Genomic DNA, 130,576 nt, shown 5'->3' on the forward strand with positions numbered 1-130,576 from the left:
GACGCACGAAGCGCGATGCAGAGCATGTGCGTCCCCGGATCTTTCGCTGACCGCCATGTTGGCTAATCTGTTTGTTTGCTTGCCGATTCAGCCAAGGCCCGACATAATTTTCTACAGTATCTACAAGCAAACAGCAGGCTGGGTAACACGTACAAAACCTCCTTGGTTTCCCAAAATCGATGCTCCTGCTTCAGTTGCATGGCCTGCTAGGGTTTTCCGATTGGTTTCCGGGAGCCCGATTTTGGCGGGAAATACTCGAAACGCAACTTCAAAACAGAAAGGAAGCTCTCGGGCATCGAAGACGAAAACGTTTGTGAAGGAAAAAAAAGGGAAGGCAGAGAGTGAAAACAACACAGGCAACGAAAAGTGCAGCACAGCATTCCATTTTCGCTGCCCGCACCGCGAAGCACCCGAAAAGGCGAGCAAACGAACGGCGAACGGAGGGCTGCAGCCCGATGCAGGATGCAGCCCATCCCTCCTTCGACAGATGGCATGGCCGAGGAATTTGTAATCTTTGCGTCCCTTTTCCGTTGGTCCCCTTTGCGCTGTCCCTTCCGTTCCCGGGGACAGGCGAAACACACATGTGCACGGCGGCCCTGACGGAATCCAGCCATTGACGAAAGGCAGTCGAGGCAGGCCAGCTGGGAAGCGCAGCAAGCGGCTGTGCGGGGAAAAGGATCGGCTCGGGAGGCAACAAAAAAACAAAAAGGTCCTCAACTGACGACGAGTGGCCTCGAGGATGGACCAAAAATGCACGAGGCAACAAAACCCCGGCATATGGCAAGGCTCCTAGAGCCTCGGTCCCGACCCGATGGCAAAGATGTGACGGCGATAACGTACGACGGCAAGGAATCGTAAGGACGGCACATTTTTCCTGCTGCCACAACGTTAAGACACTAGCAACGCATTATTTTAGTTCTGTTATTGAATTTGATAGCTCAAAGAATCCACAGAACTTGAACGTGTAGATAAATCAATCGAGAAACTCTCGAGGCGTAATTTAACATTGATAGCAAGTATCAGGAATCCAGAAATACTGTCCATTTAAAGGAAATGTATCTCATGACGGTCGCGAACAAGGATGCATATCAGCGATAAGACGATAGAAAGAATCTTTCTATAGCGACTGTGAAGCCTCTATCGATTGGAAGAATGTATAAAGGAATTAGTTCCCACGTTTGTCGCTAGGCGATAGGCCTTCTATATTAACTTCTTCTTCGATCCTAGGCTGAAGCAGGTTTCACAGGCGCAGAAGTGAGAAGTTTTGGGTGTTTGTCGCCAAATCGGAGAACGGTTGAGAGGGATGTGATGGAAGGGAGGATGGAGGCTTGAGGACTCTGCTTAGAGGTGGAGCATCATCATGATCACCGTGGCGTCGTCGTCCGCCGAGTCGTCGCCACCTCCCGCGAGCAACGCCGAGTCCTTGTCGGAGTCGTCCCGCGCCGGCCCGCGCCAACAAGGCCACCGTCAGTAGGTGTCGGGGCTCGTGTCGAGCAGGCGCTTCTCGGGCGTGGCCGCCGTCACCGCTCCCCGTCCACCGCCGCCGGCGTGATGATGGTGATGATGGTGGTGGTGCAGATGGTGATGCAGATGGTGGTGCAGGTGCAGCTCGGAATCGAGCGCCGGATCGCCCTTGCCGGTGCGGCCATGCTCGCCATCGATGGCGTCGACGGAGGGGCGCATCAGGGCTCCGGTTCCGGCGCCCCCGCCCGTGCCCGCCCCGAGCAACATCGACGCGTTCGTGATGCCACCGCCGCCGCCGGCCAACGGCGAGGCCGCCGCCGACGAGGACTGGGGCGACTGGGCGCAGCGGCATCCGTGGCGGGAATGTTTGGCGTAGCAGGTGGCGCACAGCGCCACGCAGCCCTTCATCGGCCAGTAGCACCAGAGGCAGGGCAGGACGAGCGAGAGCGCGCCGAGGCAGGCCCAGCGGGTGGTGCGCCGGTGCGGCACGCACGAGCACGGATCGTCCGCGCACGAGATCGTCTCCGTCTCGAGCGCCCCGTCCGGCCCGTCCACCTCGCGCTCCAGCTCGTGGTCCTTGGAGCAGTGGTAGTACAGGGCCTTCACGCAGCACAGGCAGGACGCGTAGTCGGTGACGGTTTCCGCGCTGCACAGGCAGCTCTTGTCGCAGATCCAGCGGGTGGGCAGGGGGCGCGGCCGGAGGCACTCCTCGCACCGGCACTTCCGGCACCGGGGGCACGTGATCGAGCCGAGCCCGGCCAGCCCGTCGGTGCCGGTGGGCGATCCGCCCGCTCCACCCCCGCCGCCACCGACCGTGGCCACCAGTTGTGCGTGCCGGCCGCCGTGCAGGTAGTGGTGGTGGTGCTGCTGCAGCTCCAGCTCGAGCAGCTCGTGCCGGTCCGAGCCGTCCTTGGCGCTCTTCTTGCCGGACGCGACCGGCTGCTTGGTAATGACGACGGCGGCGGCGGCGGCGGCGACGGCGGTGGCCGCGGTGGGTGGCCGGGACACGGGAATGATCGCGTCGGGGTTCGCCGTCGTCCTCGTCGTCGGCAGCACCGCCGATTGGGTGGTGGTGCCCTTCGTCTCCGCGGGAGTGGGTACCCCGGTGTCCACCAGTTCACCGCCGCGCGCCGTTGGCCTCGGCTGGCCCGTCGCCACAACAACCCGGGCGGACAGCAACGGCGAGGCACTGGGAAAGTGGTGTTGGTGCTGCTGCTGCTGCTGCTGTTGCTGGTGCTGGAGCAGCACGGGAGATGGAATGTTAGCACCGCCGGTGCCGGCGGCCACCGCGGCCACCGTCCGCCCGAACGGCGTGTCGACGTACTCGTTCGCGAGCCGCTCGTTCTCGGGCCGCGGGGCAGCCAGCGTGACGGGCGTCGTCGGGTTGGAGCTCGGCGCGACGATGGCCGGCTGGGAGTCCACCGGTAGCAGCAGGAGCGGCGGGGGCACCGCCGCCGGCATCGGGTGGATGGTGGTGTGCGTCGCGACCGGAGAGAGCCGGGCGGCTCGGCGCGTAAACGTGCTGCCGGCGGGTGGCGCCGGAGACGTCGGCCTCGACGCGGCGTGGTGCGGCGGGAGTGGTGGCGGGGGAGGTGATCGGGAGCGGTGTGAGCCGTGCAGCGGCACCAGCGGCGCGATCTGCGGCCTCAGCAGCGCCGCCGTCGACGAGCTCGACGACACGGACGACAGCGTGGACGAGTTGCTACCGATGCTGCGGTTGCTCTGCTGGTGTGGGTGGTTGTGTGAGTGGAGGTGGGGCGCCGGCGGGGGTGTCACCGGCCGGTGATGATGCGGAGGAGGCGGCTGGTGGTGCTGGTGGGGATGATGGTGATGGGGGGAGGGTTGTTGTTGGTGGTGGTGGTGACTACTACTATTACTCCTACTCGCACTACCGCTCGTCGTCGTCGTCGTATGATTATGAGGATTATTATTAATAAAATTATTATGATTAGCACTATTATTATTGATGCTACTACTACTACTACTATTACTACTGCTGCTGCTGCTGCTGCTACTACTACTACTACTACTATTACTATTAATATTATTGTTGCTGTTGCTACTGATAATGTTACGCGCTAGGTTGCTGCTGTTGCCGTTGCCGTTGCTTAAATTATTACTTAAACCCGGACCGACGTTGGTGCTGCTGCTGGCGTCGATCAGGTGTCTCGGTTTTGGTGACAGTTGCGGTGGTGGCGGTGGTGTTGTTGGTAGAGAGTTGTTGTTGTTGTGGTGCTGGTGGTGGTGGTGTTGGCCGCCACCCCGCTCGCTCGCCGCAGGACTCGCCGTCGACGTCATGTTCATCATCATCATAACCGCCGCCCGGCCGCTGTTGCTGGCTGTGGTGGCCGTCGGAGGGATCGTCGCCGGGGGCGGGGGGAGTGTGCTGCCGATTGCGGTTGGCTCCGGGGCCCGGGGGCGGTGCACGCGGGGCAACGACTTCGGGGGCCGTGGGGGCGCCAGACTAGTGCCGCCATTGCGCCGCTCCATGTAGCCGATGATCCCAGTCCGCGATCGTGCGCGATCGTCCACCGATGTTGTTGTCGTCGTGGTCGTCGTCTTCGTCGTTTTTTTTCCCTCTTCCGGCTGCCGCCTCTCTCTTCACTCGTGTCGTCCTCGTGTTTTCCTTCGCGTCCTTCTGTTTCGTTCGAATGCAGTGCGTTCGAAGGGACGTGTGTGACGTGGCTTCGCAGGGCACTGTGTCACGCTTTTTGCACGACAACTGCTGAAGCCCGGAAATGTTGCTGCTTCGCCTTTGCTTCTACGGCCGTTCAACGGTCCAGACTTCTTCCGCTGCTCCCGGCAGCCCCTGCGCACTAAATGCAATGGCCGCCCGAATCGTCCTCGTTGTCCTCCTGGACGTTGCTGTTTTTCCCCTCGCTGTCGCCACTCTCGTCGGTATCGCTGCTGCTCGTCTCGTTCGGATGCTTTGGTAGCAATAGGAATCGTCGTCGTGTTGTTGCTGCTGCTGCTGCTGCTGCTGTTGGTGTTGGTTGTAAAGCGCCTCCTGGTGGCGGGTGGGTTGTTTTCGCTTCGTCGTCTGCTTCTTCTTCGTCTTCATCAGCCGAAGGTCACCAAAATCCGTCGTCATCGTTTTGTTAATCGCCTTCTGGAACCGATCCGAGCGGGAGGAGATGAACGTTCCGGGGAGGAAGCGCGGGAAGGTAACCGGGAAAGAATGGAGAAAAAACGAAAAATTAGATAAATTATCAACTGCAGTCAATTCATACATATTGGGGTGACAAAGTAGGCTACTCAAGCATTTTGATTCATGGTGCGTTTTAGTTCTGTCAAATCATTTATCTTTTAAATTATAGCAAATGTAAATATAACAAACTGGTTTGTCCATCAACGTGCAATTTTTCAGTCGGTTGGTTGCACTCAAGAGATATACGAGATCCATTTTATTAAGCAAAGGAAAAACATTTTCCACATACAGTTTTAAATTACGAACAACTTGTTGAAGAAACATTTACAAGAGGAATAAGTAAGTTTCAAACATTCATTTTTTTGTTGAGAAAGCTTAATTAAATTTCAACTTTACCTAAGTTGTTAGTAAATTTTGTTCTAAGACAGAATAATGTAGGCATTTTTAAGCGAGAGTTTGTAGTGGCGGGATTCGAACACGTATCCATTGGGTTGAGAGAAGAGAACGATTCCCACTGAACCACGAAGGCCAGTTCTCCCTGAGCAGATAAATATCAAACATAAAACACACGATGATCGTACATCGGAGAATAATTAATCATACTATTCACCATTGGGTAGCAGAATTCGACAAGTGACACTATTTTACAATCGATGTGTGTCACTTTCGCTGCCACAAGCGCCAGCCCAACGCTTCGATTCGCTCGATTGAAACGTTTGCTAAATTAACGAGCGGAGATAGAATTAAAAAAAAAAAAGAAATAACAGACAAACAGAAAGAATCACACTGGGTGATTTGCGGCCGCTCAATGCCAACGATTTGAGCCCAAGGGTGGCATAAAACGTGGTCGTGGTTATCATCAAACGACGTTAGACCGCGAGCCTCCACGACCGTTATAAAAATACACGCGCGCGTCCATTTATCGCTCTATCGCTTGGACTCTCCCTATCTCGCTCTTGCTCGTGTGGTTTTCGGACTTTCCCGGAGGGAGGCACACGATTCGGCCCCGGGGATCGAGCGAATCGGTCGCGATCACTCACTTTCTCAGCCCGTCGTCACGTCGGGTGCATTTCTCCGGCCGATTTTATTTGCGTTGACTTGTGGTGTTGGTGCATTTTTGTTGCCCCTTATTTCCAACTCCCCGCTGCCCAATCGCGGAGACATGGCGGCTCTGGCAAACACTGACCGATAACCGATAAGGCCCGCCATCGACCAAGGCGAGGGAGAGGCGTGCGATCCGGGAACCGGACACGGAACCCCAAGGGAGTATTTTCTCAGAGTCCTCCTCCTCGTTCAAACCGACCGTTGACCCACCGAAGGATCAGGGATCGTCGGGTAGCGTCTACCACAAACCCATCCGGCCCGGCAAACACGAAGCCACCCCATCGTGACGGTAAATTATACTTATCATACTGTTTATTGTTGTTTGTTTAATTTCCTTGCATTGTTCCACAGGTCATTCCACCGCGATGATGGGCGCAGGTCGGTCTTGGTTGTTTTTGTTTGTTTGGTTTCCGTCAAGCTCTGTTTTGACCGTTTCAGTGTCTGTTTCGCTTAAACAACGGTTCTCTCGCCGAATGCTGCTATTGTTTGCATTTTTGGCATTTTTGCGCAAACGCTGGTCAACGTTGTTATATTTAGTATACACAGGAGAGCAAGGAAAAGCTCATAAAATGGTCACGTGTAATAGTTTTTGTGCTGTTTAATTATTTCCCGAATGGCATCGAGACGAAAAACTGTAAACGGTTTTTTGTTAAAGTCTTGTCTAAAATATACATAAAGGTTTAAAAAACGAACACCAAACAAATTGACCAGCAAAATGAAAAAGCAAATGAAAGGAGAAGGGTGTTTGTTTAGTAAGACAAGAAATTGAAACAAAAAAGAAACATGTGGTTAACTCTTTACCATTTTCAATCTTTTACTGTTTTAATATAATGTTGTACACACGTATTGTTATTTACAGTATGAGTTTTGAAGTTTGAAGACACGCTGTTCTGCCATTTGACTCCTTTGCTTTCCAAGCCGGAAACCCATGTTAACTCCCGGGATGAATGACACGTCCCGGAACCGCCAAACTCGACGCCATTCCTCCTCGTATTATCTTGCGTTCTTCCAAATCCGTCCCAAAACCACCCGAACAACCTGGTGGTGTGCCATCTGCTTTGCCATTAGTTGAAAGTGTTCGCGCGTTCGTATGCGGAATTAGCCGATGGCCGCCGCGAATGGCTTCAAACTCGAGACCAACCGAAGAAACGGGGGAGAAACGAAAAGGTCCAGCAAAAAAAAAAAATTAATCTTAATTTGCATAGTTTCACCTTCGTGCCAGGAGCCAAAGAGAAGGCGCGCAGCAGTGGAGTTTTCCTTTTTTTCTTTTGCTTGCCCGAATAGGAAGGAACGCGACCGAGGGAAGGTCGCTACCGCTGCCGTCCCCTCCAAACCCGCCTCACCCCCGGCTGTTGCCGAAACGGTCGCTGGCAAAACTGGTTGGCAGGCGCGCGCGCGCACGAAGGAAAAAGCGCGACACAAACAAACACAAAAGTATACTACAAACAAATAAACGGCGATCGCGAACGATCCCCGGCTCCCTTCAGGAGGCGTTGGATTCCGTACCAATCGCAACAAAAAAAAAAAAAAAATTGGAAAAAAGAGAAATAAAAACCTGAAATAAAATAACTGGAACTGGAATTCAAGCCGACACCACAACACAACAGCTTCCAACTAGTTTCCCGTGTGCGTGCGAATGTGATTTCCATTTCATCGACGTATGAATGAATGGACGACCGACTGGCGCCAGCATTAACACCTTCACGGACTTGAAGATGGACCGGTTGGGCGCGAGACGAAGGGTACGGGGTGTTGCGGGGAGGGACAGGTTTTTTTTTGGTTTATGTGCAAAACCGCACATTCCATTCCTCAGCATCGTACAACACACAGCTGCTGCTGCTGCTGCTTTCAACTCGTATTCGCTCATTCGGACACCTTTGGAGGGAACGATCTCTTTCTCTGGAGTTTTTCGTCACAAACATTTGTTATTAAGTATGGATTGTATGGATAATAATCTAATGACAAGCCACGAGCGCCTCAGACAATTCCTGATTAACCCTTAAGTGAACCAGAACGTTGTTTGTTTTGGAAAGTAAACCCCATAAGGGAAGCATATGATTTGGAAAATCATCCCGAAAGAATTATGAAATTGCCGAAAATAGATTGTTGTTATTGAAAAGATTTAAAAGGTTCATTAGACAACCGGTATGGTATCGTTCAGAAATTATAAATTATTGTGTATCACATCAGACGCTCAATTCCCAGTTGTGTTTCGCCTTTCCGTGTTCCACAAAATGATGAAAGATGCGACGAAGATGCTCTTGCCAAACAACAACCAGCAAACAGGGCGAACAAAAACATCCCTGTACGGCCAAGCATTCCCAGCAGCCTTGCCTTCGACCTTGTGCGGCCCCGGGTGAGGTTACGGCCGTCGGAGCCTTTTCTACCCGGGCGAGACTTTTCGGAGCCATTACAATGGACACCCGGGCACTTTTCAAGTGTGTGCCGGGCACGTCGGGCTTTCGGGTTCAAGTGGGCCTCCTACCATAAACCGCCAGCGGCGAGGAGAGACGCACCGCCGGGGCCTAAAACAATGGACCCAGGTACAACCAACGATCGGTATATGTAAGAAACCGAGTGGACACGGATATTAAGCAGGGAATGTGTCGCAGTAAGAGGAAGACTCTACACGTTCGAATCGTACCTGACAGGACGATGAGGTAGCGGCTTCGAAACATTCCCTGTGCTGGAAGTCTACTCGAGACGGAAAACGGAATGAAATGGAGCGACATTGTGAAGATGCGAAGGGAATTTTACAACCAGCGGTGGATTGGATTCAATGGCCAATCACAGAATTGTTCAAAAAAGTCATTGAGTAAAAGCAGCGGAGTTTCATGTTTCATTTTCATCAGCAAAAAAAAAAATTTTTGACGAGTTTGATTTTCATAGCCTTAATCAATGTTTTTGAAACACCAAATATCTAAATTCCAAAGGATTTAATGCTGTTCTTAAAATTGGTTTCAATCGTTCAACTTCGAATCATCTTTACTACAATTCTTCCTTCACACTTTTTCCATATAAAGAATTTGTCATAGGAGAAAAGATTTATAATTTGATAAATATGACAAATTAAGAAAAATATTGCAAAGTTTTGTAATTGAGAAAACAAACTGAAACGGCACGGGACACTCGCTTCGATATCTTCGCTCGCATGCACCAGAGGCACCGAAGGGTTTATCTATCTGTCAAAATCTTTTGTTTCCTCTACCGATACCCTGAGTGCGATCAGGGTTTCTAGTGTCGCTTCATTGATCTCATTGTTGAACGCATGTGGGTAATTTTCCTTCAGAGAGTATGTGTGTGTGTGTGCGAGAGAGTTTTCTTACTGGTCCGTTCTGTACCTCCTTTTCCCTCGTTCCAAGATGCGTGCCATAAACTGTACAGCCCACGGCACCGTTTATGCGCCCCAGGGTCCCGGGTTCAAGTGGAGGACATTCGGCGTTGGGACCGAAAAAGAAAAGCGGAAAAGCAGCAGGGAACGAGAAGCGACGGTGATCGGTGAAGTGTTTTTATTGTTTTGATATGATCATCATTAAGCAGGCTACCAACCAAACCGGCCAGCACACGCTGGGCGAGGGGAGGGCGGGGGTACGGCGAGGGAGGACATCCGTTGTCACCTTCACTTCTCGCACGTAAGATAAACAGAAGAAAAACGGCATCTTTTTCCCGACATTCTTCGGTCGAGGGTTTTTTCCATAGGAGAAGCTCGAGGATCAATGGGCAGGATCGGGCGGACCCTCGAGAGGGTTCGATGAGACGGGACGTTTTCCTCGATCGAACCGTAACGAATGGGAGGTGTAAAGGAAAGGATCATCCTATTAGCAGCAGAACCAGGATGACCGACTCGATGATGCTCGGTATCTTTGTGTGCATGAGTGTCTGGACCGTCACTAAAGGCAGAATGATGGCCAAACATGTCGGGAAGCCATACAGTGACATCTAGACACGTACACACACAAACACACACTCAACGAGGTAACGAAGGCTAATGCTGGGATGAAGTTTTAGTAATAATTCTCAGACAGTTTAAAAAATAAGTTACCTTTAAAATCTCGATCCAACAAACATCAATGTTTTAGGAAATCTTTTTCATAGAAAAATACAACATAAATCACGATTTCAATAAAAAGTAAATGAAAGCTTCTTTTTAAACATGTTACAACAACGGCTTCAATCAAATATCCATTGCCAAAGCAAGTGAACAATTGGCCTACAAAACTCGCCAAGTAAACTCGTTCAGTAAACAAGATACAAAAAAAATGTCCAGAATCAATGGGTTTTTTGAACTACAAAACATGGCTTCATGTAGAAAAAACCATTAGAAGACTATTGAAAACGAATGGAAATTAGTTTGCGAATTGAAATTGTACTATTAACAAAAGTTACACACCGAAGAAGCACAAAATGAATGTAACTATCTGTTCTTTAGTTTGCAGAGAGAATTGTGTTTTATCCATCCACCAAGAATAAATTTTGGGTTCGGTCGGTGTTTGCGGCTCGGGTGAAATCACGTAGGGCTAGCATTTTCCAGAGTATACCGCAAATGAATCTAAATCACTCATTCATTACGATCGCGAAACGAAACAACACAATATAAAAAAAACATTGTCCGCTAACGATCCTCTCTGCTCCTTCGGATCGGTTGATGTATTCAATTTTTCCACCGACGAAAGCTGGCGGCTCACAGGGTGGAGGGGGAGTGGTGGGAATGAGGGGTAATATAACAAGACGGTGGGATGCGTAGCACTGGTAGGCCTCCTTTCCTTCTCCTGTTCGCATCATCGGACAAAGAAGAAGAGGACGAAAAAAACCGGCCCCGGGAAGAATGGATATCTCCTCGGCCGGTTGGACAAACCTGTCCGATCATCAAATTAAATTAGTTCGCTGGGATGGATGGAGGGTGGAGGGGGAAGGGTGGAGAGGGAGGGAGGGAAAAAGTGCGTGCGTGTCGCGGTTGGGGTTTCCTCTTTCTCTCATCGTTTCTACTCTAGCATCTCTAGCAGGTTCGTTCAACGTTTCTCTTCCTCTTCCTCCACGGGGGGAGGGGTGGGGGGACGGGGTGCTTCCAGCGAGCTATCTCGCACACAGGCGCAGGCGGCAGGGCCGGCTCCAGACCGCTGGCGTGACGACAAACCGCTGGCGCGACATCCCGGCGACTCTCGGCGAGAAGAAAACTGGTGGCGCGCGCCCGCGCATGCTCGCACCAAGAAAGTGAGCCACGCACGCGGACCTTTAATTTGCTTCAGTTCCCCCTCCCACCTCCACCTTCCCACCAACTCCTTCGATTCCGCGGCTTGGAGAAAGCCAGCCGTACGGCGTCGAGGCGGATCACGGGCGGACCCCCGATCTGATGGCGTCCGGCTGGCGTTCGGAACTGGGGACCGGGGGAGGGGTTGAGGAGGATGAGGGGGCAGCGAAAGCGATACCGAGGGAAGGAGGATGGAAAACGGATGAAGTGGGGAAGCAACAAATCCTCATTTCGATCATCATCGTTTGTAATTATGTCCCCGCGTCGATTGTCGATCACCGGCGGCTCCAATCATCATCCATCCCCTGCTCTTGTATCGTCTTCCCTCACCCCAATCCATCCCGCCCGGCTTCCTACCGAACCACCCTCAAAACACCTACACCGCCACCGACAGGTCGATCCACTCGATCACCGCTGCGAGAAGTTTTCTCCCTGGGAGGAGGAGAAAAGGGGGCGACGGACAAGGAGCCGGAGCCTGTTGACTTCACAAGCTCCAGATTGAACACTAGAACACAAGGAGTGGTGAATTTTACGGGTTTTTTTTTTTTGTTAACTTCACGTTTTCGAACTTTTTTGGGGGTACATTTGAATTCAAAACAAACGACTTTACAATTCGATCTCCAAGTTGGGGATCTACAAACGGAAGAATAATTTTCGCAACCAGACATTATTACGATTGACGTGGCGTTTGAAACATCCAAATCGCCCAAAGAAAATTATTAACAAGCGAATTAAGTTGGTGAAAAATCTGAAAAAGTTTTAAAGTGACTGTTTGAAAACGGAACGGTCAAATGAGCGGGTACGAGGCCGGTTACAAAAGTCGAACTTTCTAGTGTTAAGGGAAGAACCGGGCGTGCGGGGATGAAAGAAAGACGACGGAGACGACGGTGGGTGACGGTGGGCGACTGCCGCTTCTTCCAGCACACACACTCATTTCGCCTTGATCGTGTGTTCGTTGAAGGAACCTCCCCCGAGGTTAAGGTGGTGGTGGTGGTGGTGGAAGTGCGCCGGGTTCGAAACCGGATTTACCCGACGAGCCCGACCGATCCGACGCAGACAAAGGGAAAACGGCCAAGAGAGATGAGATGCTGCTCCTTTCTGGGCTGGAATTAAGGTGAACGTGTAACAGCAGAAGCTGCAACAGCTGAAACAGACAGCGACCCCAGCGGTCCGGCGGACGGTCGGGCGGTAGGACTGGGAGGGAGGAGGGGGAGGGGAAGGTGAATGGGAAGACACTGACGGCGAAGGCGAAGAAAAAGGGGCAAGAAAACAGAACGGCAGGCGACTCGCTGGAAGCGAAGAACCGACCGACGTCCGCCCTCAGCAATGGATGTGTTTTCCGAGATGATGACGCGAACTTCTTTGCCGATCGTACGGCATAAAGTTTCCGTATTTCGCAATCAAACGCGAGTTGGGAGAGTTTTTTGAATCGATGATCTTCTTCTTAAAATTTAAGGTGGTTCCACAAAGAATAAGACATTTGTGTAAGTTAGCAAACGATACAGATAAAAGTATCCAAGCAAACTCAAACTAATAAATTTAGTACAAGAAAAATTCAAAAACTCAGAAACTCAGTCTAAGAAGTTTACTTCAAATCTAGCTGTGAGTTACAACAAAACTTAAGTTATATTCGATCGCTCACACAAATCGACTCGTTCGATTAAAATTCAACTCGGTTAAATTTCTAATATTTTCCTTCCTATGAATTAGTTTATGTGATGTTATTTGCCTTTGCTAGTTTCTTGTGAGTAACACATTTTATACCAAAGGAATTATTAAAAGCGTTCAGCATTTCAGCTAACGCAGTATTTTATAAAAGTGTAAATATAATTCTATTTAGATTTGAGAGTAAAAATTGAAAAAAAACATTAAAGGTTTGTGAAGTTACACAAAAGAACCAATGGGGGGTGTTCTCAATTATTGAAATGAGACGACCAATCAAGCGAAACGATAACTCTCATCTTGCGTCCCATTTCGAAGTGTAAAACAATCCACAAAAAGATGGTACAGTTTAGGATACAAATACAAAAATACGAAACATGGCTTACCAATATGACGAAGAAATGCCGAATGGTATCGAATCTAAATAGAAAATCCGGCGAAGAATAGGAGGAGAATCTTGAAAACCCCAGTTTAAAGTTAGCTACTGTTTTGCATCCAAAGGGATAGGTTATTCTAATAAGTACACTTTACATTGAAAATCCTTCAAAACCGTATATCGTTGATCGACAATAAAGACGAGCAACGTCCGTTTGTTCACGCAATACGAGGTCAATCCGAGCTGAACCGATCTCCTTTCGAGAGCCATCCAGAAGCTGGCCTCCTCCCCGGGGGGCCGGGAGCAGCAGGAAATGATGATGACGATGATGCGCTGCTGATGATGCTTCTGTTATTACGTTCTCGCTCGATGGCGAGGAAGGGAGGGAGGAAGGGTCGGGATACCTCCCCCCACCAGATGCTCCTTCGGCGATCATCCGCTTCGTTTCTTCGTTCGCCCGAGCTGAAGGCGATGCCTGGGTCGGTGAAGGTGTAAGGAGGGGGGCAGATCAAACCGGAAAAGAGGGCAGCGCTGGGAGGGAAGGGAAGGACAAAGGGAAGACGGCCGTGCCTAACCCATCTTACGTGCGCCGCGAGAGACGTCGTTCGTGGCAATCCCAACACCCACCCCACACCAGCTCACCACCACCACCACCAACCTGTTCCACCCACCCACCCTCCTCCGAAACGGACACGACGGGTAGCATCTACCGGGAGGGCAAGGTTATCGACCTGCTCTCGTGCCTTCTTCTCCCACGAGCGCGGTTTTGTTTTGGTTTTTTTTTCTAAGGTCCGTACGGGATTTTTCTGTTGTTTTCCCCGTTCCGTGTGCCGTTTCGGATTGTTTTGCCTACGCGTCGTCGTCCGAACACGTCGGCCCTCCGGCTCCGGCAAGGCCTTTTCACCGTACACCCGTGGACCGTGTGTGTGTGTGTGCGGTAAGCGGACGGCACGTGAATTTTCCTTCTCCGTTCCAAGCTTGCGCACTGAAATTGCGCAACATAGGCCAACAAGAAACGCAAATGAACACTAACGTAAATGTATACAACAAGTGAATACTCCATATATCACTGGCCAATAGAATAAGCAGGAAAAAGCTCACTCAAAAAGTCAGTTTTAACAAACGTTGATGTACTTAATTTTACGATTTTACAAGCAAACCATATCATTAACCAATAGATAAATTCATCCCTTGAAAGTAACAGAACTCAACAGGTAGAATGAATGTTTAATACAAAAAAAAAACCTTACCCAACATTGAACATAAAAATCAACTCCATCTTTGCATCCATTTTAGCGTGAAAGAAAATTAATCCAGAGAGAGAGAGAAAAGAAATGGAGAAACGAAACAAACACTGATTGATAAACAATTCTGGACGTTGTCAAATGCAAGGAATGGAAGAAGTAAATGAGAAAACCGACACGAAAGAGGAGAAGCAAGCAATAGCAAAACCAAAAAAAAAACCTCGACACAGGAAATGTGAAGCGTAAAAATGGAGCAAAGCGCAGATAGGAGCGGTAAAAGAACGCAAGAAAAGTGCATCGCGTCGTTGCCGTCGAAAACGGCCAAGAAGTTCGTGGCGATTAATCAGCACACACTTCCGGCGTTCTCGGCGACCGACCGGTCGGCACCAGTTCCTTCCTTTCCCACGGGAGAAAGTTGACGAAGTGAACGAGAGTGTCATGTGTTCTGTGGTACGGAATAAACGGTAGGAAAAAAAAACGACCGACGGAGGGAAAAAATTGGAAAGAAAAGCAAAAATGAAAAACAGAAAAAAAGGCAGCAGTAACGTTCAAAGCAGAACAGGAGAAAGAAGGCGTCTATATTGAAGCCGAAGGAAGCTCCCACGCTTCGGTTCATCAAAATGGACCGGAAGTTGTTTAAGCGCGCAAACGGCGGGTTTCTGTCCGCTACCGAAACGCAAGTCTCTGTCACTTCATGGCTAGCGTGCTTTCTCTCGCTCTCTTTCCCTCCTCACGAAGGACCTTCCCTTTTTGGGGCAGGGCCTGGAGGTACGATGGAAAGGGACCCGAACATCCCGGTACCGTTTCGTTAAGTTCTGTACATTATTAAAAAAAAAACAACATAAAAATACTAAATGGTATTCAAATGTATACTTATTAAATTTCCAAACGATAAGGAGAGATGGATAAGCGAATGTGACGAAAGTGACGCCTTTTTCCAGCCTCCACGGCGAGAGGAAAAACCAACGGCCCAATCGAAACGATGGCAGAAAGAGCCAAACAGAGCCAAACAACAAATCGCTGGGGAAACGCTATAGAACGGTTCTGACGGCAATAACACCCACATCCTGTGACGCGGTGTCTCAATGGGGTGGAAAATGAAAACCACCATCACGAACCGAAGGTCGGAGCGTGGGAACAATTAATTCACATTCGGTGGAGGCGCAATTTGGCAACCCTACCACTCAATCGCGTTTTCCCCTTCGTCCATGGCTTCCCGAGGTGGCTCCATTCAGAAACGCCACACCGTTGCGGCCACACAGTTTTCCCGTTTCCATCAATCATTCCCCGGCGGTTCGAATTTCGGCGCAAGCGCAACACACACACACACACTCTGGGATGCGGAAAAACGGTTACCGAACGTAACGAAACGAGAAGGTTGTCCTCGTGCAGAGGGCATGAACAAATATATATATGTGTGGAGGGCATGTTTTTTCCATTCCTCCGCGAGCTGGAGAAACCCTCGCACTGGTGTTGGTGCGAATTCCGCACAACAAAGAACACCCACGCGCGCATTCGTGACGGCGACGTGAAGCTTCTCGGTGGGCGAGTGAGCGAGAGGGACGGGGAAAACACGTGAAACGACGCCTCGAACGTCAACCCACACGCGGTCCTTGAGGCTTGGAAAATTTGTTTCCCGAGAATTTGCAGAGGATTGAATGGCGTAGCTCATGACCCCCTCTGATGGAGAGAGCAGGAAAGGTTCCAGTCATTGTTGGATGTGCAGTCGAAGCTTCAACCCGGTGCATTGATTATGAAAGACATGATTTCGCCCATTTTGGGCCGAGTTTTCCACCCTACTTTCCAGGAAGCCGACCACTTTCCAATCAGCGAAAAACCAAAACGAACAGTGATTGGACCCGAGGAGAATGCCACATATTGGAGGGGCTTCGTTCCACGTATTTTATCCCGGTTCGATTCCATCTCGGTTCGATCAAATAAATCAATATCAGAATTTACAATACTAACCAACAAATGACATTTATTTTTAAAACTTCTAATGAACACAATTGGATGTGATGTGATAGCTTTCGGCTGAATCTTCCAAATTTATTTTCGTGTTTACGGGACAAGAATCTTCCTAGTGATACTCAGTTGTTTTGTACAACATAATGAATTATGATATTCACATTGTTATTTGAGTATTGCTACACTTGAAGCAATGTAAAAAAAAACCCACTCGCCAGAACCATAAGAAAGATGCATTATTTTCATCGGAACTTAATTTCCTACACTTTTCTAAAGCGTTTAGTGTTTCTCACGAGTTTTCCAGTTGTATAATATCGATTATTATCGAAAGAAATTTTCAGTGCACTTCTTCCTGAAACCTATCTAACCGAACGTCCAATCCAAATGGTGCTCCGTAAAAAACAGTTTTTATTACATTCGAATCGACTTAAATAAAAACCAATAGCACAAAAGTTTGAAAATGAATTACTTTAAGGAATTGAATTAGGAAATTTTAACAGAACCAAATCATCCGCTTCTCTGAGAAGCTGTTGAAAACAGTAAACGTATTCTGGATGCTAGAGAAAATAATCCATCCGGTCCGGGAGATTTGCGTCACCCACGAAGGACAAATGGCGTTCGCAAGAAAACAGAGCACACAGTTTGGTTTTAGCGGAAGCTGTAGCGTTGAACGTAATCTTTAGCCTTGCGGGGAGCAGAATTTTGGAGTGATGTATCCCAAAAAAAACAGACGGGTTCCAACAGAAATTGGGCGAGACGATGGACGTGGAGCGGTGGGGGTGGGGTTTGGGGGTAAGCAAAACAAACACACCACCCATTCGAATCGGCGCGGTTCTCGTAAGTAAACAAATAAATTAAAATCCTCCATCGGCCAAACACGCCAGAAAACCTGCCGAGCGCGGGAGAAGAAGTTTATTTTTAACTGACCCACGCGATTCTTTGCGTCCGCCACCCCGAAAACCAACCCATACTAACCCCTCCCCCTCCCTCGCGGGACACTATAGTGTTAGTGGCTGTCGGATCTTCACGCCTCAGGGAAAAGGGCCCCAACAATCAACGGCATTTTGCGTGTGTTGTTGCTTTCACTTTGTCTCTTCTTCTCTTTCTGCCTCCGTGTAGCCCCCACCCCCCCCCCCCCCCCCCCTTCCTGGTCTTCTTCCTTACAAACTTCCTTTTTTTTCTTTCAATGTGGTTTAAAAAATCGAAAAAAAGTGACTCAAACACTCATGTTCGCATGTGGACCGCTGAACTCACGCGGAATTTCCAACCCGCCAAAAGGTCACACCAAGGTAATTGAGGAACGCGGGGGAGGGGGGGTTGGAGAACCTCAGCGTTCGTTCAACTTTCCACGCAATCTTTTTTTTGTTTCCCTTCCGCGCCTTCGTTTGAGTTTTGACATTTTTTTTATTTGCGTATCGATTTATGCATTTCGCAAGATTTATACACACAAAAAAAAAGGGCTAAACTTTTGTGATTTCAGCACAAAAATTCGTCATCGGGTTAAGGCATTCTTTCACTCGTAGCCATTTTAGTCAAAATAGTCAATTGACAGGCGAAACAACTGCTATTGGACATCTTGTTGTTTGCTTCACTGGTTATTGAATTTTTATTTATTTATTTATATTATACCACCCCGAAACATGTGACGGAGGAGCACAGGGACACATGCCTAGCGGGTGGAAAAGCAATTATTATCCGATCGCTTATGAACGACACTCCAATTTTAAAAAAAGCAGCTACAAATGGCTTCCCAGTCAAAAACACTGTTGAAATAAGTTAAAAATCAACTAAATTTACTTTACATTACAAAAGGTATTTCCTAATCATACATCTAAGAACCCTTTGAGAATACTTATGGGAACTTGCGTGGAACATTGTTTTATAGTTCTATTCAATGCTTTTGTCTTGCTTGAAGTACGCGTTGTACATGCACAATTTTCAAATCAAATTAGTTCTGAAAAAATGATAAATACTTTCTTCTTATTACTCGGAGGTAGTTCGTAAGGTATCGAAATAATGTCAAAATGCTTTTCAATATGATAAAATCCTTTTACTTATATGTAAAAAAAAACTTTACTTAAAGCGTATTAAACTTTAAAGGGAGGATTTTGAGCCTAAATGGCCACTTATTTTCCAATTCAGGATCAAACTATTACCAACACCAAACTGCACCGCATTTACCAATTGATTTTCTACATTTTCCACCTAGCTTCAACATTACTTCACCATCAATACCATAAACTGCATCGAAGCAATAGTTTTCCTCTCTTTGACGAAACCAAAACCCGCCGATCGTTCGACGCGAATCGAGCGGGGTTTTCTTGACGTCCATGACCAAGAATGGTAGCCGGTTCGTGGGGAGGTGGTTGGGTGGTTTGTTGGAGTAGGAGGGGGGTACGCTTCATACCACCGCGACTCGTAATTAAAGCCACATGGTAAAAGAAAAACAAAAACTACAACAAGGAAACACAAACACAGCACGATCATAGAGCTGCCGTCTCTCGATTTGAGCTAAAGGGCACCGGGGTTTCGGTGGGTGTGGGGGTATCAGAACACACAGGCTCACACACACACGCGCGCGCACACCTTCTGCGCCATTCCGCCCTTGGTTGCACTTAAAGCTGCAACACCAGATCAACTCAGATCGAACAATCAACTTCCATTCAACAAGAAATAAGTTGTTCGGATGCGGCGGAAGAGTGGGGTGGGGGGAGGCGTAGGAAAAGGGGCAGAAGAATAAAAAATAAAAAAAATAAACTGGTAGCCCTTGAGGAGGAAGTCGCGACTCTGAGCTCCTTCCTTTCCTTTACCCGTCTCATTCAAAGTGCAAAAGGAAAGACAGAGAGAAGAAGAGAGCGCGTCTATCAGAACCGTGTAATCACCATTCGAACGGCAATTGTTCGCTTCCGTCGTCAATTGATAATCATGAATCAAAGCCGCTGTTTCCCTCCACCTTTCCGCACCACCCCCTTTATCGCCATCAGCATAACCACACCGTCAAGCAACTTCCTCCACTCCACGAGCGCGCCATTCAATCTTGCGACAATCTTTGCGTTTCTTCTCCGGGCGTCTTTATGTTTTCTTCGATTACTACTCATGGCGAACGAGGGTGAGGGAAGTTAGCAGGTAGGACAGGCAGGTTAAATTATAGATACCAGAACCTCACGCTTCGTTGTGTACGTGCGTGCATGCTTCTGAGAGGGTGTGTGTGTGTGTGTGTGTTTAAAGTAGTAGTGAACGGACAATTCTCGATGAAGTAATGCATTTCGTCGCCGCGTTTTCTATGCACCGTTGCAACAACTGCAGCTGCATCGGCTTAAGAATGTTGGACTTCTCTGCATCGTCGTTAAACAAGTCAGGTTTCATTTACTTGTCTTCCGCTTTGCCTGATCCGCGCGATTTCTCTAATAAACCTCCTGCTCGAGATTATGTTGAACTAGTGACATTGTTTCATCAAAATAAAATTTATAACAATCAACATTATTATTAGATTCTTTATTAAAGATTCAACAGGTGAATTACCCCAATGAATCGTCAGTTTTAACAAATAGTTTACAAAACAATCTTCAGTTAACATTTATAACATGTTGCAAGTTTAGATCTGAGATTTTGATAATGTATTTTGCTCTTCTTCTTTTATGTAAAATTGTACAGCAAAGTGGAGAGAAATGTTCATCGATTTCTGCGGTTGCCGGGGATCGTTTTGTGTTCAGGAATTCTTCGTGCATCCCGGCAAGGTTTCGATCGTCGTAGCTTCCTTCGGATAAGTCACGATCATCTACCAAAATATCACGAAAAACGGAGCGTTCCAGTTTTTCTCAAGACAAACATTCAACAACCGGACGAACGCTGCTGGGTATGGCAATCAGTCCTCCTCCACCACGTCGTCGGCATCATCGGGTTGACGTCGTCAAGTTACCTACACACACACACACACACACGTGCGCCCCCTCGCCCCCCCCCCCTCCCCTCCAGCCCATCAACCAAACCTCGCGTTATAAATATCAGGGCGCGGGCGCAAGCTCCGAGGCACGCTCCATTGTTCGAGGCCATTCTAATCAACCAACTCACGCTCGGCTAAACCCCCTTCCGGCCGATCGCACCCCCTGAAACACGCCCCCCACCCCACACCATCACCCCTCCGCACAGCAGCCGGTTTACAGTCGATCGGGAACGTCTTTTTTCGCAACGTTCACCCGCGACCATCGCTTCTCGATGGGTGGAAGCTGGAAGGGATGGATTGTAGATGGGGGCGGGGGGAGAGTAGTACCAGGGGGTGGTAATACTGAGCGAGCCAAGGGCAGACAACGCCGTGCCGAACCGATGGGGAAGGGTAGGAGGTGGTTTTACAGCGAACTGTCGGTTAGTAGTGGCTGACATTTTTCATTCATAAAAGAATTCAAAGTCCCCCTTCTTTGCTCACCCCTTTCCTCTAGCGTTCTACCCACCGCGAAATCGCGTTTAACAGCTCGCCGTGTGTGTGTGTTTCTGTGTGGGTTTCACTTTAACTCGCGCAACCCCTACCCTTTTGCGGTGTTTGAGTGGTAAACTACCATTGGTTGGGTATGTTTTAAGCAACAGCAAAAATAAAAGGTTGAATACAAAAACAAAATACAACAACTTATGGCTCGTGCCATTCCGAGATGGAACGTTCTCTAACTCTGCGGTGGGCAAACGAAAGTCGGAGTAAAGCAATCAATCCATATAAAACTCAAGAGCAAAAACAATTAAATCAAGGAAAAGCATTCGTATGCAGTGAACGCAAAATGGGTTTCCTTCTTTTGCTCTAAAGTTTGTTAAAAACAGTCTTGAAAGACAGGAACTGTTTTCATCAAATGGAGAGTAACTTTGGACAATTTCAATACTTAACAAACAAATGTTATGAATCATTTGCAAAGTGCAACTTCAAATAGGGTGTGAATTACTTATAATAATAGACGTTATAAAAATAGTGTCTCATTTTAAAATATAAGAAATTGAAGGATTTATAACACAAGGTCCTATCTGGCGAACCACAAAGGAATTGTTAAAAATAAACGATCGCGCCAGCGATCGCGACTAATGCTCGTTTGCATGCATTCTATGCAAATCGACCATACCAAATGAACTTCAAACTCCAAACTGACCCAGTAACGAAGTGAAACAGGGCCTTTTAAAACCCTCATCATCGCCGCCTCTCCCTCAATTAGCTGGAGCTAAACATTCCAATATGTAAAACGATGCGGTCAACACGCGGTCTCTGTGTCCTTCCCTTACCCGAAAGCATAAAAGAAACATACAATATGTCGCCAAGAGTCGAAGGGGGATAGGGGTAGGCGGGAACGGTGGGAAGATCAACTTAAAAAACCCTCCCCTGACCCCATTAGCACAGCCGCGACCGGAAGTGGCAACTTCCGCTTGTTTGCGCGGCGCGAATAACCATCATACAACACACACACATGTGTGCGTGTGTGTGGTTGGGGTGTTAATTGTAAAAATTGAAAGCAAAAGAGAGATGAGACGGGGGAAGAAAAAAAAACCACAACCCAGACGAAACGAGACACACAATCAGCAATTCCCCCTCGTCGCCCATTTCCGCCTAAGCGCTTGCTTCCGCCCTTTTTTCCGCGAAACCGCGCACGCCGGGGAAGTGTTCGACGCTTGTCTCGAGGGCGGCGGGGGGCTGACGATCACCAGGGGGGGGAGGGCATCAGCTAATCGGCCTCACTCTTTCCCGCGGAAACAAACACATATCAATCGTATATTGATTAGATGAAGGTACGCCGCGGGGCGAGAGGTGCGGGACCGGGTAGGGCAACGTCGTATAAACATGGAAATAACAAACGCATGTCTAGCAGAAGATAACGTATCCGACTTCTTCCTCTCGCCGTGGCGCGCGAAGGAACTCGAGGAGCAAGAAAAAGAAAGAAACTCGCTCCTATCAGTGTTCCATATTGTGTCCCGGTCCTGTGTGCTATCGAAAGCCTTCCCTCCTTCCTTCCACCCCTCCCCGTCTCACGGGTCGAGGAAGCATAGCCGGAAGAGGAAAAGTAATGCTGCCATGCTTTTACTTTAAAAAAACCCCCAAACGGAATGCTATTTACACTCGGTTGGCTTGTTTGCGCGATAAGAAAACACGTGCGTCCGTAGACACACATATACGCACCAGACACATGGTAGTGACAGAAAATGTGGCTCGATCTATCTCATCGGGCCCTTATTTTTTGTTGCTTTTGATGTGTTATATTTCTTCGTGACGGTTGCTACACTATTTCTGGTTGGTTTTGGCCCGTTCTTTTCTTGCAGCACTCGATTGCTTATCAGTACAATGTGATCGATACTTTCATTCATTAGGCGCTGAGGATGGGACTGTTTTTAGGGCCTCGCCAAAAGGTAGTTGTGGATTGATCTTGTCACTTAGGATTTATAATGTTTGCATCATTAAATGATTTTTTATAAATTAATAATGCAAAGGTTATTTGCCATGGAAAAACATAAAAAAACACATAAACATAAGGTAGTTACCAATTCGAATACAATTGATTTATTTTCCCATTTTGGGCGTTGCCTTCAAACGTCCATTTTATCGTTCCAAAAATAAGCTTACAGAAAAGAAACACACTTATTCGACCATTCGGAAGAAGATGTGTGTGCGTGTGGGGGGTATGTTGAGTTCGGAGGAAAAGTATGAATGACCCGATCCTCGCGCCCCTGGGAAATCTCTCCCATTAATGATGGATATATTGATGAATGAACTTACATAATGAATAAGCAATTAAAGACGGTGAAGTTCGGCGCCGTAAATCCGTCGCAGGTCGCAAAACGGACGCCGCACCGCTCTTTTCCCTCTGGGAGGTCACTCCGTGGGTTTGCTGCTGTGTTTTCCAGGCGACGTTTCCTTCTCTACAAAACCGTATGCTACCAGCAAACTGTTGATTGCACGCGTGTTGCTGCTGCTGCTGCTGAACTATAATCCCACACTCGCACAATGACCACAAGCACAAGGGGAACGGATGGTTTTTCCGGTGACTTTTCCAAACTGCCACGAATCTGATCATCCACTTTTCGAGCGACTTTCTTTGTATAACTTTACTTTTGCAGATGCACAGCAATTCTTTCGCTTTTCTATTTGCTTACTTTTCTTTATTTCTCTCCACGTGCGAGAAATGGAAAACACACTGCGCCGGCTGCACTGCTGCTTCCGGGCGACGTTAGTGGGCACGGGGATCCGCTTTTTTGCTGGCGACACACATGCAACCACGCCTACAATACACCGCAAAGCGCACACATACAATACACGGGAAATAACAACAAGGCTCCACACTGGGTGTTGGGTTTTGTGGAAAAAGGAACTTTTCTCGTTACCGTCGATTTCAGCGAATGAACCAAAAATACCACTCGGTCGGAAAATTGACTGAAATCTTGGCTTGCTCGGACCGCTTTTCTTCTCCGCAACTTTTGATGCAACTTCTTTTCTCTACGTTACTCCAGGCAACACTATCCAGGGTCGACTTTGATTTCAACTTTTCAACACTTTTTCACACTTCTGCTAGCCTTGGGCACTTTCTGCCCAGCTTTTCTGCTTTTCGCAGTATTGGACGATTTTCCACTGCTACACACTGCTTATAGCGCGCACAATTATTAGAAATTTTCCATGTCGCCTTGGGTCAACGACAATTTCACAAACAAATTACACCTGCCCTACGCACATACGTACACACAGGACACACGGATGCACAATCTGGGCACAAACAAACGCACAGAGCCACAGGAACCGACCGTATGAGGAGGGGGCGGGGGACACTGATTGCCTCATTTTTCCTCACCCCAACACCGGCCGCACCGTCGTGGGCGGAGTGTGGACACTTTTCGTGGCATTTTCGTCACCGTCGAGTGGATTTTTTCCGATGAAAAACCTCGCCCCAACCCGCCGATGCTGCACTCTCATCCTTTCATTCATCAATGGAAGGCATGGACGCGCGGAGAAGAAGTGGGGAATTGAAACATCGGTACAGCGCAATAATCCAGCGGCCAGCGATCCGGTCGGACACAATTTTCCCGTTTTCACAACACAATTTCCTTACGATCTCCGTGCGATTTTCGGGAAAACCCTTGCTCTCCACTGACACTCGGCTGGTTTGAAGGAATTTTTCTTTTAGGAACCCAGAAGTTCGCGTCCCGCGAAGGTTCCGGCGCGATCCTTGGCTGCTCGCTTTCCCTCGCACCCCACCACTCACTCGCCGCTTTCTCCCTGCCCGACGCTCTTCAGCGTTCTTCCAACACTTCCGGGAAAGCCGCCTGGCTCTTGAATCGCGAAGAAGCGACGCACCGTTTTGTCGACGTCGCCACCGTCGCGTGATCGACAGTGGTGTATAGGAGGTGTGTATGTGTGTCGGTATGTGTAGTTGTGTTTTATTTCACTGCCTTCACTGCCTTCACTGCTGCTGCTGATCGTCCACGATTGGAGACGATGGTAAACACACAATTCGCGGTTCAAAACTGCACCGTGCAACTTTGCTTCATTTGCAAGACGCGTGGAAAACTGCACGACCTGATGTGGGCTCGGTCGCGGTTTCCTTTCCTACCACACATACGCGTTCGCTCGCAACTCACGTGTGTGCGCGCGCCCTGCTGTCGTCTATTCGATCAACCGAGGCTACTTGGATTTAAGCATTAAAAAAAACCCGTGCAGACACCACCGTACTTCTTTTTCCTAATACACTTTTGGTGGCTGTTTTCCTTCGCTTTTCCGGGACACTTGGTTGCTATTTGTGTTATTTTCGTTTTTCTTTTTTCTCCTACCACTCGCCTTTTTCTCCGTGTTTTGCTACTGCAGGCCGGGAGATATTTCGCGGCACTACGAAACTAGTCGCTGCTGCTGCACACTCGAATGCCGTCACAAAACGTTTTGTGTGACCACCGCCCGTCCGTCCTCTCCGTGTGTGTGTTTCCGACGTCAGCCGTCGTACTGTGCGATGTGTGCGCGCCGTACGGTCACCGATACGCGAGTGCTGTTTCGCTGCCGTTCGTTCGGGAACTGGCGCACGGTGCCGTGCCGAGAGTTCCCAACAGCTTCGAACCGGCGGTGGTTCCGGGCAAAGGAACGGATGTGCTGGTAGTGGTGGCGCACCGCCGTTGGTATTGGTGGGAACATTTTTCATTCGCCTTTTCTTCCTGACCTCCAAATGATCCTTTTCTCGCACGGCACAAGCCAGCCAAAGTCGTCGAAGTAAAGTTTTGATGATGTCCAGTGTCCTTTGGATAGTTTGATAGGGTTGATGGACTTCGGGAAAGTGCGAGCAACTTTCCCGTTGGAGTAACTGGGTTTAAAACGCCTGTTTACAAACAATACAGGAACCCAGCCAGCCCAACTCGAACGGGTCCGTTCCTATTGCATAAAACTTCCGTTCCACAGTGGTTCCACGGCTCTCACCAATCCTCTCTCTTTCGCGCTCGCGTTTTTCGTACGTCGGTAACTCACTCTCCGGAATTTACGCAAGAGAACGCGTTAGATGCGACGGTGGGAACGAGTTAGCGAACCACTTCGAGTGAACAGCCTTCTCACTCTGGCATTCGGGTGAAGTACTGTGCTGCACGTAATTCGGTAGCTGGCGTATCGTTCGTACGACGCCGCGCTTGCCACCGTGCGTTCCGCCAAACCCTACCGCATCCTTACGATCAATTCGTAAGCGACCGGATCTCTACCAACACTTTTCCTGCGCTTACGTACCTTTCCCTTTACGGCCAGCACGCCGCAGTTCCCAACGAGGCTCAATTAAACCAACACTACCATACCTCAAACACCGTTCTCCACAAATATCACACCACATGGTGGTGATTCCACGCTGTGGATTCAACGAGTTTGTTGGTTATGCGGGGTGCGGCAGGACGAGATCGCACTGCACACGATCGTGCGCCGCATCCATTCAATACCAGCATGCGGAGCCTCGAAAGCGCGACATGATACGCGCGGGGTTTGTCCGCCACACCCGCCCCGACATCCTACGTCCCTCCTCAGCCCACGTATCAACAACTCCGTTCGCTTGTCCTCTAATTCCTTCCCCTTCTCGAGCCAGGTACCCTCCGTTACTACACAGCGAAGAGGTGGAATGCGAAACGGGTTGTGCATATGAATGTGTCCCCGCACTTTTGTGCCTCATCTAACGCACCTCACGCCCTTCTCGCCCACGAGCATACGAAACAAGCAGAGCTCCTACCCAATTGCTAAGCTTACAAGCAGATGGTGCGCAACGTTCTGCAGGAATGAAAGCAATCGATTGTACGGGGAATTGAATTAGCAGCTAGCAAGATTGCACTCAAATTGTAATTTTCTTCAGCTTCTGGAGCTCGCCTTCATGGTGATCGTAATGCTAGTGGGATTTTTGCACACACTCCCGCTTGAAGTCATGCAAGGTGAAGGCACGTTCGTTTGGATGATTTTTTATTTCACTATCGTAGGGCATTTTTCATGTTTTTGCTCCCAAATCGCACGCTCTCTCGTGAATAAATGCGCACGCCTGCTGCATCGTGCCGTGTTGGTGGTGAATGAAAATGGGTTTCGTGGGTTGAACCTACGTTCCGTTCCGCGACGACCGTCGTTCATTACCGCCGGGGAGCAACGTGGTCCGCGTGGACTTGCGGCGGGCTCACATTTTATTCAACGGAAGCGTTCGTGCTCCACGGACGTGTGTGTGTGTGTGTGTGTGCTTGTGGAGCTCACGATAATTTTCATTCAAGCCATTTTCAACCACTCTCAAGTTCCTTTCTCTGACTATTGCTCACTCTCCCTCCCGGTGGCGCGTTTCAGCATCACGTTCTCGTGTATACATTACGAACTTCATCTCAACTTCTTGCTCCCCATTCGAACCTACCACGAAATGGTGGGGCATTCTTTAACCTACCTTCACGGTTCTGATTTTTTTAGTTTGGTTTTCCCACCTACTGGCGAATGCTTAAGTGAATGTGGGAGCTATTGTTTGATTTGGTTTTTAAGTTATTCTGGTTACCTCCAAGTGGCCTCTTTTTTGTGTTAACCTATACTATACATTCAGGAGAAAAATAATTTCATCATAATAAAAAGTTTTTAAATTTTACTATGCGCTACAAAGGAATTTCCCTCGTGCGATAAGTGATCGCCGACGAGGGACACTTTAATTTTATTTCTACCTTCCATATATAACGCGATTGTCGCTCCGTTTTACGTCTTCTCGCTCACCCTTTTGTAAAACACCCGGCATGTGGGAGAGATGGCGTATACGATCGCGCAGCCTCTAGCATTCCTCTCGATACCAAGCGAAACTTGTAGCACTCAATCTCGTGGATTCAAGCATTGTATGACTGTGTGAGTGTGTGGGCAGCCCTCTCGCTCATTCTCTTTCTTTTCGATCGACGCTTCGAACGAAAGCGATAGAATGTGGCGAACCGAAGGTGGTTAGAGCAGTACGATCACATGCGCCTAGTGCGAAGAGTGCTCTCCAATAAGTATAGAGGCACGTTTTCATGCATTTAAATCCCAACAAATGAAAATGGAAAGACAATGCTACTCATTTCATTCATTCTGCTTTTTTTGGTAGTTATCTTCTAAACAGTTGGATTCATTTTTGAAATAGTTAATCTAAACCTGAATGGAAAATCTGGGTGAAGGCATTTCGTTCGTCGAGGTGTAACCGACTCGCCCACAAAAGCGTACCAGAATGGAGTTCCATGCGTGCGTACAGGTTTTTTTTCCTAGGTCCGCTCTGCAGTGAGAACCCACCCAGCTGTGGTTAGAGAGGTGTGCCCACCTCTAGTGGAAAAATTACATTGAATCAATGAGAGAAATTACGCGGCACTCAATCTCTCAACCCTTATTCCATTCAAGAAACGAACCCATAAGATCGCCCACTCTCCCAGAACGAGCGCGATCCTTCTCTTGCCGCTTTCGTGACGCGTTACTTTTAGACTTTTTCTTCTCTTTTACTCGTTTGTGGAAGAGAAATATTGTGCGCATTGCAGAGAGCGGATGAGAGTGAGTGAAAATGAGAATGAAAATTTTCATTGAATAAAAAAGGCACCACCAGCAAAAAGCGCCGTAGCTGAGATGATTGTCGGTTTGCGGGGTGCCGGAAGACGGTGCAGGGATGTCGGTGGGGTAGTACATGATACCATCATGGCGGCCAGTTGGGTTGCTGAGAGATTCGTTCTCTCGTGTTCGGTTTGGTGCGAGAGATGAATGAGAGATATAGACGCGCGTGCGCACATTTGCTTGCTTCCGCACCCCTCTCCTACCTTCTGGTTCTTTTGCCCTTCCACGTACTAATAATCTTTTCAGCGTTCTACGCTCTCTTTCCCACGCAAGTGAGTTCAACGCTGGCGCTCATTGGGAAGGGTGAGACGGCAAGAGAGACCGTTTTTATGAATGAAAACCACTCGGAGCGGATGAATGGAGCGAAAAAAAAAAGACGGAACCCGCGCGTCCGCGACGCTCCAGAGCCGTACGTCCCTTCGCTTACGACCCTACCGTATTTCGCTTACGGATCCTTCTGCTCCTCCCGTCAGCTGCACGCTGAGTAGTAAAACACTAGTTCAGGTAGAAAAAGGTTATTAACTAAAAAACGAAGAAAAGACAATCTGCTTCCTTCAATCGTCTTTCTTGTTCGTTATACAACCAGTAGAAGCGAGTGCGTTCGATCGGTGTTGTGTTTTTTTTACGCTCGCCGATCGCGCTAGCCCTTCTAAACGAAGCAGAAATAATAAGGGAAGAAAAGGGCAAGAAAGACAAATAAACACCACACCTCGATCGGACGCTGCCTGCGACGTATTGGCAAGATGGTTGGAGAAAACCCACACAGACCGCGAGTGCCGAAGGGTTTGGCGGAAGGGCACGACGGGACTGTGCGGATGTTGGCCGGCTGCCGTGTTTGCTTGGGCGCGGAAGCGAGTGCGGGAAGGCGCGGGATGCGGCCGGAACGAACGAAAGACAGTGAGGGAAAGGTCGGAGCGGAAACGCGACCATCAGCAGAAGTAGAACAGAAAAGAAGGCATGCCAGCGTGTTATTATAGAGTGCGTTCGATCGGGTACGAGGAAAAGAAAGCAAACGTCGTCGTCTTCCAACACCATCCGACCCGTACCGACACGCGCTCCCTTCTGCCCTTCGCAGCTACCTGTAGTTTCTTAGCAAGGTTTGCGGACCAGCGGACGATTCCATTGGAGAAACATCATAAAAATTATTGGCAAAATGAAATGCAGACCATCGTCCTGATCCACTGATTGTTCTTCTTGGTACCACTATCACCCGCATTATTAGTGCATTGTCATTTTCACCACAAAGTTTCCACCGATCGATAGCTGATTACGAAAACCTATGGTTTTTTTACGGACTTTTGCGTCCCTTGATTCTGAAGGTTTCAAATGAGATCATAATGTAAACACTATGTATATTTAAAACATCCTAATACACATTTTTAATTCAATGAAATATTTTTCAAAACTTGCATGTCTTAGCAGAATCGCAGCAAACCCAGAAAATGAAATGTGATGCTATATTTCCTACCCACGACTCCTCGACATTTCTTCGACCCCGTCGGTGGTGCGTCGGGTTGGTTGCACCTATCAATCTCCGTGGCCGTTTGCACCGACAGCTGGGCTAAAGGGTGAGAGATTTGAAGCAAGATCGCGGTCGCACCAGTCACTTTGACGATCGGGCCAAACCGGCGACCGGACCGGGGAGGGACTCGCCGATGTCGGTCTCCTGCCGTGCTTGTCCGCGTTAGCGATGTAATGAATGATGTTAAATTGGAAAATTGTCCGGCCGGCCTCGTTGGCAGAAAGTCGTGTTCGCTTCCGACCTGGTTCAGTCGTTGCTACCGGGATCCGGCACAACACCGAACACAACATTTTTACTCACACTCTGAGCCGGGGAGCGATATCGATCATCAGATCTGGTCCAGATTTGGGCCCTGGTGTCCGGTGGTGATGTGGAATGAGTGCGCTTGTGATGTGGACGAATTCGTGGAATCGAGAGTCAAAGCCGAAAGTCGCATGCATCAGAGTTGGATCAGCGCGATGCAGGTTCTGTCTTTTAGCTGGGCAACACTTTTCGCAGAATCAATCCATAATCGAGTCAAAATTTTCAAGGTACTCACAAGGCGTCCTACATAATTGTTTGTTAAATTATCGAAATAAATCCCTTTCAAACTTGGGGAATACCAAGCCAAATAAGGTATTCATTTTGTTTATAAACAAACTAATCTCTGATAACTATATAGGTATGAAGTAAAACCTATAATATCGCAAGTGTTGTAGGCCCAGAGTTCGAGCCATTATGGCATAAGTTAAATGTTAGAATAGTCCAAAACTCGCCAATAACTTTGAGAACTTTTTTCTAGGTCTAATGCCATGAAGTCATGTCATACCCTTCCCCAAAAAAGTATAACTCATTTTTACAGAAAATGTGTAATAAGTTCCGAGGGAATGATTTTTTCTAAAATTTAATGGAATTGTTAACATTGGGGCTTTGGGAAAAAAAATGTCTAATACTGTCTGTTCTTCACTTTTCGCTGGTTCACCTTGGAAAAACAACATTTCGGCGTAGAACTTTACGAAAAAAGAGACGCAGGTGAATTTTGTACCAAAGTCTGAATGAAACTGATCCTACGTTTCTTACTTCCTTCACCTCCCTTGTCTGCTGCAGATGAATGAAGCCAGAGCCAACGCCACGGAGCAGGAAAAGAGGGCTACCCATAGGGAATGATTTATGTGCGGCGAAGACAAACTAATTCTTCAGATCGACGCCCAGGATCGGCCCAACGGAAGGGACGACGGCGAGTGCACGAAGAAGGATGTCCAGAATTGCTACCTGTCATTTCGTGGCTAGCCGTCCACTGACCGTCCACGGACACGGGCACTCTTCCTCCCCGCTCGCCCCATTGGTACGCAATTAAAGATCGAACACCGGATGCAGCGGCGCGGCGAGTGGCCGGAGTCCGTGTTCTTTTTGCTTTTTTTGTTTTTGCCTCCTTTTACTTCAAACTCACACTCGGACGGTACTCCGGTTTGACCTGCGAGAGAGATAAATCTGGACATTAATCTTGCGCTTCTTGCGTGCCGGATGGGGTGCTCGGGGCCAGTCCCGGCCTCCAGCAGAAGGCCAGGACGAGCGGATGTGCGCGCGCGCATTTCCGTTCGGCGTCAAACCCGTTTCTGCTGATGCGTCCGATCCGTTGCTGGAGACGTAACGCTGTCGAACGCGGTGCATCCATTTGGTCGGTACTAATGGTTTTGCACGAATGAAATTAACACACCCGCCGATGTTTTTTCATTCATTTCAATCACTCGTGTTTATTTCTGGTAGTTTTCTTGGTTTAACATGCGTATCTTGGTAGCAGGAGTGTATAGTCAGTAAATTTGAAAATAATTTTATCTTAACCTGCGTAACGCAGAATTGAGAGAACAATAATTTTGTTCAGATTATCTAAGTTTCTAATTTGTTTAACTTGCCTCTTGAAGCTTTCATGTTTTTTATTGGTGTTGTGTTATTTATTCTTATTAAACATACGTTTTTAATCCAAAATGGTGGCATTATTGCTTAAAACAAGAGACAGAGGTACTGCAGCAGCAAAACATTGAATTTCAAAAGTGTTTGTAGTGACTCAAGGCTCGCACACATAAAAACCAATGCTCAAGACTCGTCAAAAGTAAAATCAATGCTTTTCTGTTACGTAAAAATGTTTAAATATCTAGTATTAATTGTACTCGATTTAATCAGTGCTATCCTGAGCACAAAATGGATATTGAGATCGTCTTTCATCGATTATCAAACTCGTAGCTGCTATACGTTGAAGCTAAATCGCTGTAACATAGGAAGACTAGTGTTTAGGACTGTATATTACTGCCAAACCTGTTAGTTAAACTTTTCGATATTCTGTTTTTTTTAACAGGGGCTAATCTTCGTCTAATATATTGGAACGTATGTGTGCAATAAATGTGCTTCAATGTGATTATGTTTTAATAGGTTGACCTAGACAAAGTGACCTGAAATTTAAGTAAAAAATTTAAACTAAAACTATGAACTTTAAGAAACTATCGAAACATTCTTAACTTCGCACCAACAAAAAAGTGTACATAAGATATGTTACTGAACTATTCGAGTTAATTAATTTGATATATCGACATTTTGTAGATATATTCCAACGCTTTGAAAAGGTTAATCCCAACTAAACACACATTTTAAGAATTTATTTAAGCAAACGTGTAAGATTGTACCTACATATTTTGTGGAAAGTTTGTTGAACAGGGTTTTAGAAGACGTTGGAATTTCATTTATTAGTTCCCGATTTTCACTCTCCATGCCGGATGTAGTTTGCACGCAGAAGCAAGAAGTGTTTCCTGCTACACCGACCCGGAGTGGCAAGAAACGAAGCACGGCATATTCTCCGTGCGCGATCTGCGCCACAACTGATTAGGCCAGATATGGTTGGCGAGAGTCAAAAAATAGAACTCACCCCGGGGCAGCAAGGGCGAGGAAGGGGAAGAACATAAAAGAGTGAACCAAATAAGAGAGGAAAAAAAAGGAACACACGCATAAAAACATAAACTCGAAACGGCGGAGAAACACTTTGATGAAGGGAGTGTGCTGGTTGGGGAGGAACTGGGAGAAGGGTCCAGGGGAAGCAAAGCGGCGTAGGCCGGCCTTACGCGACGACTCCGCTGACTGGTTGTCGCGTTGTCGCCGCTTGTCTACGGCATGTCTTACGCGGGCACAACCTATTGCCTGCCACGTCCGTCACGGATCGCCGAATCGAAAATCCGGAGTTGCCGGAGTTGCATGTGCGCCACAGATGTTGCACCCCGGGTGCTGGTGCGTATATCCCGTACCGGCAGGCAGCAGAAGCGGTGAAGGATTTTGCCGCCCGTGCAGCACCGTACCTCCCGTTGGGTCCGGTTGAAAACTCCACGCCGTCTTGCCAGCTACGGCTTTGGGTGACTTTCGGCGTCTGGGAGTCGTATGGGAGGGGAGGAGGGTGATCTCCTAATACTAAGCATGCTGAAAATGCACATACACCAGCACACCGATGTTAGGCGAAACATCCGGATGTGAGGGAATCTGGAGAAGAAGATAAAACAAACACACACACACATGCCAGAGTGTTTGACTCTCTAGGAATCACACGATGTAGCATCTTGTTGCGGTATGTCTATAACTGGGAGTCCTGCACCAGGAAGGCAAAGAACCAGCACACTCAGCGCTTTACGCCACGGGAAAGGCAGGAAGTGTGCGGGTTCGGAAACCGGAATAAATTAACCGAAATGCTTCAAACCGACGGTTCATCAAGGACGGACGTCCGGGCGTCGAACATTGGCAGCGTTTGAAAATGGAGAATCTGACAGTTCCATTTAAATTTTGCTTATGGGTGAAATTTCTATAATGCTACAAACGGATGTACTGAAAATGTATGGTCGAAGCACCAAATGGGTTTGGGATTTAATTGATATTCCACTTTGAGCGAGTACGGGAAACTGGTGCACGTGGGAGGCAAAACATCATCTACCTATTTTTAACTGGATTGTGAATTCAAAGTAACGAGAATGCTGCAGGTCTAAATTTATAATAAAGAAAAGGCTTTTGGGCAAAAGGAAATAATTGGAAACAGTTCATAATAATAAAGGGTGTCCCCGAAAATATAACCACGATTTCTAAATTACGTCTCTGGAAAACGGATGACGCCAAATAGTTGATTCTTTGGGTGTTTGATTGTTTACATTCAAACCTACTAGATAGTGCATCGAAACTATTTTTTCAACCGTTTCTGTTAAAATGCGAGGCATTTCCGTCAAAAAGCGCAAAAGCGTTCTGCACAAATGGTGCTCGACTCCTAACATTTCGCTAAGGCAATTAGCAAAATCGGTAGGTGTGAGTATCGGAGCCGTACGAATCGCCATCCAAAAGTTTCGGGAGGTGTCCAGTTTCGAGGATACGCCGAAAAGTGGTCAAAAACCTGGTCCTATCGACCAACAGTTGAACCGGGAAAGAGCAAAAGCATTCAAGCAAAAATAGTAAAGTTCCATTCGCGATGTACTAGTAGCTCAACAAATGGGTACCTCAAAAAGTAACGTCCAATGTGCAAAGGCAAGATTGAATTTAAAATCGTATAAAATCCAAAAGAAATCGAAAGGGAGGGCAAATCAGGTCGCATGCGTTAAATATCGGGCCCGAAAGCTGTACGACAAGCTGCTGTGCGGCCAATCCTCATTCATCAGCTCGACTATGAGTCGGCCAAGACCAGACCAATTGAGATATTTTGGGCGCTAACGAAGGCACACTTGAGAAAACATGTTAAAGCTACGGAAAACATCAACATTTTTCAAAAAAACTGTAAAACCGTTCAAAAGTGTCGAAAACCGTTCTCGACAAGTCTGTGCTGAGCCATATCGGAGGCGACAGATCAAAAGTGCGGTCATTAACAAACGATTATATTTTTTAAATTTTGTTTTTCCACAAATAGTCGAGAACAGAACCCAAACACAGTTTATGAAACAAAACTTCAGTTTCTGGCACAGGTTTTATTTTTTACCTAGTTTTTAAATCGTGCTTATACTTTCGGGGACACCCTTTGATCCTTGCTTTGGATTGAAAAAACGAAAAAGGGACGCTCCTATGAAGACTCGGATTGCAAATGCTAAGAAACTTAATTACATGAGTTCAGAAATTAAAACTAATGACAATTGAAAACTATCATTTCTTCGCATTTTTCATACGTCATTGAAAAATAAACGTAATTCTTTCATTAAAACACACGTTCATTATGTATCCGTTTAAATATTTTCAATTATATGCAAATATTGATCATGGAAAACAGAACTCATTTAAAAATTATAAAACGTCAAAGTGCCACAGTGATAAAAGTCCCAATTTCAAGATGAATCGAGCTAAAACTTTTTGTCAAACTACTATTTGCTATGTTTGAGTCTTACAGCCTTTTACTCACTCATCGGCAAATCCAGTAGTGTTCCTGGATCATCTAACGAAGCAAGTCTACTAAAAAGCTTGTCATGTTGAGACATCAAACTTACAACTAGGAACACCAAACGGGTTTAGTACACAATTTGTAGCTTTCTAAGACCGCAATGAGAAGTATCGTATGGTTGATTCTTCAACATTAATGCTCAATGCGCTTTTTTTACTGTACTCTACTTTTACTCTACTATCTACTTTACAGTAGATGCTTTTTATTCGTTTTTCTTAAATGGGTTACGAATATTTCTTTCTGGTTCGTATTGCCCCACCTTCCCCTACCGTTCGTTTGCCACTTATTTGGCTTCGGACGGGGGTGACCGTAAACGAATTACTATTGATCGTGATACATATTTGCATTTTGACAGACGATTCGCCATAAATCCCGCCCGGGATCCAAGGCCCAAAATTGAAGTCAAACGACCCACTTGCAGGTGGACGGATTTGGAAAACAAACAATGATTAACAATATCGATTGTTAATCCCAGATGGATTACACCGCGGGGTGAAGGGGGTGTGAGGTGGCCTAACGTGGGTCGTTGAAGCGTGCCTGAAAATGCATCCAATTGGCCTACATCGGACACCCTCCTCCCCCCGCGGACGGAGGCGTCCAACGAGTAAGGCTATCGATCGATTTGCTTCCAATCGAAAACGGGTCCCTTCGATCAAAAACCGCGTGGAGTGTGTTGGTGGATGCGTGTGTGTGTCTTTGACATCTCGGACAAACAATTCGAATTCTTGCACGTACTCTACCGTATGGTCACGGTATGACGCACATCCGTTGTCGAAGAAAAATAAAGCGAGCAAAAATGAAACAAATGTGGAAAGGAAAGCCACCCCGGCATACTTCTGTTAGAAAACGAAACGACTGGTCGAGTATTTAAAAGCGATCCCCGACGAGCCGAGTTATTCAGAGCACTTTCAACAAGGATAAGGCCCAACGTCCCAAAAATGGTAGCCTTTTTCGAAGTTGCTTATGCTTTACTAGTCGATCGCAAAGGAACCAAAGCTCGGGATTTCCGATCAGCTGAGCTACACAAAAAACGCTTCTCCGTACAAGTGGCTTTCGTGTGTTAAGGTTTCTATTTTATTCAGGATTGCGGGCGAAATGAAGTCGATGGGAAACGGCCAATCATGAACACACACGCACACACACACACAGCATCGCTGATGCGTAGGGGAATCGCGAGGAAAAAAAAGTTGAAGGGAAACACAGAAACATTAAGTGAAAGCAAGCCAATGGCGGGCGACGAGCAAGAGGTGGGTGGGCGGGCGGTGGAACGCGGATGTCATCACGTCATTGTCACAACGAAGCATAATGAGGATGTACTTCGTTTACGGCATGGCGTACGTACCGCTGCCTGACGCGGGGTTGCTCCGGTTCGGGATTTGGTTGGTTTCCGTCGAACCACGCCACCGCCGCCTTCGACGCCTCTGCCACCAGTTGTGGCCCCAAAACGCCGCAAACCACGGTTACGGTTGGTTTATCGTTCTGCGTCAAACCGGGGCGCGGGAAAGCAGGGGGGAGACAAAGTCGAGCGGAGGGGGCGGGGATTTCCGTGTGCAAAATCATTTCGTTTATGCCTTTAATGCTATCGTGTGATGAAGTGTATTATTATAACAGGATGTCAAACAAAACCCATAATTAAAGGATTTTAAGTTTATATTGCAATGCAAGATTTACTTCAAAATAGTATGTAAACGTTAGTTATTGGAAAATGTTTTTGATAAATGCAATTTCTTGCAACTTGATTTCTTATTTTTAGTGAATAAAATAAATTGCGTTTGATCCGATTTTCCAACAGAAGGACGATGATTGCCCGAAGCGCCTTACTTATGCACTTTGGTCGTTCCTTCTGTTGGACTTGTCCTGAGCGATTCGCGCAATCTATAACTCCGAACTTAGTTCACCTGTCAAGAATCACGTTTGTAAACATTAACGCCTACAAAAGCGAACAAGGATATCAGAGTAAACTTTTCCAATGCCTACTCTTCATATCACTTTCCCACCAGTTCCATCTTCTAATAATAATAAAAACCTGAAAGAGATAATCGATCACAATTTCCAAAATGAGTCGAACTAATCTTTTACTGTACATTTCAGTAAAAACCATTCTCATCTTAGGATTATTATTATGAATATTATTTGATTAGTCGATATTTAAGTAACACAAATCCCATGAAACGGGTTTAAAGTTGGGCAGTAAAAAAGAAATGGATTAGGGATTGTTTATCCTATTCTATGCTATTGTAAGTTCTAATCGACAATTCTTTCTATAACTTTTTGTTTTTCGGATTTCCCATTAATTTCTTACACTGGAACATACTAAGGCAGTGTTTGATTTACATGTTTTTGATCAAGTATATTTAAACTTTTGTGAAAAGTTACATTTTTTTGCTCAGGGCTAGACACTTTCATAACCAGTAGTGAACTTGCTTTTGCCACTGTCTTATGTGATGTTTTAGAACAAATTACAATCCTAAGATTTTCTTGTAAAATGAGAAGAAACTGTTGTTCAAGTTAGCTACGTTTCATTACCTGTGGTCTTTATTTTAATTAAATTATTTATTGGAACCTAAAATTGTACATTATACTCAACTGACTCATATCTTCAACATTTTTTTTAAATGTAATGCACCTGTTATATCTCCCAAGGCGGCAATCAACTCGCTTACGGATGTTGATAAAAGTTCTATCGCAAATCAGTTGCGCGTCATCGGCAAACCGAACGCACCGCAACGTCCGCGCCCTCATCGATCAGCTGGGCCGCGGTTTCATTCATTAAAAAAGACACTTTTACTTTTCCTTATCAGCTGTTTGGCCGCGTTATTGATTTCTTCCCTTTCGTGCGAGTGTTAGACGATGATTGGGTGACGCGCAGGAAGAAATAAAAAGTCCTATTTTTATCGTCATCCGTTGACGAGTTTGCCTTCGAAAGACGTCTACGAGCGTCTCGGTTGGGCCCAAGAGTGCCCTATGGTTGGGGTTTTTAATTGAGCCGTTCGAAACGAAACGGACAAATAGCCAGTCTCTGCCACTAATCAGTGGCGATAATAACTGATAAGCGCAAGCGTAACGTAACAGCGGATGTGGGTGCCATGGGGTGGGAGAACGTGGGCCGCATTTCGAGGGGGTTGTTTTTAATTAGGTGTAGTCTGCCTGAGTCTCCCTCGGACGGTATTAGTACTAAGCTGCAATCAAGTGACACCTTCCGACGGGTTTTATTTATCAAACCTATAACAAACGGTTCAAAGCTCAGTTTATGTCAATAAATCATAGATGAAAAAAAAAAGAAAAACATTAACCACAACTATAAACCATACATTCATGGAGTGCTTGAGGAATTATTCATTTACATATTTGTGGTGATACACACTTTCTTTTCTCGCTTAGATGTTGTTCTCGTTTTGTGAGGGAAATATAGAGCGATCACTTTCTTGGCTTCTACGATATTCATTACAGAGCGATCAGCTTTTTTACAACAATAAGATAACGTTTAAGATAATAAGGACGTGGTATTAAGTAAAAGTAATACTAATAAGGAGAGTACACACACATTCTGCGGGTTAAAAAGTGTAGGAAATTAAATACAGATATAACCTATTAAACTGGAGCTGATTTTCACGATTGGGATCAATTTCAAAAAGATGAAAGCTTGAAATAAAGCTCGTTGTTCTTTTTATCATTTTCGTTCCCATGAATGTCACATATCGTGCAAATAGACAGCCAAACGGGTCTTGTGCCGTAACATAACATTAGACAACTTCCAAGAGCTTTGCAGGTTCGGGAAACTCTTTGAAAAATAATTTTCCAATTCACAAAATAGACAGCCGAGTTTTCCACTAGTTACAGTCGTTGTTGGAAACATCTTAAGGGAGGCAAAACCGATGGGTGTTTGTGTGCGAATGTTTTCCGTGGTACACCCTCTTTTTGCTGGCACGAATCATACTCCCTTTCCGACCCTTCCTCTCCCCTTATAGTCCTCCCACTCCCTTTTCTTCCGTTTCAACGCCACGCAACGGTTTCGACTTTGGCGGGTTTTGGCAACGTTTCGCAGAAGAACGCCAAAAGAAAAATATTACCATTTCCCACCCGAACGCTAGCGTCCCAGCGAGCGTGTGTTTCAGGACACCCGTCCTCCTCATCCTCCGCCACTCCTCTTGCCAACGTTACACACGGAGCAGCGAATTTTGATTGAGAAAAAGTAGCATCTATTTTTACCCCTCATTACTTCATAAACAAAAATAAGTTTCGTTCTCCGTCCCGCCGCGGCCGCCCAAAGGATTTTGCGAAAATCTTGCGGAAAATCTACGACCTCCCCCAGCCCCCCGTAGGAGGGGAGGGAGGGTGCCTTCCGATGTCGGGCGGGAAATGACGCTGCTCGGCGGTTTTGCGCTGCTCGCCGAGAGAGTGCTCGTCGTGACGGTGGCCTTTAGGGATGGGCGCGATTTTCCAACCATCTTCCCGGTTGGAGGGAAAGTTCACAACCGCCACGACGGCATCTGCCTTCCCCAATGCCTCCGTGACTCTGCCGGTTCTACCGCTCCGTTAGTCAGTTCGCGCCGGACGAACTCAAGCGGATACGGTAGATTTTGTCCTTTTTCCCTGATATTTTGCGCTTATTTGCGCGCACTTCGCGTGCTACGGAACGCGATCCGCTGCGCCCGCTGGTTCAGCGAACTCGCGCCAGCGCAAAGATCGGAACCGCTTGGGCCAGCTGAGCGAAACCGGGTGCCGATGACGCACCAGACGTTCACGCGGGGGGTTTGTTTACGAGAGAAAACCCGGCCAAGGAACGCAACCCTTCAGTCGAACTGAGAAGAGATTTGCACGGTTGCTGGCGAATTGCGTGCGAGTCTCCCCGACTTCGATCCGATCGGTTGGTAAACGGTGGATCTAGCACACTTTACATGGATCTGATGGATCTACGTGCAATACGTAACACCCAATAGGGGTGTTTGCTACAAATCCATTGATCGATTTGCTGCGAGACGATTTGAGATTTAAACACTTACTTTAAACGTAACCTTTAACTTATCTAGTTCGATTGGTTTGTTGTCATAGAAGTTGACAAGAGAGTTTAAAATAAACTACAGCTAAAGTTTTTCCAGGTTGCCAACTCCTATCAAACATTTCAAAAGGATAAAAGGATTACGAACATTAAGTGAGGTTCACATGAAAAGCGAACCAGTTAAAACATATGACATTATTCGAGAAAACTAGTTAAGTTTTGATGAAACTAAACTTTTGCGACACTTTTCAGCAATTTTGGCTACATCAACTTTGTTGATTTCATTTGTCTCGCCAATTTTGGGTAAAATTTTTATTATATTTCCAGTTAGAAAAAAATAACAAAATATAGTTCCTCTTACTGGTTGTGGGACAAATTGATATTCAAACGCAATTTTCCTACGCGTCCAACGAAAAGATCGATTTGGGAGATAAACTGAATCCGATGGATGATAACATTGTATGTCGAATTCTGGTGCCTATAACTTTTCTCTAATCATCTACGAAAAGTTTGCGTTTTTCAGCTCACATATTTGCGAAAATTTACGGATATTGATCTAAATAGACAAACCTAAATTCAGTCTTTCGACCTTGATGAAATTGGTCACCACCAATCATCTGCATTTTGTTAGCGGACCAGTAATTTAACTATCATGAAAACTAAACCCCTTTCCACATTTACAAGCAAAAAATGTACAACTTACTACATTGTTTGCGAACAAGCAGTTGTGATTAGAAAGTATTAATTTGATTTTTTGTTTTAACTCGTTTTTTGTTAATAAATGAACACGCTATGACGGAAGGGAAAAAAAGGAAAGATCCCAACCAGAAACATGTTGACATCGAAACCGCGCTTGCGATAATCCCCAAAGACGCCGTCGATGTCAACGAGTTTCCTTTCGCGCATTCTCGTCCCGGCGACCGGCAACTACCCGCCCGCCCGCCCGCCTTCCCGTCCGAGTGAGAGTTTCGTGACAGTCAAAACAAATTCTTCACTACCTCCGCTCTCCCTCGTCCCCAGGGAGAGATTCACGAGACGCTGATCCTCGCTGAAGTCCGGAATTGCTCGATAAAAAGGAAGAAGCTGCGAACCGAACGAACAGCTCATCAAGCGTTGCACGCGGAGGAGGGGATGCGGGGATTAAAAAGCGCCCATATCCCCTCACGCAAACGCCATTTTTCGCCGTGCCGTCAAACGGGCCGAGCCGCGTTGTAAATCATTGCAACATTGTTGCATGCAAATGTGATTCCGAAACATGCTGCCCCGCTGGCTGCCGGTCTCTCCTTTCTACCCCTTGTACTTTGCCACCCGGTCGCATTGGTGTTTGGTTTTTGTTTTGCTTTTGGAATCTACACCTCTACCAGCCGAACCTCTTCCGCGGAACGGGCCTGTGCTCCGTAAATGCGCCACATTTCGACCCTTCCGCTCGACGAAAAATTCCCGCGTGACGAAACTATCCACCGAGAGCTACAAGAGAGGCAGGAGGAGGAGTGTGGGGGGAAAGTCAACCGCCAACCAGGAGAGAACCAATTAAATCTCCTTTAAAGAACCCATTAAGTGAGATTGATTAATTCCTGCCAGTGCCGCCATTTTGTCAAATAAGTGGTATTTGTTTATTTGATTCAAATGTTTCCACATCATTTGCGCACTGAACTCTTTCCATTTGCATGTTTTTTTTTACTTAGTTTGAACATATTGATGTTATGATGCTGGTTGATGAAGATATTTGTTTCATCGTGCTGACGCGAACTCTTAATTTATTTGTAATGTAGACACGATCTCGGTAGCAGAAATATATTAAACGGTGATCGATTCTGGTTGATCGTTAACATAAAATCGTATTTCTTTTTTAGAACATTAAAAATTAACGAAGATCAAATCTTTATACAAATCGGAAAGAAAGGAAGAGTATGCAACGAAAAAGGGTGTAAAATAAAACAAAACATGTACAACCGGATACGTGCAACCGTATCTTTACCTACTCAAACAAACTAAGTGCCACAGCAATACTAGATCGTGAATATATGTTCATTCACATGCACCGTAAGACGAGTAACCGGAGAACATAGCGAGATAGAGAGAACTAGGAAGGTTTGCCGCAATCTTGCCCATCGATCGTACATCCAATCCAACGCAGCAGCAATTAATGATTCCACACACGGGACGCTTTCGAACAGCCGCTTCTTTGCTCCTTTCGGTGCTCAAAATCTGACACATGCCGCCAACGCCGGAAGCAGCATTACGGGTCGCTTCGACCGGTCTCCGGCTTGGCAAAGCAGGCCACCAAAGGAAAAACACCGCCCCGGACGGAACAAGAACAATGAAGCGGGTACGCGTGGTGACACATTGCGTTGCGTCTTATGAAATTAATTATTCGCTCAATTCCTCGTGCCTCAAGTGGGAAGCGGTAGTGAGTTTACTCCTTTGATGTTTTGCCACTTCCGGGCTCCGTTTTCGGTGAAGCGCGTGACCATCAAACCATTCAAATATGTAAAAAATAATTCAATAGTAAAGGGTCTTTATTGACGAATTTATCTGACTTTATCGTCCCTGATTTCCAATTCCAAACACTAAAAATTAAAAACTGAACATGTTTTAAACGTAGCTCATATTAAAAGAAAGGGGTTGCATCATTTCAGCTATACTTCATACAGCAAACACTTCGTAATTGCAGCAAATTCAGACCAGGAATCCACATCCCGTCAGCACTTTCGCAAGCTCTGTGGCAACCGTGGACTTGCAGTTCGCTGGTATCCCGATCAACCTACGCCGGCGGACTCAAAGTAGGTAACGTTGGCGAGGACTTTCACTCGGCGTAATGTCTGAGCGTAGGTGTGTAGATTCGAGCTCGTCGTGCCTTCGGTAAGGTACCGATCATGGACTTTATACACAGATTTATCTCTGTTCTGGTACAAAGGAAAGAGTTTTTTAGCAAACAAAACGGTATATTTCTCAATCAAAATAAGGTATTATTTTAAGAAGCTAAATTTTGCTTGGTTAGCACCTCTCGTAAAGAAAAGCATCCCTTGGAAAGTAAACGAGAAAACTGTGGCACCTGAAAACTGTTCAACCTTTGTGCACGTCTTAACTGTGCCACCGGGTTGAACACCACAATGCAGGCTTCTAAGTTGACATACGTATGCAGGCACTTATACAAATTAAACGCAAAATTGTTCAAAAATACATAATAATAGCTTTAAAATATACCAAAATAATAATGTTTATGGTTCATGGAGTCTTACAATGTATCAAAACCACAATTACTTTGGTTTTTCCTTATTTTTCGGCTTGAGGCAACCCAGACCCGTTAGAGACATAGTCGGATGAGTTAGAGACAAAATGAAATGCGTTAGAGGCAACTGTCAATGAGCTATTTCAATACCAGTTCCTTTAGAGACAACAGTTGATGAGCTATCTCAAAATAACGTGCGTTAGAGGCAAAATCGCCCGCTTTCGAGGCAAAGTTGGCTGGCAAAGCCTGTAAAGTTTGTTTTGAGACGAAAACTGAAGAGTACGCTGAAAAGCTGTTACACCACAGCCTCATTTAAAAAAACTCAATAAATTATAACTAATTAAAAAAGGGTTATTCAAACATTTTGTAAAATAGATAAAACATATAAAATGACTGCCATGATTTGTTGTTTGAAATATGGTTGTGGTTTCGATATATCAAAAACAATAAATAACTTAATCGTTGATAGCGTTGTTAATCAATCGAATTGTAGGGTAACAATATTCTCTCCCCCAACAACGCATGCGTATGTTGAAGGTTTAAATTCTTGCTCGCTCCAGCAATCACACGCAATTGATGAGTTCACATTTGGCCCGAAACCCGCAGCGGACATAAATAAGGATCCGACATAAAACTGCTTACCGGAGGAGAAACGCAAATCGTGGGCGGGTGGGCGGCCGGGCTGGAGGAGTGCTTGTGAGGAGCGAGTTTGCAACGGAAACAAAAGTCAATACCGGATGCGCGTTCACATTGAATTGCTGCCACTCGATATAGGCGGTATAGGTTCTCGGCTTCGGAATTCAACACGCCGCGCCGGAAGTGCGCTGAGTACGCCTCGGTATGCACACGCGTGCCGTCACAGTTGCCGACCGGGACCGGGCACGGATCGATTTGGAGTGCCCTCTGTCACCACCATCACCACCACCACCGTGTGCTGATTGCTTCCACAAACAGCAAATATGCACACCCAGCAAGCAAGCAAGTGGCTTTATTTTGCTAGGTAAGGGGGGTTGGTTGTTGCTGTTATCACGCTCCGTCGCCACATTCCACGGCCACGTCTCAATTGCCGGGCTGGGTCATGCGGCCGGAACCGATTAAGATGATTGTGCACGGCCAAATAACGTGCCGGCACTAGTTTCTTGCCATTTACTGTTCCTACAGCAGTCATTTGAAACAGGCTAATATACTGCCACGCTGTTGACGGACTGTTTGCATATCTACTGCTTGTCGAAGCGTAAAGCAAACGGATGCTTGTTGTACGCAAAATATTTTGCCAGTGCATATACAGTATTCAGATAAAGAAAGTCGCGCAAATCTCTCTGAACTGTTTCGTTGCCAAATTCTGCTTTATGACAAAATTCACCAAATTCTGAAAATGATTCCTTCACTTTTCCTAACGCAAACCTATTGGAAAACTGAGACGAAAAAATGTCCTTGCTTTATAAAACCATCATTAACTATCCATTTCAATTTTCACAATAGTTGTAAATTATGCAGAACGTTAAATTGTCTATGACCACAGATAATTTAAACACTCGGACAAAGTTATCTTTTCTCAAGCAAAGTATTTAACTCAAAGAAATTTGTATAAAAAAGAGGATTTAACTTTTATATGCGAGTTTTTCGGTTGGTAAATAATGTTGGATAATCAAAAGTTGTTCGACATATTTCGTAAACTATATACATAAACGTATAAAAGTATAAAGATCGTAACGGATAATAACGTCAGTTTGTGAACCGTCTTTCGAAGTACTGTGTTTACCGAAGAGCATCTTGCCAGATTGGTTTGAGACCTACTGCCACAGATCAGTAAGTTGAACAAGGAACAAATAATTGATAATAAGTTAGCTCAAAAAACGGGGTAAGTCCCAAGCCTTTTTGGTAAAAACCCATCGGAAAATTCTGCCCTTAAGTTTTACCAACTTTAAGCACACCCACAATCCGTCTCTTTTCGCGTTCACTCACACTCGTTACATCGAAAGTTCGGTTTCGCCCAAAACGTGGGCGACATCCTCCATATCGCATTGCCTGTTACCACAAATCGGTAAACCTCCACGCAAAGCATCTTCATACCGGGAGGACTCTCTTTTGGCCTGGCGTCGGAAAATTCGCTCCAGTTCCTGGAAGTCCGAAAATAAACTCCCAGCGCGGCACTAGCCGGGTTTTTGGCCCGTCGGTTTGCGAAAGCCCCCACGCTCACACTCACTTTCCCTCCCCCATTCGACGCCAACGCCATCGAGCGGTCAATCGATCAGTTTCCGGTCGTTACACCCACACTTTCGCCAGCCGTCAAGCGCACGTCAAGTCGGCTATGTTATCCTGGCGCGACAACCGGGGCCGGAACGGTAAGGACTAGACTGTAGTGTGGTATTTAAATGAAACATTTCCTATGATAATGGATACGAAGAATTTATGGTTTACAATTAAAGATAGTAAGTTACACAAAACCAATAGTTTTTGACTTCTAAGGTTCGATTTTGAAAGACAGACAGGCTTTTATGTTTGTATTACATTTTAGTTCTCCTTTTAGAAGTTTCATCAAACAAGTACAGTATCAAATAAAGTAAAGAAGCTTAATTTACAATTAATATAAAACATGCAGTGACTTACCGAGAGCTTCCTTTCGTTCCAACCATCGTTACCTTCTGCGCGGTCGATATCCATCCATTTTCAAGGGCGTTTGTCGGTTTTCTTTCTTTCGCCACACGTACACAACAGATGCCGAGTTTCGATTGTTTTGCTCGCCTGGCAGAAGCAACGATATTGCTTTCATTTATTATCTTGTTTATTTTTTTTCTCTTCGTTTTCCTATTGTGCTCGGCGCTGTTGGGTGAATAAATTTTTACAATCCAGTGTTGTGTCTACTACTGGAAACATCGGCCTCCGCTGCAGCGGTTACACAATGAGAACTGTTTGCATCTAATGCAGACGCTTTGGGGATGCTTTGCGTTACGAAAAATCCAGTTCCGGAAATTTTTAAAATCAAACACACGACATTGATGGAAGTTGACGAATAATTTTAGGACAGTGGACAGTGAAAATTAAAACCACGCAAATGGGCAAAATTTTACAAATAATTGCTTGGAAAATAAGAATTATAAAATTATATGTTTTGACAAAAAATGACTTAGATCGTGGACAACTCATTTGCTTGCTTGCAAACAAATCAAAAACAACAAACATTTAAAAATCATGCACGTGGTACGGAAAAAGAAGCAGTTTTGCCGAAAACGAAATAACAGGAAACCAAAGAAGAAAACAAAATTGCAGCGAACGATTTGATCTGTAATCGGACTACAATATCTGGAAAGTCTTTTTCAGTTCTACCATGAGCGTCCAGTCGGATTTTAGCAGATCATCCCGGAAGTAATCCTTGCACGCATCGATGCTCTGGCGAGAAATCTGAAAAGAGGATAACGAACGCAAAAATCAGTTTTAGTTACAAAGAAGGTATATAGAATACGTTTTACAACTAATAATAAACCTCCGTTATACTTATTAAATAAATACATGAATTTGACGGTAGACCAAGAAACATCAATTGTTGGTAAGAAATACAAACTAAACGAAGGCAACAAAATAAGACAACCGACTCATTGACGGAAAACGTTCATTGAAACCAGCGTTATTGATTTGCCCCAGATTTTCAACAACCACTGCGGCCTTCAAGTGTGAAGCTGCACGCGACAGCGCAACTGCAATGGCACACATGCACTCATACACGTACCAACCAACGAAACTGGTGCATTGATTCATAAAATGTCCACCACTTTAGCTGCCAGGGCGCGGCGCATTCCCGTTTGTGGACAAAATATACAGCTTTATTTGGCAGAAGGGACGGGCAAGCTTTTGACTTACACTTGTTATCAAACTTGTTTGTTGTTTGTAAGGCACTATTGTTTAACCAAACCATTTTGAAGCCAGAAACTACAATCAAAACTCGTTCATGTAACGCCTAGCTTTCGTCAGCAAACCACAAAGTGGCTTGTTATGCAATATTCTTTGTCTTGTCTTTATGTAACTGTAGAAATGTAATTTCCACCTGATACACTACACAACAAAAACATTGCTTTTGAAGTTGAATAGATTCATGAAATAGAAGGATTTTTAAAGTAAATTGTTATTGAAAGTTCGATATTCGTAACACACAGATTGGACAACACATTACATTGGTTTGCTTAAGGGTAAAGACTTTTTAAAAATTATTTATGACTTGTAGCACTTTAACTTCAGAAACATACTGTCTGGAATATGAAAAAAAATACTTTATTCGTGAACGTATCATACAAAGTTAGTCGTTAAAGTCGTATCGTTTCATCCATTTAAAGCTGTCAGTGGCAAAACTAATTAAAATTCACAAAATAACCATCAGAAAATGGGCGCCAACCCCCGCGCCCCCAACATGTTTCACGTAATTTTAGCTTGATAACATTTCGCTAACTGAATGGGAAAAGAAGTCTGCCATTTAAAATGCAGATGTACATCGACGGGTTTCCTTTCAATGGTGGTTTAAAAACCAACCCAATTTTGGCCTCCAAAGCGTCCCTCTGCAATTATCCCTGATAATTGAACAAATAAATAAAATGGACGGGGGAAAACAGGCAGAAAACCCCAGGGCGGCCAAATTGGGTCGCAAAAAGTTTGTTCCCATTGACGTCATCACTCTACGGAGATGGGGAAAGGGTGGGAGATCCCGGGAATATATTCTGCAGCAGCGGTTTCCATTTCCCAACCGAACCGTTAGCTCCGGCCTAAGCCGGGGGCCTGAGCTTCCCCAATGCCACAAGGTTTGGGTATGTGCTTGCCCATCTATGTTCGACGTCATTAATATCGTCCACAATAAATGCTTCCATGTACTGACACTCACACAAACGCGCGCACACATATACCCGCTCGGTTCCATTGCTCCAAGTGTGAGCCGCGTTCGGAAAACGCACAAGAACTTGGAGCCTCCTGGGTTCGCCCTCGGGTGGGGAACCTTTGTTGGCGGGAAAACTCCCGAAACTGGTATCGTGGCGTCGAGATCCTCCATACCAGCGCGTCCCGAAACGAGCTAAACAAGCCTCCAGTTCCTGGGCGCCTGGTCGATGAGCTTATTTTTCTGGCAAGGATGGTTAGGCTGCGAAGGCTCCGCGAGGGATTCACGATTCCGATACACGACATCGACCAAGTGGTGGAAAAAGGACACCCGGGAGCACTGATACCAAGGCTCGTGGCGGGAGCGAGATGGAAAATGGGAATACGGTACGTTATGTACTGGGTTTTCCCGAGCGCGTTTCGGGCGGTTGGTAGGTCTGCGCCCGCGTCGTGGAAAATCGATAAAATCCTGGCAACGAGTACGAAAGTAGGTCACTGGGAAACATCGACATCGCGCCCGTTTCGTTGCCGTTGGATGCGTCGAAGGGGGAAAATGTGTGTTACGGTTGTGATAGCCGGTTTCGGGAGGGAATGCTTTTTCGACCTGTTAAGCCTGGTGGTCCCTATGTTCACCGCTGCTGCCGGGCCAGATTGCACATAATATGGGTGTGTCAGCCGTTGGAGAGCTTTTCCGGGCAGCAAATGTTCGTCATCAATGAAATGGCTTTGAATCAGCAAACCCTCAACCTAGAGCGGCCAGGTCCAACATAGAGGCAATACTGGTGGCGGTGGTGGTAATGCTCGGTTACCAACCTTCATTTGATTTTGGTAAATACATTCCCATTCAAGGCTGGGAAATTATTCCATTTTCCCAGCTTTCCGGGAGGATATAAAGCCAAAAAAGCTGCTGGGGGCTCGTGCAATGCAGAAGGGAAGGTGGTGGTGGTGTGTGTGTATGTATGTGCTTTTGGGCATGGGGCATTTGAAGACTATTTTTAGCTTGGTTCCCCCCACCCTTTCCGTGTGCTTCCGGGAGCAAAAGAAACATAAATAAAGCTGCTCTCGGATTCGGGGAGTAGGAAACCCTGGATACACAAGAACCTTCAACAAAGTGCCAGCTTTCGTTTAAAGCTTACAAACGCCGAAGGGGGCTGAGGCAGGAAACTGGATGTTGTTAGGTTATTTTTAGCCTAGCGAGCCTTTCCCATTGGCAAGGCTCAGAGTGACGAGCCCCTTCCGAGGTGGAACCTTCCCAGTTATCCCATTAAAGGCTGCTGTTGATGCTGTTATGTGAGATATGTCCTTCAGATGTGTACATACAAACACACACACACACACCTTCACTCGTAAGCATGGCCATAGCCAACTGACGTCGAGCCTCCAGGATCCAGGAGTGGCCTTGAATGGTGCTGCGGAAGGAGCTGGAGAGGCGAATTCAGGATGCCACGGATTTCCGCAGTCGAAGCCGCAGGACTCCCGGGATTCGTGGCACAAAATTGGGTCAACAATGACGTCAATGGCCGATCGGAATCGGGAACCCGGGAGGGAGGCGAAACGTCCCGGGATTAATGGATACCATCTCTCTACGGAATGGCCTCCATCGTTCCACTTCGCGTTCGCTAAATCCAGAAGTTTGACAAATGACCAAAAAGCGTGGCATTTTCCGATGCAAGGACGCAAATAGAATTGGAAATAAGTGGAATGTTTTAAAAAATGCTAGAGAAAATACTGTTTTTGTATCGATTCTAAATTGGAATTTCATTTTTTTTTCATCCTGCTGCAAATAACTCAAATGTACTTCAGCAGATTGGATCCGCGAAGAAAACTTACAACGCAGCAAAGAAACGGAACTCGCTTTATCATGTAAATTTGAATAAAAGGTTCCTTTCAAATTTAATGTAAAACCCATTTTAGAATAGGGGTTTTGAATGGAACATTACAATATATTATCTGTAGTGAGTACTTATTTTTTTCAATCTAGCAATCTTTCAGTAGATCGATTCAATTAGAAAAAAAACCCTTGGAAGAGAAATAAAGCTGGATTTGTAAACCGGAGAATACTTTTTGGAATAAATAAAAGAGATAAACATGTGTATGCATTCAGTAAACTGCCCATGCTCGCATATGTGTCCCATTTGCAAAATCACCATTTTGTGAAAATAACGATTGAACATTTTTACGTTAGATATTGTTTTGCTGTTATTAGCGATACAAAATACATGATTGGTTGATCACAATTATTGTATTGTAACATAAACATTTCGCTGAGAATGACATTCTATATAAAATACACGTTTTTAATATTACAATGGTGAAAATAAACTATATGGGACACGATATGCGGGTACTTTCGAAGGCGAAAGTAAAAGTACTCGCATATCAGTCCCATCCTATAGCATACTGTGTTTACCTTGCTCGTCAAAACGTCGATGTTCGGGTTTTCATTCCATATGGATTTTTGCACTTCAACAGTGTATAACTCGTTAAAAACACTTGAATTACAACCATTTGTTGATTATTTTAATTACTTTATATTACAAATTGTTGAAGTTTCATTAACTAGGACTTTTCTTTAATTTAAGCAAAGTAATCATAACAGGTAGGGGGTCCGCGACAGCCGAGCGGTAGCGCCGGTTAGAAAATCGACCCATGAGCGCCGGGGCTCACCACCTCGACGGCGTGGGTTCGAATCCCAACCGAGACCGGACCCTCCCCTGTACGAGAGGTCTGACTATCCACGTACACATAGGGTAAAAAGTCTCGTAAGCCCTTTACAGGGCAGGCATGACCAACAAGGTCGTTACGCCAAGAAGAAGAAGAAGAAGAAGAAGAATCATAACAGGTTGGCTGATAAGTCCCCGGTCTGACACATTGATGGCGCCGCTAGTATTAAATGCATATTATTTTTATATAGTACCAACCTTCAAATGATTCGTGTCAAAATTTGACGTCTGTATGTCAATTAGTTTGTGAGATAGAGCGTCTTTTGTCAAGCAACTTTTGTTATTGTGAAAAAATAGGAAAAAAAGGAATTTCGTGTTTTGATAAAATACTGTTTTCTGAAGGGAAAAAATACAGTGGAAGCAAAAACTTGGCTTGATAATGAGTTTCCGGACTCTGCCCCAGGGAAATCAACAATAATTGATTGTTATGCAAAATTCAAGCGTGGTGAAATGAGCACGGAGGACGGTGAACGCAGTGGACGCCCGAAAGAGGTGGTTACCGACGAAAACATAAAAAAAATCCACAAAATGATTTTGAATGACCGTAAAATAAAGTTGATCGAGATAGCAGAGGCCTTAAAGATATCAAAGGAACGTGTTGGTCATATCATTCATCAATATTTGGATATGCGGAAGCTCTGTGCAAAATGGGTGCCGCGCGAGCTCACATTTGACATTCCACCAAGACAACGCACCGTGCCACAAGTCATTGAGAATGATGGCAAAAATTCATGAATTGGGCTTCGAATTGCTTCCCCACCCACCGTATTCTCCAGATCTGGCCCCCAGCGACTTTTTCTTGTTCTCAGACCTCAAAAGGATGCTCGCAGGGAAAAAATTTGGCTGCAATAAAGAGGTGGTCGCCGAAACTGAGGCCTATTTTGAGGCAAAACCGAAGGAGTACTACCAAAATGGTATTAAAAAATTGGAAGGTCGTTATAATCGTTGTATCGCTCTTGAAGGGAACTATGTTGAATAATAAAAACGAATTTTGACAAAAAAATGTGTTTTTCTTTGTTAGACCGGGGACTTATCAGCCAACCTGTTATATGGGACTGTTATGCGGGTACTTTCAATATGGGACGCAGTCAATTGGGTATTTTTTTCACATTAGCATGCACGGAATGGCCACTTTGAGATTTTTTTTGGAAAATATATTGAAAATGAACATTAATCATGGGGCTAACTCAAAAGTAATGAAAAGTCAAATGGGACTGATATGCGAGTATGGGCAGTAAACTGATTGATAAATAGCCACCATGACCCATTTTGTGAAAAAACAAAAATAGAATATTCGAAATTTTTTAAAAGAATTATGAAACACAGCCAAATACGGTCTAAACTGATAATTTTAGTAACAGGATAAACACCAAATAGCGATATTGAATATCAAACACCAAATACCGCAACGCAAATACTACATAGAGTGTGTTCTAATCTAGGGTTTTTATCATGTAATAAACTTGAAAAAACTAAGTGTAGTTTTTCAGTTTATTTTTCTACTTAAACTGCCCCATCTTCAAGAAATTTACGGCCATTGTCATTGGGAACCATCTCCGCATCAGAAGCGTGTCGTTATACCGAAAGCTTTAGCTGACACGTGTGTAGCAAAGTTATCGTGTGCTTTATGTTTTACTGAACAACAAGCGATAGAAAAAGCACCCAAGCACACACTTAGCCATCGAATAAAGCGACGTTTAGTCACGCCTTGGTACCGGGCTGTCCACGTGGCGATAAATTTTCATGATGACGTTTGGCGAACTATCGAACGTCCCAACGGCGGAAGCATCAGCCCGTGAACGGAAGAAAGGACACCGAAAGGTCTTCGCCTCCGTTGAGAATAGACACGTGTCGTACCGGGCATTGCCTCGGCATTGGTGGCCGTTTTTATTTCTAGCTCCGGTGACATTTCACCAGAAGGCTGGGAAGCAACAGCCGGGAATTTCATCGGAAGGTTGACGCTGATGTGGATGGCTCAGCACAAAACATTCACCATCGTTTCTGAGGTACTGAAACGTGGAAACAAATACTGTTAATTTCTATTGATAATCTATTCAATAACGAACACAATACCCAAGTTTATTCTAGTTTACTTTAAAATAATTGTGAAAAGCAAATATGAAGTGTGACATCTAGAAAAAAATTACAGCATTCAATAATACATCTAGAAAGCAAGCCATGGAGTATTGAAGACTTAGGAACTAATCTAAAAGGTTCGGTGGTGCAAGGTCTCTTACTTGCCCATGGGTCAACTCAAGTACATCGTTAACATTGACAACCGAAAACGGAACAACGTCCCCTGCTTCCCTCGTGCCAACCACTAACATTTTCCTAAAGCGGTCACCTTTGCTTGTAACGCGTCACCAGCCGCGTAGGGAGTACGGCATTCGATCGGTGTTAAGTATTCACTGGATACAGTTTTGCTTTTATAGTGTAAATTAATTACGACCGACGTATTATAATTCCGCCACCGTCTCGACCGACTGGAGAGGTTGTCACCGCCGTTGCACCTTGTACGCAACACGGCAGGCGACTCGAAGAAGAAGGCTGCACACACGGACGAGTAGTGGGAGGCGACTTATGGGCTGAGTTTGTCGACGAAGGAGCTTCGACAACAAAATATGGAAACAACATTCTAGGTGCGGTAATAATGCGAGGAATAAACAATTCAAAACCAGCCTACGCGCGAATGATCGATACCGCACCATTAGGTAGGACGAACGTTACCAGACAATTAAGGCTCGAAAGGCCATCCCCTTGGCTTTGGCGATGGCCAGCGGGTGTTGAGCTTGGAGACAACTGTGTGGTACATTCTATAATTTTATACTGATCCGGAGCTTGTGAAATTCCAACAATGCAATGATCATCCGACGTACCAATTTGAACGGTAGTGGGATTTTTTATATGAGATCGCGGCACAATTTGTCTCGTATATAATTTTATATACATTTTACCAATTTTATATAAAAAATGAACAACCTGCAGATGTCAAGCAGATAAGTGCTAAATGCAACAACAAAGAGGATTATAAAAACAAACTCTTGCGATGAAAATAACACAACGAAGGAAAAATAATTTTAGTCAAACTAGCGGCATCACGTTCTACATGCCTAAAGTTACGATGTAAGCGTCTCTGTTACGAGAGTGTCACAGTCTTAAGGATGGTATTACCGAACAACGCCATTACGCAAAAGAAGAACAGCTAGCGTAACAAAAGTCCAGTCGAATATAATCGAATATAAAACTATAAGCAAGAGAGCGATCTCGCAATGTCATCCGTTTTTAGGGTTTCGTTGGCTCATTGCGTCGGGCGGAAAAAGTACAACAGCAAGAAAAGGGTTCGGTGGTCAAATTTCTCCCAGCTATTTAATTGCACCACTTCCCGATTGACGTCATCGTTGGAAAGGAGTTGCGTGATAAAATTTCGCGCTTTCCCCTTTTGCACCCGGCGGTGGAAAGTTTTTCTCTCCCGTTAGATATATTTAATTTGACTTCTTTTTTTAAGCGTCTATCCGTCTGAGGAAATGAAATGGCCATAGGAAGGGGAACGAAGAAAATGGGAAACAAGTGATAACACGAGTGGCGATTCTATCAGAAACAAGGAAAGGATAAGACCGGGGGCGATCAAAATAAAAGAATAGCGAATTGATGGCCATGCCAAAAAGGTGTGGATAACGTGCGCCGTGTTTACACAGGGAGACGTGAGGCAATTAGACCTCGCCCTGGCTGACGTCATCGCGGCGAAATGTCAGATGGCGACAACGAACAGCGAAGTGCGCGCTTCGGGTCACACTTTAATTTACGTCGTCGACATAAAAACGGACATCACTTCAACGACGCGAACGCACCCCACCTTCCACCCCGCCCACTCATCCCATTCCGGAGTGGTGCCGGATGTCCGGCGTCGGAATCGGAGGCGAACGACAATTTATGAGCTGCGAAATTGCGCCCAATCCGCGGCCGGTTCCTAGCAGGACAGCATATCTTGCACGGACATTGGCCCCGTTAACATGTATATATTTTTGTCGTACTATCGGGAACTCCTTGCAGGATACCGATGAGAGGAGGGGAACTGCTGGCAAGGACTGGAATCCGTGAGGGTATGACGTCATTGACGACTGGAGCGATACCGGAACACGATTCGAGTCGAGGGAAAAGGCTTCGCCTGAGTTATTGCATCAACGTTCCTCTCGAGAAACGTCGAAGCGAATGGAAATCCCATGATGTCACTCGAACGGGAAGTGTGGCCCTTCCACCGGGCCTATATTTACCCTCCATTCTTTTTATCGTGCACGCCCATGTTGTGGTTATTTTGGTCGAGCCTGTATTAAATGTCAATGAACAAAATCAATGTGTTCCGGTGATAAATTCGGTATTGACATTATAGAGCCTCTATCGAGAGAAAAAGGACCATTTGCTTGTGCTAAACATTTCCAAGGCACACTTCAACAACGTTACCATGTTAAATTTTACCCTTTTATTAACATTCTTTCAAAAGTAAAAATGATCATAATGTATCTCGGCCACTTCAAATAATAGTTCAAAAGATACCTCACTTCGGTGAAGCATATCTCAACCAAGGTGTTCAGATTTCAAAAGCGGAACATTCTGTCACCATTGCGTACGACGAAGCAAAGCAGGACCGACCACCGAAGGATCGATGACCTGAATACAGCTTCCGCTCGCTTGACGTCGACGACCTGGGGAGTATCCTGAGCGCACCGCATGACGTCAATGGGCCGCTCTCGGCCACATGATGATGACGTCGTAGTTGCACCAACATAGGCAGGAATATCGGTGCATCTGCAGTGATCCATTGACCTGGATGCGATTCCGGGGGAGGGGTTGGGGATTGCGAAACGTTTTTCATTGACCCAGGTAGAGGAAGAGTTAATTATGTTTTCAATTGAAGTAATGGAAAATGGTCAATAGTTACAAGTAACCAGTTTGTGGAACTGATGAGACAATTTTAGATAAAGATAATTTTCTCGAAATAAGTAATATTAACCATGGACGACACATCCCGTTGTTCGTCATGTTGTTGTAGATGATAACGATGGGTGTCTTCCATTTTCGATCGGATGGTTGATTTTCTTTTTCATCTCTATTACTGCAAGAAACATATTTTCGACCAACCCAAGCAGCTATTTTCATGCGGTGGAACGAAATACTTTTTTGAAAAATAGAACCGCTATTTTTAACCCTCCGCCATCACATTAATGAGGCTGCCCTTTTTCGACGTTTGGACAGCGACAGTGCTCGCCCCGGTTGGTTGGTCGGTTACTGGTGGTGGTGGTGGTGGTGACAGGCAGGCGGAGGCCTCTGCTAAGAGGCACAACATGTAATGGGAGCAGCAGCAAAAGCAGGCAGCGGCCGGATGATGCTACTAACGACTCGGCTTAAAATAAACCCCCGCAAGGTGCATTACAGCCGAAATGGTGAAAAAAAAAAAAACATTTCCACTCCCAGTCCCAAAGCACGGGGGGTAAAACGGTGACAATTTTTAAGTGTTTGGCTCAACCTAATGAAAGCGAATGTGGAGCAACAATCAGATGCAAACATAAACGACCAAAAGCTTGTCCATCGAACCAACATACATACCTACAATGTGGCAAATTCAACCAATTTTATTTTTCATATGTTGCTTCGGAAAGTGAATGATTACTTGGATCAAGTGAACCAATGAAAAACTTTTGTTTAACGATCCAGTAAAATTCAAATCGATCGTTTTTAGCTAAAAGTTCAATAAAGAGGCATTGAGAGGGCAAAGTAGGAATAATTTAGCTCATGTTTTAACCTGCATTACCTTAACAGACCTGATGTGTTTAAAATATTTACTGCCAAGCGGTTTAAGCACATTTTTTTATATCATTTTTTTAAATATAGTTTGTCTATAACATTTATTAAACCAACGATTGTTGAAGGCAAAGCAAAAACTTAGCTTCCCAAAGAATTGATATAAAATATTACTATATTTTTTACGTTGCATTTTCATTTATTTATTGGTTAAAAACTTTTTAGAACTGATTTCTGCTGTCACCCACTTTTGGGTGACATGGCAGTCAACGTGTTAAACGAATCAGGAGAATACCAACATGTTTAGCATTCTTTAAGCTCTTTGGGGAATTCAGAAAAGCTTATCTAAAAATGTTCTGGTCGATAAGCTGTCCTTTTTTTGAGCTTTTTTTTGTAGTTCTTGACAATTAGGTGAGCATTTACTTTTACCGTTTATCTTTCGCGATCTTAAATAAAACTTTTATAGCAACCCAGCAGTTGCTACAAGCAGCAAAGTTTGTTGTTGTCCGTGACTTACCTTACTAACTAGCATATCCGTCTCGTCGAAGTGGCGGCCGAACATTTTCGGCGTCTCGCTCGGAATCGGTTCGATCTTGATGCATACTTCCTGTCCCTTGCGTGCCGACTCAATCTGTTTGTGGTTGGCTTCGATCGACGTAACGACGCCGAGATCCGTGAACTGTCGGGTGGAAAACAAAGTAAAGCAAACGGTGGTTAAAGGATGAAATAGATCAATTGTGTTTTATCGTCACACTACGGGCGTTTACAGGAAATAATTTTTATGTTTAGAACGCCATTTCCGAACGGGAACGGTCCGTTTCGCAACTCCAAACCCGCCAGAGGACTTTCCTTGCTTGCTTGCTTCCGGTGCGCAATAGCGAAATTCCGATGACGCGCTCGCGGGGCGGAAGGAAAGAAAAACAAAACACAGCTTTGATGTGCGAAGTGAGCCAAATTATACGCGATGACAAAATACATTTTCGACCAAACGCGAGAACGCGAAGAATGATTGCAAAAAGCTGAACCGACGACCGAGCGATTGCGTCCGTGGGATTTTTGCCAAACATCGGCAAACAAATGTGACGCACCGACGGGCCACGTTTTTCCGAGATGGCGTGTACCCCATGCGACACTATTTACATCATGCCACAATCATCATCGTGGTTTGCCGAAGGGACTCTCTTTCTGATACCTGTTTTTTTTGCCTACGAAAGTTGATTTTTTTATGCAGGACGATATCGCGGGAGGAACAAATCAAACCCCTGCCCATTCAATAAAATATTGACCATTAGAGGAACGGCATAATCGACCGTGTTCGACCGTGTTCGACCGTTCGACCGTTGATTTAAGGTTCTCGTCCCGTCCCGTGGCCGCAAAAATGGACCTTGATTGACGATTTAGTTGAAAATGGCTCGTTGATACACAGGTATCCGGGGTGGAGAAGGTGCCTTTCTGCGCCTGTCGCTTGCTTTATGTCGCCAAAAGTCGCAAATCTCACGGTGGACAGCAACCCGGTGTCGCCAGCCCGGGGTGGGGAACAAGGCGTAATAAAACCTCCTTCGCGGCTTCCCAATATCATCGCTCGCGTATCGTTTGCATGCACGCGTGGTAGATGGGTTCTCCAATAAATATTCATAACGTTAATAAATTCAATAATTTTACGACTTTATTCTTCATCCGCTGTGTGGATTCTGTTGTGTGTATGGCTTTTTTTTTCTGCCTCCCCGGTTTAGCACCGATTCGAGGCATTTGATTGTGCAATTAGGCATTGCGAGACGCCAACATGGTCCACCTCGAACCACCGGGATATGGGAGGGTAAAAGAGAGCGAACGATGGAGCCAAGGGTCATTCATCTTTGTGCGCTCGACATGCGAAAAACAATTTTGTCTATGAATTTTGTCGGCCACTTTATTGAGATTCTTGCAACGTTGTTTTCCGATCATATATCGAATTTATCGACCCCGAGCCGGCGGCATCACCAAGAACGGGGAAGACAGGTTAAAAAAAGCGTCATTTATTTTTAAAAACTGGTAAGCAATAAAGTAAAGATGTTGCGTACACAAAGCAGTAAACAAAGTAATGTTAATGTTAAAAGTAATAAATTTGTACAGGAAAGCAAATAACTTGTTCTAGAAACAACATAACAAAACCAGTCGGGAGTGCTTAGTGGGCTCTAAAGGTTTTTTTTATCTTTATATATTGGAAATATGCATTACAGTTTTGAATTTGAAAAAAATGCTTAAAAACCAAATAGTATTACTTAATTACGAAAATTAGAATGATATTTTTAGTTTAAAAAAGATAAAGAAACTTATTTGCATCGAACAGCAATAAAGGCAAAATAAGATGAAATAGTCATGAAATTTTGTAAATGTCAGTTTGTTGTTTTCATGGAACGAAAAAGCAAAGTTAAACGAGATTAAGAGGTGATTTTACTACAATTAAACATTATTTGCCAATAATAAAACAAACATTAATTATCATACCATATGAAAGGGGAAGTGTAACTTATTAATATTGTAATAATAATTGTCATGATAATAAAAGATTTAATTATCAATGTTTTTCGAAATTCGTAAAATATAAAGACACACACAGCGAAATGAAATGAAATGAAATAAAAAAAGTGAAGTATAAAAGACACTCACAATGAAATTTGAAACAATATCAAATGGTACACAGTCAACTTAGTGTTTATTTCAAAATTGTTTCTATACATTACAGCACTAGCATTTCTGTAAGAGCGTCAAAAAATTTCCTACAAGTGTACTACAATACAGCTGTAAACATATGCAGCTTGCATGGTGTAAACCACTACCGCAGCCAATAAGGCATACTACCATAATATGCCACCTTGCCGCAAATGGAAACACAATCTCATTGTGCTGCTCAAATGTGCCTGTGTCCGTTTCGGGACTTCCGGCTTTGCACTTCGGCCCGCAGCGGACGAACGGACGAACGTAAACGTGCGCTTCCTACTTGCAACCGCAAGGGGGGGTTTGGGTTTGAGCAAGAACGACAGCCACAAACAACCGAAACAAGCCTCTGGAACCGGCCGGCACACCACATCCAGAGCATTGAGACTAACATCATCGTACTGCGTCAGTCATTCATTCATAATTTAAATTCATTCATTCGTTGCTTCCTGTTGCTGCGCGGTGCTCGGAAGAGCGATCGGGCACTTGCCCGATGAACATGGCGAACCATGTGGCGTGTTGCGCGCTCGGGCGGCCATTTCCGCCATTTGCCACCGGACACGCCATTGGCGATCGTGAGACGGACGTGCGCCAAATCGATCGGACCGAGCTTGCAGCGGCGATGGCGTTGACAGTGACAATTTGTGACGCCGGCCCAAAAGTCAGCCGCGTGAAGCCAACCAGTGTTTTACACGATTGCCATATGCTGGAGTTGGAGTTGGTGCTTGGTTTTCGAACTGTCGACAGTTTGGATCCCGAAAATCCTGCCCCCAAAAGGCATTTGCGTCACCATTTTATCTCGTATCTATCGCTTGGAAAACCATATGCATTCTGCTGCTGCGTCTTCAACAGGCTGCGATCATTAGAAAGATCGAGAAATCAAAGAGCGAAGCGACACTTGAAACGATGCTGCTGATTTGGTCTTTTTCCTCGTGACCGGAAAAAGCACAATTCCACCACCGCCGTCACCGTGGTGGTGTGTGCCATCATACGCACGGCATCATCTCTATCGTCCGGATCGTAAGAAGTCACGCACGCACGCACGCACACACACACACACACACAGGGAGCCGAACGGGGGATGGGGTTGGGGCAGGAAGTGTCGATCAAAACATGAAAATGAGATCAAACGTTCTGTAATAGGCACGGAATGGCAATTTCGAACTCAAGTCGGAGCGGATGTTAGACCGGGTTTCGTTGGTGGGACAGGGAAAGGGTGGTGGAGTGATTAGCAAGATTTGTTAACTATGTTTTTTTTTTAAATCGGTCTGATGGCTTTTTGGGGCAAAGACTTTCGTTTTCTTTTGAAGATTTTAAGTATAACGAAATGTGCCCATATTGACAATTCTCAGTTTCAGTATGAATTAAATCTTTTGTTAATTTTGGTTACTATAATAAATCTTAGGAATGCATGGTCCTCTAAACCTTTTTTAATATGCTTTTACAGGAACTTTATAGAAGGGTTACCTTATTTTAATTTTCTATTTCTATTTAATTTTAGAAACTTAATTTTCTAAATGTATGTAGACTTGTAATTTTATTTTACTGAATAATAGTAGAATGTTAAGTAACAATCTATTTTCTACAGTCTGTATGCTGGACGTTAAAATTTCATTGAACCCCAACACTTGTTGTCGCAGCAGGAAAAGTGTAATTTACTGTCAGTTATTTCGAATCGATAAAATCACGAGCACACCACCAAGTAAAGCCAACGCCCAGCTCCATCTGTAGCATTTAAACAACTTCCGGTTTATGTTTCCATTCATCAAAAAGTCGGTGAAGCCCCATGTGGCTTTCACGGCTACCCCCTCCGTCTCTACGCAGCCTCGCTCTGCCAAAAACCCGAATGTAACGACTGTGTGTATCGATGGAACAAAGGGAAAGTCGTTCCTGATGTGTGCCATTTTTCGACCGTTTCACAGCAAGCACCATAATTATAGTTTCCTTGTTTTTCCTTTTTGTTTTAGTTTTTTTTTCTCCACACCAACGGGTCCCAGGATGTTTGTCCCAGCTCGCATCTCGGGATGCCAGGAGGCCAAGGATAACTGCGCCTGGCCGTGAGGCAGCAACAGGCGGCCGACCTTGCAAGCGAAACGGAAGGCGAAACAAACGGACACACGAACATCAGCAGCAAGCGTTTTTGATGGTCAAAAAAGCTAAGACCATTTGTCTTTTCCTGCTGCCATTTGGCAAGGAGATAATCAGATCCCTGCTGCCGACGACGGTTCACGATGGCAAAAAACAGTTTGCCCTTCCTTTGTCTCTTTTTCCAAGGTGTATTGATTCATTTTCTTTTACATCTTTTGATTGTTCCATTTTAAAGATAATTGGCATAAGTTCAGTATCATTCAAAAACATACTGAAATTCCTCGCAAAAAGGGGCTTGCGAATACCGTTTACATATCAATCACCAAAAGCCATCTTAACTCACATTAACACTTCAGCTTGTGAATAACAAAAGAAAACATAAATTGCTACAGCCCCTTACTTCTGATTCTTTGAATTTAGATTTTTAATATTTGACTAATTGTGTGACAGGATAATAATACTACATCATATATAACTGCAGAGAATGTTTATGTAGAATAACGAACGAAGAATGGATAAATGAAGCATTATCATATCGTCATATTTAGTTTTATAAAATTAAAGCTTTAAATTATTAAAGCCCATTCAATTTTTATGGGATTGATAGTCGGGCGAAATTTTCGTAAAAATTTCCCATCAGGTTTATGAATGAAAATTTACTCTGCCATTGTAATACTTGAAACACGCGCACACTCATAGCTAAATCAACGATGGCTTCTTGCTGCCGATCGGTTCTCTTTCTCTCATTTTCATTTTTCTCGAGATACAAGCCGAGCATCGACTGCGATTGCTCTCGCGATTTATTGAACCGCAGGGCTAGCGGACCAAACAGGTTCGTACAATGGAGGCATTGTTTGTTGTGGCAGGCCTCTCCTTACCTATTGAATAGAAGAGAAAATAGTAAAACACACAGAGAGCAACCGAACAAGAGGACCGAAGCGGGCGTTTTCCACGAGTTTTGTTAATGAAACCATGGGAAGCAGAATGGTGTGTCCACACAACCATCCACTTTGTCCAACTCGGCCGAACCTTCCAATGTGGGCGAAGGAAAAACGAACGTAACAAGCAGAGAGCTCTGGCTCGTTGCTCTCCGTGCCGGAAAAGTGTCATTGTTCGCCGCGATGACAGTGGGAGAGCGACTTTCATTCACAAGGAAAGCGAAGGGAAAACCATAACACGCATAATGGATCCACGCCGCGCTTTCCGTCAGCAGTTTGCCCCCGTGTGGGGTCAGAAGTATGAATGATTCTCGAAGCAGGGTTCAAAAAGGGAGTGACATCGGAAGGGAGGTGTGCGTGTGTGTGTGTGTGTGTGTTTTTTGTAACGAACCATCTCAGCAAAATACAGCTCTTTTCGGTAGGGGGTTCAATGGGAGTTATTTTGGGAAATCCCTCATATGACGAAAAATAGCTCAACAACGCGACGTTCGTGTCTGAGTGTTGGTCGATTTAACAGTGTTCACAAAAAAAAACCTAGTTTTTCAAAGCCGCGCCTTTAGCTCGTGTTTTTCGCGTTTCTTAAGAGAAAACATGACGCGATACTTACTATCGAAACACTATAATAAATCAGTAAACCGTTAACCGAAATGAAGAATGGAAGAGATTTCCATAGTTTATTCGATGCTCCATGGTGTTGTAACATTTGTTAGACATAAAACGAAAAAGTTTGATTTCGCTTCAAAACGACAGAGCTCGGAAGCAACATAGGTTCCCTTTGAACTCCACACAACGTTAAAGTTATGGTATCCGAGAAAAGGGGAAAATAGTTTGTTTACAGAGCGAATGTCCACAATCGGTTAAATATTTGCTGAACGAACGACGCCTGACAGGCCTTCAGGCCTTGCTTATCGAAAGTGACCGAGAATGCGCTACAAAAGGGCTATAAGCGAAGTACTCGCTGTATGCAGCTGCCTTTTCCACCTTTTTTCTTTGCGTTGTACCCCGTTTCGCTAGACATATCTCGTGCCCTGCTAGTTTTTGAACATCATTGAAGCGCTACTGAGTTATTTTAGTTCCGTCAGCATGGAGAAAGTGAACAAAACTTAATCTTGAACTTGAATACTACAGTAAAGAAAGTATCTTCAAGTATCTTCAATATCAATTTTCTGTTCTTTTTGTTTGCGTAGTTATTAATTTAACGTTCGTAAAGCTAAGTAGTGGCGTGCCTCAACTGTTCCATAATGAAGAAGCATTTGGATATCTTACAAACGCCAGACAGCATAGCGCCAGCATATAGCAATTTCGTTAACGCTTGCGCACTTAAATCAGTTTTTTTACGGATTTATCAAAGCATAAGCTGGAAGAAAGCACAGTAGAACATATAATCGAAAAAAGCCTACTTTCGTCAATTTTCCTCAAAGAAGCATCTGCAACTGGACACATCATTGTATTGTTCAATTTTCGTCTGCAGTTTCTATATTCAAGACGACTTCTTCACTAATAGAAAAAGATGGTAAGAGAACAAACACAGTGAGGGTGATTATAATAACATTGTATTATTTTTTTTATATAACCATATAATAAATGTATAAAACCCAAGCTTTAACTTCACTCCACGGTGATGCTCGAAGGCTCGAATGCGTGTGCCCACCATCCCCGAGGCTCGGTTCGGTTGGTTGGCTGTCGCAGCCAAAACCGAAACGGTGGCCGGCCCACGTGGGATGCGGCCTCGAAGGATACTTTTCCGACGAACCGCCCATCAAACCGGTCGTCGAGATCGGCACGCGACCCACGCAGACCCTCGGTTGGTGCTCGGCGTTCAGTTCGAAAGCTCTGCCAACACGGGGAGACAGCTCAGGCTCAGGACGGAATCGGATCGCAGTGGGAAAAACCGGAATGTGTGTGTGTGTGTCTCGCCCGGTGTGTGTAGGAAGGTTGCTTTTAATCAGCGCGTGGGGACCCAAGCGACGGAGGGCCACAGCTGCGGGAGGATGTTGTGTTAGCATATTGATCGAAAAACACACCATCGCCTACGCCGGGGCGCATGGGCACAACTCGCAATCGGTCGGTTTCTCCCCGAAAACTAATGACGTTTCCGAAGCGACACTGCGTCCCATATCGTACAGCTACGATTTCGTAGTCCAACTTTTCGCGTATGGACGCGAGAAGTTCGCAGACTGGATGACGCGCTGACGGACCAGCGGGGAACTAAGTCGTCAGCTAAGTCCGAATTTTACGATCCAAATCTTTATCCTGTTTGATAAGTGTGTCCCAGTAAAATCGAATATGGTAAGCAAAAAACGAGCCTCCCGAAAATGGAGCAATTTTCGAGTCTATGATGTTGGCGATATGGGTAAAATCTGAGTTGGACAATACTATCCTTTGATAATAAGGAATTTCCCATCAGTATCAATGGCTACCGAATCAGAATTTGTTGGAAGCTCCAGTATTAAACTAAAATCTCAAACCGAACCAAAAACGTGATATTCTGAGCGAAGTGGTAACATCTCCAAACTACGACCATATGAACTGATTGTCAAATCGCGCATTAAGCATGCCATATCCGTGTACGTGCAACATTTCTAACCACAAAAATCGAACACGATCGCCAAACCGGCACTGAATGATCGGCGATACCGCGCCAGAATACTTGAGCACTGGTGGGAAAATCTTCCACCAACAGGCCGCAGCAAGGCCACATATGCGCTGGAGTACCGGGTTTTTCGCATGGCAGATGGTGGCAATACGTCCGCTACACCTTGCGCGATCAATTCTTACGCGTGTCACATCCCACACGGTGGCCTCTGGCATCTCGGCAATATGCGTCTTTCCCATCCTGGGATCAGTACGTCGCCGCTCCGTCCATCGCCGGGAGACTAGATTGACACGGTGTGCAGAATGTGGCCCTAGCGTGGTTCACACGCCACGAGGGCCCGCAAAAAAAAAAAAACAAAACGTGGCCCGATGTGGCGATATGTTTTGTTTTGTTTGTGTCTTCCCTTGCTTCATTTCTATGCTTATAATGCTGACGAGCGAAGAACCAACCTCGCACCGCACACTGGCCTCACCTACTGAGTTGTGCCCGTGCCCCTTAGGACCTAACGAGCGTCGGCCTGCCGAGTTGCGTAACACATGTGCGTGACTGTGGCGTTACCGTCACCCGCCGCTTCTCCTTTCCCGGAGAATCGATTGAGCTAATGTAGCGAGCAGTAATAGAGTAGCGAAGAAGAAAACAAATCAAAACCCAGCAGGGGGGGACGAATCTTGGGACGAGCGGTGAGGTTTTTGTGCAGATCAGTGACTTAGAAAATAACCCGCGCGTCCCTGGTGTTTGACGCGCGAAATACTGGGCGAGAGAACGGATAGATCTGGTGGTTCACACGCCTCTTCGTGCCGACCGAGGGATCTGCTCTGAAAGCCTCCGCTTGAGGAGTGAGATTTCTCAAATTTAGACATCCATAACGTCTCCTCACTCTACTCTGTTCCAGTAATTGTTTCCGGTTATTCAACAGTCAACCGACGCACATTTGACATTTCCTACCATATGTAGGACTGATGGACTTACAGCCGATAGGAACCACTCTGTAACCGTTACAGACAGTGAATCTGAATGAGAATAGATGCGTTGTTGAGTAGATAATGATGGTGCGTACTTGCGAACGTCCAGAATATCTAGCAATAGACGTCACGTCTATGGTTAGACTTCCCATCGGTGACTCAATAGTGCCAAAGTGTCTGACGTTTACTACGCTCGCTGCGTCCGATCTCGCATGCGGTTTGGATTATCTTTGATGGATGAGCCCTTCCTTGTCTTTAAGTCTCGCCATTTCTATGACGCTAGACTATATTCAACGTAATGGTATGGTATGAAAAGGGACAACATTCGGTGTGTATTGCCCGAAGATCGTTTGGCTGAAGGATCTGGAGCTGAACGCTGATGTAAAGCGGCTGAGAACCGTAACGTTACGGCTCTTCCAGAGGCGCTTTGGATGAGTTCCCGTTTACGGCCCACGGCTTTGCTGGGAGAAAGTGACGCTGTCTGAACGACGAAGTTTACAATGTTCTGATAAGTGGGTAAGCGCGCTTTGCTCACGAAATCTAGCGACATATGCCGGCGAGAACTACAAACCATCGTTATTGTCTCGGCTCGCTTGACCGACCCGACGACGAATGGCGCACTCGCGCACTCGTATGCTTTACATTCCACGTCCCAAAACTGCGCGCGCGAGCGCGAACGAATTCCGGACGACCTGCAGACATTTTACCAAAGTTCTCGAACGGCCCGGCGTGGGCAAATGTTTGCCGACTTGAGTCGCCTGGTGTGTGGACACTGGTCAGTGATGGGGACGCAAAAGCGCGACGATGTTATCATCGTGGGAACCTAAAACCAAACGGCTCGGGTACGCCGGCGCAATATCGATGCTCTACCACCGATTAGGAGGGTGCCCGAACCACCGCTAAACAAATACGGCGCAAAATGGGAAAGCGGATCACCGCTTCTTTCTTTCGAACCCTTCGCAAGGGCACAACCCGGACACCTCGAGACACCGAGGAGACGCTACGCGCGGTTTGTATATATGTATTTACTTGTAGAACGAAGTCCACATGGCAGTCGGTTATTTCGTAACAGATTAACCAGCACTTCTAGAATATTTAAGTAAGACGCATTTATCAAAACCTTGGATCATAATATTAGCTTTGAAGCTGCTGTCCTACCGCGCATTACAAATAGGCAGGCCCGGGGGTGAGTTTATTTTTGATAAGAAAAACCTCCTGCAACTCACTGCTATCCGCTGTTGATGGGGTAGGCAAATGAGGCAATGCTGGTAACGGATCCCCAGGATATACGCCATGTCCATGTTCTGCCCACCGAATCGGGGAATCCGTCCCTGACGGAGGTGAACAACGACGTGCACAAAGTCTGCTACCAAGGAGAGCTACCTAAGCCAGGTCGTGCGAAATATGGGCGCGAGTTCATTGAACGGATGGGAGCCCACAATCTGCCAACGGAACGCGTTCGCGTTTACTAAGCAGCCCTGGAGCTGCCTTCGCCACGTTTGATACACACACACACACACACACACACACTATCCCGCGTCTAACTGTCTGCACATAGGGTGACTATTGCATAAAAGTTGCCTTTTTGTCGTGCCAGCAGAAAACACGTGGCCTACGGAGGAACTATGTCGGGGTTGAAAAGTCTCTGGACAAATACCAGTCGCTATGGTACTGGAAATTGAACAGAATGGCTCAGTTTTTTGGTACAATTTGGATGACATATGAAAATTGTCGAAATAAAAGTCATAGAATAAGGTTCCGCATGCTCTTGTTCTGGCATAAATATTACTTGAATTTGAACAGAAACTAACGTACAGAGTAACGAACTGTGGCTCGTGCCCAAAACTTATCGTTCGAAACTTAACGTTCATACCGCGTGAATCCACTTTACCGTCAACTCTTCGATTTTCTGTTTCGCCACCACCGGAAGGGAGTCTATCAATCCGCTGGTTTAATGGGGGTTTCGGAATGGCGAGAAGAAATTGCTAGCCTAGGCAACCGGCGCATCAACTCCAGGCCCCGCGAGTGTCGATTTCATGCCGTTGTCACGCGGTCTGCTGCAGCTTATTTGCACTTGAACAGGCCCAACCCTGCGTCCTCCTCCTTCTCCTCCTCGCTCGTTGGGTTGTGATCGACAACATCGGTCCCCTCCGATCAACACCCTCATACGCCATGGGCCGCCGGACTCACCACGAACAATGACAACGGTAGATGCACGTGGGTCCCTGACTATTTGCTGCCGGGTTGGGGTTCATGCGAAATAAGGGGAAAGCCGGCCGAGTCCCACCACGTAACCCGTGAGCCCCGCATCCGACCGCCACCCTGGCACAAATGAATGAAGCAACCGATAGTGACGAAACAAAAAAATGGATAAAACAGCGAAACAATTTAGCCCACGATTGAAGTTTTCCCATGGCGCGTGGGGCAGCGCGGGCGTTATTACCGGAAATGTGACATCATTCAATCCGGCCGCCACCCCGGCGAGCTATTATGGTCACACACTCCGACACCAACACGCGACTGTGATTATTATAGTGACAACATAGAGACGCGAGAAGAGACTAAGAAGCAGCAGCAAGATGGTGGCCAAAGTCAATAACATTGTTTAAACATTGGCTTTTTGCAGGACTAGTCCATAGTTTGCGATGGAAAAAATGCAATCTTTCAAACCGTTAGGGAATAGAACATTTATGGAACCAACAAATGGAAGCGGCTCAGCTAAATAGAGCAAGCCTCTGGACCTTCTATGAATATTAAAAATATTGCCGGTGCGCTTGAAATGAGCTAAAATTAAATAAACAGTTGTGGTTTGTTGAATCCCAAACAAGGCTAAGACATTCAGAGATCAATTCATAAGAGACGAGAACATATCCAACTCAAACGTCACATTCGCCTTAGGCCTCATCTGAGAGTTTCCTTTCGAGAGCGGTTATGTCGATTGAAACAAACTATCAGACAATACGGAAAAAATACAACGGTTGTTCGAACCCATTTTCATCCGTAAAACTAGTACGACGGAAAGTGCCAAACGATTCAGTTGTAGTGACCACACAGGAGTTCCAAAAGTAAGTTGCACTACATAACATAATGTGTAGGCATCCTTTGGCTTTTGATTTAGGAATTAAACCATGGCATTTCAATTGAACCTTGGACCAAGATCCTTGGGTTCTTGGACCAAGAATTGCCACAGGACTCACATGTTTTTGGGCTGAAAATTTCGAAATGCATTTGAATCATTATGATGATCGTATAGTCCGCTATCCAATCCGCTAACCAAGAGTTACTATTTCCATCGTTGGTCATTGAATCTGGAAGCAGCCGGTGGAATAAGGTTTTTGGCCAAAGGAAGTATAATGTATTTTCCTGTAGGTATTAAGCATCCTTAACATTTGTTGACGCAATAGAAATATTACTCGAGTCATTGGTTGAGAATCTCCGGGATAGTATCTCTTAATAGGTACGGCCACGCGAGACGAACCTTTGATGGCGAACCTTTCGCACACTATTACAAACGAATGCCAAAAAAAGGTTCACCGAACCTTTTAGCGTTCACACGTAACGAATCTTTGATGTAGTTTCATTGATAGTTGGTAAGAATAAATCAAAGTAAGCGTTGTAAACAAATGGGGAAATCGAACGGAACGTCAAAAAGGTTCGCGGCAAAGGTTCGTGCTATCCACCAAAATCGGTGAACGGTGAAGTCTGCTCGAAAAAGGTTCGCGAACTCTGCTCGATTCACTAACACATTCAAGAAAAGGTTCGCCGAGCGTCCAAATTCGAGCAGGGTTCGTCTCGTGTGACCGTACCTAATTTATTATCTTAACAATTTAAATCAATACAAATGGAAGATATCAGAGAAGTAAGCGGTGTTTCTCCTTTGGGGATGAATAAGCTTAATTATTTAATACTCAGCGTTTACAGTTTAAGCTAATGAATGTTATCATGTTAAAAAAAGGGGGGAAACGCACGAAACCGAGGTTTTGCCAACGTTCCTCCATTTTGCAGGCCAAGGCATAAGGGTTGGATTTTACAATCCTGCCACAAAAAAAAAACCCTCTACACGGCGGTAACATATTTTCGTGTACGGCAACATCCAACAGGAACAAGCAAATTATACATTTTAAACACATTTCCGTTTCGTACGATCAGGCTCGATGATTTACACGCATCCTTGAGGCAACGCAACTTTTCTTTGCCCAGTGAGCCTACGAAGCCGCGATCCTCATCCAACGCAAGTTTCTTGCCGATTTCGTCGACACCCAACACCGGGAGGCCGACGTTTCGAGCGAAACTGTATCTGCATCGTACGTCAAAGTCTTGCGCTCATCTGGAGCTCCGGTTTAGTTTTACCTTTTTATAATCAAGCCCTCCCTCCGTCCCGCCCCTCCCACTGTAGGTTTTCTTGCGTGTGGTTTTTGTCTGGGGCGTTGTCTTATCTGCAGCTGCCGTAACGCCCGACATGACAGGAAGTCGATGTCTGCTGCCAGCGACAGGGGTAACACGATCCAAGTGAAGGGGAGGTGGTGCTGCTTGTGTAGCTGGTTAAAGGAATAAGCAACCCCACGACGGTGCAGTTTGGAGGGAAAAACGGTCGGTAGCGTAGGGCAAAAATACAAAACATAAAAAGTTAAATTAAAAATTGCCAACGGTCAACACACAGCAGGAGGAGGTTCTCACATCTCCGCAGAAGGGTGTAATTTGCAAACGAATAACAGCATTTAAAAAAAAAACAGCGCACACCGAGAACGCGAGTGGAAGAAAAACTTAGGCATGTTAAGCTTCATGCAGCAAATCTTATCAAGGAAATAAAACAGCGTTTGAAGCAACATCCGAGCCGAGTCGTCGTTCGGGGCGATGTGATGGTGCGGAGGGAGTTGCGGTTAGGTAGATGTTTTCGGACGAAATTGAAACTAAAACACGGCGCCGCGAGGAGAGCGCTTCAGCAAACCGAACGCATCCATCCGCCCGATCCGCCGGAGGCCTGCTGCGGTGCACAAGCTCTCGCCCCGTCGAGCGAGCGAGCATAAAATCAAAACAGGAAGCCCTAAGTCGATGATCGTCGGTCGTTACATATCAGGCCCTTTCGACCGCCACCCGTTTTTCGCTCCCGAGGGAAGTCGTCAAGAGCCTCCATCGTCCATTCATTCATCCGGCTTGACCGGCTGCGTCGTCGCCCGGGCCCCGCCACGCCAAACAAACGGCCAAACCAAACCGTTCCCGATCCACGGGGCGTCATCCTTCGAGACCGTGATATGCGGGGTAGGGCTGGGGCCGGCCGGCGCGGAGGAAGATCTCCGAAGATCGTACACTAGATCGAGTTGTCTTTTTCTTGTTCGTCCATTCCATTTCTTGTTCCCGGAGCGATTCCGTAACGAGCGAATCACTAACAAGTCATTCGGGCCCGCACTGGAGAGGAAGAACTTTGTGGAAGTGATGGGGTGAGGAGGGGGAGGGGGGGGGCAGGCGAAGATGAAAAGATCGATAGAGATGAACAGAAATTAAGAACGAAAACTTCCGCCGCTCGGAGCGCGCGGGTTATGCAAAGTGCGAAGCATATACACGTAGGCTCAACGTCTCGTCACCGGTAACCCTTAGGGGGCTCGAACTCCCGACCATGAAACTTATTTATTTGGGGATGAAACTTTACGAGAGATGTAACAAAAGATTGTAGGAAAATATCGATAATAATGTAGACGAATTCTACACTCCATTTAAATAGTCACTCGCGTGAGAGTTAAGATACCCAATGGACTCTGAAAGTATTAATGGAGGCGCATTGTATTGAGGTTAAAACTACTATATCAGTTATGTTCTAACTTTTGTCTCATTTGTGGTAGGAAATTTTATTATTTTTTAACATTTTTCTCAAACTTTCATAAATAATTGTGGCATTACGAAAAAACTGTCTATATCAATTTTGTTTTATGTGGCACGACATCCCCTAGTGGGACAAGGCCTCTCTCCGAAGAGAGTTTGTGTGACCGAAAGACGGTATATTATAGATCGATGGTCAGCCGTTCGTAATACCAGAGGCTGCCAGACTCGAGAATCGATCCCACACCTGTGGTGTGGTGGTTCCTCGCGCTACCGCTGCGCCATGGGCACCCCCGATATGTCAATTACTTACTGCAATAAGACCAATAGTTCAATTTCAATTTCTTTGTACACAGTAATTTTCATCGTTTATTTTATCACAACCTCTATGTACTTTAAAATGTTATCATAAAGCTCTTCGGCTGTCCCTAACCAATCATCATGTGACCAACCACCGTTCGTCATGGAAGGGTTAAATATATTTTAAAAAGCTCGTTGGACTCGTCCATCGCATAGAAGTCACATGGAAACACCTAACAACCGTCTGATCGCACTCGTGTTCTCCCTTTTTTTTAGTTTTCCTTTCCCTTAGAAAGAAAACGAAAGGAGACAACAAGAAGACGAAACACAAAAAGGAAAAACGTAATGAACGTGCCAGCGAACGGGCGCACGAGAGCACGCATGTCTCATCGATCTTAATTTTCATGAATGAACAACAAACGCTCCAAATTAGAAGAAACACGAGAACGTATCATAATTCGACCCATCGGCCCCGGTGTATCCCTGGGCCCTGCCTACAACCCCCGGTCACGCAGCAGGGGCCTTCGGGAACAGGTTTCGAGACCGTACGTAACCTGCGCGTCCGGTGAGCGCAACGGGGTCGATCAACCGAAGGATCGGCGGATGGACAGCCGGCCGCAGCAGCAGCAAACCGATAAAATGTAAGCGTTGGGATGTGCGTCGGTCTCGCTGTCTTCGCTCCCGGTACCGGAAGAGACCTCTCCAATTCTCGTTAGGCCGCCCTGGGCAGGTCCAGGCCCCTTCCCGACCGCAGACGGTTTTACGTTTTGATAACTCATCTGGACGCTTTCCTTATGCGTAATGAAGCGGGGCGACGTTATTAAGAATGCTTAAGAACTGAGCACACAGAGTACAAAACCGATGCCGCAAGCGTATTGAAATACGATGAGGAGATGAATCTCGTTTTGATTTGGATGAAAAGCTGATATCCAAAAGAGTATAAGATTATTTTTTCTAAGAATGCATCAAGAAAACATTAAAAATCAAATTTATCTTTATTATAACTTAATTTAATAAATTTGATTATCTGTTTAATTTTCAGTTATAGTCTTTCACTTCACCTACGATGAATGAGATTCTCTGGCAATGCATCAAAACTAATTACACCTCAATTTTGACACGACGGTCAACATAATTATCAAACGGGATGGTAATATTTTTTTTCTCTTGTGTGACCTTCTTGTGAATTATAAGTTTAATATATTTGAACAGTTTGGTGTTTCGAAGCATCCGATTGAAGGTAACCATAGGCTATTCCGGAAGACAGTATCGATGAAATTAAGACCTGAAATCCGGCAAGTGCGGATGGGACGCCATAAATAAATCAATAATTGTTCCCTATTTTAAGGCTACCAATTGACCGAGGCGACCAAAAGTCGTCTGTAAACCACGCGTTCGGGTCGATACGATTCAAATTCTAATTTAATTGGTTCAGATATGTATCCGATCATCGTTCTCCATACGGTTTCGGTGAGGATGGCGGAAGCCTTCACTTTCGTCTGTCTTTTTTTTTTTTCATGCTCCGAAGGAGGAGGATATAAAAGCGATGCTCGGTCGTGGGCTTGTTGTTTGCCCAATGATTAGAACGATGATAATAGTGTTGGACAATCCTCGAGCGAACTAGAAGGAATAATCCGGATCAAATTGAAGCTCACAGGGAAGCTATAGGGCGGGGTGTATTGAATTAACGAGTCGGAAGATTTTTGAGGGGCACATCACATCGGTTACCTTTCAAAGCACTTTCAAGCTCGATCGCTTGACCGAGAGTACCACATCTGCATGATCAGAAATGTATAATTTGGAGGAATTTTTAGGGAAAAAAGGGGAATTTTAAAGTTCATGGAAAATATCCTTTACAAAGTTGTATGTGATCGTCTTTTCATCATTTACTTTAATACAGTTTTTAATAGTACGCATCTTTTAAAGTACATTACACCTTCATAACAACGATTTACAAGTACAACGAACGAAGAGCTTAAAGAAAGGAAATTAAGTTCTCATTAGAAACATTGCTTCCGTTGCGCATCTCTCGAACGACAAGCATAAATTCTGATGCGTTGCTCTGAATAGAACAAAACTCTGTGTAAAATCATCAGGATATGCTGGAGACTGTAAGAACCGTGCACTCAACGAACGAACTCAAAGGTAAATTGATCAAGACAGATTGCACATGCGGGCCCGCTTCCTCGCGCACGCCCGAACACATTCGCAATCACCGGACATCCGGCCACCGAACGAGCGATCTTTCACGACTTTTCAACTTCCGGCACGGCGCAAGAGCCAACCATCAGGGGAAGGAAATCAAAGCGTGAATTAATTCTCGGCTTCCTGCGCATATGCGCTTTCCTCCCGATGCCGGAAGCAGACTTCCCACGAGCCGGAAGTGGACAGGAGGTAGGCGAAAAACGCACCGTAGCCGGATGTACGCTGGAGCGAACCGGGCGCTGCAAAGGCGAATCGAAACCGGAGGAATGTTGGGATAAACTATTTCAAACGTGTCTTAACATTTTGGTGAGAGAAAATAACTAATCTTGTAAGAACGGAAGGAAAAAAGAACGTAAGAACGGACGTTGAAGCAGCTATAAATCAACCAAACAGGGACGAGCTAGCCGAAGAACAGTCACTCAAATGAAGGTATATTTTTTCTTTTATTAAACAAGTATATTGTTTACTCGGGGTCCACACTACAGCGCGACGTCGCCTGACAGGAGCTGAACTCCATATAAAAAAAACCTTGCGCGATGTCGCGCGAATCGCGCCAGGTTTTTTTTGCATGGAGTTCAGCGCCTGTCAGGCGACGTCGCGTTACGCGACGGTGCAGTCTGGAAAGCGTGTTATGTGTTTCGAATATGTTTTGTTTAGCTGGATTTCTCATTCAAATATTATGGGCAGATTCTTTTTAAAGATTCTAAAAGAAAATTTGCCTTAAATTTAACTAATAACTCAACAATTTTGATTGAAAGAACAATCCAGCTAAACAAAAATTATTCAAAAATATTAATGCTCAACGGAACATTCAAACCACGAAATGAAACATCCACCATTACATTCATCTCTTTGGAAAAAAGCTTAGCCATCTGTTTGATACCTAAACTATATTCACTAAACTGTGCTAGCGTTATAGTAAAAGCTCCGACCATCGCGATAAAAGGTGGTAAAATGGCGGTAATGAATTCAATTTACGTACAACATAAAAAAAAAATAACTAACAGCCATCTATAACTAAAATGTAAATGAAAAGTGTAAAAAAGAAAATTTTAAAAGCATTAACTAAAGGGAATAATATTTATTAGTATTTCTGTTTAAACCCTGATTTAGAGATGGATGGAAATACAATGTACAAATGTTATTTAACAACGGGCGTGTTTTGCAACCAAACCAACGTTGCATATCTGCGTCGAGAGTATAGATAAAAAGGAATCGATTTCCAAAACAATAAACAGCGAGAGGCCGTTTTCATGCACCCTGGAGTATGGTCGAAAATTAAGACGAATCTTAACGATCTACAAGGTTTTTTTTAGCCCTGTTTGTAGCTCGTTGGCTTAAAAATAAATGAAAAAAACACTAATATTTTCAACGATTCATCGTCAACATCGGGAGCTCTTAACGTTGTTTTTTCTTCCTCCTTCGTTTTTGGTTGGGTCCGTGGAACAGTTTACTTTTCGCTCGTGGCTTGGCTTACTTTCCGGCTTGCTGGATGCGGAGGCGGATGTTTGTCGGCGAAACGAGCATTTGAGAATATGAATGAAAACATCTGAAGTGCGTGGTTGGAACTTTTCAACGTCGGTCGACTAGGTTCGACACACCCAGCCACCCACACCGGCGCACACACACACACACACACACACACGCACAGAAACAAACCATAAAACTTTAACCATATTTTATTTCCAAATCTTCAATCCAAGTGGTGACAAGACTCCTTCAACTTACGGTGGGAGGAGGTTTGGCTGGGAGTGCAGAAACGATTTTGGGGGGGGGCTTTCTAGTTTAACCAATAATGACGCGCGGTTCACAAATACTACCGTTTTTCACATCGCACTCGCGATCGTTAAGCAGCAGTGAGAAGTCGCGCTCCGTTCATGAGGAGTCCGCTGCTTCCGTCGTCGCTTATTTCATTCATGCTTTTTCCCACCGGTTGTAACGAAAATAAATATATCTCGGCATTCTCTCACGCCGGCTGCCAATCCAGGCGGCAGTGGACGCACGGGGGCGAAACCGGGCGATCCGTAGAACGGAAGGAAGCAGCTGTGTGCCCCGCGAATCGATACGAGCCGACCGGAAGGACCGGATGCCGGGAAGGTCATAATAAGGGCGAAGCGTCGAAATTACAGTTTCCAAAAGAGGTTCGAGAGGTCGATACACGAACGGGGTATGTGTTAGAGCAATAGAGAGAGAGAGACGGAGAGAGAAAGAAAATCAAATTGTCGAGAAGCAACGACACGAAAAACTACTTTTCTAAATTCCTTTTCCATTAGCAGCCGGCTTTGGGGAGGGAGAAAAAACAACCTTCAGGCCGGAAGTAAACCGGAAGAATAAGACCGCAGGCAGCAGAGTGCCGCGAAGAAAGCAACTTGCGCAGCAGGAGATGTAAAGTGGAAGACAAAGAGGAGAAGGAGAGAGAGAGAGCGCAAGAACAAGAAAGCCAAACCTGTGCGCGCGGCGCGGGCCAAACCGGAACAGTTCCGGTCGAAAGCAGAATAACGAGCAAAGCCATCTCGGCTTCCTTCCGGACCCGTCTCCTCGCCTCCCACCGGTCCCCGCTCGGCCGATGTTGCGATCGACCGGAAGAATAACATCCGGAAGTAGTGTTTACTTCATTCTTTCTTGCCCATTCATTATTTTGCGTGCGGACGGACGGACGGACGGGTCTCGCTCGTTTCCGATTTAATCCCTCGTTCCATTTTCATTTTCCACCGCCTCTCTCTCTTGCCTATCACTCATTCCCTTTGCAACATAATACTCCTTTCCATGTCCCTCGCTTTCCCCCTCCCAACCCTGCAGTGGCTTACACCGTGCGTCCGGTCCCTGATGTTGCGCGTCGGGGTTCCGTTGGAGGAAATGAAGAATTTACGATCGGCCACGGCGCTGCTGGTGTGCGCTAGCGCAAAAGGCAGCATGGATCTGGTCAATGAAATGGAGAGCATATGTTTGCGCAGCGATCGTGCCATTCGTTCCCCGTGCGTGTTTGCGGTATCACGCCGTCCCGCTCGCACCCACTTCCTTCCGGTCGGACCTTTTTTTTCACTCCCGCCCTCCTCCTGCTACGTTCCGGAATCGGAACTAAAGCAACCGGCGCGCGTGTGTGTGTGTGACTTCAAAGCAGATCATGATCTATCGGTCTGCATGCCCGGAACAAGGCCCGGCATTGTCAACAAAGTATTGAAGAAAACGCCGTTAACATTTTGAACGAACTTCAAAGAGATGTCTTTTAAGATAACAAAAAATTCCCTTGTGACATAGAAGCTGTGGAGTAAAATGTTACAAAATTAACAAACAACTCTTTTCCACAAGTCATGGTTGAAATACTTTTTGTTGAAGAAGATTTAATATTACAAACCAACGAAACGAAGTCAATAATACTGACATTGTGAACATGAAAAGTGATAGATGCATATCTTGTGTTCTTTACACATGACACTGCTGATTATGTTTATATTTTGTTGATTGTAGTCAAAAAAATCAATCTCTCTATCGTCACTATTTATTTGCTTCTTTTGTTTTTCATTTAAGCACACCGAAAATTAAAATGTTCGATAAATAGTTCATTCTTTCGATGTCTATTTTTAGAGTAGAAGCTTTACTCCAATATTTTCATGTTTTGTTTTCCATTCGTTTCAACATATCTGAGAGATTTTCTTGTTACATTGCTTAAAAATTGTCATTTTTGTTCAATTGAGTGGGCTGCCGTCTTCCCTACGAATGCATGTTTCCCCTGAGTTCAAATGACGTCGTAATGTTAGTAGAAATCGAAATTCATGTCTCCCATCTGGGACACTTAAACAGAGCCGAAATTGTTTATGTTCAACAAAAAAAAACAAAAACCAATTCCGAGGACGATGAAAAACATTGCAATTAATGTGCGTGCGTATGTTAAACATAAGAAACAATCTCAAGAAAACACTCGATCCGCCGTTTTGTTGTGTGTTCGTTTTTTTTTGTTGTTTTAGCCACACAGCCCACCGTAGTGCGATTTATTATCCCCTTCTTTACGTCGTAATAGGCCCCTCGGCCAACCCCTGCCAGGCTCCTCCTCTTGATGCGCCGTTCCACTTCACCCGCTCTCGATCATCAGCAGCGCGTTTTATGAATGAATGGAAACGACCGAATGAATCGAACGGAACGGTGCCGCCACACGTTTCCAACCTCCACCGCCAACCCGCCGCTGACACGCTGACAGCGAGCCATCCATTCAATCCGGCGTAGTCAATGAATGCGTAAATTACTTCGCCGTTTCCCGCGCGATCCATTTAGCTTACCCCACACGCCGGCCCCCCTTGCCTACATCCACAGCCCCAACCCATCCCCCTCCGGTCGTCCCGCACACTGCCCGCAGTGTGTCGCGTAATTTACAGCGGATAGTAGTTGCCGCCGTTTCCTTTAATTTCCGTCTTTTTCCGTCTCCACCACCCAACCGGGGTACCCACCCAAGCAAGCCACACTGACTGAAGTGTTGTGTAGTCTCTCGTCCTATTCCCTCCCCCATCGCGTCACCCCCATTCGTCTTTTGTATCAACGACGCAGTTGAAGATTTAAGCTTCAACAAAACATCGCATTTGCGCGAAGCAAAAGTACTTTGAAGTTTGAGGAAGCAACTCCATTTTGCTTACTCAGGGAATACTCGTTGGCTTTTTTGTACTTGCATTACTTTTTGACATGTACACCTTTTTGCCATAACTTTTTCAACTTACTTGAATTTCAAAAGGCCTATTTATAAGAAGATAATTCGCACTTCTTTTAGAATCCAGGCAAGTCTTCCGAAGTGACAGCACTAAGTAAAAAACGACAAACAAAGTTACTTTCATCCGACAATTGGAAAACCCCCACTTCAACAATGTGTTGGATTTTCGTGAAATGCTTTGGTAACAATAATCCACGACTGTTGTTCATTTTATAACCGTGCCACCGTGTATTTTTCAACCACTTCCGGTGAATATGAAATTCGATCGCGACAGATAGCAACCGGGGGGGACGGTCGAACCCCGTTCGTGTGCGCGAACCACACCAGAATACATAAATCAATCATTTCCACCGTGGCGTGTGCGTTCGAGCGGCGGAAGTGCGTACCACCACGTGGCCACCGTGAGCATGTCGGTGCGTAAGCTCCGTAACAAAAAAAAAACGAAGATAAAGACGGCGACGCAGCACACAAATAGATGTCGCCGCAGCGCACCGGACCACCAACGCGGAAAGGGGCCACTATACCACCACCGAATCCGGCTATCGCGTCAAGCGAGAGGTAGCGGTCCAGGGCTGGAGGAGTTTTAGTTATTTTATTTTTTTTTAGTTTCTCTCCAACCACCGCCCAAAACCAACCGTATCCAGCACCTTCCAGCCATATGCGCGGACATGGCGACGGGCGCAAACGGAATAATAATGATTCGTAATATTTCCGCCTCTTCGGATTCGGAGAATTTTAATTATTATTTGCATTCCGCACGCGGTGTTGTTGCCAGCCCTGTGTTTGCTCGTTTGCGCTGGATGACGGCATTGCGCGTCGCCGAGCAAACAGTTTCTGACAACCCGGGGTCCTCCCCCTTCCCTCACCCAGGGGCCTGGACCGGGCCTTATAGGTAATCGGCAAGGCAAGTTTCGATCGTATACGAATGTATGCTCACCAACCGCGGCAGCTTCCAAATTCTGCCCAGAAGTGCCACCGGCCGCTCAAGAGATGGTTTCTTTTATAGCAGCACGATACATTACTTTGCTGGAAGCGGAAGTTGGATTCTTCCGTCCAATGCTCAATGCTTACGCTTCACGATGACTATGGCAAACGCGATAAGCGGTTGAGAATGACTGACAGCAAGGATTGGTTCAATTGACAGCACTAGATCGTAAATAGATTTGTTTCAATGAGTTCACGCAGCAAGGTGTTATTTGTTATAGCATGGCTTGGGTCGCGCGCGCAAAAGCATTTGCTGACAGGTGACATGTTTTTAAAGAGTCACGTTCACATCTGAACGTTTTGACGTCTGGCCCACCTGGAACGTACAGAAATAGGAGAACCAAGCTATAGATATAAGGCGAGGTGTCTTTGCCATCAAACAGCTGAATCCGTACCAATCAGCTGACCGGTTAATGGATACCAAGTTGACAGTCCGCTGACCTCAGTTTGGACCGTCAGTATATGGAAGTATGCAAAAGATGTCTTAATTTTATTCTGCGGGAAATCCTGCAAACCAGCTGGGACTAGATAGACTAGAGAGACTAGAAGATATTGCGAATATTATTTTACATATCCATTGAGGCTCTCTTCAATGTCTTAGATGTTCTCTTCACCTAAACCCTAGACATTGCCGGCTGGACACACATGAAACTCCTGCTTGTTTGGCCACTTTGACCGAGATAGACACCACGTAACATCATATATCCGAAGTATTGATATCTTACGGTCAATTTCTTTGGAGAATCTACTCCCTACATACTCCACAAACGCAGGTATTTGTCCTGCAGACACCAAGAGTAAAATAAGCTCCGATTTATATTTGGCCGTGAACACGACCAGCATGACCCAAGCCTGTGAGTTTGGAGAACTAAAAGCAATGCTAATATCTATATTGAATATCCCAATATCCGTCCGCCTAAATGACACATCGGTATTTAGTCTAAATTAAAGACATACATTTAACTTTGCATTGTAAAAATAGTATTTTAGAATTTCTAGTATTTAATACCTCTATTATAGAACCTGCAGTACTTACCTCCCTACTAGGTACCGTGATGGGTGTTCCTTCCTTTACAATGCCGGCTTCTACGATCACTCCCATCACGATCGGATCACGGGAATTGAACACAAATTGAGGTAGAATCTGAAGGGAGCCAAGAAAAAAAGACCGGAATGTTCATTTTACATTTTTCAATCCAAAAAGTATGACGAGAGTGTTGTTGGTTTAATTATATTACCGAACGAATAAAATAACTTAAAATAGCAGTAAAATTCGCTTTACGCCCGGAAAATGAAACCCTCAGAGGGTCTCTGAAAGATATTTAAAAACACACTTCACCATAGCAGAGAAAAAAAAGAGATCCAACGTTCACAGGCACGATAACAGATTACTGTGTAAACATAATCGCCGGATATCATAAAACATAAATAAAACAAAAACCACGCACACACACACACACACATAAGCGAGTTAGCTTCCGTTGGGTGCGAAGAGTTGCCTCAGTCCAACCGTCCCGATGGTCCCGATTTCTCCGACCCGCCGCCAGCGCGAACGAAATCGGATGATCCCTTTATGCCCGTTGATTAATTCTACACCACGGCGATCCAATCTCGATCCTCTTGATAGTGTTTTCGAAGGTAAAACACTGCCGTGAAGATGAGGAGGCCCCGCCGGTGAAGCTGGTGAGGTAACAAGATCTCCTTCGTCGGTCCATTCCTTCAGCCTCGGCTACCTCATACCCGAAAGTGAACGATGGAAGTCGCCTTTTCGTTCCACACCAGGCCGAGGCTTGGCGGGGAAGTTATTGCGAAACCGATTAAATTTCTGCCCATTAAAGACGGTATACGCTTTGGTACGTTAGTGGTGATGCCTTTCGACGGACTCGCACCGGCCGGATGTTCGCGCGATCGCGATCGACGGAAGCACACAAGAAATGATTTAGAGCGCGGACCGTGGAAATCACGGGAGTTTTCCTACCATAACTCAGGGCTTATCTAGTGAGTGATGATTCTTTTTTGTTTTGCGATTCATACGAAGCCGATACGTAGGAGCGGTTGAAACTAACCGTCGCTCTGGTTCCGAAGCGAGGCAGGCAAAATGTACGCGCCGTACAGAGGCAGCAAAGAATTAATTAAAACAAACGTGCAGCATCACTCTTTGCATTCCCGATGGCCAAGGTAACCGATACACACCGCCAAGATAGCATGATGCACACCCAGTCACGTCTTCCACAACCCAACCACAACCTCCTTTTGCTACGTGGACGATGTACGTAAGTGTATCGCCTTACCGGTCGTTCTCGATACATTGAATTAACGCAAGCAACGCGTGCGCAAAGTCGCGCAAAGCGCAGAGCGACCTTGGAATTATAAATAAAATTACGCCATCTCGCCGTCACATACACACACACACACACACACACGTACACATGGGCGCGAGCGCCGACAGATCACAGATGGTCGCGTTTACATGTTTCTGTTCACAAGGAAAAGAAAACGGGCGGAAAAAATAAAATAAATAAACGTGCGCAGAACGCGCGCCTCTCCGGCAGCCCATGTCCACCAGGACGGGCATTTTATACTTGACGATTATTATTTCTTCCAAGGGACGCCGTTGAGGATCTTAATCGTGCGCTTTGGTAACGCTTAGCGATTGTTATTCTTCCAGGTGTGATTGTATATTCCGCTGTAGACTTTTGAGTGCACCATTTTTACTCGCTCAATCTGTCGACTGCATTTAATCCGATCGTTCCATTCCTTCGCAAAACAGCAGAAAGATCGTTTGCCTTCCTTGTGTGCCGCACACCCACACTCACCTTGAGCTTGCAAGGGAACACGGCGATCTGCTTGAACTCGTCACGTTTGCGCTGCTTGATTTCCTCCCGGTACGCCATGAACTTATCGAACAGATGGTAGATGATATCGGCCTGGAAGATCTTCACGCCAAGATTGTCCGCCAGCTCCTGGGCGTCGCGTTCCACCTTCACGTCAAACGCCAATATCGTAGCGTACCTGGTGGGGAAAGAAAACATTGCGTTAAACATGTTCCATTTTTATTTCGGGCAAAAACAGATAATTAGAAATAAAACAAACAACATATAAGGACCGTTGTCTTTATCAGAATGTTGAAATGTATACGAAATGCCTCGAAAATGATGAACAACCACAGAACTTTTATCAAAAAACACGAGCGCTTCAAGTAAATTCTAGAGGGTTTAATAAAATTTTCGATTGCTAGCAGGAGTAAAAAAGTAGCAAAGACTGCATTAAAACACGATCTATACAGTCAAACGTTTACGACCGATCCGGTAGTAAATCATTGCATGCACAAGTGGCCAACTTTGAGTCGATTCCCACAGCACCGCAATGCTGCACCCGGCCACGCAACGCTAGCATTTCGATTTTCCTTCGAGGATCGGCATTTAACGACTTTCCGGTAAGTTCCCGCGTTGGCCACTGCAGCCGTCATGTTTAATGGGTTCAAGTCAGCCACTTTTATGACCGAAAGGAATCTGCTGCTTTTGCTGCTGCTGGTTCCCGTGTACCTCCCAAAAGTCATACGGTTGCATGCGTGTGCAGTTAACCTCTCCCAAGTAAGATGGCATCCGATAAGGATCCCCTGGGTTGTGCGAGTGTGTGGTGTGCGTCGAGCGTCGGTGTTCATGTCCCCCCCGGTGCTCGCGATGTTGAGCACATCGAAAAACAAAAATGCTCGTCTGCACGAAACGCCATAAAATCTGCATCCGGGCCGCCGGTCGTCGACAACCGCTTGATGCGGCGTGGCGGATTTTGCGGCCACCGAAAAGGAAGCGGAGTTCTGTGAGGGTAATTAAATTTTAAATACCGTAACGCCGAACGACTTGCGCTGCACTCCATAAGTGCTCGGGCCGTTGAAACAGGAATCGTACCCGTTTGATCATCATTCGGTGGAAAGAACAAAAGGAATGTTTCGAAGCATTGAATCAGCACCGAAGCCATCTAGAATATTGTAAGTATCGATCATCTACCATGGAATATCAATTTCGAATACCTCACACAAATGGGAATAAAACATGTCTTCAACAAGAGTATTTGAGAGCTTCTTGCTCAAAGTTTTGTGTACCACAAAGTCAGCTAACAAAACAAACGAAATGTGTCAAAAGTATTTTAAAGACACCTTTTGTTCTTGCGTCAACATGTGTTTTCTCTAAAGGTTAGTAAAAACTTTGCTGCCAAAATTTTTCCATAGTTGAATTAGATCTGATAATGCATCAAAAGTTGGTCTTTTCCTTTACTGAAATAAAAGAAAGGTGTTTCCCTTACTGAAATAAAATATAATCAAATTTAAAAGCTTAAGTAGATACCTTTTTCATTAAACACTAAACCGAATTTGAAAAAGAAACCCGAATTCTGTACGCCAGTTACGACGGAAAACATTCAGAAAAGGCTTTGTAAAGTATAGTTTAAACAATAATACAAATCTAAAACTTTACCTTTTTACGTGAGGACATGTTTCAATGAAGTTAGCCTCATCTGCTTTCATAATGAACATGAAGAAAAAACTCACTTTATTCTGCAGAAAGCCCGACCGAAAAGCGGATATTATGACAACAAAGTTGACAACTTCGAGAGCGCGCACTATCGACGATGATGCGTGGGTTAGAGGAGATGTTGACGCGTTCCTCGTGTAAAGTAGGCGTTGCAAACTACTCACAGTCACGCCGTAGGAGTTGGAATTTCATTTTCTTCCATCGATTGCCAACGCTCATTCACCGTTTCGATTTCAATGGGTGGAAAAACGTATTTGCGACGAATATTTGCCCTAAGAAATCAACATGTTTCCAATCCAAGTTCTTCGATATACTTACTGATTTTCGTGCTCCAACATGGTAGAGGCCTTCATAACGTCACGCTTCACGACAGGACCGATGCGAATGCCCGAATACTGCGAAGGGAGAGAAAAACAGATGAATTGTGGATTAGAATAAATGGAATCGGCTTCAATGACCAACGATACTGTTCAATAGTAAAAGGTACGGATAAAACGGACGGAACGAAGCCGTCCCCTCCCACCCCTCAAAATTGGGTCTTCTAGTTCCGTCAACCCGCGCACAGCAGACGACAGCCGAACGCATGGTTCAGTGTCGGTGGGGGCACAACTTTAGGCAGCGCACAAATGCACGCTACAGAGATACAGGCTTCGAATAAATTCCATAATATTAATACCAAACACCACTCCGGCCGGCGAACGGGTTCCAGTGGCAGACAGGTCTCGGCGATTAAGAGCACGCCTGCCAAGGCACAGGACAGACGGCGGCAGGCCGCCGAAAAAAAAGACCACTCGGAACAACAGTTGGAACGCATTAAACACGTCCCCGGGGCCTCGCCCCGCGCTGAAGCGAAACACGTGCGCCCGTGATGCCAAGAATGGTCGTAAATTTTGCATCCCATAACCATCAGCATCACTCCTACTTTTGGAAGATTTTAGCGCATCACACAAACAAAACAGAAAGGCAACAGAATAACCATTTTGATGCGTCGTCATTTCCATACCACGCCATACGGAGAGACCTTCGCGGATTGAGACAACAGGACCGCCGCCTTTACCCGGTACCCAGACTGAAGAATGAAATGGGACGAAAGCAGACACGCGGCGAAGGCAAAGAGGGAGTGGAGGGGAAAACCCGAACGAGCAACGCAGACACATTCCTCAGCCTTGACGAAGGGTGCGCTGCTATATGCTCCGTGATCGTTCTGGCTATCTCTCGGCCTCTCCGCCATCGACAGAATGAAACGCAGACGACGACGCTGTTCGTTCGATCCATCGGATTCCAGCATCGAACGAAATAGTGGTCGATCTCGAAAGTTGGAATAATATTTCAATAAATCAATAAACCGAACAGCAGTCGCTACCTCCTCAACCAGGCTAAATGGCTAAAACCAGCGCTGGGTATGTAATGGTTTAGTGCCTCGGAAAACCGTAAGTTCGAGATTTACCCAGAATCAGGATTTACAACCGATGTATTACACTCTTATATTTATGCGGACATTTTTCCTCGAAACAACTCCTGAGGTTATGGAAGAACATAAAAAGAAACAACGAAAATTGTAAATTTTAATCATAAACTTCAGACATTATTTATGCTCTTCACTTTCATGGGATTTTGCTTCAAATTAAAACTGCTTGTGATAAAAATGGTGACCTATACATTAATTCGCATGAAACGTGAAATGTAGCAGAATAAGGCATGCACCCGCTAGTAAACAATGGTGAAAACATTTCAACGCAACGCAGGAATGTCAGATCGAGAAAGTTCGTCAGAGTCATCCGGACGGGTTGCATGCAGCGGACTCCAAATGGTCCGTCTATTGTTCAGCAACTTCCTGCCGCTTGACGCAATCCTGTCAACGCTCGAACGGAACAAAAACTTGCGTGACTCCAAAAGTGGGACGCTGTCAATTGTTTTCCCTCCCTGCTTTCCTCCACCGCAGAGCAACGTGGTCGCGATTGGATGGGAGCTTCACAAACTGTTTCCAACAGTGCACGATCAACAATGATCGCGGCATTTATTCCGCCGCCCCAAATCCCAGCGTCATTCGGTGAAACAAAGCCGCGCTGTAGCACCGAGAGCTGAAGAGTCAGGTCCAAATGCAGATGAGGGTAATTATTATTCCAGCAAACTATGCTAGAAAAGCGCACCCAAACGAGAGGGAGTAAAAAGTGAAACACGAAAGCAGCAACGAGCAACTTCAACTAAGCGTTTGGACTAAGGCTTTGGCGCTTCTGCTGACGGACAATTGTACGAACTACATAGTGACGACTGTGCTGACAACATTTGCCATGGGAATGTACATGACACTTTGTTGCACTGCTCCTTAAACCAATGATTGCCAAACTCGTGAGGAAGGTCGATAATTGAACAACATGATCCAGTAATTACGGCATCTCCTATCGGATGAAACAAGCTTTACACGTGTATTATAATTATCTTGTGATTAGATGAAAATTACTTCTAGAGTGTCATTTATGCCGGCATTGTTTCAATTCTTCAAAGAATGTAACGAAAGCATACGAAATTGGATCATTACACATAGTAACACATTCTAACATCTAGATATTTATTTTTTAACAAAATTATTCGCTACCAAACCAAAGAAGTAATGTTGCCTTAAAATCAAGATTACTGGAACTAAGGTTGGGTCGCCACAGCTTGTCTCACAGTTTGTCCACAGATCATGTCTCTTTACCGTGTTGGTACTGATGACTAAAATAAGCCAATTTTGAGGTAAGAATTGCCGGGAACTGAAGATACACAGATAGGTGTTTTCCTTAAAATTGAAATCAAATAGATTTTCTGATACAGGAATCATATGGTTGGTTGCAGTCGATCCGTATAAATGTGTTTTACATCCTGATTTAGCTGTTTTTCTGTTACAGAATTGAATTCAAACGTTCATTACGAATGTTTGTTTTAGTTATCATAAATTCCAAGATGGGGCTATGTTTATCTGTCAAATCGCTCCACATGAACCAACCTTGGGAGTAACCTTGCTTAAAACGAGAAAAGTATCCATTTTTGTACACATTGTCATTTCTCTCCACGTTAAAAAAATAAAGTGAAATTGGATTCACTATCTTCAGTTGACACTTTTGTATGCTCACAAAATGCAAGTTCAACCTTACTCTTGCTAGTGAAAGAAGTCAGCGTATTTCTCCCTCCCCAGAATCTGCCCAAAGAACGAAGAAGCATTTGCTTCAAGATTGTGAAAGCAAAAAGTAGAACTGAGTAAAAACCCGGCCAGACTATTTCCGCGAACGATCCGCAATCGATATTTAACGCGACACGGACAGTTTTCTCTCCCATTGTCTTTACGGCGATCTCACTCCATAATCATCATCGTCGCGGGAAGGCCGGTGAACAACCCAAGCGTTAAGCCCGCTTCCACGCCACCAATCAACGAAGCGACGATCGGGTGATTAATACAGGAAGTGCCCACGGGGGGAAAAATGATGTGGAGAAACCCGATCGATCGAACAGGATCCACGACAAGACGTTCTTTCCAATGGACCCCTCTGCCGTACCGCTTCCCCCATTTGCCCGAGGGTCCTGACAAATACACTCACACACACACATACAAAACACAGATGACCCGACTAATGATTAGGCCAGCTTTATAATCCCTTAATGGATCTCGGATGTTCGCCGTGGCACCGTCATCACCACCTGACCGGTTCGACAGAATCCAAGATCGCGTTCGAGTCCCGGTCGTCGTCGTCATCGTCGTCGTCGAACGACGATTATCATATTCCAACGGCTATATATGATAGAACGACGTCCGGCCTCGAGTGGACGCACACGCGGCCGAGCACCGGATGTCGCGCCGGAAATGAAAACAGGTTAAATTAAGCAATCGCAGCCAGGGGCATCCCGGCCCGCACGACACACGGGAGCGCGCCAGTACGACCCTCCTTGGTCTTCCGCTCCTTGTTGCTTCGGCACTCTCCAGTCCCCGGGCCAGCCGAGGGTCTGAGTCTATCCTCCTTCCATCCGCTATCGTATAGCTATATTTTCTTATTATTTTCCCATTTCTGTCCGGCGCCAACCCCGCGCTCCGTTTGCTCTTCGGTAAATAATTACCAGGGGCGCGGATTCTTATCGAGATGGAAACACAGCGCCGCACAGAGCAAGCCACTGACCTTGACCGGTTTGAGATTGGAACCCGATCCGGGGCTCGGAAACGGGTTCGCCTGATAGACAAACGAGAAAAGCGAGGTGCGCGACGGTTCAAAGACATCCTTAGAGCTCGATGGAAGGTGAAAATTATACTTGAAGCTACAACAATTTCGACAAACCTCTGCCATGCGAAGGTTTTAATAAGTATCAACGGCAGACAAACAGTATATCAATGGTCCCCCGTTGCATAACGTCCTGTAGCATCCAGCGCCATCGACTTCTGATCCATCCGTGTTCCGATCTCGCCGCTCTACTCAGCAGATTCCGACCACAACAGGTCAACTATCCAACAATGGCCACAAAAAGGGCACGAATGCGTGTCACTTTATGCTGATAAGTTTGTAAGCCGGCACACACATACCTGCTCTGCCCTATGGCTGTTTGAGTGTTTCTGATCATACAATCGCGCGTGTATCCGTGGCGTGGAGAACCCCTACTGCACCGTGGAGCGCAGCGGAGGATAAATTCAACACTTCCTTCATATTTATTCATATCCGCCCGGGCAGAGAGTTGTCTCTATTAGCAACTTCCGCTCGGTTTCAATATTTTATTTATGTGTGCATAATGTATGCATTATTTCTTCCGCGCGACAGCGCACAGTCCCGCGGGTTTCTCCCGGTCCGCCTCCCGGTCACTTCCATAGCTCTTTCAAGCTGTCAAGCATTGTCGATAGCTAGAATAAGGATGCGATACTGAAAGATATAGAAACGGCCCGCAGAATAGCAAAAACATGCACTTCTTTTTAAGGCACGAACTGTTGTAAGGAACATTTGCTAAAGAAATCAAATAAAAGACTAGATACATCGAGGACTCCCTAAATCTTACGAGCAAGCTAACATTGGATCTTTGATTTTGTTGATATGTTGGCTATAAAATATTCCACCGACACAGTTTGCTGCAAATACTAAAGACTGATGTTCTAAAGCTTTAGTTGACTCTAAACAGTGATTTTTGAATGCTTACTCGTCACTTTGTTTAGGTTTGTATTATATATCAGCATATTGTATAGATGATGTACTCTCGCAGAGCTACTATGCATCGAGTTGACTCGGTTTAGCAAGGGCATTTGATAACAGTTGTTAAACAATGACAAGTATATAGAATAGAATGAGAATAACATAGCAGGAGGTAAACTAATGGACTATATATCGCGCCGACTCTGTTGAAGGTGAGTAAATGCAATTGCACTCAAATGCCATCTTGCGCCGCCCCAATGGCCGGAGCGGAAACGAATTGTGCATAACACCGCGCGCCCGGAAGTGGCCGTCACGTATTAGATTATGGTGCTGGGAGTGCGTATGAATAGGCTGTGTTTATTTATTTTTATTTTAGTTTTATTTGCAATGCCCCACTTGCGAAACGAGCGCAAACGAACAAACGGTGACCGTCCATCGTTATGCCGCTCGGTGGAGATTATAGGCCGCTTGGTGCTGGCTGCTGCCGGTTCGTGCACGAGTGAATGCCGCGCTGCTCTCGTCGTTGTTGATGCAAATGGAAAACGGTGCAACAAATGGGACCAGAAAAAAGCGTTTCCCGGATGGACCCCCTTCGATGTAAACATGTATCATTGTGCTGAAGACGCTTCCCCTTTTCCATATCGAGGGGATTCGTGGGATGAATAACATTTGCGAAAACTAATCCGTTGTAATGATATGCAATTTAAGCTTTGAAATAAAATTAGTCTACTAGTTTAAATCAGTCACCCCATGTCATTGCAGATTTTAAGAGTTAAACAATTCTTAGACTCCCAAAAACTAAGAAATCCATCATAATGATATAAAAAAAATGGTGCCTCATCACGTAACGTCCTTCCATCGACACAATTTCATTCATGCCGCTTAACTGACGCCCGATTTTATGAATGAACCTCTCACGGTGCTCATGCAACGAGACCAGTTTCCACTCTTAGGCCTACTCTTCGCGCTTCATCCCTTCAATGTTTCCAACTATAGGCGCACAAACTGCGCCAACCGAGACGCAACCACCAGAGACTAGGTTAGGCAACTTTACTGTGAAGGACAACCCATCCACCGTGGCTGGTGGTGGACGCTGGTAGCAAAAGGCAACAGACCATACCATCGAAAAAAAAAGGAAAAAGAAAAACATGGCAAGAACCATTACCAAAAGGAGACCTCACGCGACGGGAGGAGATGGATAGTTGCGTGGCTCGTTTGTCATTTCTTGCGGACAAACTTGCTGGAAGCTGGACACTCGAAGGCTACGGTTTGCTCATACAAGCGGAGACGATAATTGTGCAGACATGCCGTATGTGTCTGACCAGGATGGCGGAGCAGAGGACTGAAACCGAAGCGCATCAGAAACGCCAATATATGAAATGCATCGAGGAGTATGAAAATGGACCCGATGGACAAGGTGAGGCCGGTCGCGGGATACAGAATAATAAGATAAAAAGTAATAAGCCCCCGAGTGCACGGCTTGGTTGCTTTTTCCATCGGATAAAAATTGGCTCAACATGGCGTGTCGAAGCGTCTCATGATAAAGTGCGATCAAAATGGACAAAAACAACTTTCCCAAAATGAGCAGCACCGTTTATCGCACAGGCACCGCTATTCGCCGCTTGCCGCAAGTGTCCATGTTTGGACGGAAAACGGATACACTCTTAGTACAGGTTTGTTTCAAACAGGAGCTTGGAGAGAGAAGTCTCTCAAAAGTTATTACATCTTATGAAATATTCTATCCAACCTAAAAATATGTGAAACAAAAGGCCAATCCAATAAGATTTACTACAAAAATAATGTAGTTTAATAATCTAATGTAATGATGTGTTTTAAATGACGTTCGAATGTGCTAATACAAGAACGAACATAAGGCCTCTGTTGTATGATGAACAAAAAATTGATCCAATCCGCCTACTTGGATTTGACGTACATTCATTCATTATTTATGAACCATCCAACCACTACTACTACAGCTACTGCTACTATTACTATTTCCAGACTCTAGCAAATCATGGAATGTTGTCTCCCGCTATCGGCTCCTCCTTTCGGTCGAATTCCTCGAATAAGGGAATGACTCCTACGACAAACCATGGGCTTTTCTCCTACGCAACCGGGTTAGGTTAGGTGGAGGGCAGCGAACAACGGAAATGTGGGGCAACCCGGGAGTCTGCTATATATACCGATCCATATTCCCGTCGGCTTCCCTTCGATCTCGTCGTTTATTAATGGTCGGTAGAGACCCCACACCGGTACCCAGGCCAGCTTCTGAGCCGGCGCCGTCCACTCGACGAAGTTTGCCCTGATTCCGATCCCGAGACGTGCGACACAGGACAACATCCCGCGTATCTTTTGACGACAATAAATTGATGACCGTACACTGTACAAGCATCTATCGGCTCGAAAGAAAGGGTGAGACAGGAAGACGTGTAAAGCTTCGTACACAACCATACTGAAGGCGATGTAAATGGGCAGGCAAAAGAACAAAACAACAGACTCCACCACCCAGCACACCCCAACACACCAACGTGGTGTTACGTTCATTCATAATCTCCTACTTGGGTGGACGACAACAACAAGTTTTACGGGCGGAAAACGGGAATCACGTTCCAGTCTGCATCACCCGGGGGTTGCTGACCAAATGAGGAGAACTCCAAAATCAGGTTTAATTTGTAGACGCTTCGAGCAGGCATGAATTATATTTGAAATGCGAGCGATCCTACTATATTGATTGTTGAGAAAATACTTTTTTCTACCTTGCAATGTACCATTGTGTTGAATATTTAATTAACTTGCTTTATGCGGTTGGAACATTTCTGTCATTTGTCGAGTCCTGTACCAACCATATCCATATTATTCGATAGTTCGAACAAAAACAAAATAAAGCAAAGAAAACTTAAGGATTACAAAAAGGATCCAACAGCGTTGACAAGATGTCTAAACCCCAAGTCCAGAAGGTGTTCAAATACCATAAAGTAATTTGGAAAGTCGACGACGTGGGTTCGAATCCCAACAGAGACCGGACCCTCCCCTGTACGAGAGGACTGACTATCCACGTACAACAGGGAAACAAGTCTCGTAAGCCCTTAACGGGCAGGCATGACCAAGAGGTCGTTACGCCAAAAAGAAGAAGAAGAATTTGGAAAGTAGTACAAAATGCTTACAGCTATCCTAAAAAAAATTAAATCTTGCCTAAAATGACACAGAATGAAGCTAGGCTCTTCTGGTATGTCAAAAACAAAACGGGCTTTACTGGAAACTCTCTTGGAGCACACCGGATATTATATTTATCAACATCTGGGATGGTATTATTGAAACCGGACGGAAAGACAAGTGAAATACGAAAAGAAGAACCTACCTCATGTTTGTTTCAAGTTCTATCTCTCTATCGTTTCCTTTTACTACACTTGAGGATGCTTTTGTGTTCTTTGTGTTCCTGTGTTCATTCTTCAAGTGATTAAAATCTTCCTTCTCCAAATGCCTTTTATGTACCTGCCTTATGGCTGTGTCTATTACCAACTATTTACTGTTGACGTACTGAATCAAACATGACCAAACATTTCTTATCGGTTCATAAACGTTTCCAACAAACCACGAATTCGAAACACAAGCAGAACCAAAGTTCACTTCACACCAACAGGGTTGACGTTGACGACTCCGAACCACCCACATCAGCATCTACACAAAGCGATCGAAGATAGAGACCCAGGATGGGTTTCTCCCAAACACCACCAAACCGGAACAGAGAGCGGCAAGCAAACAGCACTTACCAGAAGAGAAAGAATCCCAGGCGGCACCTAATGACGACCACCTTGGGGATGCGCCCTCACTATCCGCCCTAAACGCCGTTGTGCCCACTCCAGGTCCCCATCCTTGTGGTGCTGCCCCTAGGGTCGAGAAACGCACCGCCCACGGAGCTCTCGTACCGTCCGGCAGAAGGAATACTTATCACGGTGTCTGGCCACCCCAATGGACCTGGACCTTCAAGTGGTTCGCTTCCATCTGGTTGCACGCATGAATGTATGTTAATCACGAAAGAAAACCACCGAGAATTTATTTATTTATTTTTTTGTTTTTTTTTTCGACCGCCGTGGAGAAGGAGCTCAACTTTCCGGTTACACCTATTGCCTCCTGAAGTGCAGGAAAGTCCGTCTGCCGGCAACTTCCTGCCAGGGTGGGGAGGGTTTTGCGTCATTTCTGTTTCCTTCACAACGTGGGTGAATAAAGCACGCCGCGTGGCAGTCGCTTATTGCGCATAAATCACGTGAAGCATTCGGAATTTGACGGACTCACAAAAAAAAAATTAACTTGGAAGTATCCATTGTTGCAAGAAGTAAGTGTATCACAAGAAACACACTATCGCTTCTACATAAATTACGTTAGATGGAGGTCAGTTGAAAATGAAACTCATTGTTGGGGACTGTGAGGCAGTATTAAAAATGAAAAAAATTGTTCCAGAATATCCTTAAAATATATGCTGAATTTTTACACTACAATTCCACAGGAAAAACCAATCACAACTGCATGAATGCGTTTTAGTTTTTCAAGGTTTTCAAAATACGAAATTAAAAATTTCGAGACAAAAGAGCATCATCTACTGAATTATATTCATTCAAATAAAAGAATACATTCAAAGCGCTGCGAAACACTTGAAGTTTGCATTTATCGTTACTACTTTATTGCAAGAATGATCCATGACAGAGAGAAACAATTATACCAAACATGTAAAAACTCAAAACAAATATTAAAATTTATGGTAAAGACATTTCATAGAATTTATTGGTAGTGTTGAGCTTGATTGATTTGTTTGTATGGGGCTACAACACACTGTATTTACAACCCGAGACACATGCACTCTGCACACAAACAAAGTCAAACGCACGCATCAACTAGACAAATGCCACCAAGATAGGCAGCGTCGGGCGGGCGGGCGCAAAGGGTCGTACAGTTTGCGCTTCAAATCTTACCAAACTCCCGTAAGGCAAACCGGATATACGCTAGAACGTGCCCGTGGCGCGATCAAGATCGTGATCGTGGAAGAAGTCGACCCACCGCGCTACCAAAGCACTACCGGGGCGTAACGTTCCACTGTACCCACAGCCAGGTTTCCTTCCGGCGTCCCGAGCATAAGGCAAGACGCAGTGCGTGCCGCATCAAATGGAATGAATAAATAAATCCTTCGAGTCCCGGGGTTTTCTTCCCTTTTCATGCCTTATTTCCTTCTTCATCGCGAGTGCCAACACCGCACAAGAAGGGCTGCCGGCGTTCGGCAGGAAGGAAACGAGACTTTACGATTCTTCAACCTAAGCGACGTCTTCGATGAATGGAAACGAAAGATCTGACCAGGGAAAAACAAACCTGGGATAGAAATCGAAAACTCTGCTCGAAGTGGAGATAATTAAAAATAATAATGTTTCATAACGTATGCCAAAAAACCACACACTGTTCCGCAAGTTGTTACTTTCTCGTTACGCAAACCGCTTTCCACCGCCTTCCCCCCGAGCACCCGCACGGAGGACGATGTTTTCCCGTTCACTTTTCGCCCACCCTACACTGCACACTTCGTAGCGAAAGTTACTTCACGTTCCTTCGTTTGCTGTTTTCTTGTTTTAGGTTTTGCTTATTTCACACTCCCAAGATATGAATATGCATGGAAAGGCCTTTGTCGCTTTTCTTCATTTTCCCCCAAGCGCCCCTCGCATCGGAAACAAAAGGGAAGGAAAAATCCACCAGAGGACAACGTTTTTCCCTCACCGACGTCCCTCCCCCCTCAGCTTCGGATACGCCTGTTCACAATTGTTACACGCACACACGCGCACACACACACAGCATCGCCGCCCTCGTCGCCCATTCATAAGTAGGAACGATCGTGGAGAAACGGCGCTCGGCCATTGAATAAAAAGTTTCAAGCCCATTCATAAATAGTCGTGAAAGAAAAACACTGAAACGGGTGGGCAAAGAAAAGCGCACCAACCAACAAAAGCAAAAGCAAAACACAAAAAGGGAGAAGAAAACCATGGTTACGCTACACTGCGCAACCCCACGCGCAAAGACGGGTCGTCGCGCGGTGTTTTCTTATGTTTCCCGACGCCCACCGTCGCCGGCATCCCCCTCCCGGTTCCCCTGGAAGCAGGGGAAGAAAAAACAACCCCTCAGAAACACCGAAACACATCCGTCCGGCAGACGACGACGTCAAGATCGTTACATGCATTAATCAGCCCGGCCAGTGGCCAATATCTGATACGGTGCAACAGAAGAAATACCCGATCAATCTATCTTCCTGACGTAACCGGAAAGAGTAGTCCGAGATACGCGCGGTTGTGTCGGGTTCTGTAAACTGTATTTACCTTCGACGTAACTAGTTCGAATTATTATCACTATATAGATAGATTTTCGTTTTTATTTTCCATTTCCCAAAAAAATCAGTATTGCTAGTGAATCGTAAAATTAGAATTAAAAATCAAAGAATCATAGGAAACAAGGTACATGCTGCAGGAGTATAAAACGCTAAATGAGAGGAGATCAGAACAGAAACACTCAGTTCTGTTTTAAGTGAATAATTCTTTTAGTCAATATTGTTTGAAATCGAACCAGGAGTAAAAATTACAAATTTTGAAGTAACCGCACGTCTCCACAAAGTGTTTAAACCCATTCCAACTATCAGGATGTAAAATTTACGATCCTGGAGAGCTGAAATCATTACGATTTTTAAAAAATATCTTCACCCCCAATTATTTTTTTATAAAATGTCCTTTACAGTGCGTGTTACATAAATATGCTTACATTTCTACTTGTACAACTTTTTTACATGCAACTATCAAGGACGTTTACGTCAATCACACCATCATTGCATGAATTCCGAGGCGCAAAAGAATAAAAAATAATATACATGACCACACGCGTTCCAAACCAACGCAATTAATAAAACGATGAAATGGAAAAGTAGGTTACACAAACCGGTTTTAGGGATTCGTTAAGTTTAACGTCAGTTTTGCGCAGGGCAAGTTGATAAGAATGGACATGTTGGAATTTTTGGAGATGAAAATTATCCTTCGTGAACTCGTGTTTAGCATTAATTGTAAAAATTCTGTTCCTAGTATTTAGTTTTAATACACTTTCAGTTACATTTTCCTTCCCTAACAGAGTGTTTTACAGAATGATTGCAGAGTTATCAAGCATTCCAAAAAACTGCAATCAGACCCCGGAGAAAAACAATAAGGTTGCTTTACATTTATTCATTTATCAAAACGATAACTCCGCAGGTCCCGGGCTAGATTTGCTTTATGCAATCCTTCCGGATGTGCCGAGCTTACGTCGCAGCGAGTCGCAAAAACCGACCAACATAAACGCAGAACAATCGCGAGTGGGTTGCACGAGGTCGTGCGCTTGTGTAGGTACCGAGCGAATGTGGCTGTGTGTGGGCGTCCGCAGTGTTGCGTGGCAACAACGCCCTGTGATGGCTGTCTCTGTATGGCACAGCATCGAATCGAGAGCAGAACCTCAAACAAACAAGCGCAGCCTCTCCGCATCCCGGTGCTCAACCCTCCTGCCTCGCCCGGCTGGTTCAATGTTGGGGGTGGGAGGGTGGTTTCGTTCATTCATGGTTTTTCGATCCAATGGCGCTAGTGTTGGTGTGTGTGTCCCGCGACAGCTGCTCTCTCTCTGCCGCTTGCTCGCTCGCTTACTCGCCTAGGCCCATTCGAAAGACGCGGACAGGGGCCAGCGGGGTGGGTGGGGGATCCATTCACAATCTCTGGCCCGAATGGCGACAGCGCGAACCATATATTTCGCCCTCCTCGCCACCCAGGTTCCTCCGGGGCGATGTGGTGCTCCAACGATCATGTGATACAACCATCTGTAAACTGGCGAGGGTAATTGGCGACAGGGTTGACGGGGGTGGGTTGAACGGGATTGGGGGGAGGGGGGAACTGTATCCAATTACATTCATTGATATTTCATTCAATCCCACCTTCAAACCCACCGTAACCACCACCGACAAACAGGGCGCAGAGTCGCTGACTATGCAACCAAGGCATGGGCGGCTTTCCAACAAAACTCCCATCTACTCCACCCGCCCCCTACCCGTCGAGCTGTCCGGGGGCACCACATGCTGGCGGAATACATACATAACGGTTACATAAGACCCGGACCAGGGTTAGTGCAGCTCCGGGCAGCAGCCGTTTGCCAGCTAAATTAGGCCATTAGTAGCACTCCGAGTGGCCTTTGGCACCGAGCCGGCAACCGAGGACCCCTGGAGAAGCCATTTTGTCGCTGCCAATTTAAAGCAATATGGCTGCTGCCCGTTTTTTTTTTTTTTTGTTTGGGGCAAAATTTTGACCGGCCACATACCAGCAGAGGCCAATTTGCGGCAGTACAGCAGTTCGCTTGTATAGACCAAGCACGGATATTACGAGTTTTGGATTGTACGCTAAAAACGCTACCTTGCTGTCACTTGGGAAACAGTTCCGATAGACAACTCCGACAAGAAATGACAAATAAACTTTAAACTAGTACTAACAGAAAATTACTCTTTAGAACACTCTTCGCCAACATTGTGGCTAAAATCATTGGATAGCATAAACTAAGCGCAGAATTATCAAAAATAAATAGATGAAATAAGGTCACTTTAGATTTTCTTCTATTGAGTCTGGCTGGGACTGAGATTTTTCAAGTATGAGAAAATATTTACCGCGTCCACGATGCTTTGTAAAACATTCTCTTCTTTTGTGTGTAGGATATGTTTATGTATAGCATATGTACCCGTGTTTATCTGCTTTTTATTATTCGCCCAATGAGAGATGAAACAGAATTCAGTTAAAAGTTGTGAAATAACTTACGAAAATCGGTTTCAGCCGGGATTATAGCAAATCTATACAAAGAAATATATCAACGAATTTTCCTCCAAAAATTAAGCAAGAAGAGTCTCCTGATCCGTTCATCAACTATTCGCGGACTTACGCAACGAACCTCCGAATGGTGGGGGTTCAAAACTTGCAAACTTTGTTGAATATCTTTGGTGGGAAAATGTCTTCTTCCACGACAGATTCTTCCACGCGATAGCGCGAGAAAATAAAGCAAAAAGCCAGCATCGTCCGTTCACCCCCGCTCCGATGATGCACCGGGCCGGGTTGACCAAGAAGTTCGCTGGAGCCAGACTGGCCCGGGAATGGAACTACGGCTGGCTCCTCCATGGAATATTTGAGCGAGAGCGTAAGGGCGCACGTTATTATCATCATTATGTTGTTCAGTTTCGTTGCCTCTTTCCGCCGACTTACGATCACGACCGCGTCCGGGTAAGCCCCGTATGACTGGAATGCGAATGGAATGCGTGTGAGGTCGGCACTTTGAGGGTTCGGGTTTTGGGGGATGTACAACGAACGCAACGAGATCGTGAGTGCTTTGCAATTCGGTTCGAAGACCACATTCTCTTACGCCAAGCAGACAAAGTAACACTGGGGTCAGCGGAGCTCGCGGGATGGGCTTCTGGCACATTCCTGGAGTGGCACAGCGTGGGAGCTTAAATCCGTTCCGGGCTCGGACTGGAATGTGGCGGGCTTTTGCGAGGGACGATCACATTGGCGCAATTAACACGCAGTCTTTCCAAGTCTGGAGCTGGCGGTAAGCTACCAACTGCGAAGGTGTATCGTGATCTGTCACCCTCCCGCATGCCAATACAAAGCGGGCGCGAGCAGCCTACATCCGGGCGACACACACTCGCAGCACGACAAAGGGGGAACTTATGACACGACTGTACCGTTGGCGGAGGGCGCTTGTTGGCCAGGATCGGGAGGCTTGCGATCAGCGATCGAACAATCTCTACCGTGCGTGGGTGGAACCGCGAACCGGGACGGAGTGTAAAGGGAGTAATTCTAGGATCGCGCATGGGTGTGATTGATACGTCTCGCGTTACGATCGCCAACCTGTCACAGTCACCGAGTGGGTGACAGGTGGTTTCCACTTTCGGCACGCCATGCCACGGCGTCGAAGGAAGTCGACCCCCGTTCGGGTTTGGATGACCATAATTCGACACCGTCGAGCTCGAAACGGTCACCTGGACAGGTTACGTTCGGCACCACACGGTCACCACTCGACAGACATGCCAGTGACACGTGAACAGCGGCAGGTTTATAGAGTTAGGCCGCACTTTGGCGTACGGGGAAGGAGGAAGAAGATGATACTCGCCGCTTGAGTTATGTTGATTACATTCGACGACAATCCCACACTGAAGCCTCTGCCATCGGAGCAACTACAACGTACAAGCCGCGTAGGTTGACATCCCTTTATCGATGCATTACGTGGCAATACATTTGGTAGGAATAACGATCGCAATTTAAACGTAATACTAAATGTCATGGAAAATAAAAACAAATAAAGGGTGTTCCCGAAAGTATAGGCACGATTTAAAAGCTAGGTAAAAAATAAAACCTGTTCCAGGAACTGAATTTTTGTTTCATAAATTGTTTTTGGGTTCTGTTCTGGACTATTTGTGAAAAAAAAAAATTTGAAAAATTTTATCGAATGCTAATCACCGCACTTTTGATCTTTCGCCTCCGATATGACTCAGCACAGACTTGTCGAGAACGGTTTTCGACACTTTTGAACGGTTTTACAGTTTTTTTGAAAACTGTCGATGTTTTCCGCAGCTTTAACATGTTTTCTCAAGTGTGCCTTCGTTAGCGCCCAAAATATCTCAATTGGTCTGGTCTTGGCCGACTCATAGTCGAGCTGATGAATGAGGATTGGCCGCACAGCAGCTTGTCGTACAGCTTTCGGGCCCGATATTTAACGCATGCGACCTGATTTGCCCTCCCTTTCGATTTCTTTTGGATTTTATACGATTTTAAATTCAATCTTGCCTTTGCACATTGGACGTTACTTTTTGAGGTACCCATTTGTTGAGCTACTAGTACATCGCGAATGGAACTTTACTATTTTTGCTTGAATGCTTTTGCTCTTTCCCGGTTCAACTGTTGGTCGATAGGACCAGGTTTTTGACCACTTTTCGGCGTATCATCGAAGCCGGACACCTCCCGAAACTTTTGGATGGCGATTCGTACGGCTCCGATACTCACACCTACCGATTTTGCTAATTGTCTTAGCGAAATGTTAGGAGTCGAGCACCATTTGTGCAGAACGCTTTTGCGCTTTTTAACAGAAATGCCTCGCATTTTAACAGAAACGGTTGAAAAAATAGTTTCGATGCACTATCTAGTAGGTTTGAATATAAACAATCAAACACCCAAAGAATCAACTATTTGGCGTCATTCGTTTTCCAAAAACGCAATTTAGAAATCATGCTTATACTTCCGGGGACACCCTTTATTCCAGATGATGATCTGTATAACGAAGGACCATAGTAATAATTTCATTGATAAAAAATCCTTATTGGTTTTCCAGTAGAAGTATAAAATGTACACCAAGCTTACGAATTAGTTGAGAGAGTTATAAACAATTAAAAAAATCAGTACCAGCGACTTGTTAAAATCCCACATCCTACAACGTGAATGATGAGACAACGTGGATACAAATGGACCCCGGACGGAGTCCTTGCATACTTTTTGTGAGCGATTTGGAGTTAAGGGAAATTATTTACATACAATTAAAGTTTGTATTTATAACATATTTGTAAATTGCAAAAGTCAACTTAAACGTCTAGCGAACCGATAATGATGTTTCACGGAAAACTGATCTTAAGAAGCGATTACAATTGAGAAGTTACGCTTTTCGACGTAACAACAGAATATGAGATATTCACTCACTTCTTCTAGTTCCTCTTATGTTAGATATTAGCTAACGAACCACCGAACGATTTAACGAAAAAGAATTGCATTTCTCTAAGGTAGTAAAGACTCGTTCACATTGCATCCTTCCATCATAACGAGGCGAAACCCAGCGGCTCTCCAACTGCAACACCACGAGAGATACCCAAATCATACATTCCGCCAGCGTCCAGTCAAGGTGTTGCGAGTGGCTGTAAATCTCGGCGGCAACCACAATTGGCCACGATCCGTTCACGATCGAGACCGGAGAATGGCTCCGACGATTCGGCACAACAACCCGGTAATGAGCGCCGATCCGGTAAGGATTTGCGCACGTACGGCATCATAATCAACTGCAGTGGCCATTGCTGCAGCTTTGGAGGTAATTCGAGCCGTACGTTTTGGTGCTTCAAAGTGCTCCTCCTCCTCCTCCGTGAACCACAATGACATTGGGCAGGCGGCGGACGGATGGACGGACGGATAAGCTGCATGCAGTTACCGGTTTCGAAACGGTTCGAAAGTTTGACTCTTTATGGCGTTGACGTGACGACTCGATAGCAGCGAATGGGAGTGGCCCCACGGGGACGCGGATGCGAGGGTTGCATCACGGTCGTCGTGGAGTGCAAGGGCACTACTGAAAGCTGCAATGTTGCAGACGTGACCAGCGTCGACGAGGTTCGGCGTCGCCAGCACGGTCCATTCAATGTCCTGGTAGAACGGAATGGAGGTGCGGCAAGGAAAATAAAGGGGAAAGGGAAGGCTTGGATTCATTTTATTTTTGTTTTACTGCGCCTAGAATGACATTATTATTAAGCACCTTCAGTCCGGGAGTGGTACGAGCGCGATTCGAATGCACTTTACATTTAAGCCTTGACATTCTTCCTCGTTATTACCGCCGCATATGAGGAAGCGGTGTGGAAAGGGCATAGAGGGGAAGACAGGGGGGCGCAAATGTAAAATTACTTTCAATCCCGTTCGGAATGAACTGTGATTGATGCGAATTACAATGTTTTACCACATCGGAAGACCCACGCTGGGGTTGGACCTCGTTCCGGTTGTACCAGTTACTTCAGATGATCGTTCTCTTTTACGGCAATAATACTTCAAAATGGTCGATATAATCATTTGGAATGGCATTAGCAATCGACATATTGTTTACCACGCGTTCAACAGCTATACCGTGGACAATTACGGGTTTAAATGGTTGTTATCCCAAGAATTAAGGGATACACATTACTATGTAGTCCACAAAGTTCATCGTTTTGATGGATTCAGCTCTGCCTAGAATCTACTCATTCATAAGGAGATATATAAAGAACCCGGAGGCTGGGAACTATACAGAATTAGTTCCATGATAGCCATCCGGAATATTACCAAATTCTGATGAGTTTCTTAGCAATTGGAATTAATTATGTGACACAGAACATAGGTGTAATCCTTGAAAAAAAGCTGTGATTATACGTATTCTATAAAGAACTAAATGATGATACACATAGAATGTTTGAAAATTTTCTCAAGAAATGCGTTCAGCGAACTCTTTTTGGATTAGATTTCAGGGTACGCCCAGTTCATACCGATGGTCGCCACGAATATAATGTTCAACCATTTTGGAACGATATTTAAGGGTACTATACTCAGTATATCGCTTTTATCTTATCGACTGACTTCCTTTTATACTTGTGCTAATTGTAAACAGAGGAATCAAAAGTAGGGAATAGGACTGTAGGAACAGTTGCTTGACGACTTTAAAACTGGGAACTGGGTTGACAAATTTCTGTTTAGATGTGGCCATTCCTTCTGAAGCAAATACCGTCTCTTTGGAAAATTTGATATTCAACATATTCATAACAATAAATGTCCGATGCTTGTGCTTGGAGTTGGTTGTTTTCAAACTATACATAGATGAAGCTCTCTGTACACAATATGGTTTATAGATTTGGCGAAACAGTGAGTTTCAACTTTTAATTTTACTATATCTTCAAAACCATGTGCAAAGAAAAGTTCCTCCAATTATCTTATTCACTATACTTCTATTGAAAAGAAAAAAGCAGGACCACCTTGTCGACATTCCGATACCCTAGCCGACACGATTGGGTAGGTTTGTACACAAAGAAAGCACCAACTACTGAAGGCATTCATGGCGGAGACCTGTGCCAAAGTCGCTACGCACCAAATGGAACGCCTCAAAGCACGACGTTCTATCCATCGCCCACTTTCCCACACAATTGCGCACCAGGCAGGAAATCGGCGGAGCAAAAAAGTTCCCGCGAAGCCCCATAACCAAACCCCTTGGCCAGGGGCCAACTATCCCGCGCAATCGACACTCTCCTCTACCCTATCCCGCACGGCAAAGTTCCAGAACGATGGCTAGGTTCTCACTTCTTCGTAACCATAACCGCGACCTGACAAAAAGCATTCGTTCTGCGTACGGATATAGGAAATGCTCCCGAGCGGAACTGGCAACTGTCCAGCGGACAGGGAAGAAGCAGAATACACCAACAGCAAGGCCCGGAAAGAAAAACCAACACGGTGGAATCTTCCCTGTTTCCACCGACCGGTGAATGACCACGAATGGAAGGGATCGAATGGGACTGAGTCGTCGCCGTTATGCTGATGCCCGCCACCCATCCATCCCCTCGTCTCCGTTTCACTTCGGTTGATCTCCTCCGCTCCGCCGATCTCCAAACCCGTCCTCCGTATAGAGCAGTGTTTGCTCCATTCATAAAACGGACCAACCCAACCAGACTCCGATGATGCCGGGACGGCGGATGGGCCACGGCAGCAACTAGAGTGTGACGCCGGTAAGAGCTCACCCCTGTATAGTGTCAACCCCCCGTTCGAAATGGTCAACGCAAAAAAAAAAACCAGAAAGCCCATTCCACCGGGGAATTGCGTTCTTTCCAAGTTCCATTCATAAACGGAAGAGCCGCCTCGCGTCCCAAGTCGTAAATAATTCGCAGTCCGTCCTTTTACGGGTGGGGCAGGTTCATAGTTAGAAGCGAATTTTCGAGCAAAAACACAAATGGAGAACAACAAGTAAACATGGGAGAAAACAAATCTTTAATCTTTACCATCAATCCACAAAAGTTTGACAAAAATGCGACAACCCTCTTGGCCACTCTCGTTTCACACGATCTAAATTCTTGGGTTTAAAAATGACATCGTTCCCGGGTGGAAAAATTCGTACAACAAGTCGGTATGAACCACATTGGAAACCCGCAACCACTGACACAGTTCCGGTGATCAGATAAAAGCAACAATGAAACGATCACGACAACATCCACCGTTTGACGTGGACCGTCGAAGACGATAAGAGAGAGAGGCACGCCCGTTCAGTAAACTTTCGCACCGGTGTCGTAAAAGTGAAGATTTTCCGCATAACTAAACGGGGAAAACATGTTTGTGACCGGTCCGCGGATGGAAACCGTTTCTCCAACCGAATAAAACAGCGCGGTCCGCCAAGAGGGAGAAGCTAAAATCGGCAATCTAGGACACACCGCACCGCAGTATCGTTTCCTCGATACTTTTTCGTGAATGAAACTTACACCCCTCTTACCTTCATTCATGGCAGCATGGAACATAAACCCGGCCAGCGAGCCCTTTTTCGCCCCTACCGAGAGATCTGGATCGATCCCGGGGCGCAAATATGGCGACGAAACTGCATCACCGCAATGCTGTCGCGTAAGCGATTCCCGTTCATCGGGAAAGTGGGACTTACGGCGGCTTGAGGGGGAGGCGGTGTGCATACTACCTCCCTTCCCCAGGGGTAACCCCTTGTATGCGGACTCATTCATGCTTCTTCTCGCTTCTTATCGACGCAAGCCGAAAAAAGAAAACCACAACCTTGTTGATGGTAACGTGTTTCGAAGCCGTTCATCGTCGTTCGTTTGCGCTGCACTTTTCCTCCGGCTTTTATGCAACCAAACGAGACCATGGGAGAGGGGATGGAGAGGGGGGGGGGGGTTGGACTCCGAAGGCGATGCATTTCATTCAGCAAAACAATCCAACCGCCACTCCACCGCGCAGACCGCAACATTCGCAAACCGCCTGATTGTACCCGGGGGCCACTTGGCAACTTGTCGCTAGGATGGGGCTGCTTCACCAGAAGACGTAAGGCCAGTGAAAAGTACGTGGATTGAAAAGTGCCAGGAAGCAATCTCTTGGTGGAAAAAGTAACACTGTACAATAATAAAATGTTGTACAACTGTTTATAAAATAAATCCAAACCGAAACCGGATCCTGTCCTGTACAAGAGAACCGACTATCCACGCCAATAAAGGGAAAAAAGTCTAGTAAGTACTGCCTGAGTGGGCATGACCGAAAACAGTCGTAAACAGTGTATTACATTTACTGCCAAGCTGCCTTAATATATTTTTTCGTAAAACATTGTTTGACAACTATTGCTTATACGATTTATTTACTCTAAGTAAGGTTTTCGAACATTGAGCAATGATTATTTTTTACGAATGATGTTAAAAATAATAAATTTTTTATTCATTATTGGTTTAACCAAATGGTCTTAAAATGGTGTGATTGAATTCGTGTTACTAATACCTATTTTTCGATGCTAATTTTGGGTTGGGATTTTCAATCGAACATCGAAGATAATCTGTAATAATGTTTTCATGAAGAACATTAACACTCAATTCCGCACAATTCACGGTGTCGCACCGCTTTACGACCGGCGCGGTTGCACCAGTTCCTCCGTATATAGCCGTACTGTTTTTCAATCTTTATTAGAATTTTCGTACGAACCCACCCTGTGAAAAAGCAACGCACCCTGAAATTTGTTTACTTTCCATTTGTTATTTGTTTACATCCAGTAGACTGTGATGCGTGTCAGGAGACAGCGTTGACAGCACACCAAAATGATGCGATCGGATGCAAACTGATACGGAGCCATTACATCTATGCGTCTATGCTAAGAAATTACCCTTTCAGAGAGGAAAAACTGTTTACAGGAAGGTAGTCCTAACATTTGTTCTGGTAACAGTTGAAGACGAATCCATCAGCTGTGTATGTAGCTCTAGCGACTTATCAATCCGCTCACAAAACGGGAACGAATAGTTTGTCCATCCCAGATCGTCCCGGTTTTCCAACCACCGGCGTGACGAGAAGAGAAGCGGGAGGTGTTTTCTGTTCCACTGCACCAGGGCAGCCCTGGTTTTTAACGATTGCTTCCGCCAGCGCACGCTAACAGCCAACGTTTAGTGCCCAACGTCCGTTACGATGTCCTGGTCCCTGGTGATGACCGGGCGCGTCCGCGAGCTGCTGCAACTACTGCGAAGAAGGGATCGCGCACGGCAACCGCCCAAGGGGTTGCCCAACGCCAACCCCGAGCCAAAAACGTGAGAAACAACACCCTGCCACCTCGTGTTGTTGGTGTGTGGTGGCGACCCCGCCGATTTCGATCCGCCCCAAACGCCGACGGTGCAAACCAGCCCCCGCGCAGCTGCAGCAGCTTTCCCATCTCCAAATGATAGGGGATTCGTCGTCAGCGTTTCACCCACTTCCCGGCCTGTCCTCGTTCGGTAAACAGGCCCTAGTGTTCCTAGGGGGTGTGCTCCACTTGGCAATTCATTCATGCTTTATCGTCCCCGAGTGTGTGTGTGTTTGTGTTTTCACTTGAATGATATTTCTTCCCATCAGAGCTCGTTACGTCTTCGCAACTGTTTGAACAACGCTGAGCAAGTCTTGCTTGTTTAAAACCATTAAAATTGTAATAGTTTACATTTTAAGGCAACAAGTTTCCTTTCATAACGTATATGGGCTAAAAGAAATTGTTTCAAACAATATTGTGCACTGGGTTACGTTCAATGTTTATGATAATGGTAATGATGAAAATGGTTTCAACGATGTTGTTTTTGCTTTCTTCCGAGAATAATCTATTCAAACTACCAATTGATTGCCCGATAGACGTTCGATTCGAACACAAACGACCTCTGTGCCTATGTTTGTTGCCGTTCCTGCCACCGCAGGTGATAGTGGACCGTTTCCGGTCGTTATCAGCGTTACCAGTGGCCAGTTGACGGACAGGCCCATTACAATGTTTACACGACCCCGCGAGAGGAGGTCGTACTAGGAGTGCAGACAGTTAAGCGTCATTAAACAGCAATAAGCCAATCCTCGTCTTTCCTCTCCACTGCTGCCCCCACACCGTTTTGGTCAGGGTTTGTTTTGGATTTTCGTTCTGACACAAAATACAAGCTCGCACACACAACAACAAGCCCTAAGAAGCTGATAGACGCTGAACAACAAACTCGGAGAAAATGATAGCGCTGACCAGTTCACATCGAAGACCCTCTATCACATTCAGCTAATTGTCAATTACTACTGGTACCAATTGCTCAGTAAACGATTTAATATCAGTAAGTGAAGGGAGGCTTAAAAATAGACTGGATTTATTTAGTAACACTTAGGTACCAAGAAACCACGCGCAAAATCATGTTGTCCGTGTCGGGAAAGAGTAAAGGGGGAGAATCGTTTTCTATACAGCATTGTTCTAGAAACGGATTCCTTCAAAACCTCAGAAACATAATTCTAGTATTTAAACAATCGGTTTGAGAGATTTTAGCGTAGATTTGACCGACAAAAATCTCCCAAAACGGCACCAGATGGCGAAGTGTCGAGGGTTGTTCCATACCTTCCAGACAACCCACGAACGCAAAATAAGCTCATTACTGAAACACACACTCTCTCGCTTCCAATCATTCACACCATCGTTCGACATCACCACCTACGACGTCCGGGCACGACGCACTGGCCGGGCCATCGATTTATGCGCGCCAACTCCGTCTCCGTCTATCTCATCCCGCCGTGCGTTTCGACAAACCCGCCGACACCTACGACAGTGCGTCGTTCAACCCAACGGTTGAAAGCATTCTCCAGCGTGGAGGAGGAACCTTTCCCTGTGGCCAAACCACCACCGTTGAGACACACAGTCTCGCAATTCGTTCGCCAACTCAAACCAGGCGTTATACCGTTTCTATAGGCGATATTGCATGGGTTGTAAGGCAACACGTAATTTCTATCGAATGCGGACGTCAAATGCACACAACGGTAGACTTTGAGAAACTTCAATCTCCACATCAACATAACTTGCATAGACTACAAGACGGGCATCAACCACTTGATGCAAGCTATCACTCTAGAGACTCCGAAAATTATGGAGAAAGTTGACAAAAGCTCAAATATCCAATTTTTAAAATGACAATTGGCAAGGAGAATACGGACCACTTGACCGGACGATATCTTCTGACAACTAATGGAGCAGTGAAATAAATCAGGGATCTTTTGATCGACCCCGGCTAGCGATTGAACAACCCGTTTTAACACTCCATGAGTTTAATATTAGACATAAAGGTGTAGCACGATATTTCATAATTTAAGAGCGATTCAATCATCGTCGGAATCCAAAGGGACGCCTTCAAAGTACACAAAATAAAATGCTACACCTATAGTTACAGTAGTTATGCTTCCTACATTACTACATACTAACTTCAATCAAAACAAATTCCAATCGGATAAATGTATATTTTAACATTTCACATTGGTTAGAACATGAAAACAGAAATGTTTGATCAATATGCAAATCAGATCGATCACTTCAATTATCCCAGCCATCTTCTCTAATCCAACAGAAACGTCACGAAAACCGATGTTCCCTGCTATGGCGTATCTTCTCTCGCTCGTCCTTGAATTCCTCTACCCCGGACGACTAGCGAGGAGGCGTTGAAAGCATTCCACAAAATGGAACGTCGATCACACCTCGCCGAAGATCGTAACCGTTTTAATTTTCGTATTCGTTTTTTTTAGGTCGTTCAGATTTCTTGTTTGCTAAGCAGAAAGTGTTAAAAATGGACCATTTTAGACTGCTCCGTTTCGCGTCGATTTCCGGTCGAACGAAATCGCTCGTAACACAGCCCCAGTTGGTGACAAAAATGATCAATAAAACAAGAGGAATTCACAAATCCTCTCCGTCCAGTCGAAGCCCGGAACGGACGACTCCGTTTTGGAATGTGAATTCGGTTTTGGAATCGGTTTTGCTGCTCGGCATTGCATTATTTTTTTGTGATCAAAATGCAAAAATTCACATAAGATAACACGAGCGAAACGGAAAGGGTAATTGGAAGACAACTCTGAACAGATCGGTCAGAACAATTAAGACAAAAAATCGGAGCCGTATAATATAGAAAACTAACAGGCATTCAGGTATAGCCGTTTTAAATCGTTAACAACATACAGTTTTTGGTTAAAGCACAAACAATCCAGAGAAAAGAGGAAGATTAAAAGTAAGCTGTAGCAATCAGCAGAACACTCGAAAAGCACCGGATTTGAATCGTTATCATAGTCATAGAGATTTATCACTTCTCCGTATATTATCCCGGTTTTGTACAGTTTACTAATCTTAAAATAATAGCTCTAAACAATAAACAAATATGTAAATTACAAGATTTTGAATAGGGAACCAAATAGTTTTAATTTTCTTTTTCCATCAAATGCCTAAAAATGATATTTTACATGTTGGAGCGCTTTTCCATGATTTTAGTTTTGATCCAAACCATCAGTACCAAATTACTTTGCTAATGATACTGAAGTTAACCACAGTAACTATCCTCAAGTCGATTCTCGACCACGTTCCATATGAATGTTAAAGTACGCCACACCCACCGTTACCATCCGCCCAGCCCCGATGTACAGAGCGCACGGGTGCCGGATGAATGGAGTGGCCCGCTAAATACCCAAGACGCCGGCAGGTAAACAGTCCGGGCCGCTTTCCCACCCCTGATGTCTTATTAGTAGAGTCGAAAAACAGAACACGCAATGACTCACACACCCCTGGTGCGTGAGCGAACCACTGTTCTCTGGCCAGTTTTTCGCACCCTCGTGCACCCCCCTCCGCCTGCTAAGCACCGACCGATTTGGCCGCCCGGTCCCCCGGTGGACAAATATTAGCCAAAAGTCAACACGCGAACGCACGAGCCGTTAATGAAACACTAAAAGTTACCCACGGGTGCCCGTGGATGACAAAACAACGGCGAAAATCGAGGAAAAAAAAACAAATGTTTAAGACGAAACCGAGCGGCCCGTATCTGAATCGATAGTGAACGGACACGGTCCCGGCAAACGGGATTGCCCACGACAGAGTTCGCCGGATGTGACGTTTGTCAATTGCACGTTGTTCGCGGACGTGTACTCTCCTCCTTCTTGGTCGCAAAAGCTCTCGAGAAGGAAGTGGGAGCAAGACAACATTAAATCAGTAATAAAAAAAGTATAAAAAGATATCCCCGAAAGCCGTAAGCTCGGACAACATATTTTGCACCGTGCGGTACGCCCATGTAAATTCATCAGTCGCGCCAACACACACAGCCACACATACGCATGGGTAGCTCAAGTAGTCCAGCGAATGAAAAACGCAAATATTTTCAACGACACAATCCCATAACCAGCAAACCCGAAGGTGGCCCCGAACGATGATGAAGGATGATGAACTGCAAAAGTATGATGGTGTGTTGCCTCCAATAGAAGTCAGAACGGCAAAAATGAAAAAAAAACAGGAATATCACAAGGCGTCCACCGAGATGGTAGCGATTAACCAACAAACGGAAGTATTGAAATCGTATCGTCGCAGGTATCGTATCTGTTGAATGGAAGATCTGTTTCATTCATCGCAAAAAGTCACCTTGAAGGAATCCTTATACCACGAACGCGTGTAGGTATTGAGCGTAAACGATATTAACATGCAGCTAGAAGCGTAAATCGAGAGGTTAACTAAAGTCACAAGTCGAATCCGACATCGGTGGATCGACGAATGAAAAGAGTGTGTAGTAGAATAAGACTTTTGAAATTAAAAATTAGAAAACTCATCAGCTTTTTACACTGATATAATAATGCAATAATATATGAGTTTTCTACAGTTATTTAAAAAAAAGTATCCTTCCGTCTTTGCTTTAAAAACGTCGATAAACAAAACACCATCGTGTTAAATCGTTTCGTTTTCATTTAGATGGTACAAGAAATGTGTTTTGTATTAAGCCTTCAAGACTGATTCTTTGGTCGATCGTGACACAAGCATGTAGGAGGCACGATGCTCCGGAGCAACCCAAAACTGGTAGACTGAAACGAATCGTCCACACGAAACATCTTCTTCTTGTGTTCAACATATTCTGCGTGTGTTTGTAAACTTTGAAGGGAAATAAACGGATTAGCAACAGCATGAGGAATTCCTATTCACAAAAACCCCTGTGTTACGCATCCGTAAGCCGCATCCAATCGGACCTATAATCGTCGCGTCCACCTTCTTGATCAGCTTTACCCACGTCCACTTCCGCGCATTCCTTCCGGGGAGGTTCAATGTTGTCTTCTGGGGATATAGCAGCATCCCGCAGAACGGGTCGGCGCTCTTGCGATCCGGTTATTCATGTTGCCTGTTGTCCTTTACCCTATCGTAAAGCTGATCGCTCTGAGTGTCGAAAGAAGACACCGAACGGTGCCGGTCCTCCCGCACAGCGTTCAGCTTCAGCATTAATAGCAAAACGAAGACTAGCGTCCCAGCTTCGCTCCGTCGCTTGTATGCCGGGTGGAAGTCATACGGGTTCAGGAAACGCTTATGGCTTTATCTTCCGACCGAGGGTAAGAGGATAAGCCGATTTACATCGGACTGTTTTTTTTTTTATTTTCGTTTTGTGTACTGTGTGTTTGTGTGCCCCGGAGCTACTGCACTTCCGAGCAGTTGAACGCATTCGTGGGACGCAATGCAGTCAACCACTCGCTGGACACAACGCAACGAACCGCTGACGAAGCATCTCGCTCGGAAGGGTACCGGAACGGCAAATAAAGAAGGTAGGCAAACATTGAGAGATTAAAACTGCTAGATAAATGTTTTCACTGCTACCGGTTACGCTGCCTTCCGTTTTGGTTATCGCTCAGCACGCTTGATCGAGTAATCAAAAACCGTCGTGTCGGTAGAATATGCTTCTTCTTGGAAAAAAATGCCTAGCATTCGGTACAGCGTTTTGGAAACCATTTTACAGGCGGGTGTGATGCAAACAAGGCAAACCGATGAATATAAGATATTGAGATCTTTCTCCATTCATCATTGGAGCGACTTTTGCATAAAGTTTGTTTTAGTGGCGTTCAACCACAAATTTATGATTGGTATTGTGGAGTGCATATCGTTCTTTTCTCAAAAAACAAAATACATGTTTTGCCAATAAAATGACCAAATATAAATAGTTAAAAACAAATGTAAAGATACACTTAATTTGCACATAGTATCGGTTTATGCTTCGGAAAAGTTTGAATAAATCTTATTATTTTCAGCCTGCATTAGCATCTCGAACTGAGCGCCGAAATGTATGCAACCGGTATACACGGTGGGTCGAAGAGACTGGGAACGCAAGGCACAGCAAAGCCGCTGAACACTCAATCGCCTTTGAAATTAAAGAACCGATACGATGTCCTTACAATTTTTATCCTTTGGTAAATATTTCAAAAACTGATGTTAAACGGCAATCATCCGTTGTGGAATGTCGGGATGTTATTAAACCAAAATTCGATAAATGCTTGTTTGTTGTGCGGTCAAATTTCAGCTTGTCCACGATGTTCTGATCTACACATTCCATTCGAGGAAATGAGTGAAGGATTTGATGTAAAAAAATTTGCACAATAATAAAGAATGTATTCTAACAGTATTGGGCCAAACATATTTCAATTTCAGAAAGTTTTATCCAAGACAAGGTCTACAAAACCCCCCAGTGGGACCGTCTCAGCTAAAAGTAAGATGCACATAATGAAAGCATCGACTCACCGGAATCTTCGACGTACGCAGGAACTCTAGCAATGCTTCGAGCGAACCTAGCGTTGAAGCTTGCACGTACACACCACGGTCACTAAGCTTGATACTGTTCAGGGCGGATTTTAAGTCACGAGCCACTATATCCCTAAAAATAGAACATCGATTCGTTAGCCAACAGCATCGTCGCACCAGCAGGCCATCGTTAGCTGCGGCTCGCGTAAATTACTTACCTAAAAATCTCCACCTCATCCGGCTTCTGGGCGATCTGCAAATTCAACCCCGCGATCGCCTTCTCCAGCTCCTTCGCGGCGATCTTCACACCCTGCGCGGCCATAATTTCCTTGTGCTCGACGTACGCATTTTTCACGCGCAGTTCCTTCATCGGCTGCGGCATAAGCAGGGCCTTGATCTGCGTAACGATCGGGCCCTCGGTACCGGCCAGGATCATGGTGTCACCCTCCCGCAGCTTGCCATTTATGAGGATCGCATCGATCGTCGTGCCGAGACCGGGGATCGCCTTCACCTCCAGCACGGTCGCCTGCAGGTCCTCGCTATACATCAGTCGCTTGGCCAGCTGCTTCTGGCAGAATTGCACGATCAGGAACAGCAGGTTGCCCATGCCCTCGCCCGTGATGGCGCTCGTCGGCACCAGCGACACGTACGTCTTCGGGTCGGGATTTTCGTAGAAGAGCGCGGCGTTCAGGCCCTGCTCGGCGAACTGGACAATGATTTCCTTCGTGCGCTGCGTAAACTCGAGCAGCGTGTTGGACGCCTGTCCCTTCAGGATGTCGCGCACGTCCTTGCGGGGCATCGTGTTCCAGTCGTACAGCCGATCGATCTTGTTCAGGGCCACCACGAACGGCGTCCGCTTCGACTTGAGCAGATTGATCGACTCGAGTGTTTGCGGTTCCAGTCCGTGCATAATGTCCACCACCAGGATGGCAATGTCGCACAGGGACGACCCGCGGGAGCGCAGATTACTGAACGACTCGTGCCCGGGCGTATCGATGATCAGCAGACCGGGCAGCTTGAACTCCAGTTCCTGGAAGCCCTTCACGAACTTGGTCTGCTCCTTGATGTTCTCCGCCGGTACGTTCGTGGCACCGATCTGCTGCGTAATACCGCCCGCCTCGCCATCCTGCACGTTCGTGCGGCGCAGCTTATCCAGGATCTTCGTCTTGCCCGTGTCCACATGCCCGAGCACACAGACGACGGCGGCGCGCAAAATTTCCAACGTTTTCTTCTTTTCCGCATCCTGCGTGCGCTTAGCGATACGATCCAGCGCTCGTTGGCGCATTTTCTCCGCTTCGCGCTGGTGGTAGTTTCCTTCCGCTTCCGATCCATCATCGTCCTCATCGTCATCGTCGTCGGAATCATCGTCGTCTTCGGAACCATCATCGCCATCATCATCATCGTCCTCATCATCGGATCCACGGCTGTCCTTCGATTCAACCGACTGTTGCTGGCTTAACGTACCGGCTGCATTTTTCTTGTCTTTCTCGTCGCCCTTCGCTTCCGGCACTTCCTCTTCCTCGCTGTCCGACGCGTCCCACGATTCCTTTATCTCCTTTTCCTTCGGCTTCTCCTCTACCTTTGACTCTCCCTCCTTGCTGCCGTCGTCACCGGTTGGCGTTGTTTCCTTCGAGTCGTCAGCGTCCTTGTTCGCCTCCTGGTTCTTCTTCGGACGGATGCGCGTACCGGGGCGCATGCGGCGCTCACCGGTCGCCTCGGGAACCTCGATGCCCTGCGCCTTCAGTGCCTCCAGCATGGCCTGAGCTCGGGCCCGGTCCTGCTTTTGCTTTGCGGATAGCAGTTTACCTTCCGCCTTCAGTCGCTCCTTGCGTTCCTTCTCCCGTTGCTTCTTCTTTTCCTTCTTTTCCTGTTCCAACCGGAGCTGCTCTAACCGGTACTCCTCGGCCTGCTCCTCGAGCCTTTGCTTTTCTTCTTCCTCTTTTCGCAGGCGCTCTTCCTCTTCCCGGATCGCCTTCAAGCGTTCCTGCATGACCGCTAGGGCTGCCTTGTTCGGTTTCTTCTTCTTACCATCACCGGCCGCTCCATCACCACTCTCGGCCTTCTCTCCCTCGGGCTCCTTGACTTCCTTCGCCGGGGCATCCGCTGGGGTAGATTCTTCGACGACAGCAGTTTCTTCCTTCTTACCCTTCTTTTTGCCAGTCTTCTTGGTACCTTCGGCGGAGGCCGGTTCCACTTCCGGCGCCACAGATGGTTTCTCTTGCGGTTCCTTACCAGCATCCTCATCGTCATCCTGTTGCTTAGCGGCCGCTTTCTGACGTTCTTTCTTTTCTTTCTTCTTTTCAGCTGCCGTCTTCAGACGAACACCGTCATCGGCTTCCTCCGACCGGGCTTCTTTCTCCACTTCCGCAGCAACTGGTTCATCTTTCTTCTTTTTCTTATCCTTTTTCTTGTCCACTTTCTCTGGCTGCTGTGCCTCCGGTTGCTGCTCCGTAGCTGCCGGCTTCTGCCCAGAGTATTCCATATCGAGTTCCGCCAGCATCCGCTCGATCTCATCATCATCCTCATCAGCCTTCTTCTTCTTCTTCTTTCCCTTTTTGCCACCCTTTGCCGCACCATCCTCGTCGTCGTCCTTCGGAGGTTCCTTCTTGGTCTGTGGTGCCTTGGTCTTCTTTCCCTTGCCTTCCTTACCGTCGGCCGATTGCTTGCGCACCACTTCCTCTGGCTTCTCATCATCGCCATCGTCGTCATCGTCGTCGTCGTCGTCCATCATGAGCAACGAAAATCCGACCGGTCCCGACTTGGCACCCTTCTTCTTTTTCACTTCCTTTTCCTTGCCATCATTCTCGCCATCCCCGGAGTCACTACCAGCACCTCCAACGGCCTGTTGCTCCACCGGCTCGCTGGCTTTTTTGTCCTTTTTCTTCGACACAGCCAGCTTCTTCATCGATTCTGCCACCGCGGTCACCTCCTCATGCTCCTCGTCATTGTCACTGTCGGAGGCAGCCTTTTTCACTTTCTTATCCTTTTTAGACTTCTTATCATTTTTACGATTCTCCACCTCGATTTCGGTTAGATCCGTTTGCGGGACCGTTTCGACATCGCTGGTGCTAGAAGGAAAAAAAAGGACATGTGAGATTTTTATTGCGCTTTCCGAAGCCCACGCCGAACTATCGGCATCATAAGCTTTCACATTTGAGAACGACGTACTTTTCCTCCAAACCAGCACCAGCCGCTGCTTCCTTCTTGCCCTTCTTAGCCTTTCCCATCGTCCTCTAGGTTTCCGCACACGTAAACCACCGGAAAAGGAGATTTCGCTTTCGAGCGACCCCAACGCTGAAAATATTTGTTGCGACAGGGTGAATGGCACGGTACTCTATCACTGTACCGTTGTGTTTACCGAACAACAATGATTTGGTACTGTGGCCAATTTCTAAATCAATCCTGTTTTGAATACGTGACACGTTGTTCGCGCAAGTAGCGGCACAAACTATCCTTTCGCAAAATTCACTTTACTTTCCACAACACTTTGGCTAATTTGGAGAACGTCACTTTGACAGAACAACAAATTACGTCAAACTTTGCTTCAAAAGCTTCAAAAACCTTGGTCGCAGCCTGAAATAATGGCAGAAATAGCTCATTTGATAATAACTTTTTGGTGCCTCGACCAATTTTAACAGTTAACCCCTCTAATGAAAGGACTGTTGAAGGCAAACAATTTGATGTAACAATTATTCTTCCTCAATCTTTAGTTTATGAAATAAACATTTGAATGAAATGTAGGTACAGATACCTTTGTCGTCATGTCATCCAGGCGGCTAGTGATATATTGTACGTACAAAGCTAGTAAATATTCGTTGAGATCCTTGCAACAGTAATCTATAAAAATAAGTGGCCTTTCTAAAATAGTTTAGAATATTTTATGAAACCATTTCAGTTGAATTTCCACAAAATACCTACAAACTATGTTTCATCTTCGAGATATGGCATCCACGCGAGTAAAGTTTGGCACAGTAATTAGCGAACTCATAGTTCCACTGGAACTAGTTCCCTGTTTTGACAAACGTCAAATCAGTCAAAATTTCAAACAGTCCCGCTTGAAGCAACAGTGAAAATAAACGGTCGCCATCTCTGCTTCACAACGAACATTGTGGTCTTTGTTTAAGTTGAGGATTTTTGCATTTATTTAGTTTTAAACGCGAATTATACATTGGTGCAATAGAACGAAAAGTGAATTATTTGCCAACGTACGATAACAGCATAGATTGCACAGAAGTAACTTACAATGGATCGAGCAACAACAGTATCGGATGCGCTTAAAGTATGATGCAAAGCGATCAAGTATTGTTTGTCGTACCTAACATTCTTTATCCCCCAACAGCGCCAGCGATTGCTTGCAGCGCAGGCCATCAGGAAAGCAAACGATATTAGCCCACAAACAGTGCGTCATTTGAAGGATCAACGATCGCCAAAGCATCCGCCATCGACAAACGCTTCCATGTACGCCTTCCCGGTGGCCGCCTCGGAAGTTTCACCCCAACAGAAGTCACTCAACATAACCGAGCTGGAGGAAGAAAAAACCATCCACATGGTCACCACACCGAGTAAGTACACGTTCGAACCGAAAGAGATTGCGGCGCGCTCGACCATGAACACACAACCGTCGCTGGCCGATGGGAGACCGAACCCGAGTAAATTTCTATCGGCCGGAATCGAGGAAATATTGGCTTCCAGCTTCGCCGATAACATACGCTCCATGGGTAAATCGCTTCGGGAGACGGTTGCAAGCGTACACGATGAGTTCAGTGGGCGTCAGATAGCGGATCTAAGCCTACCTAGAACCGCGGACATGAGCAAGTTGTCTCGTGATTCGCTCGCTTCACTGCCCTCCTCGGGTCCTATCCCAGCGACCGACAAGGACCCCTGGAGCATTACACAGCCGGCCTTCGAGAGCAGCTGGATGAGGGACAAAATAAACGAACTGAGCCAGATGGAGGAGGACAGCTTTCAGGTGGCGGAAAGTATGGAGGCTCGCCTGCTGGCGGACGAGATGGCTTGGGAGCAGGAAAACGCCACCATACCCGAAATGAATGCGAAACTACATCAGCCGAGCCCGATGAAGGGCGCCCGTAAGCCGCAGTTGAAGGATCATGTCGATTTCTCGTGCTTTTCCGGATACTTGGCCCAGGAGGACGATACCTCGCGCAACTACAACACAGACAACGGGGACGGCAATGAAGGAAGCGTCTGCTCGGTGGGCCACTATTTCAATAAAATGTCCGACAACCTGAAGAGCATGATTGGTGATAAAAGCCCCCCGAAGCGCAGACCTCTTCCACTGATCGACATGACGAATGATATTGGTATGTACGAGATGCACAAATTTCCCTGCCAAACATAGCTAGATGAATGCATACATTGTTCAATTGTTCATTCACAGAGAGTCCACGAAGTCAAGCGATCGCTAAGATAGAGTTGGATAAGGAGGACGATAAGGAAAACAAAGAAAATGCACTAAGTGTCTCGTATCTTACCAAGGCAATAAGTGAGTATTTGAAACGATTCTATATTTAAAAAAAAACTGCATTTCACTTGGTCGTTAATAAGGGAGGAAAACAAGGATAATTTTACAAATATTCCATTGCATTGTGAAACAAATGCATGGCACATTTACTGATCATTCGTCCGATCGTTTGCAGTTTCGATGGATTTGGAAGCCTCACCGCATAATTTTATTCACAAACTGGAACAAGTTCAGCGAACCAAGTCCGAGCATAACATGGCCTCCAACAGAGCGCATGTAAAGGCGAGCGCACTGCCTAAATCTTATAGCAACTTTACTCCGAAACCGGCACCGAGAGATCCGAAAAGCATACAGCAACCCCGGGTGTCCCGTTCCGGAGGTGCTCAAGAACAGCAACACCTGCAGCAACACGAGATGGACGAGTATCCGTATGAGCAACAACAACTCGCGGACACACTGAGCTTTTCCGAGTCGTTGTTAGATTCCTCATCTGGCATGCCGGTGCTTCCGATATCGAAAACATCCAGCCCCAAATCTTCCGACACGCTACCATCGTCGCCATCCCAAAGCGGCTGCGGTCAAAGCAATAGATTGAACCCGTCGATGCCGACGACCCCGGCGATGAGCACGAAGCACAAACCGGCGGCACTCGTCGGTACGTTCCGCGTTTCGACGGCGCAAAAGCTCTCGGAAGAGTACATGGACATGCCGTCGATTCCGCGGATCAAAGATTCACCGCTGTGTCAGAAGAACATCTTCAGCGATCGTCCCATCGCCAAGCCGAACCGCAAGCGCCGTTCGTCCTCCGCCACCCGCCATGAGCTGGCAAACGGAGGCAAACGGATGGAGCTGACCGTACCGGTGGCGGAGCTACATCCGCGCTCCAAATCTCCTTCTAACCGGGAAGAGCTGCAGGCGGTTAGTGGTAGTGCGATCGTTGTGCAGAACGAGGCGCATCCGAGGAAGCATCCTTTCGATATCGGCGAGTATTACGAGACGCCGAAAAGTTCACAGCCGAGGAATGCACCCCCTGTTAGGAGTATATTGAGCAAATCCCATCTTTCGCCGGAACCTCGGGCGCCGAATCGATCCCCGTACTCGTCGCCGGCCAGAGGAACAACTCCGGTAAAGTCGTCCGGTGCCTCGACACAGTATGAGTACGAGCTGCCCGTACCCGCGGGACTTCCTTCCCGCTCGGCTTCCCAGTGCTCGGGCAGCACGGAGTGGAGCCACCGGGGAGATGGGACGCTGCCGTTGAAAGCGACCCACAGCGAACTATCGTGGGGCAGTACGCGGTTGCGAAAGAGTGAGAAAAAGACCATGCAAATAAAGAACACCTCGAACCGCAAACTGATGGTCAAGGCGGTCATCGTCGGTCCCGGGTTCCAGTTGTGTGGCACGGAGCGGAACGGTTTGCTAACGCTCCAGAGCCAGGAATGTCGCACAATCACGGTCGATTTCTGTCCCACCGTGATCGGGCCGGCGATCGGAGCGCTGTCGTTTCATCCACCGAACGATATGCACGTCCAGCGTGTGGTCAGCCTGTTCGGGTACGGTGGGGAGGCATCGATCAAGATTGAGGGCATCCAGAAGGGCCCGAGTGGACCGTTCCTCGAGCTTGGTAGTGCGCGCAACCTTGGCCGACCGCTCGAGAAGTCGTTCTCGCTGTACAACAAGGGCAGCCTGCCGGCGTTCGCGCGCATCGGCATCGACAAGAAGGGTCTCGACCAGGCGCTACTCGCCACCGCGGTGTACGTGCAGCCGCAACGCACGATCATCCCGCCGAACAGCTACGCCCACATTAAGGTCGTGTTCAAACCGCGCCGCCAGGAAATCGCCAAAATCCTGCAGAAGCAGGTGGACGTGCTGTCCATCACCAACCTGCACATTCTCTGGGGAGACGAACCGACGAGGCACCGGATCCGCAGGAACGTCGCGATGGCACGCAAGAACAATCTGCACGATCCGAAGATGGGCGCCCTGGAGACGATTTGTCATCCGTTCGGCGACGAGCAGGAACAGGACGGGCTGCATCTGTTCTCCGAGCACGTGTTCGACACGATCCACGAGCTGTTCTTGACCTTCCGCGAGTACGAGCTCGTGCTGACCGTCGACCGAGCGCTGGACGATACGATGCTCGATCTCTCGCTGGCCGATGACAACCGCACGCTGTTCAAAACGATGTACGCCAGCTCGGAAGCGGGCGGCTCGCCACATCTTCCGCAGGACGATGGCATCTCACCGATGCCGATGGTGCCAGTCACGGGCACCAGCAGCGCCACAGCGTCCCTCGGCATACATCGGCCGGACAGTGGGGAATCGTGGTCCGTGCGACCAACGGTACTGGAGTTTCGGGCGTCCACCGAACGCACCAAACAGTTCGTCATCAAGAGCAACTTTTACACGGCGCAGTACTTCGAGCTGAACTCCAACTATCGACAGCTGTTCCGGCTGTCCCCGTCCGAGGGCCATATCCGCCCCGGACAGGAGGTGGTGGTCAACGTTTCCCTGCAGCACCTGCAGCCGCTCGGGGCCGCCGCACAGCAGCCAATGTTTGTGGTGGTGTATATTGAGAACGAAAAAATTAGCATTCCAGTGAAGATACACTACGGAAAGTGATGTCGCGGTGGCCAATTGGTCTACCGCTTGCCAGCGCTTTGTCGCTTTCGTCCATTTTGTAGCTCATAAGACTGTTTTTGCCGTGTGATTTGTACCAGTCGAACTATCATTGTTCCATATTTATGTTTAATAAAGTATTTCTTATGCACGTTTTGATCAACCGTTTGCCTTTTTCTTGCGAATGATTTTCAACGATCCACCATACGATCTTTTGAAACGTAAACCGATAAAAAATGCAATGTTATAAAAATAAAATTTAAAAATGTTAAAGCTCAAACGAAATCATCATATGTAACGAGAGTCATTAAAAAACATAGTACACCATTTAAAAACGTGTTCAGTAACCTAGCCCATCCATAGGTGAATGCTGGCTATTCTAAGATAAAATCTCATAGCTTTTCTACTTCGTATTGTCCTCGGCTGTGGTATACGGAACAATTACGAAAAATATATAAGATATTCTGTGGAAACAAACAGAGATGTTGGGGAAACACGCACAGCACAGAGAATAACTCAAGGACATGTAAGCTTCCGTGAAGTTGTTTTTAACCGCAATATTATTTCCCATGAAACGTTCTTATATTTTCCTTCAGATTGGAGAATTTCCGACGACGACCGCATGGCTTCTATGGATGAATTTTAAGAATCAATTAGTTTTACGGTCAAGAGAATTTGATGTGCGTTAATCATTACTCGAATTAGTTTGCTCAGGCTTAGGCTGGACAACTTTAAAGCCGCATAAAGTCTGGGTTTAATGCTAAGCTGTTAATAGTGCTTTCCCACCATGGTGGGGTATTTATTCTTCAAAAAATGCCTAGCCTATTACGAAAAAAACACACTTAATGGATTCGAACCATCTTATTAGTGTTTTACATAGAACCGTAATGGGGGTCCGCGACAACCGAGCGGTAGCGCCGGTTAGAAAATCGTCCCATGAACGACGGGGCTCACCACCTCGACGGCGTGGGTTCGAATCCCAACCGAGACCCGGACCCTCCCCTGTACGAGAGGACTGACTATCCACGTACAATAGGGAAACAAGTCTCGTAAGCCCTTAACGGGCAGGCATGACCAAGAGGTCGTTACGCCAAGAAGACGAAGAAGATAGAACCGTAAATTATTGTTTTTATTCATTTCATTTGTAAGTTATTCAGTTGCATTATAACATTATTTGTTAACCCCACAATCGGTTTGTAAATCATCGAAGAAAAATTGTTTCATTGTTGTGAATGGGCAAATGATGATTTCAATTGCAATCAACGCGATGATTCTTTGTCACGCGAAAGAAATCCTCTTCGTAGCGAAAGAATTTTTTTATCGACAACGAAGAAAAATTTCTTTGTCCGCTATTCTGTTGTCGCTAGTCCTTCTGTTTTCTTCTTTTTTTCAGTCGTAAACATATCCATTTCTTATTGACGGATTCGAAACTATTGTAGCGGTGATGCAATCATTCATTTGAGTTGATGTTATTTGAAGTAATGTTACGAAGAGACCTATCGTCTACATTTTATTATTTTTCAAACATAACCAGTGTGCTCATGGTAAGCTACTCAAAAGCTGTATGTTAATTAAATTAACAAATACATTTTTATGTTGTGTTTCGAACGTCGTACATTATTTAGCCTTGTTCAGAATGCGGTGTAAGTGTTTTACTTTAAGTTGCTCCGTTTTGCTAGAACAACGGTAGATAAAAGGAAGATTGCTTGAAAAATGTTTGCCGTTTCCGAAACCAAAACCATCGGTCCATAGTTATCGAATGAATTAGAAAAAGGTATCCCAGATGGCTCTTCTACATGCTGCCTCCTCCAGCTTTGAAGGTTCTTCTTAGGCTTCCGGAGTGTCTTTTCTTTTCTCCCCCATTCAACGATAAACCATCCAACGGGTAGTATTACAATTTGGATCCATGCGAAACGGCCATCCAATTGAAGCTGTTCAAGTACCCTGAAGCTTTCAATATTGTTTCCGTCATCATGCTTGTCATTATTCTCTACCCAAGAGGGTTATCTAGCCTGACCAGAGCGTCCACCCCTTGGCAGGAGAGTTTCAAGCTGGAAGGTTAAAATTTAAAGTGATGTCAACGGGAACCAACGGGATCACTTTGCATGCCGGTAATTCGATATCGCTTCTGTATCGTCGGTCCCATCGTTTACCCTCGACGCGCTTTAAAGCTTGTCTTGGGGGAAAATCGCCACGCTGACTCACTCTGGCCGCCGGCTGCGCCGTGAGGTGTGGTGGCAAACAGGCATGCGGGGTGGTGAAATCTAACAATTTATCTCATATCCTCGACGGTACCGGATGTTTGCGGAACATGTTGCTCGCTGCCAACATTCTGTTCTGTGGGTAATTTGAAATAGAAAAAAAAAAATTTAAAGCATAGCACAATACGATGCTGAGTGTATTTTTATAACAGTCTTGTGAAAACATAGCCTACGGGGAATGTCTGAAAAACGAAACACAATCGGATGTGCTTCATAACATGTTTGCACGTTACATGTTTGACTTTTCGACATGCCTGTGAGTTAAGCTTTTGTTAACGTAAGTTTATTTCCAGGAATTGGAATTTTTTATTAAATTGAAAAAAGGCATGTCATAATGATGACACCTATTGGATGTAAAAGAAAGCTAACGATTACAGTACTTACGGTAGAGTAATAATGTCGCCATTTTTCGGTAAGTTTGTCACTCAAAAGAACTTGTTCAGTACTGTTTGCAATTATTTGTGACTTCTTGCTCTCGCTTTTCATACATAGTTACAGCTTCTGGCCCTAATTTACTGCTAGACCAAAGCATCGTTAGTTGTTCTGGAAACATTTTTAATCAGCACCGAGCACATCACATCTAACTAATTCGGTTTTTGTTTGATAACAAAAACAAAAGCCAGCTTAAAACCTAAGCTACGTACTTTTAACAATCGGTTGTGTTATGTTTTGATTTTCCTTAACCTCGCTTTGCTTTTCTCTTCGTGGTGTTTATTTTATTTTTCTTCCCTGAAGGCTCTCAATACTTTGACAGTGCTCGTAATCCTCTTGCAGGAGATTTTACCGTAACTTTGTGCCGTGCAAACAACGGCACCTGTTCGCTTTCCGGTAGCTTCGAGACATTCGCGAAAAGTACCAGGCGTCTCCATCGGTTCGCATGGGCCAGATTTGTGCTTTGCTGCGAGAAAGATGCCGTGGAACACAAAGCGCTAATCGTCGTTTGGTTTGAAAACTTTCTCAAACCAACGCTTTAACTTCGAATAACCACTGCCCTTTCAACACCCGTACCGTTGGATCAAGAGAGAATTAGGGAAGGAACAGTTGTGGTAATGGGTATGATTTCATATGTGTTTGATGTAAACTTTTCTAATCAACACTGGGGAACGACGTTAGCTTGCACAGAATCGTTTTATAGAGACTAATTTGGCAAATCTTCGCCACCAAGTTTGAAGCGCTTTGCTACTCTTAATCCGCTGCACTCAAGCTGACAGTTAACGCAATCTGTTCGTTATTGCAATCTCAGGAAATGGTATCGCGATACTTCACTTCTACTCTTCAGATTCTCCCATAAATAACTCAAAATAATATAATTCAAACGCAAAGGACTTTATTTAAAACTGGCAACTGGTAAGGGTAATTGCTTATACTTGCTAACCTACTTATTCGCTTACGTTCCCCAGGAGGATTGTTGCAAAATTCTTGATATCAATCAAGGGTGAACAAACCAAAAGTAATCTTCATTTTTTCCATTCATCCCTGCGAGCTTCTCATCCCAGTTGATATTTGAATCGAAGAGAACGCGGAAAAATAATCAACGCAAGTTCGTAAAGTTTCGACTGCTCGAATCCGATTTTTCATCCGTTTCTTCCAACTTCATTTTATTTGGCGATAAAAACTACTTTTTTCTGAAACTTCTCCAAAACAGACCGCACTCACTTGAGCCTATCGATCCACGGATGCGATGAATTAATTGCCCGAGAAATTATTAATTCTTGCGAACGCTACTGAAGTGTCTTCCATGCAAGTTGGTCGTATCGGATATTAAAATATGCCAAGTGTGCTGGAATGCCATCGAGAGAACATCGTGCTGCGTGAGCACAGTTTACAAGTAATACTTGAAAAGGTATGCAGAACCTTTATGATATATTTTTGTGTGATCAACCATGGTTTGAAACTAGGCTGACAGCGAATAAACGAGCAGTTCTTACTATTTAGAAATTTTCACATACATAACAATTTTATGTACAATTTTTTGAAACATTCAATAATTTTGTTAATTTCAATTAAATTTAAAGACAGTTATCAGATTTATGCTCACCACAGTGTTTTAAAAAAAAGACAATAACAAAAGAATTCAAATTTTCCTAACCGATATGTTATTGTTAAAAACTCAATAAAAATCTCCGTACGCTTTGATGGTCTACATATAATAATATCTAAGAACTGGCATGCGTTTTCAAGCAAATATTCTATTAAACTAATCGGTTGGAATAATAACCCTCGAAGTTCCCTCCAATTTCCCGATGTTTTTCGACACACGAAATCGCAATCATTCGGACAAATGTCGGCAATTTGTCTGGCATCAAATATCTCGTCCCCTACCGGGTTTGGGAAAAAGCACGTTTCCGGCCGGTTTCGCGGCGTGCGTGATTTGCGTGATTGATAGCAAATATCGGGTGACAATCTACCTGAGGGCACATCAAATTAACCGTGTTTATTTGGACCATGACAGAGACACATCTTCGGTGTGTTACTGCCCACGAGGACGAGGAGATGCGAGTTTCCATAATTGGGAGGAAAATTACTCACAGCCAAAGATATTTAGTATTTTCTCTTCATTAACCCACCTCCGTGTAGTGCATTCCCATGTGCATTTATTTCGCAAAACTCCGCGGTGGGCTTTAATCATCAAACCGATCGTATTCAATTGGACAGTATTCAGCACTACCCCTTTTATCCAGCATTTATATAGGTTCATATTTCGTTTGAATTTTATTGTCCATCCTCAGAGTGGACATAATTACTTTCACATAATAAACATCATATTCCTCAGAAGTCCACATTATTTGATTTTCTTTTCGTTGGCTTTATGTTTTTATAGACAAAAACGTGTTAAAACGAAATCTATGTACTGAGCAATTAGTTTTGAAAGTTACTGTTACAAAACAAATGTTTCAAGTTCAAACGTGGAGTTGAATACTCAAGACTCAACCGTTGATAATTTTACTGAATTTTGCCAGTTTGTTCTTCAACTACTCTGGTCATCAAATGTAAATCACCGAGCCAACGATGGTAAATGTCCTTCTTATGAAAGTCTGGAAGCGGCGCGACTGCTATCGGCTTTCTTCCATAAAACTGTTGCAAACGGTAGTAAAACTGTCTACATACTATGGAAACAGTGAATGTTGTTCTCTCTCTAATTTATCGATGCCAAAGTCAACTGTCACAAACGTTAATCGGCTCGTCAAACCTTCGTTGGAAGGCTGGGTGTGGGTCTAACTGGCTCGCTGAGCCGGCGTTTATCTTCCAGATTTGCTTAAGCTCGGCCCAACAAATCCCGCCACCCGAGGGTTCTTCGGCCCTAATGCTCGCTAATAAAATAAATATTGAATGCAACTTTACGATCGCCGGCGTTGGATCGCAGCGAGGCATCATAAATCATTTCCCCGTTGAGTGTACGAAGAAAAAGTATAACCATCCAAAGGAAAGTTTCATACCGCTACGCTACCATACCAATTTGAATGGGGGAAATGGGAAAATTCGCTAGAAAAAAAAATAGTGACGAGTGGCAACACTATCCCCACGAAAAAAAAGTCGCCGGAACGGAATGGATCGTATATTGGGAATTGAAATAACCTCATCGCACGCTGGACTTCCAACGCTTCGCTCGGAACCGGATCCGAACCGACGGCGTGGAAGAAAGTTGATTGTGATGAATGACCCATTAAAATACGTGTTCGCATCGTTGAAAACCGACTCACCGAAGCAAAAAAGAATAAAAAAACAAAAACGACTCATAAAAGCAGATTGAAGATGAAGCACAGTTTTATGCTACCCTCAAGACGTACCAACCCCTTAACAGTCAACATACCGACGGGTCAATTTGACTTAATTTCGGGAACTTTTCGTTATACAAGCTTATACTCTAAATGGTTCCTACTATATAATAAAAAGTCATCTCTGCACATTTTAAATATTTTTCCTACTAACTTAGTATTTAATACAACTTATTTTAAGCCACTCTTTTCTGACATAGCTTGATTTGAGTAGTATAGCATAAAAGTTCCATTATACATAAGAGTTCCTTTAATTCCCTGCTCTTATTATTTAACAGCTTTTCTGGACACATTTTTTCTGGCATTTCTTAAAAGAATCATCTACGATATTCGCATAATTTTTCCTCGAAATTCACTTTTCAATCTCTTCAATCATTTTCCAGTACTTTGCGCACTATAACATTAAAAACAAATAAAATTACGCGCTCAAAGTAGTGGCGTCAAATTGACGCAAACGGTACGTTTAGGTAGACACTTGCATAACCGGTATTTTGGCCATGGTCCGGAAGTTCTGCGACACAACAATAGCACTCCTTACGCCTCACAGGAGCATTGTCAACTCAAATGCGTCTCAACCCTGGAGTCATGACAGGCCACCGAGTAGATTATGCAATGTGATCATCAATGTCAAATTTTGGTCATTATTTTGGAGTCTGGCAGAAATCGAAATTCACCGGGGGCGTCAAATAACGTTGAAGAAAACCTACAGCCAAACTCAAAGGAACCGGTCTGCTCGGCCTGGCGACCTGCAAGTTAATAATTAACTTGACACTATCCGCGTGACATAAAAGAACTGTGGCGGCTTTGAAAGAGAAACCCGGGTGCAACCAGAGTCACCATTTCTGGCTCGCAAAGCAGTTGACAGCATCCCGGATGAAAGGGTCAATATACATGTAGGCATAAGCAATGTGCCGGAAAGGAACTTAATAAGATTGGTGTACATGAGAATATATTCTCCTTAGGATATATTCCTTAGGATATATTCCAAGGATATATCCTTCAATATCAAACCACACCACACGCTTGTTCGAAATTGTTTTGTTCCTAAATAAACTGAACTGAAAGGAATCAGAATGATTAAATTCCTGTACGTTAGGCTTATTTCAAGTTTATAAAACGCTATTTACTGAATTGCCTTTCATTTATTGCTTTTTTATTTATTACGACTATTTCGATTGACTAAATGACGGAATTAAATCACCGTTAATCATTGCAAAGCTGATAAAAATCTTTTTGTGATCTCATTAAAAACATCATTTAAAAATTTTTTGCCATCCGGTAATGCGTTGCGTTTCCCACGTTTAACTACCAGCAGGATGCTTTTGTGGTGGCGCAAATAACCGATATCTGAAAGCAGTGAAAACTTTCTGCCCTTACGGCCAGCCCTCTTCGGTATCGATTCTTCAGCACCGTTGTGAAGTTCGGCACTTCAAAAGTAATTACAGCTACAGCGCGAATACTTTGGCCATTAAATTCAATTCCAATTTTCGCCATCAACGCGTCATGCGCTCGCGTGCTGTTTCCAATGTTGGGTGAAAGCACGACCGCCAGCAGGCTGCCATTTTTGATCAACATAGTTCGAAAATTAAACTCGAACTTGCACCATCGGCGATTTCCGGCAAGCACTACAATATCGCCCGTCGTGTGCAAACCGGTGGCAGTGCGGCTTATATCCATGGCAAAACTTCAGCTGCCACTTGCAGCGGCTGGTCGGTTTGTTTTTTAAACCCCGGGCCTTCCGCTAGGACGAGTGGGTGAGTAATCAATCAAGGACACGTGACCGCGGGCGGACCGGAAACGGTACAAAGCAAACGACGGATAAACTCGTTTCGGTTAAACGTTTCCGGCGTGTCAATTTATTTCTCCTCCTTCCTTTTTTAAACGCTTTGTTCACCACCGGAAGTCGCTTTGGTTGGCCAGGGTAGGCCGTTACTAGCGGAATATTACGTCTCTGTGAAAAGGTATAGCTTTCTATACCGAATCGTTTTGAATCGTTCGTTTACATTGTTCTAGTTTTGGTAACATTGAGCGATTTTATTTATTTTATCTAAACTTGGACTTTCAAAACAAATAATTAATTTATATGCTTTTACTAATACATTTTAATACAATAGAAGTCACGTAAAATGTGCTCTGATCTATAAATAAAAATGTCATTTCTTAAACTATAATCTGATATAAACAATGTTTTCTCAATTCATTGTTTGGTTGAGAGATGAAATAATGGCTATATTCCCCCGGCAGCTTATAAAATAGCCACACGAAGCAGTTAAAGTAAGGGACACGTGCTAATGAGGAAAACCTCCGGCCTACCATGAACTGTCTCAAACTTTGACAATCGTTGCGTGAATTGTTATCCTTCGTCAAAGAACGTACCGGTCCCAAAATTGTCCAAATATTTCGGGTCAAATTTCGGTTTCCAACTAAACTGATCAAATCCTGCGTACCTACCAATAAGGCTCAGGTGTGATGTTGAAAAGCATCGCTTCCGATTTCCCTAGCCCTGCCGGGAGGCGTTTTCGATCGTCTTATTCAGTCCAGCTTTCATCAATCAAACGTCTGCCGGTTCTACGCCTACTTTTTGAACTTTGTTCGCTTCCGTTCCCTTGTTCGGCTACCTCTTGTCATCATACTTATGCGATGACAGACTATTTGGCTGCCTCTGAGCAACGGGCAGATGCCAATCAACTTGTCAGCATTGAGACAAACGGGAAAACCGACCAGCCCCCAGGGAACCAGAGCTTTCGGGAAGCCCAATAATGTCCAATGACAGTTACTTGAATTTTTTTTCCGTTCCTTGAATTTGTACCTTAACTGTTGGATTCTTTTACAATTTTTCTAGTTACATTTCAACAAATCAACATCGTAACGACCGTGTTCTTGGTCATGCTTGCCCGTTAAGGGCTTACAAGACTTTTTCCCTTTGTAAGTCCTCTCGTACATCGAAAGGTCCGGTCTCGGTTGGGATTGAAACCCACGCCGTCGAGATTTTCGCGGGCCTCAACAAAACAATCTTTTCTACTAAACCATAATTTTTTAAAATATGTCTTTTTTATAGATAATTAAATGATTCAAAACGAAAGAAGTATCTTGATTGGCATGATTTTGCTTTAGGAAA

The 130,576-nt window shown here is 45.5% G+C and overlaps 4 protein-coding genes across 4 annotated transcripts; 1 reads left to right on the plus strand and 3 right to left on the minus strand.

Moving 5' to 3' along the window:
- Nucleotides 1-1,467: 1,467 nt before the first annotated feature.
- LOC131265009 (protein sprouty) lies at nucleotides 1,468-3,954 on the minus strand. Its single transcript, XM_058267270.1, has 2 exons — nucleotides 3,731-3,954; nucleotides 1,468-3,613 (listed from the first exon to the last, which is right to left on the minus strand). Exons 1-2 carry the CDS (start codon nucleotides 3,952-3,954, stop codon nucleotides 1,468-1,470), a joined length of 2,370 nt encoding a protein of 789 aa, XP_058123253.1.
- A 271-nt stretch (nucleotides 3,955-4,225) lies between these two features.
- LOC131265010 (uncharacterized) lies at nucleotides 4,226-46,445 on the minus strand. The gene is made up of 2 exons (XM_058267272.1): nucleotides 46,040-46,445; nucleotides 4,226-4,570 (listed from the first exon to the last, which is right to left on the minus strand). The coding sequence occupies exons 1-2, from the start codon at nucleotides 46,091-46,093 to the stop codon at nucleotides 4,226-4,228; spliced, it is 399 nt and encodes a 132-aa protein (XP_058123255.1). The 5' UTR covers nucleotides 46,094-46,445.
- An 18-nt stretch (nucleotides 46,446-46,463) lies between these two features.
- Nucleotides 46,464-116,806, minus strand: LOC131266181 (eukaryotic translation initiation factor 5B). The gene is made up of 8 exons (XM_058268559.1): nucleotides 116,492-116,806; nucleotides 113,542-116,391; nucleotides 113,324-113,456; nucleotides 84,933-85,009; nucleotides 82,902-83,097; nucleotides 81,122-81,229; nucleotides 57,323-57,484; nucleotides 46,464-46,831 (listed from the first exon to the last, which is right to left on the minus strand). Exons 1-8 carry the CDS (start codon nucleotides 116,548-116,550, stop codon nucleotides 46,724-46,726), a joined length of 3,693 nt encoding a protein of 1,230 aa, XP_058124542.1. The 5' UTR covers nucleotides 116,551-116,806; the 3' UTR covers nucleotides 46,464-46,723.
- A 603-nt stretch (nucleotides 116,807-117,409) lies between these two features.
- Nucleotides 117,410-121,577, plus strand: LOC131266182 (uncharacterized). Its single transcript, XM_058268560.1, has 4 exons — nucleotides 117,410-117,602; nucleotides 117,663-118,644; nucleotides 118,722-118,826; nucleotides 118,981-121,577. Exons 1-4 carry the CDS (start codon nucleotides 117,567-117,569, stop codon nucleotides 121,422-121,424), a joined length of 3,567 nt encoding a protein of 1,188 aa, XP_058124543.1. The 5' UTR covers nucleotides 117,410-117,566; the 3' UTR covers nucleotides 121,425-121,577.
- The last annotated feature ends 8,999 nt before the right edge of the window (nucleotides 121,578-130,576 follow it).

Source organism: Anopheles coustani, chromosome 2, assembly GCF_943734705.1.
Source record: "Anopheles coustani chromosome 2, idAnoCousDA_361_x.2, whole genome shotgun sequence".
In the NCBI taxonomy this organism is placed as follows: domain Eukaryota; kingdom Metazoa; phylum Arthropoda; class Insecta; order Diptera; family Culicidae; genus Anopheles; species Anopheles coustani.

Coding starts and splice junctions, on each gene's coding strand:
- LOC131265010 (XM_058267272.1), bottom strand. CDS start 46,093: ATGGATATCGACCGCGCAGAAGGTAACGATGGTTGGAACGAAAGGAAG. Junction 4,571..46,039: donor GGAACGAAAGGAAGCTCTCG/GTAAGTCACTGC, acceptor CGGTTCCAGAAG/GCGATTAACAAAACGATGAC.
- LOC131266181 (XM_058268559.1), bottom strand. CDS start 116,550: ATGGGAAAGGCTAAGAAGGGCAAGAAGGAAGCAGCGGCTGGTGCTGGT. Junction 81,230..82,901: donor TGTTCCCTTGCAAGCTCAAG/GTGAGTGTGGGT, acceptor GGCTCCCTTCAG/ATTCTACCTCAATTTGTGTT. Junction 57,485..81,121: donor TCACGGTACCTAGTAGGGAG/GTAAGTACTGCA, acceptor TCCACCCGACAG/TTCACGGATCTCGGCGTCGT.
- LOC131266182 (XM_058268560.1), top strand. CDS start 117,567: ATGGATCGAGCAACAACAGTATCGGATGCGCTTAAA. Junction 117,603..117,662: donor CAGTATCGGATGCGCTTAAA/GTATGATGCAAA, acceptor ATCCCCCAACAG/CGCCAGCGATTGCTTGCAGC. Junction 118,827..118,980: donor GTATCTTACCAAGGCAATAA/GTGAGTATTTGA, acceptor GATCGTTTGCAG/TTTCGATGGATTTGGAAGCC.
- LOC131265009 (XM_058267270.1), bottom strand. CDS start 3,954: ATGGAGCGGCGCAATGGCGGCACTAGTCTGGCGCCCCCACGGCCCCCG. Junction 3,614..3,730: donor GCGAGTCCTGCGGCGAGCGA/GCGGGGTGGCGG, acceptor GATCGACGCCAG/CAGCAGCACCAACGTCGGTC.